Source organism: Hirundo rustica, chromosome 2, assembly GCF_015227805.2.
Source record: "Hirundo rustica isolate bHirRus1 chromosome 2, bHirRus1.pri.v3, whole genome shotgun sequence".
In the NCBI taxonomy this organism is placed as follows: Eukaryota; Metazoa; Chordata; class Aves; order Passeriformes; family Hirundinidae; genus Hirundo; species Hirundo rustica.
The window spans coordinates 112,519,464-112,649,670 of NC_053451.1; the positions used below are offsets into that span (position 1 = coordinate 112,519,464).

The following is a 130,207-nucleotide window of genomic DNA, read 5'->3' on the forward strand; positions in this document are numbered from 1 at the left end:
TTTATTTTATTTTATTTTATTTTATTTTATTTTATCTGAGGGAAAACTCCATGAAAACAAACAAACAAACAAACAAACGTACATGCAGATAATCAATATGTTTTACTCCATAAATATCTAAATTATGTGGCATAACACATGACCAGATATTTTCCTTCTGTGGAAAATAAGATCTAGCACAGTCCTGATAGAAGGATATTTAATAAATGGGATTATTTTCCATCAGATTACTTGCTAAGAGATCTGGATGTGACCAGCACACCTCAGACATACAAGGACTCTGAGGAGATGGCAAACATACGCTAGAAAAGAGGAGTTATTAAAAGTACAACCAGCATGTGTCACAAGCTGGTGGTTTAAATAGGCATAGAAAAACCTAAACAAAATATAGGAAAGTGTTCTGGGAGTGGTTCACACTAATACACATGTCCTAGCCCACAAATACACAGGAATTGTATACCTAATACTTGATTGTACCTTTGTTTATTCGTTCTCTTTCCAGGAATCTCCTGTTGATAGTAATTCCCTCCCCCCATAAAGGTTTTGTCAGGAAAAACAAATTACATCTAGGTATTGTTTCTTTATAAATATATCTGAAGGCCACTCAAATTGCAGAAGAGGTAAAATTCTCCTTTCTAAGGACTCCATGATTCTCCACTGTGTAAACTTCAACACCTGCAAACGCAAAACCTCCTGCAGGTAAAGGGTTCAGGCAATATGAAACCTCCCACAGTTCAGAAAGCATGCTTTCACACTGGAGAGTAAACACGATGAATTGTTCATAGCTGTAGGCTCCTTCTGATGGCTTTATGACATTCCAGATAGTAAAATAAAAACCTGCCAGAAGTCAAAATCCAAAGAGCACCAAATAAGAGATTTGCTTACTTAAGCACTGTACAGTAGATACACAGAAATAATCTTTACACTGAGGCTTTGCATTAGGCAAGGCAAGCACCCCCAGTTGCTAGAGGCTGGGGAAGCTGCAGGAACTTGTCTCAGGTGGCTCTGTCATGTAGAAGAGAGGGAAAAGTCCAGAAAGGGAAATTGGAGTACAGAAAAATATGAGGTGAGATCCACAGTCAGAGTTCTTGCTGATGGGGCTTTCACCTCGTGTCTTGGCTGAGCACTTCAGCCCATGCTGCATCCCCCAGACTCTGCAGCAGGTGGAGAAGTCACAAACTTCCTCAGGAGATGCAGAAACCAGCTTTTGGAGACGCTGTGTTCTTGCAGCCCCTTTTGAATGCACTGCAGACACACAAGAGGAGGTGCTGGGAATCCCTCCTCTCAGCCAGATGCCTCCACTCCCAAACCCTGGGGTAGAAATCACATCACTCTGGCCTGGCTCCTATCCCTGCTGTCTCCATGGCTGGTGGGCAGGGGGCTTTCCTGGGGAGGGCAGCCCAGGTGGGCTCTGCTGATGGAGCCATGCCTGTCCAGGCTGGCATCAGTCCTGTCAGCACAAAGTAAATGTACACTCCCATGGGTGTGTTCTCCCCTCAGTCCCCTTCTCACAGGTGTAAGGTGAGGTTTGAACTCACAATGTGGCTCATAACACTGCTCACAAGATTGAAAACCACCTTCACAGTTCCTTCAGAAATATCTCCAAAAAACCTGGGAAAATTGCACCGATCGCTTTCTCTCTGAAGTGACTCATTCAGAGGAGAGACAAGAGGCAATGTATTTTCCTAAAGACTCAGGAGCACAAGGTAGCTGCAAACCTGCCTGCTGCTGCTTCCCACGCCCCCAGCTCAGTGGAGGAACGAGCAGCTTCAGGGGCTGGTGGCAGCAGGGACTGTGCCACCCTGCCTGGGCACCTGTGCTGGCACCAGAAGCGCAGCCGCGTCCCGGAGCGTGCCCAAGGCAGAGCACGGGCACAGCTGCCTCCCTCCGCTGCGAATCTCCCACCACTGCTGCGGATTTGGGGCTGGAGATAATTCACCGAGGCAAGGAGCAGGCAGCTCAGCCTGGAGCAGCTCTCCTGCCCTCCCTCCCTGCTGCCCTGGCACCACAAAATTGAGCTTTGAATGCTTTGCTGTGCTCGTGTTGTGGAGAACCCCGAGGTCCTGCGGTCTCACCCCGTGCTCGCTGCAGGTGAATGCTGCAGCCACATTCTTTAATCAAGAAAACATATGCAGGCAGGGATTTCCAGTTCCCTTCTGGGTCTGTATGGATGGTTTTGGGGTGTTGGTTTTTTTTTTTTGTTGTTTTTGTTGTTTTTTTTTTGTTTTTTTTTTTTTTTTTTTTGTTTTTGTTTTTTTTTTGTGGGAGCTGATGCTGACTACTGCTGAACACAGCTCTGGGAAACTGTATGAGGTGTTGATGGACTTCATCACAGGGTGCACTCAGATGTTCTTTTACAGGAAGCGTGTTGACAGACTTGAACAGAGGTTATTTTTAAATGGAGATCCAGATTAAGCTTTTTTTTTTTTTTTTTTCCTGAAGCAGTCAAAAATTTAATGTGTTACTAAGCTGCATGAAGCAGAAGTAATCAACATTATTTTAGGGGATGGTTGATATCACCAGATAAGCAACAGTCGCTATTGTAAATACTGCTGAGAAAGTGTAGTTACACCAGAGGTCAATGAAGTTACTAACAATTCTCATTAATTTAATTTTAGCTGATTTATATACAGTTCCTAATTTAAAACAAAACAAAACAAAACAAAAAAAACCCCACAACAACAAATTACTGCTAATTCATTGTTCTAGGGAATTGTGTCCATGTGACTGATTTCTTCCCAGTGGAACTTGGGGCTGGGGTTGCTGCAGGGAGAGGAGTGTTGGCAGAAAGGGTTGTTCAGCTCCCAAACCCCTGCACTAAATTTGCTTCTCAGGAGGAGTGCTGAGGGTTTTAGGTGTTCAATGAAGCAGTCAATTATCCAGGAGAGAGATGAAGCTGTGCTCATGGCTGCACTGTGCCCTGTACAGGATTTTCAGTGGAGAATTACCTTTATTTCTTTTTGGATGCTTTCTGTAGATTCCCAATGCTGTTTTACCTGACAGACAGTGAGGGGGAATGACAAATTTCTCTGATCTAGTTATAACAAAGCTTTTTGATGGGTATTTCTTTTCATTACTGCCTGGAGTTTGATGGCTCTAAGTGGATTATTTACTCCTGCTGGTGTTTCTACTGGGCTTTTTTGCTCTCCCAGACCAAATCTTCTTTGCTATTTTGATGTCTGCACTAATGATGTCCACTCATCTCCCCATATGCCTACAATGGCAGTCCTGCTTCTAAAATCCTGTTCAAGCTGCAGCCAGGCTTTGTGATCTATAACAAATCCTTGTTCTCCAAAGGTAACATTATGTTCAGATTGCTGTTATCTCTGATGCAAGCTTTGATCTAACCTCAAATGATACCAGCAATCCATGAGCTATATACAAGCCACTCTTTTATGGAGCTGGTAATTAAAGGGACATTTAGTTAATGCCACTGAAAGTTCATTTTTGAACCTGGTGCATAAAAATTATCTGATATTGGGATGGTGGTGAAGGGCACGGAGAAAACTTGATAGCAGCAGTTTCACTGCACTGCATAAATCTGCTTCAAGTGCTTTAAACAACAGGAGCAAAGTTCAGGTCTTCACATAAAGTCCCATTCGCTGGCTGGGTCACACGTTGTGCAACAAGGACAATTCCCCTCCAAAGGTCAGAGGGTGCTTGCATTCATTTGGGGTCTAAAACCTGAAAAGGGAGACTGGGCAGATCAACTGGAACTAAGAATGGATTTAAGTCAATTTAACGTGCCCTCAGAGAGACCAGAAGGTGAGTCTGGTACACAGTGACAGCGAGAGACCTGAAATGTGCAGGTTGAGTGTTAAACCCACACCCTGCTGAGGGGCTGGGTCCAGGAGAGGTGACACAGAAATTTCTCCCAATTTCCAGAGCTCGTGGCCCCTCCTTGCTGTCACCTGTACCTCTTCTTGGGGTCTTTACGTGACTTTTGGACAAAAATCTTTCAGACATCTGCTGGCAGCTATTTGGACAGCATTGAAAGCACCACGTGTGCTGCCCAGCAAGGTTTTTTCCCCCAGTCAAGAGGGGATGAAAGAGTTCCAGAGGTTTGAGGAGCACCTGGAGCCCTTCTTCTTGACCTCCCTTGCAGGGTCTCCCCTACTGACTTCACATTGGAGGTTATATTGGAGCTGAAAGTGTCAGTCAGTCAAAAAAAAAAAAGTTCCTGAAGGGTTTATTTAATTTAAGCTTGTTGAAAACATTTCAGGGCTTCTTTAGCTTGAAAGCAAATACAGACATATTTTTTAAAATCCTTATTCGTGCAGTCAGTGACTATATTTTATCCCATAGTTATTACAATAAGCTCCTTTTGAAGGCAAATGGGTCATGAAGATAAATTTGAGAGAAAGAGAAAGACTCCATGTCTGTCTTGATGCTGGAATCTGAACTAATGCACATAATTCAAGACAAAAAATAGAGAGCTGAAGCAATTAAAAATGAGTTACTAGCATAATTTTTTAGTCACGCGTGCTAACTTAAATTTGAATGATCTCTATTTATTTTGTTAGCGGGAGATGTATCTGCAGCTGTTTCTTTCACATCTTCTGAAAAAAAAAACCCAAAATCACTCCCACACAGAGGGATTGTACATATTTAAAGGCAAAAATTATATTTTTGTGATCATTTTGCTTTCAGAAGATGCTTGTCAAGAGGTGGTCTGAAATCTGTTGTTGCCGCTGTGATGGAACTTGACTAGCCATGAAATTGTACAGACATCTAAAAATCATTGTTTTCTTTCAGAGAGGCTGTGTGGGGGGGAAGGCTGAGTATGGAGAAAAAAAAAAACGGGTTTATTGCACTTCACCTGCTGTTTCCTGGAGCATTGTGTTTGTATCTTCTAACATCAGGAAGAAAACTCCTCTCACGCTGGACCAAACAGCCAAACAGCCCACTTCTCTGCCTGGGCATATCTGGCTTCTGGTACCTGGAGATTTGTGCTGTATTTCACCCACTGATGAAGCCTGCCTGATGCTCATCAGTAGGTCAAATTTTGAAGAAAACTGAAACCTCTTCATTTAAAATTATTTGACAATTCTGAGACATACAAACAGAACTGTCTGATGCTGTTAAAAGATCAGTAAGCATTTTGGTCACACTGCACAACCATGCAGAGAAGTTGCTTAAAAATTTTGAATGAGGTAATTCAGTCTCCTTCTCAAATTATCTTCTGAATTTTTGTACCCCACATGCCTAAATCTGTTGCATTACACAATGAAATAAAGCATTAAAATATTTTGCAAAATGAAGTTATTGATGGTATCCTAGCAAAAAAACCCCACAACAACAACAACAATAACAACAACAACAACAATACCTAATTCTTTGGTGTCTAAAAAAACCTTAATTTTTTTCCCACATTTCTGTAGAGCCAAAATATCTTTTGGCATCTTGAGGTAGCGAAACTTTGTGCAGTGAGTACAAAACAGGTTTCTCTGGGGGAACAGAAAGTTTCACTGCATATAGCTGAGGGCACTGCTCTTGAGGGAGCAAGTCTCAAGCGTGGATTTTGGTTTTTTTCTGTTCCCAGGTGTAGTGGAGAACTTTGAAATTTGCTTTAATGTTTTAAACGTATTCTAGCAGATTTACCCAAGGGCATTGAAGTCATAGTAGTTGACCTTTTCTTCATGGCTTTCGGAAAACTCCTGACATGCAGTTGCCTTCCTTCTCCACTGCAGAATCACAGGATGGGTCAGGCTGGAAGGGAGCACAGTGGATCATCTGGTCCCACCTCCCTGCTGAAGCAGGGTCATCCCAGAGCACACATGGCACAGGATTGTGCCCAGAGGGTTCTGGAATATCTCCAGTGAGGGAGACTCCACACACTCTCTGGACAATCAGTTCCAGTGCTCGGTCTCTGCACAGGAAGGAAATTCTTCCTCATGCTCAGGTGGAGCTTCTTTCATTTTCTTTATCGCCTCCTGTCCCTGGCATCACCAAGAGGAGCCTGGATCTGTCTTCATATCTCGGTTTCTCTTCCGAGATTCAGGTGGTTTTAGAGTCCTTTTGCCTTCTGCAAAGCCCTGAGCCAGATGCAACAAAGAGACTGAGTCTTCAGGTTCTGATTTTTTAAGGTGGCATGCTTTGTTTATTGTTTCTTATCTTACAATTTTCTCAGTGCCCAACTAAGGTCTGTGCAGCTGCTCAGGCATCTGGTGACTCCTCGACTCCTCCCGGACTGGGCTGTGGCTTTATCTTTTATACAAATTGTTACATGTTCTTTATTTATCATTATTTGCCAATACCTATCACTTACACTAACCAGGTCATCTCTACTTTGAAGACCCAATCTCCTTAAACTTTGTGCCATCGTCACCACAGAAAATGGAGTGAGGGAAAAAGAAGAAGCAGGAGACAATGCCCCAAATCCTCCATCTTGCTCCCATTCACTTCCATACTAAAAACCCAAACTCACTGTTTTTTGCCTTGTGATAAGCTAAACTACAATCTTTCACACTCTTGTGGCTTGCAATCCCTCCCGCAGTGCAGGAAGCCTTTCCCATGGACTGAGATCAAAGCCAGTGTCCCTCTGGGCTCTGGGCCAGGGTCCCAGACCCCTCTGTCCAGGTCTCTGACCCTCCAGGGCAGCCAAAGGAATGCCCTGGACACCAACATTCATGGCACCCCCCTTTCAATATTTATAACTCTGTCTAAAGTTTCCAGGCCCTGAAATGCAGTGCAGTCATGTAAAGATGCTTTCTGCACCAAGAGCTGTGGAGGAACTGAGAGCTTTGGAGCTGTGAAGGGGAAGGAGGGTGGATAAGGAGGTCCTGCCTCAATCAGGCACTGAAGAGAAGCTCTGCCAGTTCTGGGGGCTGACTCAGAGCACCCCACTCCCCTCATCCCCTTCCAGTCCCTGCACTCAGGACAGGCGTTGCACCAGGAGGTTTGTGGGATGCTCTGTAAATGAGTGAGAAGGAAACACGAGTCGAGGAGAGGGTGGACAGTGAATTTTTGTTGTCTGTGTTTGTGTATCAAAAGATTCCTGGTTGTGATTATAAGGCAAAATGAGCTAACCAAATGCTAATTGCCATGAGTGATGATAATTTGCTTCAAGGTGCTTATTCCTTGATTAGAGTTCAGCACAGTGCCTGAAAAAGAGCTGGTCAGGAAGCATGAGGTCACTAGGACTGTTGAAAACACACCAGTAAAAATGAACACTGATGAATAAATGTGCCACAGCCATCTTTGTGTGCAAACCCATTTTTCATACCAGTGAAGACTGCTGTGCAACATCAGACTGGTGGTGCTTTTCAGATGGTGCTGAATGCACATCTAGGGAAGAAAATGATCTTGAAAAACTAAGAATTTACGTCCTAGTCTATAAAAACAAAGCTTAATACTCAACAATGCCATCCACAGTTTACCAATTTGATTCTAACCAATTCTTGCCGACATGATGAACAATCTGTGAATCCCCAGCTGGAACCATTCCAGAGGATCTAGATAACTCTGTATTTGAGGGACCAGAGAGAGGTGAGGGGATTGTAGGAATATTTCCTGAGGGACTCACTGAGGGCACGGCATCATGGTGGTTTTTTTTCAAGACCTACTCTGCAGCGTCATGGTTTTAATACTTCTTGAAATGCCTACAACAGGAGAAGTCCCAAAACACAAAAGTACCCTGAGCACAAGCACAACCTGGAGCCACAGGCAATGCCAACTCAATATAAGGAAAAAAGGATTCACTCTGAGGATGGCCAGACCCTGAAGCCCACAGAGCTGATGTCTTTTCCATCCTTCAGTGCATTCAAACTGCACAAGCCCTGGATCTGCTTTGGGCAAGAGGCTGGGTCACCCCTTCCTTGCTGTTTTCTCTTCTTCCCCTGGCACAAAACCCTTGAAGAGAACGATCTGCCATTTGTTTCAGGGGAAAATACTCTAAAACCTGGAACATTTTATAGCACTTTTTTTTTTCCTACTTTTGGTGTGCAACATTGTGCAAATAGCACGTGCTCCATGGTACTTTATGATCTACATTACCGATAAAGTCCTTGGGCAGGGAGAGGAGAAGGGGAAGGAAAAGAAAACCACCATCTATAAACATCATTAGCTGTATAAATTACCTGTTGACCCTAAATTTATCCTAAGGTAGTCTAAGATACTGTTCCAAAATAGAAAACACTTCTTAGAAAATACAGTATCACCTACAGCTGAATTCTGAAGTTGCTCCACACTCTGTGCCCTCTTGCTCCACAAAAGAGCTCCCAACTGAGCTTGATGTCTGGGAGAGGTTATTTTTCACTTTTTTTTTTTTTTTTTTTTTTTCCCCCCACATTTCAGCTTGATGCAACCCAGACCGCTGACCCTATAATTACCAGAATTAAAATGTGCGCGAATGCAAATTTCTGTGATTGAGGCTTTGCAAAAGGCCCTGGTGCTCCCTGGAAAGCTCATCTCTGTGCCTGCAGAGTGGAGTGCTAATCAACACAGATGATGAGTTAACAGCAGAAAATTTCAGCTGACAGTTACACTGAAGATGACAGGTTCTAGGGTGTTTTAGAGGAGCTCTGTTGGTATCATTAAATACAAGAATTACATGACTTTAGAGGTGGCTAAGTGGTGGTAATTATGACCTTGATAATGACAATCAGTCTTCTAGGGGTAAGGCACTCCTTGCTTACAGCACTTAGGTTCTATTTACCATTGAAAATACACTCATAATACAAATAAATGACTAAAAATCCCATTCTATACACATGTATGTGCAACAGATAATATATTTTATTTTTAAAAAACAATTTAGAGATTTTTCCCTATGTTTGTGTTCTAATTTTTGGATGCATCAGGAAGATAAGTAACATTGAAATCAGGAAGGAATGCAAAATATTTGCGTTTTTCACAATAATTTTAACTGACTTTACTCATCATTTTGGGGGACTGGGCAGACACAAAAACTTTACTGTGACTCTTGATGACATGACCTGAGAAGTTTGACTTCCTCACATCACGAGCTGGCAAAACTGAAAACAAAACACTGGTGGTACAATAAAGGACTCGGTGATGCCACTTACTTTTGGATACTTTTCTTCATGTTCTTTGATTAACAAATTGATCCATTTTTGCCCATTCTTGAGGTACCCAACAATTTTTGTTGTTGCTGACAAAGATATGATCTCAAGTGAAAGTTTTGTTCTTGGTATTTCACTGTATTTCTCAGCAACTTTCAGTGGGGTTTTTTTCCTGGCAAATTTGAATGTCTATGTCTGTGAGTTTCTGCACCTTCACATTTACGATCATGCACATTCTGTAGGCTCAGCAAATTATTGCTACAAATCAATCACTGAGGCAGACATAAATCCACCAGAGAGATTGCTAGGAAATGGTTTCAGCCACAGGAGCTTCCTATATTCATCCTTCAGAGTTGTTCCCTTGTTTTATATAGTGCATAACAAACAGGGCCATTGGTGAACATTTCCTTCTTAATCAATTCTCTTTTCTGAGCGACAATTGATTTATTTCCAAATAAAATTTTATCTGCTTGGAATTTCTTTAGTGTAAGGTTTGGCATCCATTTATTTTCTGTTGATTTCTGACATACTTAATTTTTTTTTTTTTTTTTTTAATGTGGTCGTCACATTTAGAAGAGGAGGGTCACTCTCAATATGACACATCACCTTCTTCCTTCCCTACTACTTGCATTTTCAGTGAGTCTATTTGGTTTTTCCTATTGTTCTAAAGCAAGTCTTCAGGTTGATTTGTTTTGTTTTGTTTTCCCCAAATCCTAGATGTCTGCAGGTCTGAGCTGAGAGAGAATTATCCTGAGTGCTCTTATTGATGCCAAGGACTAAGCAGTCACACAGCTCTGACAGGCATCGCTCTGACAGCCTCTGGAATCTGTCAAAGACTGAGATAACCCTTGGAAACCCCTCAAGAATTTCTCAGTCTTGACTACAACGGTTGAGCCAACAATTTGTGTAATTCACACTTGGATAGCATCTCTCACCATTAGAGCTGGTCTAGGTAGAGCTACTTCAGTCTCCACTGCCCTTTAAGAAGACTCTTAGGGCTCCTTTTAGCACTGGAGATCTGTTGGCAAGCTTATCTATCAGCAAGTTATCTAGAGGCACACAAGTTTCCTGCTGTTATCACAAAGGATGTTTTTGTTGCTTTCCGCTAAACTTGGCTGCTGAATTATGAGGGAGGTGCCCCTGGGTGAAGCTTTTTATTTGTCAGATCCCCTGTAACCTGCCCACTGAGGCCAGCAGAGCTGTGGGAGTGGTGTCCTTTTCTCCCTGAAGGAACAGAGACTTTTTCCTCCATTGAGCACAAAGGGGGTGTTGGTATATTAGATTTTCTGTTTCAGAATCCATGCCTCTCTCACAGCCTTGGTCTGTTCCAGTTGTTCTCCCTTTACCCTGGCATGGAGCAGCAAAAACTGCAGTGAAAATGAGCTTCTGTTTCGGCTGATGATTGCCCAGAACAGCAGGGATGTGTTGTTCTGCCTTGCTTCAGTGTCTGGCACGTCTGTGTCTGCAGATATTGCAACACACTTACTGAGCTCCACACTTTGTGAAGAATCTGTTCTTATTGCTGAAGAAGATCCTTTATTTATTCTGTCTCCTGCACCGTTGCTTAGTGATTTATCGATGTTTCTGCATTCGGTCACTGCTGTCACACAACCACAGAATGGTTTGGGTTGGAAGGGACCTTTAAGCTCAGCCAGTCCACTTGCCCTGCAAAAAGCAGGGACATTTTCAACTGGACCACATTGCTGGCAGCAACCTGACCTCGAGTGTTTCCAGGGATGTGTCATCCACTACCTCTCTGAGCAGCCTGTTAGCATGTTTCACCACCCTCTTTGTAAAAATTCTTCCTTACAGCAAGCCTAAATCAGCTCTCTTTTAGTCTAAACTTGTTATTCCTTGTCCTATCATAACAGGCCCTGCTAAAATGTCTGTCTTCGTCTCATTCTCTTTTTAAGTACTGAAAGGCCACAGTAAGGTCTCTCCAGAGGCTTCCCTTCTCCAGCCTGAACAATCACAGCTCTTTCTTCGCAGGAGAGGTGCTCCAAATGTTTTTGTAGCCCTCCTCTGGTTCACAAAACAGGTCTACATCTCACTCATTTGGCATAATTAGCAAAAACCAAAGGTCCTGTATTTTCCCTATAGAAGAGAAAACTGACTCGTTTCCAAGACCACTACCCAAAAACCACTGCAGTCTCATCGGATTCACTGTCATACCCAGGCATTGAATATGGTTGCAGAATTGGGCACCCTCAGAACTTACAGCAATGTTTAACATGAAACAGCGTTAGGATTTCCTGTAACTGTGTGGGCTGTAAATGTCTCCTGTGCTTACTTGGAAGGGGATGGACAGGCTCTCTATTTTTCCCACTCCACAGGGATGACATTTACACTTCAGCAATAAAACCTGTACGAGCTGCAAAATGCGTGGCAAGGAACATCACAACCATCATGTGTTCCAGAACACGTTATTCAGTAATAGTAGCTAAGTATAAACAGGTTTTTGACAACCAATTATTATTTCAGGCATTGTCTTTGGGAAGGTACGTCTGTGGAAATTTTAACCCCTTGTTCCGTAGCTCATGGATCGAGTGAGACTTGATTCTAGTAGGAGGTGAGGCTTGCAGGATGCCATAACCTCTGGCTCCACGGATCTCCTCCTCCCCCGCAGTCTCTGCGGGTCACAGGCACGGGGATAAGCGAGCGCTGGCTGGTTCATGCGTTGCATCCTGCACCGGCCACGCTGCCGCCCGCCTGCCTCCACCCCTCCGCTGCGGTGCGGCACGGAGCTGCTAGCGACGCGCGCCCCGGGATGCGGCATTCCCGGTGTTCCCGGCGTTCCCGGTAGCCCCGGTGTTCCCGGGGTTTCCGGTGGCCCCGTGTTCGCGGGGTTCCCGGTGTTCCCGGTGGTCCCGGTGGTCCCGGTGTTCCCGGGGTTCCTGGTGGCCCCGTGTTCGCGGTGTTCCCGGTGTTCGCGGTGGCCCCGGTGTTCCCGTGGTCTGATGTTCCCTGTGTTCCCGGTGTTCCCGGTGTTCCCGGTGTTCCCGGTGTTCCCGTGGTCTGGTGTTCCCGATGTTCCCGGGGTTCCCGGTGGTCCCCAGCATCCCCCGCCCCGTCGGGCCGCACGGGGAGCACTGTGAGGGCGTGGCCAGGCGAGGCCACGCCCCCGAGCAGCTTCCATTGGTGGAAGGCCCATGTGACCACGCCCAGGGGCGGGCCCGGGGCGGGCGGGACGGCGCTGTGGGAGCGCGGGGCCGGGACGGAGCCGCGGCCGTGGCCGGAGCCGGCGCGGGGACGGCGGGGACAGAGCCATGGCCAAGGTCGAGAAATACGACGTGGTGGTGATCGGGGGCGGCATCTCAGGTGGGTCACGGGAGGAACGGCGCGGCCCCCGCGCTCCCGCCGGCCTCTCCCGGGGCATCCCGGCGGGAGCCCTCCCGGAGCGCGTCCTGCGGCCGCGGGGCCGGGCGGGGGCGCGGGGGTGGCGATGGACAGGAGCGGAGCCGGGGGCTTCGGGGGAGGGAGAGGGGAAGCGATCCGAGTCGCTGCGTTAGGGACACATCGCTGCTCCTCGCCTTGGTTTGTTCTCGGGTCTCGTCGGGAGCGAGGCTGGAGGAAAAGCGACTCGGCGGCGCGCACGGGTGCGGGACCGGGCTGGGATACGGGATGCAGGCTGCGGCTGCTGCATCCCCACAAAGACGGTGTCTCGACGTGGTGTTTTTAGGTTGCCCATGCAGCGGTGGCAGTTGTTTCTTTTGGGAGAATGCTGCAGAGTAAACATCTGGGAGTATCTCTAGGTTGGGTTCGGTTGCTGTGAGAAGAGCTGTTCTAGAGGCAGCCCCATTCCCCGTGGACTCCTCGCGCTTCACCAGGCAGCACTTCCCAAGATACTCTTCAGATCTACTTTGACACCAGCAATTGCATCATGGCCCCTCATCCTTATGCTTAAGACCGCCCCCCGTAAATTAATTATTTTTGTGCTACCAACGATGAGAATGTTGCTGTGTTGGTGAAAATGAGTGTTTAGGTTGTCGCTCAGGTCAATTTGGCGTTGGCAGCTTTGGCCAGGTCTCAGTTTTCAGGCGGTCCTTACTTCACTAATGATTCAGAAAAGGTGAACTGTGTGACTCTGTGACTTCAGTGGTATCACAGCCATTATTGGTGTGGGTAAAGTTAGATTTTGTTGGTATTGGGAAGGAGTCAGAGGCTTTCCTTTGGTGTAATCTGCAGAGAATTAATGCATAAAATAACAAATGGTTTACACAATTATATTATTTCATTTACTAAAAGAACAGTAATTGTTTAAATAATTATTTGTGGATATGTAAATGTGCAGAGAACCTGTAGCATCACTAAACAGAAAGGAAGAGCGTGGACCCCTAGATTTCCTTGCTTTTTAGCTTTACCAGATGCCTGGTAATTTTCCTGCTAGCATGAGACATTTGGTCTTCATCCTCAGGGTTCCTGTAATGCACACAGTGTCCTTAGGGAATTACCACCCATTCTGTGTGCAGATGATGGTGACATCCTCTTAATGTGGCTTTTAGAGCTCTGAGAAGCTCTTGTTCCCTTCAGGGTGCCTCATTCCTCCAGGTTCCCAACCTGTTGCAGTGTTTCAGAAAATGTTGTGAGCATTTCTCTGTGGTATCTCTCCTCACCAGTACAAAACCAGGAAGTTACTTTGTAACACCTACGCCTTGGACCAAAACCCGGTGCGGGGATTGAAATGGAGCCAAGCAGAAAATTTCACCGTGCTCAGAGTCCCTGAAAATTTGTCGGTGGCACAAAGAGGACAAATAAACATGTCACAGCACTCCTGGGGCACAGGGACATTTTTCATGCCAACAGAAATCCCACTCCAGTGGCATAGAAATTGGTGTTTTCCTGTTATGAATTAGAACAGGCATCATTTTAAGAAAGTAACCATTGAAAAATAGACAATAAATGCTTATTTAATAATTAACCCATCTTTACTCTACACTGCTATTCATAGCTGGCAATTAAACTCTGATCAGCCTCTGGACTGTTCTGCTTTACTCACAGCTTCTCTGTCACTATCATTCCTGTACCAATATGCCTACACCTCAGTTCTGCAAGAGGTTAGACAGTGCTGCTTTCTGGTCTAAAAAAAAAAAAAAAAAAAAAAAAAAGTAATCTGCATCTAGAGGTCTGCTTCTGATGGAATACTTAGTAAATCATGCTCCAGTATGACAGGACAGGATTTTCCCTCAGCATCTCTCTGACTCCAGTCTTGACTTGCTGTTTGTATCTCTGAAATTGAATTTGCAGTTGACTCATCTGGTGAGATTTCTGTCTCCTCTCCTTCCTCTGTATTTGAAATACTCACCACCTGCTGCTCGCAGGAAAGGATAGGAAACCCTGGGATAAACCGTTTCTTTATAAAACCACATGAAATCTGTAGGAGGTATAAGCAAGGTGCTTGTTCTGTCAAGTGTGAACTTCCCAGCAGTGATACTGTGGTTTTTAAAAATATTTGCCGGGTATTTGTGAAATGAAGCTCAAATCCTGACAGGCAGCTCTGGAGTTGTCTATTCCTCTATGCAAAGCATGGTCCTGAGAGGCAATTTCTGAGCAATGACCAACTTGTTCTACTCATCCATGCTCCTGGCCTCTGCACACCACAGTGTGGTCATCCCCGGGACACAGAATCCTCTCTGGCTGTAGGCAACTGCAGTCCAGGGGTGCAGGGATCTCCTGCAAAGAGTGCTTTTGGAAGAAAAAGCTTTTGGAAGAAAAACTCTGCTTGGGTGGCTTTTACCTCTGAGATTTTCCTGCTGTACCCCATGGAATCCCAATCCCACTCAAACTGCCCAGGCTGCATCAGTGAGTGCCTTTGGACCCCTACAGGGTGGGAGCTGCAGAGGTTGGGATAGATCCCTCTTTCCACTTGGGCTTGAATGTTAAAAATGTGGATTGTGGTCAGTAAAAAGCCCCAGGCACACGTTTGTGTTGCTCTTAATAGATAATGCCCCCTGTAATACAGTTAATACTAAGTACAGCATTTTATACCCAAGTATATTAAATAAACTGGTGCCTGAAGTTAAAGACTTTCCCCATACCCACAGGGAGTTTTTTATTTATATGGCTTGAATATTGCTCCCATTTTCTATTTATAGCATTTTCTGCTCAACTGAAGAGTGTTGTTTTGGATTGATTTTGACTTGATTGATTTTACTTGTTTGTGTGTTTGTTGAAACCCAGCAAGCTGATGGCACAAAATGTTTAAGGAGGTCCTGCATGCTCAGTCACTCCTCATTAACAACTGGACAGCATTAAGTGCTCAGAGGGTTTTGACAGAAACCTCAGCTATTTCAACTGTCAGATCTGAAAAACGACTGCTGTAATTTCTCAAAACTCTCTAACTGACCTTATTGGGGTGTATTTTCACATGGATAGCAAAATGTGCTATGTTGACTCCAAGGTTATCTCCCTGCCAAATTTCAAGTTGCTGCTGCAACTTCCAAAGTAGGAATTAAAAAAAGGCATGGTTTTTCAAAATCAAAGAATATGTTTTCCCTAGACATTTAGAAATAAATAGACCATCGATTTTGACCAAGACTTTCCTGCAGAAAAGAATGACAAAAAAAATCACCACACCCTGAAAAGCACACCCTGAAGATTCAAGCTTAAATGGTTCCAAATTTAGAAAGGAGAAAAAAAAAAAAAAAGTTAGAAAATTACTTTAACTTTTTTCATGGGAGTATATTCATGTGCCAGCCTCACCTTGTGTGGAAGCCAAGTTTATCAGAAGATTGCAAGGAGAATTAATAATGTTTGTCTACATAATGCAAACCAGAGAGGCAGCAGATATGGAGAAGTTTGTCCAAAAGCAGAGAAGTCCAAAAAATCTTGTATGCAAATCTCTTTTGGAAGAAATTTCAGCACATTATGTTACAAGTCCAAAACACAAGGGAAAAAATGGACGTAATTGAATCTTACATTTAAGACTATGATTCTCTGGCATGGATAGTTCTTATTTATTCTTATTTATAACAGAAAAAGATGTTTGTTCTTATCCAGAAACACAGAAATTGCATGGCTCTACAAAATCAAAGCTGAGATTTCCCAGCCATGAGCAGGAAATAGCCCTGTGTTCTGCTGCACTTACAGAGGAGTCCAAGGACCACAAATGGTAGGAAAATCTGGGATGTAAAAATAGTAGTGATTAGTCTTTATATAGAAATAAAACATATGATGTAGACTTTTTTGTTCTCTCTGTGGAAAAGCATCTCCAGCTCCACAGTGTGTGATCGACAGCCTTGAGCTACCTACGCCTTGGCTTTGGGCTCTGAGTGAAAGACTGAATGATGAGCAAATGCAGATTTTCCTTGCTCACCATCCTGGCAGCACAACTTCTGTTGTGTACTGCCCTGTTTGTTTTGACAGCGCACCAAGCTGCTGGTGGGTGGTGGTGTCAGATAAACTGTCAAACACACTTGGTGGTGTGGGATAGAATCAGTCCGACCTCTGTAAATCTGGAGTAGTTTTCATTAGATTTTTTTTTTTTCCCCTAGTGTTACTTCTGTATTTACCTGGGACTTGACCTATAGAATGTAATATTTGATTCATAAAATTCTCTGCTTATCATTTTGCATTTGTCCTGTGCTGGGTTCCATCTACCCTGTTCCTTCCTTCCTTCTTTCTGGATCCAACCAGAGAGCTGATAATCAGTGATAATGCTGTCATTTAGTACCAGAGATTCCTAAAGACCATTTCTGGGGATGCAGAAATAAATAACAGTGTTTCACAGAGCTCTGAATTCCCAATGTCCTGCTAGCAAGCCAACTGTCATTATGACAAAAATTTACAGCAGGAACAAAACTCCCAGAACCCTGTACAAAGTGTAATGGATGCTTTATACAATAATTGCTAATAAGCAGAAATACCAATTTCCGTTTCCACATTCATAATGGGTTCTGCTTTTTTGCTGCTGAAATCTTTTGAGTGTTATTTTTCCCAGCAAGCAAAAGAAATAGCCAAGTAGTTAGGACAGATCCCTAAAAATACCCTAACATAACAAAACCAGGCATGGGACAGACATTATGTCTTTTCTGGGAATACCAGTACTGATGTTATTGGTATTTGTGGTGATGACAGTGTTCATAATTTAACAGCAACATTTTTTCACTTATTTTTTAGTTGAAGGTCACCATTTAGGTAATAGGAATTTATCAGGAACACTGACTAAAAAAACTGTCAATAGTTATAAAATGTGTGTAATTGCCTAGGTGGTTTCCATTACTAGGTGGTATCAAACTCATCATTTTAACTGCTCATTTTAATAACTGCTCATTTTAATATGTAATGAAAGGAAAGATGTCTCATTTCCAACCCTGTGCTTATACTCGTTAACTTTTTTTTTTCCTTTTTTTTTTGAGGGATGGCATTACTTTGGGGAAGGAAAGTGCTCTTGTTTACTGCAAGAAGCTGTGGACATGAAAATCCCAGTGGGTGTGTGCAGAAGTGGACTTGTCTTTGGGACAGAATTCCCTCTTCCTGCCCACTGTATTTCTGTTAACATTGTCCATGAGAAACTGTCATTGTGCCCTTCAGAACAAGGCTTGAATCTGTAGAAAACACTTAGACAGTGATGCCATTGAGACCAGTAAGTGGCTTGGTTTCATTTGGACAATGTTCTCTGTAATAGAAAATATTTATTCTCTTTTGTTTAAGATCTTTGCGGAATCAAGTGGAATTTTTTTTTTTTTTTTCCCCCTACAGGGGAAAAAATACTGTCAAAAAAGAAATTAAATACATTTACCTGAAAAATGACAAAATACATAAACTTAATCTCTCTCCAGTACCAAGTACTCTACGAGAAGGGATGTGAAAGGAAGTATGGCAAGATAAAACACGGTTTCTGACAAAGCAGAAAGTTAGTGATGTTCTGGTGTTAGGCAACACTGAAGTAGAAATAAATGTAGACTTGTGATCCACACTATGAGTTCTTGCTGTTTTGTGTGGATTTAAGATGCTGTTACTCAATTAATAGCATTGTTGTGTTGGGTCTTTTGTTGTTATTGTTTTCTTTGCTTTTTTTAATATATTTTTAGTGGCAATTTAAGATCTTCAAATCCTTTAGTCAGCGAAAGGAAACAGCTCTTTCATTCTCAGCTTTCTGTGTATTGTTGCCCATTAGTGGCTTCTCTGGTCAATCTGATGTCACTGAGCACATTTTAACTGTATTTTAAACTTTGCATAAATACTATGATGTACAGAAAAATTCCAATGAAAGGGAAATTGGGGTTGCAGGAGAAGAATAAAGAGGTGAGGAAGGGAGATTTTACCCTATGATCATGGCAGAAATGTTTTTCATCTCTCATTGACAGGTTCATTTTTACTTGCCAAAGGGATTTCTAGCTGGAAAAATGAGAGCTCATTTTAAGGTTGTCAATGCCAGGTTTAATTCTCAATAGTGTTTAGAAAAGTTAGCTTTTCCATCAATGAAACAGTAAAAATAATCACAACATTAGAATGCTATTACATTGGAACTTTAATAATGCCAATATTGTCTCATTTTACTGATGTGTATTAGAAAAATGAGGAAAAAAAAAAAAAAGTCTTAAAATTATTTCCCCACTCAAGATCAGAAAAATGTAGGGATTTTACAGGAAGATTTCCCCCCATTTTCTCAATTAAAGCTTGCTGGAACACTACAGTAATGAGTTAATCATCTTTCTCACAACGTGGCTATCCCATGCCATGTACAGTGCAGTGGATTAATAAGGGTTTTATGAAGGAATGTTCTGTATTTACAGAGCCTAGATTTAGAAAAGTAGAATCATTTTATATACTGTTAGTATACAATCACTAAGACTTTTTCAATAAAGCAACTTTTAAAACTCTTGCTGTTTGTGCTGTAGAACTCATTTCTGCTCATATGCCCTTTACCACCCCCAGTACTGAGGCAACTTGGAATTATCCTCATAAATCTGCTCCTATAAACACTTCCCTACAAAACAAGGAACCATTTTCCACATTACAGGACTCCTCTGGAATCAAGTTCAAGTCTCTTAAGTCCCAGTATTTTTTGCTTCCTGTGGAGTTGAACTTTTCTTTCCTATGAGCTAGAGATGGGCTTTGTTGTGTTACAAAATTCAGTATTGTTCAGCGTCCTTGTTTCATTCATTGGGTGTGTCTTGTAGTCTGCAGGTTGGCATCAATTCATCTTAGTTTTTTTTCATTTTTTTCTTTTTCTTTCTTTTTTTTTTTTTTTTTTTTTTAACTATATATCCAGTGTTTTGATGCACTTCAAAGGGATTTGATTGTGGTAGGATTATTACAATTTTCTGGCATGAAAGCAGCCACAGTTCAATCTGTAGCAGCAGCAATTTTGAGTCCTTAACAGCAGTGCAAAATCAATAGGAGCAGAGCTTTCCTGCATGGCATCTTCAGAGGAGGGGAGCTGCTTGTGAGATTTCCATAGAAACCCTTGTGGAGGATGTCTCGCCTTGTTTGTTCTCATTTAACAATAAGTGAATTTCCACAGCCAGACACTGCGAATGAGGCATGGTTTTGGCAGGCTCCTTCCGTCTTGCTGAGGCAAGGAGTGTATTTCTAATTTATGGAATTAGGGGGATATCTGGAAGGAGTTTGCCCAGGGATTTGGGGCGGTTTCCAGCTTTATCTGGAGGCTGCACTGGGAGGAGGTGGAGGCGACACAGCCGCGGGCTCAGCTCTGGCAGGAGTGCCTGCACCACGGTCACACCAACAGGCTCTGGAGTGTTTCCATTGCCTGCTCTGAGCACCGAGCCCTGTGCTCCATTTGGCCTGGAACAGCGTGCCTGTAAGGAATGGTTTGGGTTGGAAGGGACCTTGAAGCCCATCTCATTCCACCCCTGCCTTGGGCAGGGACACCTCCTGCTAGAGCAGGTTGTTCAAAGCCCCATGCCTGTGTGAGGGTTTTGACTTCTGTTCTTCTTTGTCAAGGTCAGGAGGAATAACACAGGAAACTAAGATGTCGAGTTTGGACTTGGAATGTTTATTATATCTTATCTATTTACAGTATTTACAGACTCAGGCACTGTGAAGTCTTAGAAAACGAAGGTAAAATGGAGTGCTTCTAACTCTTTCCAAGGTTATTTAAGTGATAATCCCCCAATACCAAGGTGACACCTGTATTATTTATGTTTTTGACCCAATATTGACCCACAATGCAGACCTTTCTCACTCAGTTACAGAAAACAACCCAAACCCATGAAGAAGAAGGAAGAAGAAGGTGAAGAAGAAGGATTTAGAATCCTCCATCTTGACTCATATGTATTACTGTGTACTAAAATCTTAAATCTAAATTTCTGGCATTCCAATGGGCCTGGAGCACTTTCAGGGATGGGACATCCACAACCTCTGTCCTGCTCCATGGCAGTTGCTCAAGATCACGATGTCCTTTGGGATGGAGATGTTGTAGAGGGAATGAGAGGAGAGCTCCACGCAGCCTGAAGGGAGCTGAGCTGGCAGGGATGAGGCAAGGGGCAGGAAAGGAGAAGGTCTTGTTCCTTCCTCTCTCATTCTTACCCTCTCAATCAAATGGTCACTCCCTGGTGTCCAGTCCTGTCCAGGATACTGGAACAGCAACAAAAGTCTTGAAAACTCGCATTATGGAGAAGATGAAAGGTAAATATGCAGTCAGTTTAGAGGTTAATTGTGTATAAAAAGCACAGAAGCTTCATGACCAGTGGGGTGCCTCAGACAAACCACTGGAAGCACCTGGACTTGGTGCACTTCAGTCTCACAAGGATAGAGCCGAAGAGGTGGGTCCAACAGATAGAGATTGACATGGAGATGCTGTGTATGTGTGTTGTTCCTAGTCCTCTGTTTTGAAATAAAGTAGTTTCCATGCTTTGAGCAAATCAATGTGAGTAGTAATCTTAAATAAACACTTTTTGTATTGTTTTTACTTGTGAGTCATGACCTCTCCCAGTTCCCAGTAAGCCATTGCTGCCTCAATTTATTTCTTGCTGTTTCCCAGACTATGAAACGTCAAAGCCTTTTTCTTCTTTTGGACCAGTTCCTCACATGACCCTTGGGTTAACAATAATGAAACTTAACCACCTGTAAATCTGGAGTACAGTTTGACAGGCAAACAGGTTAGACAACCTCAGCCACATTACGGCACATTCTTCATCCCTTAGCAGCCCTTCTTTATTTGGATATATCCCATAATTAAGCTATAATCCAGTTGTGAGCTTTTCTTCCAACTCCAGTGTAACCATTGTTCTTCCTAAACAACTGTGGCAGGAATAGAGCTGTTGTATTCAGCAAGAAATTATGGTCTTGGCCACCAAAATTTTGCATTTAGGTTTGTTTTTTTTCATGCCAAGGATGAAGTTTTTTTGGCTTCATGTTCAATTTTTTCAAGGTATGTATATCTACAGTAAACATTCTTACGAAAGGATTACCCACTCATGTCTGAGTGTTTAGTATTTGCACAGAATAGAGAATTCAGCCTTTTATTTCATACATGTAAGATACCCACAATTTTGTGACAAAATCTGCTGTATATTTTGAAATCTCATTTTTCTGCATATTAAAAAATTATATATTGGTAAGAAAATATTGCAGTTTGTGTTTTCAACATCACAGATTCGTGTCTTCTACATTCATGTTGGGGAGGGAGAGAATCCTTCACTCAGTGGATTAAAGAATTTGCTGGAAAGAAGTTGTTTCTAGAGTTTCATGATGGAGAAAAAATATCACTGAAATAAATTAGATCAATTTATAAGATAGCCACTCCACTGTAAAATGGCTTGCAATTAAAAAAAAAATGGGATATTAAATAGATGGAAGAATTAAGTATACTTCTTCTCCAGCAGCAATCTGAAGAAAATGGTACAAGGGTGAAAGTTACTTTTAGATGAGGATGAAAATGATATATATAATTTCTGCCTATGTAAGACATTTGCACTTCCTCAGTTCTGGTTTCCAGTGAATGCTGTTCCACTTTCCCATTAAAAGATTCTATGCATAGAAGTTTGTGGTCGATTCTGTATTGCCCTTAGAATAAAGGAGTACATTTAACTCTTCCCAGAATGATTCCTCTCCCCTGGTCTTTTCAGACATGCATTCTTTGTAGGCTCACAAGCAATTGATTTTAATCACATTTCAAGGTAGTGGAATAAACATGAGTGTAATATCGTTACTCCTGCCTGCAGGGTATCTTGGAAGTTCTGATCAATAGGGCTGCCTTTCGTGTACTTAAGGAGGGGAAACAACTCCAAAGAAACAATGCCTCAGTGCCAAATTGGCCTGCAGGGCAGTGGGATAATCTGATTCCACCAACTCATGATTGCTTTTTACAATTTCAGCTCGCATCTGTCAGAAGCAAAGAGGTCTCCTGTCCTATTGGATTTTCTGTTGTCTCTAGTAGCTCCATCACAAAGTCCTGTAATTAGATGATTTTTGCTGAGACCATAATTCCTTTTATAAAGTGTCCACATGCAGCCTGTTTGATTGCCATGGTCAAACTCCATTGCTGAGAATGAATCCTGACAGCGAAGCAGACTTTCCTTCTGCGTGTGGATGAGGACAAGGGACAGCAGAGGAGCAGGGTTGATGTGGCAGAGGAGCATTATTGATGGCACTGTATCTCTGCAAAGCCCCCAAGCCGAGTGCTGCCTTTCCATAGGCTGCACAAATGAGGAGTAAGGTGTGTGTCTGGCCCTTAATAAATTAACTTTTGCTGCTTTTAAAAGGCCAAAATGCCAACCCAAGGAGGAAACTTCAGTCTGTGAACTCTGTGAGTGGTTGCAACATGCAACTGAGCAGCAGCCACATGATTTCTGTGGTGAGACAGGCAAAGTTCCTAACTTCTCTCAGGGATTTTTGAGAACTGTCTATTGAAATCTCTGACCTTGAAGCTTTGGTTCAGTTTTTGTCCATTAATGTGGCAGATTGCTGCCATTTGCTTTAATGCACTTTCTCATTTTTTGGTAGGTTTGTCAGCCGCCAAATTGCTGTCTGAGGCTGGGGTCAGCGTGGTGGTCCTTGAGGCCCGGGACCGAGTTGGAGGAAGGACATTCACCATCAGAGTAAGTGCTTCATGTGGTGTGGCTCTCACTTGTGCTGCTCTACGGTGTCACAGGTGTCACTCCTGTTATTTTGATCCAGGGAACTACAGCTTCAGCTCAATCCCTTAGAAGGTGACAGAGCAATTAATCCAAAAGTCATCAGTCTGCATGTGTTCACAAAGAATTCCTGCTTGGCCAACCTGACAGTGACTGGCTAAGTAGACGAGGGAAAAATGAATATTGTCTACCTAGATTTCAGTAATGTGTTGAAAACATCTGGGACCATGAGTGTCAGAGCATTTCCCCTCTTTTTCCCATCTCCCTTTGCATACTGTAGCAGGCATGATAACTTAGACCCCTATAAGAAGCAGCCTGAGCAGGACCAGACATCATTATGGCTCAGACATATGTTTTAAAATGTCTTAAAATTATCTGAAATAACACTCCTGCTTCTAAAAATGAACTGCAGTTTGATTGCCATTAGGAAAAAAGAAATGAAGAGTCACTTGTGCTACAAGGTAATGTAATACAGACACTACCTCTGCTTCCCACCCTGGAATTTAGGGAGGTGTAAATTATGTCAGGTGCCATTGCTGGGGAGCCAGAGATAAACTGTGGTGTTCCAGCAGAAATCATTGTGTGTGAAACATGGAGAATAAACACCATCCTTCTGTGACACTGAGAATGCCAGGCTTAAAATACTCACTATAAACAGTGTTCCAAAGAGTTACTGTCTTGGGAGATCAGCCTGCTGTAATAGTGTGCATCCCTGAAACCTTCTGCTTTCCTCCCACTTCCCAAGTGAGTGTCTGAGGCGTGCAGTGAGCATGGCTGGGAGTCCCTGCCTAGACAGCAGCAGGCTGGAGCCAGGGTGTGCAGTGCTGGAAAGGAGATTTATCTCCTGGAATCCTGCAGTGCAGTGCTCAGCACCTGCAGCATTAAGTCTAAACTGGTTTCTAGAGAGAGAAAACAAGCCTTGATGCTGGAGGTGGTCTCATCTGCAGAAATGTTTTGCAATGACAAGAAAAGTAATGTGAATTTCTTGAACATCTCCATCAGGTGACTCCACCACTTCCCTGTGCAGCCCATTTCGATGCTTGACAATCTTTTCCATTAACGAATTCCTCCTGAATCTCGTACACACACATTCCACACACATCCAGTGTGGAACAATTCTTGCTGCTTCTAGCTGTTTGTATCGAGGAGCTTCCTGCACATCTTCTGAGTGCTGTGTTCTTTTCCACAGAACGATAAAGTGGATTATGTAGACGTTGGTGGATCGTATGTGGGACCTACCCAGAACAGGATTCTCCGGCTGGCAAAGGAGCTGGGGGTGGAGACCTATAAAGTGTATGTCGAGGGCCATATGTTCCATCATAAAGGGGTAAGTGTTGCATTCCCCTGCTGAGGTACCCAAAGGTAGCCCTGAAACTTCATCAAAAGTCGTAGTCATCAAAAGGGTTTCATTTAAAACTCACCCTTTGTAATCCAGAAAGCACCTGCTTGAAGTGTTGTTCCATTTTAACTTTTTGGGAGTGTGGCAAATGGTTCTTATTTTCTTTTCAAAAGTGTTCAGAAAGTGCAGCTGATAGCAGCTAAAAAAATCTGGGATGCGTTTGGCACATTGTTGAATCCAAAGAAGCTTTGCCTGAAACGGGGGAAATCTTTGTTCTGAGGTAAAAGCCAAATTTAAATTTAAAAAATAACAGTATTGATGGATAGTATTGAATGATGATACTGGACAACAGTATTATGGAACCAGCCTGGGAATTGGATAATATGTTCTGCCCACATGACTGGATTCACATGAGCTCTCTCCCAGTCCCCTAGAGTGGGATTCATCTCACAAATGGGTGTTTGGAAGTTAATCATCCAATCTGAGGTTCCCTCTCTGGCTTATGGTGACACACAAGCCCTTCCCAAGAGTCACCACAAGTTTCACCTCTGAGATGTGGGGCAGCAGGAGTCCAGGTGGCCACTCATGAGCAAGTTCTGGTGTGGCTAAAGTGAACAGGAAGGAAACCTGTCCTCAGAGCAGATTTCCAGCCCTTGTGCCACATCTTTAGCCCACGGAATTTTTTGCACAGGTCCTACTTGGGACCTGTTGCCAAAACCAGTGCAAAGAAAGGCCTAAGATTCATTGGTGTGAGATGTGACTGTCTGTATCCATAACTCAAAGTATCATTTTAATTTGAAAAGACCATCACTTTCAATTTTGTCTTAAATATTCCTTAGTTTTGGTGCTTAACAGACTGTGGCAGAGCCAGACTTGAAGCCTAGTTGTCATACTTGATACAGATAAGCCATCCTATGTGATGGATCCTTAACTGGTTTCATTTCTATTACCTTCCCACTTTTTTCCTAAGAATTAGAGCAATGCGTTCACGCTGCAAAGTTTTACCATCTGGTTCTGCAGGCACTCCTTGTTGGGCAGATTGATGCCATGCTCATAAAACAGGCACGTCTTAAATAATTGCACAGCCACTCCATAATACTAAAAAAGTTATTTGTCACCCCCTCATGCAAAATTGATGTAATTCTACAGCAAGAGGGATGGGCTGGTTTGTACCAGCAGAATGTTTGTCCCACTCTAATTTAAGCTCAGGCATGAATCTCTAAGCATCCTAAAAGGCACTTATCTTCTTTATGTTAAATAAAAGGCTCTAATGGGTTACATTACTTTGAGTCCTTAATCCATTTTGATGCCAAAGCTGCAACTTTTTGTTGTCCCACGTTGTGTTATGCACGTCCCTGCTAATGACCGTGTAATTTTGTATGTTTTCTTTGATGTGAAAGCATGTCTCTAAGCAAGAGGCAGCATTAAGAGCTATTCAGCTGGATCACAGGCTGTGGATCAATTCTGGGTTTGCCATTCTGGTCCTGCTGAGATGATCAGGGTCCCAAGGGAGCTGTAGTTGTTGGACCAGGGTGGACAGCAAAGGGACTTTAAGGTCTCCCACATTTAAGCACTGGATAAATAATAATGATGCTTTTCTTCCTGGAGGTCTCATTTCTCCCACATCCTCTTCCTGTGAATTTTAGCCTTTTTCTTCCATTTTCTTTTCCTAAAGTTTTCCACAGCTTTTTCTCCTTTCTTTTTCCTCGAGACATTGCGCAGTCACCATGGCCTTTGATTTAGGGATGTGTGGTCGAACCCTCCTTTACATCCCACTTCTAGAAGAAGATCATTAAACTCCATCTGTGCAGTCCTGGCTGTTGGCGGGGCTGGTCCGTGCCCAGGGCTCTTGTCCTGCCTCTCTTTTACCTGCCTGCAGCACACCAGGCTGGATGGGGAGGTGCAGGTGGGCGTTTGTGCTCTCCCAGCTGAAGCTGCACCCCTCACATTCATTAAAGATGCTCCAGGAACACAAACACCTGTGGTATTTCCTAGATGGCAGGAGGTGCTTAGCAAAGAGGTTACTTGATATTAAAGGGTCATAGCCACCAGAAATTAAATGTTAATCTGAAAGATGGATGTTTTCAGCTCCTTGGGCTAATACACCATTACCCATGGGCCACCTGATGCCTTTCAGGTTTGAAAGGTCTGATTAAATCTTCTGCTCTCATGTTGTTGCTGTCAGCTGGTGGCTGTCCAGGAGTGTGTAGCCCAGGCCAGACAGGAAGGTCTCCTCCCAGGTGCTTTCTCCAAAGTCTGCAATGTTGTGTGGCTTTGTCAGAGGGGAGAGGAAGTGTTTTGAGTAATGACTAAGCACAGCTTTAGATGTGTTTGTGGCATTTTTTTGTAATCTCCAGCACCCTTGGATTAAGAGATTTTGGGTCTTTACCATGACAATCAGTTCAGCTTGGCTTTTTCTGAAGATTTCCAGGATGCTGCTTTGATTGAGCTGGGAGAAAGTGGGAAAATGGTTTATCTGAGCAGCAGGAGCAGCCAAGAGAAAGTGAAAGTCCCCAGAGGGATTTAATGAGCTGCTTTGCTCTGACAGGATTTTTTCCAATACGTGTGTGGAAAAATCCCATGTACTGCAAGCTGTAATAACCAAGTTGCTTCATTGGTTCATGTTTCCTTTGTAGTTACAGTTTCTTTGAAAATCCAAAAATGTAACTATTGTTTCTCTCTTTCCCCCCCCCCCCCCCATATATTTTTTTTTCCTTTTGTTCCCATCATACAGCATGGTAACATGGACTCCTTTAATGTCAATCAGGAATTTTTTTGGTATCCTGTCCTTGCAGACTTGTAACTTAAAACTTTCAGTGTTTTTGTTTTAACAGAGGTCCTTGAAGCTCTGTGCTGTTTTCACCTTTTTAGTAGAAGGCCTTAGAAAGTAAAGGCATTGTGTGTTGGTGTGGTATTAACCTTCCCATATAACTGCACTCCTCCAATATCTGGCAGCAGCACACAGGTCCAGGATGTACAATATTACTAATTGTGATTTTCAGAGGGAAGGAACACTTGATAAAACATGAGGATTTCTAAACAGGGCTTCAGATCAGCCATCTAGTCCTTCCTTTCCTTCCTCCTGCCTTTGGATCAAGAGCTCAGGGTGCAGCAAGTGTGTCTGTGGCTAAGACTGCACATCACCACAAACCCTACACAGGGATCAGACAGTCCCAGGCACAGCACTGCTCCCATCCCAGGGCTGGACCTGCTGCAGGCGGGGATCAGGGAAGGATTCTCACCTGGAGCAGCTGCTGCTCTGTGCTGTGCACAGCCCCAGGCAATATCAACCCCTGCTCTGGGGCATGGGGGATGCTCCTCCTGTGCTTCCCTGTGTGCCCTGTCCCTGGCACAGCAGGCAGAAGACAGACTTGCCTTTCTCAAGTCTGGCAGAATTGTCTGCTCCTCTGGCACAATTTGAAACTTGGGGTGGTGTCGCAGCTTGGGGTTAATTCCTGGAGTTTTGGCTACAAGCCCCAGCGTAGCCCTGGGCAGGGAAGGGACCTTGCAGAGCTCATCTCTCACTGCCTTCTCTCCAACCACTGAGGGATGGTGCTTGAGGATCTTGTTTTCTTTGGATTGGTGTGGGGTAACTAATCCGAGCAGGCAGAAGGACTCAGGTCTGAGGTCTGCAGGAAACCACTCAACACACCAGGAAATTAAAAAATCAAGTTAGGTAAACTCTGTGGGTCACTCAGGCAGCCATGTGCTAGCACGGGAACTAAGCCAGTAGGCTATTTGCCTTTCAGTTAAGAAAACAGTAGTTCTGAAAATAATACATCCAGAACACTATAAACTTGTTTAAAAATGGAATATTGCAAGACCTTCCCTGTTTGCAGTGAGATCCTCTGTGGAACCTGCAGCCAGAGCTCTTCTGCCTAGCAGGGAGACAATATTAAAACCAAATTAATAACTTACCAGCCCCAGCTCACTTGGGCTGGATTTATTCCCTGCTGTGGAGATACTTGTGCCAGAAAGTTGGAGAACTGATTGTCTGAGGCTGTTGGGCTCACGCTACCTGATGGGAAATCGGAATTTCTTTCCTGGAATTTGCTAGAGTTGGCTTTCCTCTGCTCCCATCTCTGACAGGTACAGCCCCACCACACAGGGGTCACTGTCTGTGAACTATTTCAGCATCTCTGAATTCAGTCTTCACCTCTTTCAGGTCTGTTAGCACTGTTGTGTTTTTCCAGCTTTTCCTGCCACTGGGCTTCAGTCTCACTGAAGTTATGGAGTTTTTGCATGCAGAAGAGAGCAACAAGTAACACAACTTTAGACTCATTTAATTATCAGTTGGCATTTCTCAGGGGATAAAACATGCATTGCCATTGATCTCCCTGGGCTATGCCATTGACCAAAGATGTTTTAAGCTAAGTAAGCTGAAGATAGGAGAGCTGTTTGCAAGTTACATCACTCTGTACCAGCACAGTCACTTGTCAGAGAGACTTTTGAAAAGAGATTTTCACTGAACAGTGAAAAACTGGGAACATTTCACTGGTACTCCTGATTGGACACAGGCTTATCTTTTCCCTTTGCCCCCCTGCAGTATCAACAGGAGAGACTGACAGTAATAACTTCTCCTCACCCTGACTTGGGTGGCCTGGCAGCGCTACACCTCATCTCTGCTGAAGGGCGGAATTATTGGTGCTAGAGCATGTCAAGGAAGGAATGTGATTGGGAACCTGTGTTCCCAACCAGAATAAAAAGACATGCAAAAAATGAATTGTGAGAAGCAGCGTTTGATGATCTTTTAGAAAAGCAAAATGTTGTGCAATAAGAATAAAATGATTAGTGGTATGTTACTGCCAGGTATCAGTAGCTCCTAGTTTGATACAGCATTAGTTTATGACAGTGAAAGCTGTAGGATGCAGTAGATCCCTTTGCAGGCACTGTTTGGCCCCTCTTTTCTGTGGCTGAACACAGGGCTGCAGCTTGGCAGTGAGAGATTGTCCTCAAGGGAAAGGAAGAGCTGGTGTCCTTTGGAGAGTTCCCTGCTGGGAGCTCACAGGAGCATTTACTCTGCTCTTGCCATGGCAGAAATGTTTTGCATGCACCTGTGCACCGGGAGGAGGCAGGAGCAGCATCCCCTCTGCCACCTTCCTTCAGTGTGAGTCTGAAAAAGAACAAAATAAGGATAAAAGAGAGAAAAAAGTCTGTGATACACAAGATTGAGATTACATACCCAGAAATCCAGAGGCAACCAACCAGCTCCTGCTGACTTGCAAGCACATGTGTTGGAAATTAAAACATTAAACTTGTGGATCTCAGGCTGAACTAGGTGCTGAGGTCAAAACCTGGTGCTTTGCTTGGCCCGGAGAAGAAATTGTTGGGTCTGGATGGAACAGGGGAGTGGTTTTGCTGCTGCCCTCGCTGAAGATGGTGAGGAGGGACAGCACAGAGTCACCTGATGGTCTCCAGAGCTGTGGCAATGCTGGAGCCCTGCTCTGAGGAGAGAGCACCAGGCAGTGCCAGCCAAGCCTTGATGTGATCCCCTACCCACATACATGTGCCTCCCCTGCTGTACCTGTGCTGGGGCCGAGAGAAGGTCCCCAAAGTGTGGGAATTTCAGTATTGTACTGCTTTTGCCAAGTCTGAAAGCTCACTGTGATCTCTGAATTTTGTCCTGCTCCCTTTATCTTTGTTATGATCTTTGCAGAGGAAAACATTCTGCAGAATATCAGAAACCCATGTGCATTTACACACAAATACACAATTACCAGTGGGGAAGATCAGTAAATTCTCTCTCACCAAGTGTGAGGAAGGCGTGTTTGGCTCCTGTTTTGTGTCCTCTGCCCCTGGGTCCCCATTTCCTGCATTTGAAGCACTGCAGCCTTTCTCTTGGTCTGTGACTCCCAGCTTGCAGGGTGTGATGGGCTGGCACAGGGTCCGTGGCACTGAAAAGCAGGTTACAAACTGCTTTAGCACCGCAGCTCCTACCTGTCATGGTCAGAGTGTTCCCTGCATCCTCACACAAACTTCTGATGCACCTGGAAGGGCAGACAACAACGAGGTCTGATGAGAAATTCACCACTGACTTCCACGGGGGAAGGGTCAAAGCAATTTAATTAGTGAAAATGTTACCTGTGCAAGCCATCCTCTTCCAGATTAAAGTTATCACAAAGAAGCAGCTGCAGTTAGATTGTTTCTCTTATCATCCTATCACAGGATTATCTGAAACAGTTTCAGATAATAACAGTTTCAGATAATAACGCTGCTGCAGCTCTGTGTCACGCAGTGTTGTAAGTGCTGACACCATTTTTGCAAGCGTACAGTATTTTTCTTCCTGCAGCCAAAAATTTCCTGTTCAGACTTTTTTTATAGGCTAGGTTTCTTCCATGGAATAATAAAGAGGCATGTTTGCTTTTAAAGTGAGGTGTACCATAAAGGTGCTTAAGCGGTTTGAAATGCATTCAGTTTTAGACCCACACAAATTTCAGGATGCGCATTTCAGCAGCAGGGAAATAGTAGACTCAGTTACACGTAACGATGAGGGATGCTTAGGAACAAGGAATGTTACTTCTTTGGCCATGGCTTGGGTATCCTTAGCCCAGAATTTGACAACCTGCTCAGAACAGATGTACCCCTCCCCAGCCCTTCAGAATAATAAATATAAAAAGGTGTTGTTGTCCTTTTTAATGCCAGTCCAGCTGTTTTTATCCCTCCTACTTAGCAACATGCATTCCATTGCTGGCATGCAGGAAAAACAAACAAACAAACAACCCCCCCAACAAACAAACAAACAAAAAACAACATCAAAAACCCACAAACAAACAAAAACAACCAAAACACACACACACACACACACCAAAAAAAAAAAAAAAAAAAAAAAAAAAAAAAAAAAAAAAAAACACACCAAAAAAAACACAAAACACCAAAGAAAACCAACAACAACCACAAAAACCCAGCCAGGTCTCTTGGGGCAAAAGACCAAACACATGATGACTCTGAGAATTTTGTATTCTTGAGTAATGAAGATTTGCTCTGTTGTATTTCAGTTGTTTGTGTTTTTATGTGCATTTCAGGGAAAGTCACGAGATTTCACGGGAATTTGCCCTTCAACATGGAATCCCTTGGTTTATCTGGATTACAATAATTTCTGGAGAACCATGGACAAGATGGGAAAAGAGGTAGGCTGTGAAAATTCAGTTTCCTACTATTCAATTTCTTACTATGTCACCATGAATAAATCAAGTTTGTTTTTGTTTCTGGCGGGGTTATTTTTTTGCTTCTTTAATATATATATTAAAAAACCCCAAAATCTCAACAACAAAACAAAACAAAAGGGAAGCATCCATCAGAAGGATTTCTGTATTGCCCAGGAGCTGTCAGAAATAATAGATCTTCCTCCCTGAGAGAGGAGTGGGCTAGATAACTTGTAAAGGCCCCTTCCAACCCGAATTATTCTGTGATTCTATGAGAGGAGACAAAAAGATCTGGAGGTGTCTAAGATGTCTGAAAAAATGAGGTTGAACTCAGTGTAAGTATTTTCTCATGACAGGAAAAAGTATTCCATGAGCTGGGAGAATAGGAGGATTTTTTTTCCCCTTCCCTCATGACAGCATTTTGAGTAAAGATGATTTTTTTTATAATTATTTTTTTATTTTTTCTGTAGCTGCCTAAGCTGGGCTCCAGTTTGACTTCATAGCAACTTTATTTTTAAATTTCAAAAAATAAGCAGTACAGCTGCAGCCCCTGGAGCTTTATACTCTCTTTCAAACATTCATCAGTTTCCATATAATCTAACAACAAACCAAGGGCTTTACCTTACCAGAATCTTCAAGCATAACTCACTGTACTCCTGCAAATTCCATTGGTTTTATGTGGTTTTGCAGAATCAAATTCATGTATTATACTACACATTTTTTGTCAATAGTACACTTTTTAAAGATTTAGGGATATGGTACTGTCCTCCACATCATGTTACTTACCTGCAAAGAATTACTATTAAGAATTTAACTGCCTAAAACATTTCAAAGACATTTTTTCTTACTCTGCAATTATCAGAGAGACGTAGGGACCTTTGGATACTCATCTTGGGTCTGACTGGAAAAAGACCTTTCCCCTCAACTTCTAGAGGAGTTGCTTCTGAATAACTAAAAGCCAGATGAGTCCCAACACAAGGATATGGTTCACTGGTCAGACAAAGACAGATTGGTGGTCATGGTACAGTTCATGCCCAAAGGTGTGAATGGAAACTATTCCATTTGTTCCAAATTTATACCCATGTGCAGGAAAAAAGAATAACTCCTGGCCAAGGTATCAATTAAATCTGTGCTGCTAACTAGCTATGACCAGGCAGTGGTGAAGTACTAAATCACTTCTGGGATATTTCACCTCTGTCTCCAGATTCCTGTTGATGCACCGTGGGATGCTCCACATGCTGAAGAATGGGACAAAATGACCATGAAAGAGCTGATAGATAAGATTTGCTGGACCAAGTACGTAAATCTTTACCTGGCTTTGAAATTCCAGCTGTGGAATGGTGGTGGCTTTTTTGGCAGGTTCTGTGGTACAGCTGAGTACAGGTCAGGAGGTGTTTGAAGGGCTTTGGTTGTCTGGCAGGTGGCATCAAAGGGGTTGGGGGAGCCTGGGGTTTGCTTCAGCAGGTCCCTGCACACAGCAGGGGTGGTGTGGGCTCTTCCCACCACCTTTTCACTTCAAACCAGTGGATCCTTGAACTCCAGCCGGCTCTCCTGTGGCTCTTTGCCCTACAGTATAGTTTCCTGTGAGACACTGACATGCAGGCCCTCGAGGAGGATGAAATCTGCCCTTCCAAATTCCAGGGCTGCAATTCTGCTGTTTGCTGTACTCCTCTCAGGATCTTAAACTCCCCAGTCCCCTGGGCACTGCAGCCAAGGCTGCCCTTCACCTTTGCATCATCCCACAGCTCCTCCTTGTTTGTGAGGAACAGATCCAAGAGAACATCAACAAGAGTTGGTAGGAAGAGGGCTCAAGGTGTTGTTCATCTGTAAAATGACCAATGTGTTTTCTGTGAGGGACTGCACTGTACAAATAAAAAGAGGAACAATGTTCAGTACACTGAGGTGATGACAACTGGACATTTTCTTTCTTTCCTTTCTCTTTTCAATCATTTCTCTTGATGAGGCAAAGTGAAGTGTGCTCTTATGAGCACTCGTGTCCCCACCTGCTGTGCCAGCCCCTGTACCGTTCTCTAACACTCTCCTCCCTCCTATTCAGTGTCTTTTATTTGTATCACTGTAGTCTTTTGCCCTTTCATTCTGACTGCAGTTTAGTGCTGTGCCTGCTGCTTCCTGACCAAAACTTTCCATCTGAAAATCATTTTTATGGCTTAGGTCTTGCTCCAGCTCCATGGGATATGCTGTACAGCCATTTGGACTTGCTCATGCTCTCTGTGGCATTGGAGTTTTCTTTGCAATTAGCTTTATGAGCCTTTTGCCTGCAAACTGCTGTTGGAAGTGCACTGACTTTTCCTCTTCTAGTTTTTACTGCTGCTTTTAGCCGTGGAGCTGGTGGAGCATGAGCAGGACTGGGTTTGTAGTGATCCCTCCTTTAACAGACCTCTCTGCTGGGCAGCTTCTACTGACAATGTTGTCAGTAAACCATCCAGTTTTGATAGATGTGCTCAGCTGAAATGCATTCAAAAACTCAGTAAAAACCCATTTTAGATCTTCAAGCCAAGCCACATTTTTCTACACACAGTTAAAACACAGTGCTTAAACAGAAAACTCTTCCACAGCATTTTCTGCATGACTCAGGGCCAAGATTACAAAAGAAGGTTTGTTTGTCCTGTGTCACAGATCAGCATCTACTGATCCTGGAGACTTTTTTTACATTTCTTAGGCCTGAACCTAAGAAACTGTTCAACTGTTTAATGTCTTGGTGCTCTCAGAATTGCCACAGAGGATTCTTGTGTGCAGGCTGTTTTCATATCCTGGCTAATGAAATAGGGGTGAATGGACTTCATACTTAGGGAAATGAGGTTATAAAAGTTTATAAGTTACATATTTTAGCCCAGATAACTTGCAAAGTTCCTTCCTTTATCAGATGATTATAAATTCATATTGTTTCATGAAGCTTCATTGAAGTCAAAGTCCTTTTACCTTCTTTGCAAAATTATCTCAATTTTTTTTAGAAATCTGTGGCCACAAATTCAAGAAATGTGAACATCCAGATCCTCTGTTCCTGCTGCTGTTTCTGTGTTTATGTTCAGAGGACGAACTATGGGACAAGTGACCCCTTCCTTGTTTTTATAGCAATGATTGCCAATTTGGTTTCTCTGTCTGGGTTATTTACCAAGCCTGGTTCTTGATTTCACAAAAGATCAGAGCAGCAGTGTTGCATGACAGGTGGGAATGTCTGGGCTGTGTGGCTGCTCCAGTCCCTCAGGACCCATCAGACCCTGGAACTGATGTGCCCAAGGAGCTCCCCATGAGAAATGCAGAAAAGCTTCACTAACAGATTACAGAAGATGTTCTTCTGCTGAGAAAAATATTTATTCTGATGAAAGGAATTGCAGCTGGGAAACCATTTAGCTAAGGGGAAATCAGAGAGATTTCAAACTAAATGGGTAAATACTTTGTGAGGGAGGGAGGTGCTGGTTGAAACCAATTTAAACAGACTCACTACAGACTGAAAAATTATACAGATATTAATCCTCCTGACTCTTCTGACCTTGGGTAAAGCAGACCTTGTTTAGTATGACAGATAAAAACCTGAAAGCAGTCAGGAAGTCATATTTTCTCACAGTCTTTTCCTGGTCCCGTGTCTCATGCAGGGCTGTCAGAGACTTTGCCACCGTCTTTGTGAACGTCAACGTCACCTCTGAGCCTCACGAGGTCTCTGCCCTCTGGTTCCTGTGGTATGTGAGGCAGTGTGGGGGCACATCCAGGATTTTCTCTATCAGCAATGGGGGCCAGGTACACAGTGTCTCATTTCCTTCCCCCTCTCTCGAATCCGTATCGAGCGAGTGCAGTGTTGTACCCATCAAAACCCTGCAATTAGTGAGAAGGTGAGAGCAGGAGGCACCAGGGAGAAACGTGTTCTCAGCCCTGTCAACTAGCCCTGTTTAATGAAGGATTTCCTTAGCTAAGATGTGAAACGAATGGGACTATTTAAACAATTGGGGGGGGTTTCTGCATTCACTTCAGCACTGCACTGTTGTTGCCGTTGTGTTGCTTTTTTGCCGATTTATTTTCTGTGGGTTACTTGGCACATTAGAGTGTTTACAAGAGTTCAGAACAAGGGTACTTCAGAGTGAATTGTGGGTGTGGTTTTGGCGTTGAAGCCTCTAGTGACAAGAGTTGGAAGTAAATAGCAAAAGGCCCTTCCTTCTTGGGCCAGCTCACATGGCAGCAGTTTCCATCAGCTGTCCACTGCAGTAAGAGCAGACAGCCACGTGTCAGGAAGGATGTAAGCAGTGCTGATGCTGTCCTCTGGTAGGAGACAGGCCTGGCTAAGACACCTCCTCTCAGGAGCCCCTCAGTCATGTTTGCTGTCCCACATCTTGCTGCTAGATGTAGCAACAAGAGTTAAAAATAAAATTAATCCCAGGATACTAAAATACTAAATGAAACATGTGGAGAAGGGAAAGCTACCTGGGAAGAGCACTTGCTTTTCTTTGTACCTGGATGGGAAAAGCTGGCTTTATTCCTATCGTGCTTCCTTCTTCCCTCACCCAAATCAATTTTAGTTGAGCAAAAGCACAAAGGGTTTCTGGCTTAGTGGCCCTGATGAGTCTTACAAAACCTGCTAGGGCAGCCATTTCAGTCTTTCAGCATGAGGCTTTATGGATCCTTTCCTCCCTGCCAGCACCAGCATCTTACAAGTAAAAGTGAGCTGCTTTATCTACCACTGGTGGCTGGTAGGTGAGAGGTTTTAGTGCTTCCCCTGACCCTCTGCATGGACATTGCAGGGAAATGTGTGTCACAGATTGTGCTTTTTTCCTGACAGCACTGTCTTTGTGTCTTCTCAGGAACAGAGAAAGCTCATAACCTTGAGACCAGATCCAGTTAAAGATCTGTCTTGCTTCTGGGCTGGCACAGTCTTTCGCTTTACAGTTGGTTTCTTTGTCACACCTGAGGGTTTTGGTAGCACCTTAGTGGGTAAAATGTAAAATACTCAACACCATGTTTTGAATGAAGTGATATGTTTATTTTTTCTAGAAAGCCTGCATTATATGTGCATGTTCTCTAGGCTTAGAGAGTCTTTAAGCCAAGTCATTAGGGAAGCCATTGCAAAAGTGGTTTAGTCAGGAAACCCCAGTGAGGTTCAGGTTTATGCCTTCGCTCTTCTGAAAGTCTTGGTGTCTTTATGCACCCTTAGGACTTGAAGATTGGGCCTGGAATTTCGTGATAGTGAACAGAAGTCATATTCAGTGTCATTGTGATTAATGCTGTTGATTTTTTGTTTGTGTTTCTTTTCTCTTTGTTTTAGGAGAGGAAGTTTAAAGGGGGTTCCGGTCAGATATCAGAGAAAATAATGGAACGCCTCCAAGGCAGAGTTAAACTGGAGAGACCTGTGATCAGTATCGATCAGACAGGTGATAATGTCCTTGTGGAGACTCTAAACCATGAGATATATGAGGTAATTCGATCAGAATAAAAGTAGAGCATGCATTTAGTAGGGGAATACATCTGCTGTAGCTCTTAGCCAGATGTAATCAGGATGCACCCATTTGTTTGTGTCTATTTCTTGGACTATGCTGACACTCCGTGAAACCTGCTTCACAGATTTATTTACGATTGGCTCCTCCTTGGTGTTCTGCTACTTGGTTTCTGTCATTCCTCTGACTCCTCTGACTTTACTCTCTGTGTCTTTATATATTTTTTACAGTTTAGTTCTGCATTGAGACCATTTCAAAGGAAGGAAAAGTAGCCTTGCTGTTTGTGTCTAAGTTTGTGATTCACAGCACAAAAAAATAAAAGACATTTCAAACACCTTTAGTAAGATTTTGCCACTGTACTTTGGAGCTTTGAAATGCTCCATCAGCACACCATTACCCACAGTGGCAGCCATGGGGGAGCAGCAGCCTGAGAGCACCTGAGAGCAGCAGTGTTGTAATGTAGTGTCACCCTACAGGGTCCTGCACTGCTCCAGTCAGACCCAGGGCCTGTGAGAGGGATGGAGCACATTCAGGAAAGCTGGAATCACCATTAATATTCCTTGTCCTGAAGTAACATCCTGTGAATATGCACAAATGTGATTTTTTTTAGCATCTTATAATTGGGACAAATGTGGGTCATATTTTCCTGGAGATGACAAAAGGCAGGTTTACCTTGGCTGTAGGATGTCTCTTGTCCCATTTCCCCACCTGTCTCCAGCCAAGTTTCAACTCTGGTCTCTTTTCCAGCTCCTTTTTTCTGAAATGCTAGAATTACTTTTGTCACCTGGAAATATGTGTGTGGGACAGCCACCTAGCAGGGGCAGGTGTGGGAAAGCTGTTAGCAGCCATTGAGAGTGTCTTTCAAAGGTGTCCTGTGGGATGAGCTCGCTGGGAGACAGGGCCTTGTGCTGACCTTATTCTACCTTTCAGGGCAAGTACGTGATCAGTGCCATCCCTCCAATCCTGACAACGAAGATTCATTACAAACCAGAGCTGCCACCAAAGAGAAACCAGTTAATTCAGCGTTTGCCTATGGGGAGTGTCATAAAATGCATGATGTACTACAGGGAAGCCTTCTGGAGGAGGAAGGGTAGGTGGGGAAAGAGGAGGACTTGGGAGCTCTAAACTGTGCAAATTTTGAAGCTCTGCTGTTGTCTAACAATCAGGGAATAAATCCAAGTGAGGGTTAAATGTGCCAAACCCCAAGATCAAACACACAGAAAAGTGAAAAGTAAAGCTCCTTAGAAAGCAAAACTTTCTCTGAGCTTGAGTGCATGCCTTGTCCCAAGGATGAGTCCAGACCCAAACAGGATCCCAAATCTCATTGCAGTTGGCTCAGGTGGGATGGCCAAGAGAACAAGCAAGGTTTCCCTGGGAAATCTTGCTGAAACCTGTAGAGCACAGAAGCATCAGATTCCCTGCAGCATCAGCTCCCTCCTCCTCCTGCCAGGGACAGTTAGGTCAGCCAAAGAGAATTTACAGCAGATGACAAGCAGAGCTTAAGGTGTAAGCAAGACCTTTCCCTGATTTTAGTCTTCTCTTCTGCAGACTTGATTTCTCAGAGGACAGGTAAAAGTAGGTTAGCTTTTTGTTTAGCTCAAGGTATTTTTTTCCATGCTGTAGTGTCTTGTTTTCCTCAGCTTTAACTGATACCATTTTCAGAACTTTTTGCATGAACAGATTAGTTCCACTTTCTTCCTAACAATATTGAGAGTGGTAAGAATCTTTCTAATCAAAGTAATATAATTTTTGCCTGTTTCAGGGCATAAACTGGCCATTGAGATTAGGAAGGGATACAGTCAGGTGTACACATTGTTCTCTCTATGAGATTTTTCACATATTCTTCTGAAATGTGTCCTGTTGTGATCCTAGATTAGCCAGCCCATGCTTCTGCTGCGTTAGTGTTATGGTACACCATTCCTAACAATCTTATCACCAGCAAAATCAAAATAGTGTAGATTTCAGCCTGCAGTGACCAGATGTAATTACACTGGGTTTTGTTTTGGTTGAAGGTACTTATGGAATGAATCACCATAGTTCTGACTAGATCAATTTTTTTTAATGTTTATGGTCCCCCAAATAGAAAGCCAAAGGGACTTGCAGCAGTCCACAGAAATTCATTGTTAAATAACAATGGAATTTTAAATATTTTTACAAGCCTGTGTACACAATTTCCCAGAGCCAGAGAGAAGAGAGTAGAGAAACTGTTACAGAGACACTTCAGACATGTCGGTGTTGTTGGTAACAAGGGAAATACTGTAAAAATCATTTTATGGATAATTTTCCATGCTCATTACTATCAGAAACAGTGATCATCAACAAGTTTTTCTAACAATCATCTTGGGCCTTCTTTCCCCTTAGGTTACTGTGGTTCCTTCATCATTGAGGATGAGGAGTCTCCAATTGGAATAACCATAGATGACACAAAACCTGATGGAACTTTCCCTGCCATTATGGGGTAAAAGCTGCTAGCCCACACTCACAGATGTGCATTTCTTCTTGTAAGGGTTAGTGGGAGCAGGAGGGAGAGGGGGAAATGACCAGGTTACATCACTGTTTCCCACTTCCACAGTTTGCACAGATGGAGGAGAGCACTTCTGCCAAGCCTCTTGTGCCTCTCTAATCCTTATAAACCTTTTGGAGAAGGTTCTGCTACAAACAGCCCAATACAAAGGATGTGGTTGGGAAGGAGTTACTGAATTCGGCTGTAGTCTTTTTTAAGCATTCCGTTCATGGGGTTGTTTTTTTTAGCTGGGGAGTAGATTTAGAAATAAATCCCTCTGTTATCTATCTGTTTGAGCCTGTATTTGGTTTATGTTGGGCTTTTATGTTTGGTGCCTGGTCCAAAATGACAATGCAATTGTCCAAGAAATCTTCATTTGTCTCCTCTTCCCACTGAGCTGAGGCAGGACAAGGAACATCAGCTGCTGGAGCAGGGAGGCAGCTTTACAGTGAAAAGAAGTCAAGATTTTGTAGAAACAAGTCAAAATCTTACAGTTTGGAGAAACAGGTGGGAAAATACATGACAGCATTGACTGGCTTTTAAAATATCTGAAACCAAATAAACAAACGATCTTTACGAGTGTTTCTACCGTAATCTGAGGTGAGACTGCCAAAAAATGGCCAATATAAATGTCAGGCAACTACTCCTTAAGTGTCTGGTAGGGCAGGCTCACCACTTCTACTGAACTGTACATGTTTACAGGCATGTTCAAGGCTTAAAATCTTCCATGACCTGAGAGCAACAAGCCTCCTCCAAACCCCATATGGTAAACAGTTTCCAGCTTTCTTTCTCCTCGTGGATTTATGTGACTTTCTAACGGAGTGTAGGAACATCCGTCATCCCCTGGATATCTCCACTAGGGTCAGATGAACTAATTGCCCCATCTGTTTCCTTCAAGATGAATAAGTATTAACCCCAGTTCTCCCAGGAGCGATCCCTGTCAGGGCAGCAGGCTGCCATCCCTTGCTAACACCAAGTGACACAGGCAGCTGCCTGCTGGACTCCAAAAGCTCAAGAAAGCTCAGGGTCTCAATCCTTTTGGAACAGACCTAGACAGGTGCCCTTTGGGAATGCACACCCTCCCTTTCAGTCAACTCTGCAGGTTACCCTGTGTGACCTGTAATTATTAAATATCGAGGTGTGATGACAAACATGGAGCTCATTTTGTACCAGTAAAGTGCTTTGCAATCCCTTTTCAGAGTCATTTCGAGTGAGAGCTTGCAGATCAGCTGGGGTGATATTCGTATGCCTTGTTTTTCTTTCCAGTTTCATCCTTACCAGAAAGGCTGTCAAACTGGCCCATCTCAGCAAGGAAGAGAGGTAAGAGTTCAGAAGCTGTAGGTATTCAAAAACAAATTGTTTCTCTGGGACGCTTCCCCACAGGAATGTGTGTGAATGTGTGTGTGAATATAAACATTTATACATGCTCAGCACAACTACTGACACTGGAAATTGTGGCAGAAATTGAGATTTTAGCATAAACAGGCCGAGACACAAATGCTAATATTCATCCAGTTACGGATATTTCTAAATTTCCAAGTCCTGGCTGCTCTTCCGCGCTATGATTTACCAGTTCTGGGTCTCTGTGTGAATGGTGAAGATTTTTCTAACCTTCTTCCCAGACTACATCTCCATGAATGATGTTTTGACCCAGGGACACAGGAGTGCTGACACGTCCCCTTTCGGGTCTCTTTCAGATTCAGACTGGGTGGTAACATTTTTAAACTTCTGTGTTTACAAAAGTATGGTTTCCCCATCAGGCAGTGAAATGAACAAGCAGTACTTTCTAAATGTGAATTTTGGTACTGTGCAAGTGAAAGGGGAGCTCTGCTTAGGAATGTGAGCAGCGTTCTTCAGCTCATGTTTTATTCCCAGCTATAGTAAATCTGTAGGGATTTAATTGATTTATATTGCTTTTCTTCTGGTCTTACACCAGCGAACATGAGAATGAATTGGCTCTGCATCCTAAAATAGCTGTAGAAAGATTTATTTTTTTAGAGCTCATTGCCAAAATCAACCTTCATTTCCCATTCCCTGGGTCCATTTTAGATGTAACTTTTAGGCATCAGCATTTGAAATATGTATGTAAAGATAAGAACTTGAAATCAGACTTAAAGATAAAGCCTAACCCAACTTTCTTTCCAATGCATTGCAATAAATTTGGGGTTTTTATAAGAAGGATGAGAGTGGAGAGGTTCTCCCCCCTCCCTTTTTTTTTTTTTTTTTTTTTTTTTTTTTTTTTTTTCTGACTGATTTTATTTTCATGTAGGAAAAACAGGATCTGTGAGGCTTATGCCAAGGCACTGGGGATGAAAGAGGCTTTACAAGTAAGGAATTAATGCCTTTTTTTTTTTGCCTCTGTTGTACAATAATGTCTCTCCTTTGTTCTGGATGATGAAGGCAAAGTTCCTGGCACTTAAAAGGTGTACCTAAAATTGCATGTTATGTCAAACAATCTATATTCCCAAGGGGAGGGCAGCACTGAGTGCAGGGAGAAAAGAACTGCCAGTCTCACCCTGCACAACAAAGAGAAGGCAGTGCATGTTTTAATTTGTCCTGTCGTGTGCCTGTGGGAGACTGGTGTTTCTGTAAAAGCACAGAAATTTGTTTTGTGCAGATGGATAGCATTAGCCAGATGACATGGCACCCCTTTGTCAGGTGTTCCTAGCCTGCTCTTTCCCTTCCTCTTCAATAGAAATATGTTCTTTATTTCCAGTTTCTCTGCCAGGGTTTCACTGTTTTCTCTGTTGATCCTCACAGCCCGTGCATTATGAAGAGAAGAACTGGACCATGGAGCAATATTCAGGGGGCTGCTACACAGCCTACTTCCCACCAGGCATAATGCATTCCTATGGAAGGTAAAACAGAATGCTTTGCTTTCTAATTCACACTTCTCAGCTCATGTACAAAGCTATACTTTACACAGCACACCTATGGCATATTTAGAATATTAGGGGAACTTCAACCCTCTTTCCACTCCCCTACTCCCCAGCTAACAGGATATTTGCTTGCTGTTGCTATTTATTTTACTAAGAGCAGAGTTTCCCTAGTGGCTTTCAAGGAAACAAAACTCAGTCACAAAGGGACCTGCTAAAGCCACAAAACTTTTCCCCTCTGGATTATTTGCAGTAGTTTGTGCTGTGCACTGTTTGCAATGGATCCCCTTAAAGACCCCCAAGCCCTTGAGGAGACACATTTTGGACAGATGAAGAGTCTCCACTGACTGGGTAGGAGGAGCATGAGGTTCAGGAGAGGCCCAGGAACTCCTGGGCATGGGGTTACACCCTGTCTGAGCCAAGGTCGTGTGGGGAAGTGTTGGAGTTCCTGGCTCTTTCCTGCTCCAAGGTCGAGGTGAATAAAACTCAGAAGACGTTGTTTTGAACTCTCACTCTGAAATTTATCGTTGTCTATTACAGAGATGTGAGCTTTCTCTAACAAGTCGAGAAAGTGAGCCTAAAATGGTGTCTATTCAAGGCTATTCAAGTCCCATTTATCCAATAAGCCATTGATATCTATATTTTTTTATGTTTCTAATCCAATTATGATCACCCCAAACCCTCGATGCAGACATCTTTCACCCAGTTACAGAAAACCACCCACTTCATGAAGAAGGTGCAAGAAGGTGCAAAAAGACAACTAATCCACACCCAAAATTCTCCATCTTGGCACCCATACATCACCATCCGCTAAAATCCCAAATCTAAGTTTTCCACCCCATGAGATCACACAATGCTATCCAAACTACATCCCCATGATCCCAGTGCTATCACTCGTTTTTGGAAGCCTGTTTTAAGGCCTCAGGTCAAACGCAGTGCTTCCCTGAAGTTCCGTGCCTGTCAGCACAGAGTCCAAACCTCTCAGCATCTGGAGTTCCCACAGGGAGGAGCTGTCCCGTGGAGTCTCTCCTCTCGTCCTTTATCCAAACACTTGGGCAGTGATGGGTGAGGTGTCTGGCCTGGGCAAGCTGCTGTCAAACAGACAGGGAAAACCTAATGGGGGATTAGATGGGAGCCCTTACAGCAAGCACATTCCCAGTGGGACGGGGAGCTCGTTACCTACAGCAGGATGGCTGGAATGCTTGTGCAGCCCTGCAGGGCTGAGGGACTGGCTTTGTGACCCCATGGGGGGAATGCAGCTCCCTGAATGCCTGGCCTTCAGCAGCCAGGCAAGTCCAGCCTCCAAGGAGAAGCTGATATTAGTGATCTATCACTGCAAAAACGTCTCAAGTTCCACTGTAATGGCAGGATAGTAGCGAAGCTGCCATGCAGCAGACATTAATCTGTCAGCTGCACTGCATTGCTGGAGGCTGCTAGGATTATCCCTTATCCCAGCACTAAAATGAGGCCTGTGTCACTTGGCGTAGAAGCTGGGAACACTCATTTATGCCTTAGGTTTTCCTCTCTCTCAGACCTTGAATTTTGTGTGCAGCAGCAAGCAGGTGGTCCCACAGGGACAGCTTATTGCACCTCAGCCCAGCTCTGCAGGGATTCTGGAGAGCTGAAGCCACGCTCTCCATCAAAGCCATAAATGGCTTTTAGAAGGATCATCGCCCTCCTGTCACTTGTCACCTGACATTCTCCACTTGTTTTGAAGGATCATTCGCCAGCCTGTTGACAGAATCTACTTTGCTGGCACCGAGACAGCGACCCAGTGGAGCGGGTACATGGAGGGGGCCGTGCAGGCGGGAGAGAGAGCAGCCAGAGAGGTACAGACCACTGCTCTGCTTTCTACATCTCTAGCAAAGGGCTGCAAAGGATTAGGCACAGCTTGGAGGGTCTGATTTAGTGCAAAGGCTCCTAGAATTGACGGGGAGCGATCCCAGAAAACAACGAGACTGAAGCGTTTTTATTTTTTTAAACTTGCTTAATTAGTTGTTGAATAAAGTGAAGCCAAGAATCCCAACCAAATCAGAATATTACTGAACTGGAGACTTAAAATAAAGCTTATGCCATGTACTGCATGTCTTGAGGGAAAAAAAAAAAAACCAAAAACAACCTGATGATGCTTGTAGATACACTACCTAAATTTCTAACAATTTAATCACTGCGTGTTTTAAAACTAATCTGGGTAATTTCAAATGCTTAGAGCTCTTTCCTGTGCAGAAATCTGGAAATCTGAACATTGTTCTCATTTTTGATCTATCCCTTCTGCTTCTCCTTTTACAAGACAGTCCTGTTAGCTGAGCTTTACAGAATTGTAATGTGCACCTCTGATAATGTCTAAATCTCCTCAGCATGACACACGTTGGGCTGGATTCCCAGTCACAGTGAAATCCTTTTACAACAATCTGGAGGGAGGGGAAAAAAGCATTCAAGGGTGCACATTACAGTTACAACTGCTGCATGGCAAAGCCACAGGGTTGTTATTTAAGGGAGGATCAGTCTTTGACGTCCATTTGACAGAATGTCATATTTACCTTATGATCCTTATTACTTGCTTTGTTTCAAATCACCTAATTTCTCTTTTCTCCATGCCTGTAAGCAGTAGTTACAAAGACAGGAAGCTGTCTTCTGGAGGCATTCATTTGCCCCCAAGAATCCCCATGATTGCTACAATCAGTTTATTCTCAAGAAAAATCCTTGAGGAGCTTTGTAGTGCCTGAAGAGGCGAGGGAGGTCTCCACAGTTCTATGCCTCAGGGTTGCATCTCTCCTCTTTCTATATCCCAGGAGCATCACTCCTAACAGGTTTTGTGTCCCAAGTGCATGGCAGTAGCTTCACCTTGGTATTTTTCAAACTGCCTTGAGAAAAAAGCATTTTTACTTTTACTCAGAAAAAAAAAAAAACCACCAAAACTAGAAACCTCCCACAAAAATATTTAGAGAAGCTCTTGTAGAAGTCACTGTACATTTTCTGGTTCAAGAGATTTCAGCTAGTCGTAGTTATACCTTTTATAGGTGTCAGCTTTCTCTGATTTCCTCTGTTTCTCTAAAAATGGAAGAATTGTGGGTTATATTCTCACGTGGTACAAATAATTTTTTCTTCTAGGTACTGCACAGTATGGGGAGGATCTCCAAGAGTGAAATTTGGATGCCAGAGCCAGAGTCAAAGGTAAGCCAGAGTATCACTGTCACCCAGTCAGGCACACACCCCTCGGTCAGGCGTGTCCCTATTTCAGTGATTCCTCTGCACCCTGCTCCCAGGCAAGGCTCTAGTCACCTCACATGCTGATGTGTTAATTTCTGTGACTTGTCCAAGGAATATTATTACCCATGTCTGAAGGGTGGATTACTAAGAGCCAAGAACAATGATCTCAGAGCCTGGGGGGACTGAAAAACGCGGCCTAATTCTGCCCAGCCCCAGGCCATGCTTTAATGCCAAATAGAACCTCATTCCAGCCGCAAGTGACTCCATCTTCACTGTGCTGTGGCTGTTCAGGGTGACAGAAAACACATCTCAGAGCCATGACTCTTCTTCCCTGCACAACCTGGTCCTTGGGAAAAACCTGTGACCTCCCCATCCTCACGGGGGGCGTTTGCCACCTCCCTGCTCGCGTGGTGAAAGGGGGGGACCCTGCAGAGTCACCATCTCCTCTCTCCCCAGGATGTCCCAGCCCGGCCATTCACCACCACCTTCTGGGAGAGGAACCTGCCCTCGGCGCCGGGGCTGCTGTGCCTGCTGAGCTGCACGCTCTGCGTCACCTCCGTGGCTGCGGCGGGGCTCTTTGTCTGTAAAAAGGGACTTATCGCTCGAAACTAGCAGGGCCACACCCCCTTCTCCTCCTTTTCCTGGAGGAAAGCCGCATGGACAGCTGGAAAGAGCAAAAGTTATTCTCCTTGTGATTTTTTTTTTTTTTTTTGTCTTTTTAGCCCCGTAATTAATGCATCGAATCTACTGCGGTTGCTACCAGCTAAACAGAAATAAATCAGCTGTGGGGGTGTTTCTCAGATTTGTCCATTTGTTTTCGGTTGGACATGATAATATCAATGATATATTCCTAATACAGGCGAGGCAGAATGCAGTTCACACCTTTTCTGAGTTGCAAGGAGGTCTCAGAGAACGCTTTTGTTTCCACTCGGCGTTTTATTTTTCCCCACGAAAGAGGGTAAATGCCCTCATGCATTCCCCTCAGTCAGCAGCTCAGAACATCCGAGGTTATTCCCACACCATCCCCGCTGCACAGAAGAGGTTAGCATGCCAATCAGTGGTAGAATTGCCAAATTAATTTTCAAATGCATCTGATTAATTATTAATCATCGCAACGTGAAACTTAACCCCGAGCTGGTTGGAAGGAGGTAATTAGCAGGAGGCACGGCACTGAGCAGGGAGAGAGGAGGCATGGCTGGACTTCATGCCACCCACTGCCAAGGAAACATCTGTGCACATCTGCTCCGTGGGGTGCCTGCCCTCGGAGCACCCATCCAGCCCAGCCATGTGCTGCCACAGTGCAGTGAAAGGAATTAGCAAAGTTAAATTCCCCCGACTTGCAGGAGGTGCTGGCTGTTATTTTCCAAATGGCAGCAGCTTCCTGGCTCCCTGTCCGTTCACTGCCCCTCATTTCACTGCTGATCCATAGCCCCTTCATCCAATAAGGAGAAACCTATTTGAGGCTGGGATTACTGCCTGGTAAATCACAGTAATTGGATGCATCTGCCTGTTCTGCTCTTATTATGTACATGATTCGCTTAAAATCATCACTTTAGTGTTTTACTGAAGTCTGGAATGTATGTTTCACAATGTACCATCATTATGTGGTCTTTTTGCCATGAATTTTGAGCGCCGTACGTGTCCATGACCTCAACCGTTGTTCAACATGGGTGAAATGTGCCTTTCAATAGTCCTGAAACCTTGATCTTCTTATAAACTTTTCTTCAGATTCTTTCTTGCTTGGTTTTTGGGTTTTTTTTTTTTTTGCAAGTTACATGAATTACTGATTGACTCGAGGGCTCCCTGCTGAACGTGCTCTCCCCAGCTCCAGCCATTGCTGAGCAGGGATTCCCTGTGCCTGCAGCCTGGCACAGCCTCAGTGCCTCCTCAGGGAGGGAGCACAGGCTGCTGATGAGCCTTTTGTGGTGTGAAACAGTTCTACACTGCTACACGCTTCCCCCAGCCGGACATTTCCACCCCCTGAAAAACACTGCCCATACCTGTTCGAAAATAATTTATCCATGGGTGTATTTATAGCAGTTAGAGCCATTCATTTTCAGGCTTATTTTAGACTTGACATCAGAATTTTTGAGTGCACATGCAAAAGGGACCCCAAACCATCTGCAATACACCCGTGAGCCAGCGCTGTCCAGCTTCGCTTTTCACCCTATCCACGCACATTTCTATTGAAATTAGTTTGGGGTTTGAAATACCAGGGCAATTCAGCTGAACTCATCTCAAACTGTTAAACAAGGCCAGGTACAGCATTCCAACGTTCCCCCCCTTCCCAGGCAAAGGCACGTCTCACTGCTGTGGGATTGGCAGGCACCGAGTGAAATGAGAAAGATTGATTAAAATTGGCATTTCTGAAACTCCTGCAGCTCCCAGGCACCAGGCTGCTGCAGGGAAAGGGCAGCATTTGTCAGATATTATAGACCAGTTCCCATCCTGCTTTAATGCCCTTTCTGACAATCAGACCAATTTCCCTGTTTAAACATTAAACATTTAGTTTAAATATTAAACAGCCAGGCATCCTTCTTAAACCAATTTTGAAACAGGATGGGACCGAGTTTATCACCACCGACAACTCCCCAAGCCAGCTGCCCACTGGTATTAAAGCTGTGAGGAAGAAGCACCAGAGAAACACCTCCTTCTTCTGGGGGAGAAGCAGAGCCCTCACCCAGGCTGGGGAGTGGGAAAGCCTTTGGACACCTTCCCTAACCAGGGAAATGCTCCAGCGCCCCAGTTTTTGGAGGAAGAGCTTTGCACTCCCTTGGCAGAAGTGGGAAATGTTCTGTCCTCTTCAAATACATGGTGAGGTGGGAGAGGCCGAGGTCCACACCAAGTGTGGGAACTAAATTGCATTGACACCCCTGGGGAATGGGAGAACCTTAGGTGAAAGGGCTGCTGGAAGTAAAACAAGGACCAGAGGAGTCAGGAGTAGCAAAGGGAGAAACCTGCCCCTGATGCTCCATAGTAGCAGTGAACAGTGAGCACATAGATCAGGCACTCCAAAATAAGCAAGTGGTGATGATACATGTGAGAAGATCTGCCTCTTTTTAATCAAGTTGCTGGGTTTGCTTACAGATAGCATAGCAGCTTTGCCCAAGCCCTGGGGATGGAAAAACACTCCTGTGAGACGCTCTCTCCTTTCTGGCCCACTCCCCTTGGCTGCAGCTCCTGCCTGCAAAGGTGACACAGTTGTTCCCTCCTGGCTGCCATCAACCAGCTCCTGGGGACAGGGACCCTGAACCAGGATGGGCACGAGGTGCAGAAGAGCCACTGGCTTGAGTTTTAGCTCCATCAGCCTAGCAAGGCTTTCCTTCCCTCATTACCTGCCTAGCCCACAACCTCCTGGCGTGGGAAGTGGCAACTCAAACCCCTCTGGTTGGAAACCTCTGTGTGACAGGTCTGGGAAGGGGCCAGCACCCCAAGGAAGCAGTGCCAGGCTGCAGGGGTTCCATGTTTTGGAACAGTGAACATGGATGTCCCCCAGGGACATGCTCAGTGGCCCCCCCAGTCATGCTCCTTGTGTGGGACAAGTCTGACCAGACACACCCAAGTTGCTAAAAAAATACATCCAGCCTCAAAATGGTGAGGGACAGGGTGGCCAGAGAGCTCCATGCCCCATTCCTGGGAGTGTTCAAGGTTTCCCTGGATGGAGCTCCAAGCAGCTTGCTTTTGTCAAAGGGAAATTGGAACAAGATGATCTTTAAGCTCCCTTCCGACCCAAAGCATTCTATTACTATGTGAAAATCCATTCTGAGGAAGCAAGAGGTTGCTGCCTTCACTTGGTCTCTCTGCTAGTCCTTCACCAGCAGTACTTTTCAATTCACATTTCATTCAGCCCCCAGGTTCATACTTGATCTCTTTTCCCAGGATCAAACATCCCCCCCAGTTACTGGGAAAATCAGCATTATATATTTGAACAAAAATACCGCCCAGGGTGATGCCAACACAGTCTGACACATCCCAACATCCAGGTTTCCCACCAGCTGGTTCCCATGTCCCACTGGCCAGGTTCTGATGCCTGACAGCAAGGCTTTCCTCAGCCAGAAACCATGCTGGGGTCAAGCTGGGCACTGGTTTTATGCTCTCTGCACAGAGTTCAGCTCCCAGCTCCAAACATGGAAAAACAGACAAACCAGAGAGTCCTCTACTGTGGAAACATGGCTGCAGTCAGTTCTCCTCCTTGTGGGCTGTTTTTCTCCTGCAACAGTCGCTTTTCACACACACAGACAGAAAGGATATTTCATCTTGGTGAAAATCCAGGAGGGGAAATCAAATGTGCTCTTTGTGAGTGAACTGTAACTTTTCTTTTCCCACTCAGCTCCTGCACTTGGCAACAAATGCTTCGGGCTCCAGCTGCAATTCCTATTCTGCTCTTTATTTGTAGCACTTGGCTTTACAGGTTCTGTTCCCTGCTCCTTGCTCTCTGTCTTGGTTTTTTTGACTCATCTTACATACCAGAGACAGAATAACCCAGGACACATAGAAGGAGCAGGGAAAAAAATTTCCCAAGTGAGAGCCCATTACAGATGAGAGGAGAGGGAAACTTTAGCAGTGGTGCTGGCACCTTGCTGGGTGCCAGAGGAGGTCAGCAGTGCCTTCAAGCCACACATCTCTTCTTCCAGAGTCCCAGGGATGTGGTGTTCCCTGGTCTATAATGAACAATTCAGACAGGGGCATGAATTTGCACTGCCTCTAACCTTATGAAGCACAAGAAAATATAAGACAGATGCCCTTTGCCATCTGTATCCTCCCACAGTTCTTCTTCATGAAATATGCCTGCCACTCACACTAGAAGAGGACAGCTGCCACTTGAGATGGGGTTGAAAATAAAGCAAAGGATGTAATGATTGCTTGTGCTGGCATTTGGACTTCCATAACCAGACCACTCACTTGAAAGCTCGTTGGATTATAGCCTGAGCCCCATCATTTTCATCAAAAGCTTGGTTAAATCCAGGACACCTGGCTGAATTCCAAAAGGCAGAGGCTGGCATTTGAGGAGGACTTCTGTCAGCAGACACCAGCTGCCGACAGCTGAGCTGAAGCAAGGCCAGCTCAGCAGCATGGCACAGCAGGGCTCAAGGCTGAAATGAAGGCTGTCATCTTCTGGGCTACCTCCTAGCAGTATTTTATCACCTCACAATAAAAAACGTGGCAGGAGCTTCACACTTTTGTTCTTAGAAAGGTCTCTGTGGGCATTTCTGCGCTGGTGTTTACCCTTCCTGTGGAACTCTGCAAGACAAGCACACTAAAGGAAAGTGATGCAAGTCCTCAGCTTTAAGAGGAAGCGGAGAAAGGCAGGCTCCATTCCTGCAGCCCCTGGCTCTGGCAGAACTCGGGGCAGTGAAATGGCTGAGGCACCACGTCCCTGTCAGCACCTCAAAACTTCCTCCAGAGGGGAACTCGAGTCCTTCCTCCTGCCTGGCAGCAAAAGGAGCTGCGAGAAAAGTGAGAGCACAGATCCTGAGTGCACCCGGGCATTCCCCTTCTCAAAGGTGGGAGTTTCTGTGGGGGCAATTTGCTTTGCAGAGATGGATAGAGGTGCTGGCCCAAATACGCACACTCAGAAAAATCGCTCTGGGCAAACTCCATCTCATAAAGAATTATTGGGAAATAATACAGTTCCTAATTTAGTTCAATATTCTTGTTCCACTTTGAATTGGCAAGTGGAGGCTGGAGTGATGTCTTCCCTTGATTTTGATTAAGTACAAGCATGAATTTCAATTGTTTAAGATAATGACTGCACAGCCCGATGGGACACCTCCCTGCCTCAGACCTGGAATAGAAGTTTCCACATCTGAAATGATAATGTAATTTCTGCTAAATGCAACACTGCTGTGCAAAGTGTTTCCTTACAGCTCGGAGCATATGCAAATTGGGCACAGCCTGAGGGCTGACAAGGATGCCTCAGTGCATTATTGATAAGTTTCCTTTTCCCTGCTCCTTCCCAGCCAAGCACCGGGGCATATTCAAGTGCAGTGTTAAATCCCTGTAGGCAGAGGGGCAAACAGAGCCACTTGACAAACCAAATCGTCCAAAGGCTGGTGTTTCTGCTGGGTACCACTTCTTGGAGCCTCTGCTGCTGCAGGGAAATTGCACTCAGAGACACTCCCCCTGCCAGAGATACTCCTGAGGTTCACTGACATTATGCCCTTGGGCAGATGAGGCTGGTCTGTGCTTGCTCAGCCCCTTTCTGCTGTAGGGAAGATGAATGGATCACTTAGATTTGGATGAGGTTTTTCTCCCCCACAAAGCTGGAGAGATGGTGGGAAGGAGTCTGCAGAGCCTGTAGGTATTAGTGTAGGTGAGCTGGACGGTTATGGATTATTTTTTTAGGGCCGTTCTGCTAAGAAAGGATTAGAAACACTGCTACCATAAAATTCACTGTGCACACAGCAAAAACCAGCCCTGGAAGAAAGCTGATACCATTTACTTCTAAATTAGAAATGGCATCTCACCTTCTGCCAAAACACAGGGTAGGGTGAGACCAGCCTGGACCCAAAACAACTTGGTTTGCCTCTTTCAGCAGTGCCAGGAAGAATGGAAAACTGGGATGAGCCAGCATGGCACTGGACACAGCCCCAGTGGATGAAGCAGTATGTGTTTCACGGGTGTTTTGACAACAGGATAGACATGGACCTGCTGGAGTGGGTCCAGGGGAGTGTCCCAGAGCTGAGCACAGGACTGGAGCACCTCCCCTGGAAGAACAGGTTGAGGGAATTGGGGCTGTTCAGCCTGGGGAAGAGAAAGCTCTGGGGAGACCTCAGCTACTGTGGCGGTGCAAAAATTGTTTTATTAGGCTTTTATAAGAAGTTTCATGTTATGGTTCAATTCACTGTATCCCCAGTTCTGTAACCCTTTTGTGTTTTCTGTATAATAAGGTGTTTTGCATCAGTCCTCCCACTCCTCACCTGACTTGGAACATCCCCTCTGCCTCCCCCCCCTGTTCTGGGGCAGCTTGTCTATCACTTTGGGGTCCCTCCCAGATTGCAAAATCTCAGGGAGGGGGCTTCAGGTGATAGATCCCCCGGGGGGAATCCTTTTCCTCTAGAGGTGGTTGGTCCAAGGCTTGGGGGTGGGCACACCTTGTTACCCCCTGAATCCCCTGATTTGTTGTCTTGTTGTATCCTCCCTGGAACCCCTCCCCCAGATATAAGGTGGAGGAGGGAGATTCAAACTCTCTCGCTCCCTGGGCTCTCTGGCCTGCGGTTTGGACCAGCTGTGGACTTCCCACAGCTGGGCCTGAATAAACATCTTTTAACCTGCTAAGCTGAGAGCCATCCATTTCTGCTCCCACCGCTGTCACGACACTATTTAGTCCAGCTGCTGCTGCGAAGCAGAGCCAGCAGGTGAAGATAGCCTGCGTGCCCATCCGAACTGGAACATCTTGTGGCTGTGCAGATCTGAGCCAGCCGGAGTCCGGCATCCGCCTGGTGCGGGACAGACACAGCAACAAGAGGTACCTTCCAGTAGTTAAAAGGGCTGAGACTTTTTAGCAGGGCTTGTTGTGATAGAGCAAAGGGGTTAAAACTAAAAGAAAAGAGATTTAGATTAGATATAAGGTGAAACAATGGAACTGGTTGCCCAGAGAAGTTGTAGATGACCCATTCCTGGAAATGTTCAAGACCAGGCTGGATGGGGCTCTGAGCACCCTGGTCTAGTTGAAGATGTCCCTGCCCATGGCAGGGGTTTTGAATAAATGACCTAGAAAGATCCCCTTTCTACAGCCCCTCCAACCCAAACTAGTCTATGATTATTCTTTGAATTATTTTTTGAGTTTTTTCTAGCCTAGCTTCAGAACAGCTTATGACTACTGACTGTACAAATCATGCACACTAAAATCAACTTCCAAAGCCTCTTACTCAGGTGTATTTTTTTACAGCTTATCTTGGCACTCAGCTGCTAACTGAAGGCTTTTCTAGCAAACTCTGCTAATATTATGACTAGAATATCATGGCTCTGTTTCCAATGACAAACAAATTCGTCTATAGCCTGCCTGAGTAAAGGGCAGCTGTGAGTTAGCACATTATGAGTGCAGCTACCTATTAGCATGCAACACTTTAACTTGCAGCCTGTTAGACTCACAGAGCCCACATCCATCCCTGGTGCATTTCTTCAAAGCGAAACGCCCCAAGAAGCGCCTAATTGCCATCAGCACCTGTTGGGAGGTAGAAGCTGCCCAGTTTGGTGCCCAAAGATCATCTGTGCCACAGGGCAGGGCTGGTTTTGGACACATTTCCCTTGGGTCTCTGGAAGAGCTGCTTTCTTTTGGGGCAGCAGCTGGAGGCTGAACAAGGTGCCCTCGAATGTCTGAGAGGCACAAGGCTACTGAGTTTTGGCTCATGAATTGCCCTCCAGGTGGGTGAATATGTGCTGTTTGCAGAAAAAGTGAGGTGCAAGTAAATTCCATCCAATAACTGAATTTCAAAATCCCACCCACCCCTCCTACATGGACACAGAGAGAGAAGGACACGTCCACAGAAGTCCTGCAGTACCTGCATGAGTTGAAATTCCAGATAAGGAGCTCCCTTCCACACCCATACCACAGAGCAAGACCAGCCTGCGAAAAATTCTGTGTTTTTCTAGCAGATACCAAATTGTACTTTGGTTCTACCTTCTGAGGCCATTTTTGCCTATCATTCTTGGATTTTTTTTTTTTTTTTTTTTTTTTTTTTCCTGAGGCAATTCCACAGGCTCAGGGAGAATTTATCCTGTCTTGAGCCAGAAGGCAAAACTCATCAGTCCCTCCAACATTTTGGGATTTGCTCCAGATGAGCAATTGGTATAATTACACAAGCCCAGAAGAAAAAATTATCCTCAGCTCTTGTAGTAGCACTGAGTTTTGCATGATTTAGCCAAATAATTTGCACACACATCCTATCCTCTTATAAACAATGAGTGGGATTTATAATTGGTTTCTCACGAAATCATATTTGTATCTTTTATACATGTTAAACAAAATGGATTTCTTCTGTATTCATCTGTCCACATTAATTTTCTGTATGCTGGACTGATGGAAATAATGAAGTACCCCTTGGCTGACACAGTCTCTTTGGAATGCACACCGAAAGCTTTGTAAATAACTAAATTAATAATAATACCATTTCAGTTATGTCCTCTGGGATGCTCCAGGATATGTCTGAACAAAGGGTTAAAGAGATAGGTCAAATCTGACTCCACTTTCCAGCCCTCACCTCTGTGATTCACATATTTAACTATTTAAGAACTATCATTAAAATTCACATCTATCACACAACCTGCACTCACATCAACAAAACCAACCAAAGCAAGACAAAACTTCCCCACCAAAAAAATCAAAATAACATCATCACAACAAGGAATAAAAATTGGCAATTCACACAAACCCCACCCCTTGTGCCTTCACCACAATTACAGCAAAAATTCACCATGAACATTCTACTCTCTAACACTGTTCAGACCATGTTTTGCCCAAACTTTCCCAGTTACCATCCTTGTCTCGAAATCCTCATGATCCCAGGTTTCAGCACCAAAAAGACCGTGGGGGGTTGAGCCTGGCTGGATGCCAGACACCCACCAAAGCCACTCTCACTGCCTTCCTCCACTGGACAGGGAAAAGAAAATATAATAGTTCATGAGTCAAGATAAGGTCAGGGAGAGATCACACATCAAATACTGTGATGAGCAAAACAGGCTGAACTTGGAGATATTAGTTGAACTTATTAGCGACTAAACCAGAGCAGGAAAAGGAGAAGTAAAAATAAATTGTAAAAACTACTTCCTCCCATCCCTCCCTCCTTCCCAGCTCTCCCTCCTCCCCCCAGTGGCACAGGAGATGGGGAATGGGGGTTCTGGTCAGTTCATCACATGCTGCTCCTGCCACTGCCCAGGGAGAGGAGTCCTTCCCCTGCTCCAGTGGGGGATCCCTCCCACGGGAGACAGCTCTCCATGAGCTTCTGCAATGGGAGTCCATCCCACAGGCAACAGTTCTCCATAAACTGCTTCACTGTGGGTTATTCTTCCTTGGGGTCAGTCCCTCAGGCACAGCCTGCTCCAGTGTGGGTCCCCCACAGGGTCACAGGTCCTGCCAGGAAAGCTGCCCCAGGGTGGGCTCCTCTCTGCACAAGTCTGCAGGTCCCTGCCAGGACCCTGCTCCAGCACAGGCCTCCCAGGGGTTCACAGCCTCCTCTCAGCATCCCCGTGCTCCATTTGGGGTCTCCTCCACGGACTGCAGGTGGATCTCTGCCCCCTGTGCCCTCCACGGGCTGCAGGGGCACAGCCACCCCAGCACGGTCTCACCGGGGGCTGCAGGGGAATCTCAGCTCCAGCCCCTGCAGCAGCTCCTGCCCCTGGCTCTGCACTGACCTTGGTGTCTGCAGGGCTGCTGCTCTCACGTCTGCTCACCCTGCTCTTCTCTGGCTGCCACTACATCTGCACAATGACTTTTTTCCTTCTTGAAGTTGTTATCCCAGAGGGGTTACTGTCTTTTCTAGCTGGTCCAGCCCTGGCCAGCAGCAGATCCATCCTGGAGCCATCAGGGAATGGCTCTGCTGGACATGGGGGAAGCTTCCAGCAGCTTCTCACAGAAATGACCCCAGGAGACCCCCTGCCACCAAAACCTGGCCACACAAACCCAATACAGCAGCAATGCTTTAGAGCCATAACCACTTGCTGGCTGCTTTGAGAGCTGTGAAACGCGTTGCTGGTTCTGACACGTTTCTTAGGGGACAGACGCTTTAGAAAGTGTGAAGGATTAGTTGAGGGTGTTTGCTTTCATTGTGTTTGTGCTCCTTTATAACTTGTAATGCTGGAAGTTAAGCTTATATAAAGAGCACTGCACACTTTAGATGTCTTTCACATGGATGGTTGCACTTTCTCCAGTATTCATGGCCAACAGTTCTTGAAGCACAGGTCCCTTCCTAGTAGTGCATTTGTTCTTCAGTTCCATTATCTCTAGCACTGACACTGAGCTAGTGGGTGAAATGAAATGATTTTGGTCTCTCTTTGCTTCTAGGGCTTTTATGTTTACATCACACAGTATTCGGTACAAGGTCTGTTTTTATTTCTTCTTATGTTCAGTTTGAAGCCACCTGCCCTATAGAAGTAAAAACTAATCCTTACGTGTAAGAAAGGTGCTCATCTATACTACTACCAAACGTGGTTAGATTTTTTTTTTTTTATGACTTTGTATTTAAGAGGTTGAGTGGGATTTTTTTACACTCTTTGGGGGAGTTGCTTGGGTAGTTTTTTGTTTTTTTCTTTTATACTCTGCTTTTCTTTACAGAGCTTTCTTTACTAAGAAAAGCCGAAGGAACCTCACAGGTTTCAGTATGAAATGCCAATTCCCGTGTCAGTAAGCAATACCATTACAACCAGGTCAAAAGGGGCTTCCACAAAAGAAAAGCCTCAAACAACACATGTGACATGACAATATTTATTGATTCTAATTGGGGTTAAAAAAATTTCACAGCTGTCAGATAAAAACATCTGCAGAGTCTATCGAAAAGGGAGCTGAAGAAGGAAACCAAGGGAGACAGTCACCACAGAGGCACTTTAGAAAATGCTACGGTTATAAAAGGCACAAATTCATCACACACACAGCATAGATATATTCCTGCAAAGTGAAGTCACTCTTTTTTTGATTTTTTTTTTTTTCCAAAACACAGAGGCAGGCACCACTGAGCACTGACCTGCACATGACCACAGCAGACACGCTACAAGCGGCAGTCTATGACAACGCCTAAAGGAATTCACTGGAGAGACGCTTGGAAAAGCCAGGCTGCTTTGGCCGTCTCATTTTTACAACCTGTTCTTCAACAGAAGGAAGATCAAGGCGATCTTAAGGTGGTGGAGATGGCAGAGGGAAAGTTAGTTCATTTGAACACAGGTCAGGTTTATTTGTGAGCGTTTGTCACCCGTGGTTTGAGGGGGGTTGCTTCTTGCCCAAGAGCAGTGGCAGGTCTGTTATTTAATCTTGGATCCCTAGTACTTCTGGAGGTCATACTACTCTTTCAGCCTCAAAAATATTACTTTTTCATGTCTCAAAAACAGGGGGAAAAAAAATCTTAAAATTTCTGCACATCTGTAAAGCCTGCTTCAGTGAAACAACGGGCCCACTGCGGACACAGAAAGATTTCTTTAAGCCCCATAGTTTCATGTCCAGGCCATGGGTTCCAGTAATGGGCAATGCTCAGAGAGGGACTTAATTACTTGATTAATGTCGTGGTATTGAGAGCAGATATGCTGTTTGGAATCAAGATCTGCACCAGGTGAAAAAAATGCACAAATTAAAGGGAAGACAATGGGGCTGCCTCAGATTGCACACATCCTTGTTACTGTTGAGTAGTTTGTACAATTAGATTTCAAGTACTTTGGTTGACACAGATTTCTACGCCATGACCCGTCATTCCTTGCAACGTACAGTGGCTACCAGAAAAGTGTACAAGAAAGTAAATGTCTTTTTTTTTTTTTTTTTTTTTTTGTAAACTCTTAAGAGCATTACAAAATATGCGTGGTAACACAGTTCAGTTCATAAGAGACAAGAACAATTATTCCCGTGGTTGTTCCTACAGTACATTTTACAACGCTGGTAAACTCTTGGAACTTTCATGATAGCAGTTGTCTCATCAAATCTGTTAATAAAATAAGAATACAGCACGACTCGTTATCCATTAAAACAGACTTCATTCCTCTCTTCAAAGGGTTGGCATGAATTTCAATTTCAAAAAATGTAAGCCAGTGCTAACAGTTCCCTCTACCCACAGGGAAGCAGCTTGATTCTCTACCTCCACTTGTCAATTCCCTCATCACGCCGGCATCCACGTACACAAGGTGCCATGTGTTCCTTTCGTGTGGAAAATGTTGAGAGAACAGCGGCAAATCCTTTTTTAAATCCCACAGTGGTGGTAAGGTCCACAGCACAATCATGGCAAGACACGGCTGTAAAGACAGAGAGAGCTTTCCCAAAGCTTTGGCAGTCTGCAAGGAAGAGGACAGAGACTTTAGAGTGCTAATAGAGATGTCACAATTCAGACCTCCCAGCTCCAACCACATTTGATTAGAAATCTCAGGGAATTCAAATTCATTTTGAGACTCCCTGTCTCACCTACTTCAGTTGTGGCAGAATAAGATGAGAAATGCTTTGTGGGATTGCTTTATTTATTTTCCATCTTTCTTTCACTTTGAAACTAAGAATAAGAAAGGTTTATAAGTATAGAAAATTTTCTTTTCTTTTTTTTAATTGGCCAACCTCATGAAAGGCTTAGGTTATGAGTCAGTTCAGTTCTAACTACCTATTTTCTGGTCTTGACTGGAATTTCTCCCCCTGTGGCACACAACACAATCTTGTTAAACTGAGAAAAACTTCTGCCAGATTCAGGAGCAAACAAGACAGAAATGTATTTTGGATGTGAATAAAACCGATTTATCCTCATTAGTTTCATGAATTTGCTCCCCTTCAGAGAATGTGGAGTATTTCTAGGGCAGAAGCAGGAACCTGAATTCCAAACGGTTTTGGCAGAAAAACCATCTGCAAATGCAGCAACTCTTTATATGTAACACATGTATTCACTGTCTAGCACTTACAAATATTGGGGCCAGGACTTCAAAAATGTCTTCCCAAATTTAGGTTCCTCTGCTTATTTCTGGCCTGAGGACTGTGTGAGCTGCAAAATATCTGAGCTTCCCGTTCAGCTTTCTGTTCCTAATTCATTTAGTAAATAAATCACAGGGAGAGAAAGCCACGTAGGAGCTCTCTGCAGTAGGCAAATGTCCCAGCAAATTAGAGCTCGATGCGATACAACGAGAGAGGCCATATGTACTCTGCTGCACTCCTCTTCTGCCTTAAAGATCTTTATGCCTGAAAAGTTCCCCCATGCATTTTAAAAGGCTGTTATGAGGCTATTCAATTGTGATAAAATCCAAGCTGCCGCTACAAGATGCTGTTTAACTGGCACATCAAGTTAAAAAGAACAAAACCTAAGGGCCAGAAAGCGAGGTGCTGCTCACAAATGTTACAGCTTTCCAAGCAGTTCAGTAAATTTCCACGGGACTATTTGGAGAATGAAGCACTGCTCTGCACAAGCAAGATCAGATGTTAGCCCAAAAAGTGTGCCTGAGACTGGTGATGGAGCTCCTCCACCGTCTGCTCACACCAGTTGCTGAATTTATTGCTACACTTCCCTCCATGGCTCTTTACTGCAATCCAGTATTTTTTACATATAAATTGCTACTGGTCGAAGGGGGAAGCGCAGCAAACAGGCCCTGAAAAATTCCAGACAGCTCCAACTTCATGTGCACCATGAGATCTTGTTCTCATCCATGTTCCTCTCTTCCTGTTTCATCTTGTGCACAGGTAACACAGCAGAAATGTCTAGAACAAGGTACCAACAGGTAGGCACTGAGGTTTTGGTGGGTGTATTGTTTTCCTTCTCCCCTCGCTCCTGCATAGTGCCTTCTTTATATCTTCTCTTTTTTTTTTTTCTTTTCCCCATAGTTTGAACAGTACCAAGCTAAGGAGAGCAGAAGCACTTGCATGTGACTCTCGAATCCACAGTTCTCATTGATTTCTCTATCATTTAGATCCCTGATTTGTTATCAAAAGTGCACAGTCAGTGCAGAAGTGGACATGCTAATCCCATCAGTATGGCTGTTAGGAAAGACCAAAACTCTGAATCAGCAAATCTGTGTTCAGCATGAAGCAAGAGTTTGGGGGCAGATAAGTTGCTGGGGTGTTTCGGCTTGGTTGTTTTGGTTTTATTTTGTTTGTTTAATGCTAACACTACATTTTCAAACCCATTGTGCCCTTGCAGGCACAAGAGACAGCCTCAAGGTGCCCACAGGGACAGACTCCACTGGGTGCCAGGCTGTTGTGAGCATGTCTGGGGAGGCTGAAATTCTGCCAAACAGAGCAGAACTATTGTCCTTTAGCTCACATAAATGCCACTGGAAATGCCAGCATCCTATGGCTGCACTTGCATAGCTCAGATGGACGAATTTAGCCTGGCTCGTCCCTTAGATGCTCCCTGGGCTCTGGATATCTGGGTAAGAAATAAAAACACTAACAGTTTCTTACCAGTAATTGGCATGAACTGTCTGATTATTCTGTAAGCTGTGGATTTCTTTTCTCAGTCTACCACACAGGAAGGCAGAAATCCTTTGTTTACCACTAGAGATTTTGTTGTACAGTACAGTACAAATAGGGCCTGTGGAGACTTGAAGTTCAAGGTCTGGTTCTGACATAAGAGTAAAGCCAAGCAGAAATCTCATCAGAATAGACTTTAAAGAGGTATTTTGTCACTTCTGTCCTGAGAAGTGGATCAAAATCTCAACGTGATACAGTTGGCACCCCAGAAATTCAACAACCAAAAAAGTTACTGCTAGAAGTAGAACAGGACTCTAGGGGCTCTTTTTCAATATGAATCCCTTTATTATATCCCTTTCCTTCCAGACTATTTTCTCTACCACTTTCACCTCTTCCTCAGATTTTGGAGGCAGAAAAGCACATGACAAAATAAAACCTCTGAAAAAAAAAGAGAAAAAACCCTCAATTGTGAGGCTTTGAGTTTGCACCTTTTTTCAGTTTCGAACCAGAAGTCCCTTTTTGTAGGCAAATATCCCAGCTGCAGCCACAGAGGTGAGGAAAGTGGAAAATCCAATCAGCTTTAGCAGTCCTGGCACAGATGGCAAGTTCCTCTCCCAGAAGGTTGTAGTGATGGGCAAAGCTGGCACATCCTGTGGGGAGAGCATCCATTTATCCACATAACATCTCCACTGTGAGAGGAGGGATATAAATCGAGATATTTATATAACTGAAGCAGTTCTATCTTATCAAGAAGCAGTATATCTGGATTTTCTGCTCAGATAAAGGGAAGAACACAGACATGGAAAGGATTCACAGTCCAGTAAAGAAGCTCTTTCCAATCCTGCCTTAGAGACTCGCCAGATGGGTTTCTATCCTCTTCCTTTTTTAGGGAAGGGCAATTTTGGAAAATAAGGGAAAGTTTATTGTGGCCTGATTTAGTGAACTTACATAAAAATAGACAAAAAAAAAAAAATTATCAGCAAAACAGCAGAAAAAAAAACACAACCCATTTTATCTACATAAATACTTACAACTGATTCAGGTTCTGGCTTCCAAATGTCAGTGTCTGGGATTTTCCTCATAGCAAACAGTATCTGAAAATAAATAACATTCTCAATAAGTACCATTGATTCTTCAAGACAGAAAAAAAAACAAACCAAACCCAACAAAAAAGCTGGCTTCAATTGTTGTTTAAAAATGGCATGATGACTGAGCACATGAATCACAGTGTATTCAAATTTCAGAACAAAACTCAACCTTTCAGAACTTATTTCTGGGGAAGCCTGATATTTAATAAGACTCTCCTCCTCGTGGAACATAGTAAAAGAAAAATCTCTTTTTAGCCCATGCAAGATATTGGAATCTGGCCAGTCCCAGGGGAACAGGATAGTGTGATTATGACTAAGAGTTAAGCAGATACTCATGGCAAAGCGAGGCATGAAGACACCAGCTACAAGGAACAGCTTGTTTTGCAAATGTTATCATGATGTAGGAAGAGGAACAGCATCCTGGGAGTGATGAGAAACCACTATTTTCAGCCTGAGAAAAGCAAAACTAAAACAAAAACCTTCACAACGGGAAAGTTATCATTCAAACACCAAAGATAGCAGAGATCAGTAGGATAGAAAAGACTATTTGAAATTATATTCAGGGAAGACAGCAATATTAGCTTTTTCTACAGTGAAATAAAAAGGAGATGGTGATAATAACGTTTTTTCTATTTCAGGCCCTTCTAGATTTAAGATTTAACGTCTTTCACGAGGGGCTTTTAGTGTAGACAAGATTCATGGACCTTGTCAACTCTTCAATGCAGGAGAGTGAGAAGCACTGAATTTTCAACATGTTTTGCTTTCATAAAGGAGGAAATGAAAACATCAAACTTTTTACCAGTCAAGTGCATTTATCTACTCCTCTGCTGAGGCCCATGAAGGCTCTGCTGTAATGTCCTTACATCAGAGAGATCATGAGGCCTCTGGAACTTTTCAGGAGCACCTTAGGTATAACTTCCTCAAACGGGATAAATTTATGAACAATTTATGAACAATGATCTCTGTCCCTCGGGGCAGGGATATGGGCTAGATGAACTCACCACATTCCTTCTAGGACAATTTGTGTTCCTTGACCAGTTTTTAGCCACAAGGTTCCCTTCATCTCATACAACAAAGATTAAATTTCTTGTGCTGCTCCATAAACTGTAATGTTCCTGAAAATACTTGGGGAATTGGGATTTTCTCAGAAGAAAAATATCTAGGTCCTTGGTTAGTGACTCTGTGTCAAGGCTGTCTCAGTGGAACATCACTGTTGGAAATATTGAGGAAGGGCCTGGTTTGGTGTGCAGAGCTGCAGGACTGAGCTGTTCCCATGCTCTGACAGCCAGGATCCCCCAGCACGATTAACAGATTTGGGAGAAAAATGACTGGGGGAGAATTTGGGACTTCCGTTAAAAAAGAAAGAATTTAATCCTAGAAACAAGGGGAGAGTTTGACAAAATAGTCAGAGCCCTTCCTGACTTTCCAAATCTAAGTGCAAAACCCTCATCCTTTTTGAAGTCAATTCCCTTTGCAGGGATTTGCATCAAGATTCAGAACGCCTGAAGCTGTCAACACTCAGCTCTCATTTCCCCTCCAACCACAAGACCTTTCATTTTCCAGAGGACATTTCACAGTGTCCCCTGAGCATCTGTACCTCTCTGGCTGCTCTTTCTCCAGCCTGGACAGCCCCCTCCATGTATCCACTCCACTCTGTGGCTGTCTCTGTGCCAGCAAAATAGATCCTGCCAACGGGTTGCCGAATGATCCTGGAGGGGGACAAGCAAAAAGTCACATCAGCTGTATCAAGAAAGAACTGAAATAGCTGGGTTAATGCTGGGATAAAAGTGTTTTAAATGACAGCAAGCCCTTGAAGATAATAGCACTGGGTGAGTGGAGCTGGAGGATGAGTCTGGGTTGCATTTAATTTCTTACAGTGAACACACAAGTGTTCACATTTTTTTAAATGTTAACACTGTTCATAGGTGAAAATTACAACTACAGGTGAAAAGGAAAACTATTTTGAGATGAGACTTACACTATCTCACAGTTCCAGCCTGTGGCATAAGTACCAATGCCAGCCATTACTGGCACAGCGCAGCATTCTGAAATATATCCCCATAATATTTGAAGCAATAAGTAAATAAACAAAAAGCATAATTTTACCTCTGTTTTTTGCCAGAATCTGCAATAATTATAATTTTAATTACTTCAAATACTAAGGCCTGTTGCTAGAGGACATGAAAAGAATTCTACTTACACAGCCAAGTTCAGAGCAAAAAGAAGGGAAGTTTATTTATTTGACCTCGCTTATATACATTTTGGACAATGACCAGGGATTGGAGAATAAAGTTGCCACCTCTCCACCCCACTGGCCAGACTAGAAGTCCATCAACTGTCCCTCATCAAAGAGGAATACAAAAACAATCACTTTGTTTATGTTACAATTGTGAGAAGACTCCACTACAAGAATGTAAACATCAGAAGATGAAAAGAATATGGCAACAAAGGCCTCCATAAGCTCTTTGTTATGACTGCTTTATTGCTCTAAGTTACTTTTAAATTATAACAACATAAACTTCAAAAGTATGGCTCTTCTACCACATTAAAACCTGTGTATCTAAATCCAATCACCAGACTGAAGTAAGTCCTTTTCTTCCTGGTAAATCTTATTTTCATGTAAAAACTTAAGTGGGAGAGGACTGTATATAATAACACACTGATCACTATATTAAGCTTTCACTGCTAAAAAGAAAGGAATGGTCCAAAGAAATCACTCCTTACCATCAATGTCAGCAAGAACTAACTCTCTGTCAGTATTTTTAAACCATCAGCTAAAGGTGTGCTTGAAATGGTTACACTGATCTCAAATACCCAAAGCCATTTTTGTAGGCAGACTATGGAAGCTCCCCAACTCCCTTCCCAGAACCTCCTCAGCTGAACTCACCAAATAACAGGAGTGGATAAAAAACCCCTAATGATACTCTACTCATCCATCATAAAGCCCAGTGGAGACAAGTGGAAGGTTATCCCATCCATTTAAAACATCCCCCAGTGATCTTAAAGGTATAAAGCGAACAGTGACAGAAAATTTATGGCCCTTTCTGAGGATATTTATTAACTTGGTCTTATCTTAACCACTCCAAAGCCCACTATAAATAGGCACTGTACCTTCCATACTGAGTCATTATGCCTGGTGGGAAGTAGGCTGTGTAGCAGCCCCCAGAATACTGCTCTTCACACCAGTTCTTCTCTTCGTAATGCACGGGCTGTAAAACAGAGATTAATTCACTCAGGGAAAGGACAAAGTCTCGAGGAAGTCAGTAACAGAACTGAGGAGAGAGCAGAGAAGAACAGCTCATCATTTGTTGCATGTCAACGTCTGACAAGATGAGCACATTTAACAAGTCTCTTAATGCAGCATGAATGCAACACAATAAGATCTAGGTTTTTTAAAAAAATAGGAATACACTGTCTAAAAAACTACTTAATCTGGCCATTGTAAAGCATAAAGCATAATCCTCTTAATCTGTCAACGTTAATTTATGCTTTGTGCACAAATTTATGCTTTGAGCCATGTAAGGCAAATTTAACCTCCAGTGTATACATTTGTAATACTTGTAATGTGTACATTGGGTACAAATATACACTGTTAAAAATGCAGAGTGTGGCACTTGCATGGTTCTGTGTACAACATCGCCGTGTTGAAAGTTATGTGTTCTCCAGATTGGTGTCTACAACTTTTTACCCTGTAAAACTCTTCTTAAAAGTAGAAGCAGCGTTAATCACACAATCTAACAGTGAGATCACACAAATCCCAGCAGTCATTTACCTCTACAGGGAAGAGAAGGCAAGGGAAAGGCAAAAGAAAAACAACCCAATGCGTGCAGCAGTGGATCTTAACAACTGGGAAGACAGAAGACAACATGGACAGAGAGGGAAAGCAAGCCTGTCATGTGTGACAGCAGCTGAGGTTTATGGTGGCAAGCACTGAGAATCCCACCCCTGGAGCTGGACAAGAATGTATCAACAAAAACATCTTTTAATGTTTCGTTCATGTTCATAAAGCTCGTTTTTATCCTCATGTCAAACCCAATGCAAGACTTCCCAGAATCTTCTCTCCACTCCTCCAGTGAGGGCAGCAAGCGCTCCCATAGCAGGGACCTTCTCCAAAGGTACCTTTTCCAGAAATTTTGTGCTTACGTGTAAAGCTTCCTCTGACCCCAGGACCTTTGCATAGAGCTCACACAGCCTCGTCTTCCTGCAAGAGAAAAGCAACAGAGAACACTTCAGTGTGAGGAAAGAGAAAACAAATCACTTCTAATATACCCTACTTCTACGAGGACAAGCGTTGTATCTGCTTGAATTTGAGGTTCCAAATTTTTAGGATCTATCCCAATTCGTCAGCCTCTGGATCACTAGAAATAACCCAAACTCCTGTGCTGCATAAGTGCTAGATTCCCAGTATCTTTGCAAGCTGTTCTCTTAAGATAACTCCAGCAGACCAAACCCTCCAATTATCCAAATGATCTCCAGGCTGTCAGGAAAAAAAAGTAGTAAGGCACTGCACTTTTTGTCTCGGCACATAGTCTAACTTAGAGTTTGTTCCAACAAAGATGCAGGTCTCAATATACTGCAGCTCTCAGGGAATCAGTACTTAATTTCTGTTCATATAAAACTTCCTCCTGTTTTAAGTTTAGGAGTCTATAAATCATTGAATACACTTCATTCTGTAGCAAACCTCAAGTGCAATTAAGTTTGTTCCTACAAGCCCTTGGGTCTTACTCTGAGCCACGCTGCACCAATTCCCAAAAGCAAGAAGATTAGGATGAAATAACAATTCTGGAAAACAAACACAGCTCTGGATAGACATTTACTTCTGGAAGAAAATCCAGTGCTCCACAAAAAGCTGGGCACAGAGACACAGGAGTCCCAACTCTGTGACTGTGAGGGCTGTTCAGCTATAGCAGCATGTGAGGAAACCACACGTAACTGCTCCAAGAGCAACCCAGCTCGACAGGAGCCCAGCTGTACCCATGAGCAGCTGAACTCAAAGCTATGGAAAGAGGATAAAGAGAAACAGGATGGCTTGAAGAGCCTTGAAGGTGTCCTCACATGCAGGTTGGAGCTTGAGCAAGAAAGTGAAGGTTGCTACAGTTCAGGAAGAGCCGTGGCACTGGGGTGCTTTGATGCTGGCAGGGGTCAAGCCCAGCAGCAGCAGGGGAAGGAAAGAGCCCCTTCCTTTTGCCCTGGGGCAGAGGACAAGGGTCAGCCTGCTTCAGGAGCAGTGAGGGGCCAGGAAGGCTCAGAGAGCTCCAGGACCTGAATATGAACATTCCTCTGCATTCAGTGGTGACACAAAGCCAACAACAGCCGAAAGGAAAAGGGTGACTTCCCAATTCCTCCAGAAGGGAGGTGAGCACTGTGCCCTGCAGACCAGCAGCACCTACCCAGTGTCTGAACAGAACAAAGCCATTACAACAGCAGGATGCAGCCCAGCCTCTGCTGAGGTCTGCCCACCAGCTCTTCACAAATGCCATCAACTCCTCCTTTCAGGGCAAGTCAGAAACACCACAGGGCTCCACAGGAAAGTGAGTTATCACCTTGGGACCCATCTGCTTCTGCTCCTCCCAGCACCACGGCAGGGAGGAGAAAGACCCCTCTAGACCTGCCTGTGCCCTGCCCTTTTCCCACAATCACTTGCAGACCCTCCAGGGAGCCTGGAGATGGCATACCAGTGACAGGTAGGTATTGTCACTTGTGGCCAACTGCAGGGCTCCACAAAGGTGCAAGTTCACAGCTGAGTGCTGAGTACATTGCAAACAGATTAGTTAGTTAAAGACAGCTGTGCAAAGGAAAATATTCAGCTTCAGGTCAAGGGCATCGTCAGGCTCTTAAGAAGTGTGGAAATTGGAATTAATTATTCATTAGTAATAGGGTATTATTTGACAAGAAAAAAGAAAAAAAAACAACCAATGAGCAAACAAAACAAAAACCAAAGCAGCAGTTTCTAAAGGAATGAATTGTATCAACATAAATCAGTCACTGAGGTCATTATCCCTAATAAGAGCAATCTTTGCATCTTGCTGGTCTCTCTGCAAGACCTACACTTTCTGTCCTAGAGAAGTTTAAAGAAATTCTTATTATAGTTAAGAGTAGCATGGACCACAACAGCACTGCATGGAATATGCAGTGAGTAAAATCCTCATTTCTTAGCTTTGGGCTCAGCTGTGAGATGGCTATAAGCACTAAATAAGAGGAATGTTATGCCTGGAGCTACCAAAGTAGGGTCCTGTTGAGAGTTACGCTGTGCCCAGTGTGGAAGAAGTGCACATGCAGACACTCAGCTCTTTTTCCCCACAGCAGTGTGTGATGCCACGGCCTTCACTGCACAGCTCTGAAAGGCAGGGCACAAGCTCACCACTGGCACCTGGCCTGGGAAGACCAGCTGGAAGGCAGCAGTGAAATTTACTCCCTTCAGTCTGGCTTAGCTGTTAAAAAGATTTCCATCCTCTCCCACAACTTCCAAGTCATGATTTAGGACAGCTGCCGCAGACTCTACATGCTACTCTTCACAGCCAAGGATTACCAAAACCCTCACCCTGTCCTCAGCACAACAAAGGGAGAGCCCAGGTTGTGTTGGTAGGTGAGCACAGCATCTCAGCAAGGTAAACCCTCTGCAGGGTGTCGCAAGAAGCCTGTGCTCAGAAGAGATCCCTCCCTGCAACCCCACAGCCCTCATGTAGATTATACAAACTGGTTGCACCCTGAGTGTACACTGCGAGAAGGTCTGGGCTCATGTTCTGCCTTCTCCTGGACCCCAAATTCCACTGGAAGGAGAGCTGTGCTCCTGGGGGGACAGGAGCTGCAGTGCAGCCCAGCAGGTTCCTGCCAAGACAGAGGCATCCCTGCACCAGGGGACAGCCAGCATATTTCACAACCACTCTTTACCAAAGCAAAGTCCCTCCTAGCCTAAGGTTTATTTAGCAAAAGAGTTCAAAACTCTCGTATAAAACTTGGCTGTTGGCAGCAGCAGAGGCAGATAATTGTGCCAGTGCTTTTAATGCCCAAGGAAAAGGATGGTGCCTTGCAAACAGCCAGGACAGACCCTCATTTCACAGAAAGAAAAGCTGTTCTCAAAGACTAAACGCTGACTTGTGTCGAGGGTATTCACACACAGTGCAAGACACCATTTGGCGTTTAGGATGGCTCAAAATGCTGGGCACACTGGGTTCCAGAATGCCTGCATGACTTTTATCAGCTGGCACCTGCTGGGCCTCAGTGCTCAGCCATTCCTGCCAAAAGTAAAAGGGCTCTGTGGAACCAGGCTGTCATTTGAAAAGACTGGGACATCAACAGCTCCATTTAGACCCATTATCCACGGACTGCCAGACTGTCTGAGATTACTGCATCTTCTCTAGTTAGACCAGCTATTACTGTAAAAATGTTTACTTGGGCACAGTGTTCCTTTATCACACTTCAAAATCAAATGCATTTTCTCCCTGTCAAACCAAGGCTTTCCTCACAAACCACAGTTTCTACTTGCAGCTTTGATTTGATCAGATACAGTGAATCAGTGAGATGGAAAACAAAAAATCATTACTTTATAAGTTCTATTTCAGTAATATACCAAAGAGCACTACTCTATGCAGAGACTTGTTTCAAGAAGACAGTAAAATGACCTTCATCTGTGCCTGAAGGGCATTTTTTTCCCTACACTGAGGGTGCAGAGATGGAGGCAGCTTTCTGATCCCTTTGTGATGCTGAAGTTTGCTCATGGCAGCTACAAGTTCAAGCTACAGGTTGCACTAAGTTACAGACACTGAAAGTACCCTCCAGGGTGAACAGAAAATAAAGGATAAAATCAAACACAGAGGCCAAACCTTTCCCTTCTGACAAGCTTTCCAAGAGCTCAGGGCACCTGCAGGAAGCCAGGGAGGCAGCAGTAGGGGAAGGAGGCTGGTCCTGGACACTTTGCAGCAGAATTTTATGTTCAGCATCTTAGAGCTGTTCCTTAGCAAGAGTCACACAAACAGAGAAGCCTTGTGGGAAAATAGGAACCAGGACCAGAGAGTTTTCAAAGGGCAACAGCTGTGTGGGAATTCTATGGGTTCTTCATCAAAAACCAAGTATGTCATCTTCTTCCCTAATGTCTGCCTACTGGCACAAGGTTACAGACAACTTCCTTCAAATCAGGGCACTTTTTTTTTTTTTTTTTTTTTTTTTTTTTTTTTTTTTTTTTCCCTGCTCTGGTCATTTATAATAAAATTTTGACTAGAATTCCACACAGATCTCCAGGGTTTGTACTTACCTTTCTTCTTTCGTGAGACCCGTCAGTCTTCTGCACTTCCGAGCAAGAATGAAGCTGTAAGATCACAAACAATTTACTCCCATTACGCTGCTACGTTTTCTGCATTATTTAAAATGCCGAGAACTTAGGATGAGGTGCTGGGATTCACAGTCATAGCTTTAGGGTCTCTAATCAAAACACCCATTTCACCTCTCTGCATAATGCTCTACCTGCTGCTTGCAGGACTCATTTAGGAAGGAGCCACTCTGAAATTCACATTAGAATATTTGCATGAGCTATTTCCCAATTACTTTAATTTTATACAGCCTTAGGTGCAGGCATAGAGCAATGACACAAAACTTGGGATTGAGCTGGAAATAATTTTTTAATAAAACTTTTAATACTGATCATATTCTCTGGTTGCTAAAATAGCCAGAACAAAATAAAATTTAATTCTAGAAAACAAAATTTCATTTAAAGAACTGAAGTACTTGGAGAAAACTTTACAATTTGCAATCATCCTCTTTTTTCTTTTCTTTACTTAGTCTTCTCCAAGTTTGTACTTTGCCACACACAGAGGCAAGACATGACAGTGATAAAAAGTAGAAAGAGAGAATTTATTTTTTGAAATTAACAGTGAAATCATAGAGGAAAATCTTGAAGTAAATCAATCTTAGAACATCACCATGCACTGAGAAACTCAATTTTTAATTACTTTTTAAGTATTTTCTTTCAAAAGTATCAGGTTTTCCACTTCAGTTGTTGTATCTAAGACAAAATAAAAAGCATTAACGAGACAAGACACTTTCTTTGTCCCTTACCCTATTATGGCAGGAAAACTGCCATCAGGTTTAGTGTCATCAAGTGTTAGACCAATTGCAGCATCCTCATCTTCAATGATCATGGTACCACAATACCCTGGCAAGAACAAGGTGGAAAAGCAGTCATGACCCACAAATCAAAACACAGGAGCTTCCAAGAAGTTGTAAAATGCTCAGTCACCTCCTGCTGATCCATCCTAAGACTAATAGCCAGAACATGACAGGATCCAGAGCCCTCAAGTTCATTTACAAAGCAGGGGCGTGGATGATATCTGTAGGCAAACAGATGTGGGCTCATTACAGCCGATAATGAGAAGTGGGTGTTACTGCATTGCAGTTTGCCTTGGAGTCAGTAAATTCCAAAAGAGGAGTCAGGATGGAAGCATTCAGCATGTCAGAGGAGCCCAGGATGACTGGCCCAGCTGGGGATGTCTGTGTGAAAACACAGTGCTGACCAGTCCATCCAGAAAGCAGAGTTTTTGCAGATCCTTCCATCACACATCACTTGTACCTTTACACCCCTGTACAAGTTGGGGAGGCTCATCTCATACCCAGGTGCCTCTCAAGGAGAAGACAACAGAACAACCAAGGCAATAAACAACAGGAATTAATTCCCCCTTCAAGACTACCTCCTTTTTTTTTTTTTTTTTTTAATTTCCTCATCCACCCTCTCCTCACAACCAATCTCTCAAGTTTCTCCCACAAGGGAAGGCAAAAATGGCACAGAAGAATATGAAGTCTCCTTCTAAGGTTTAGCATGCTCTGAACAAAGAGTCTGTTCTGTTGCCAGGTACTCTCTTCCCTCTCTCTGTCACTATTATTACTTTCAATTAAAATGCAATACCCTTCTTCCTCCAGAAAGTTTCCTTGTAGTACACGATGCACTTGATGACTGAGCCCATGGGGATTCTGTTGATGAGCTGGTTCCTCATCGGGGGCAAAGGTGGGTTGAAATGAATCTTCAAACCAAGAGCTGGGGGAATGGCACTGATCACATATTTGCTCTGGAAAAGAAATTATCCATAAGCCAAATACATTCTTCCCTACTTCAGCCCAAGTATACTGCTCTAATGGTCTTAGCAGACATCTGGGGAGGCTGCAGGGTGTATCTTCTGAAGCAATTCTGGAATTTAGCATAAGAATTGCAAAACTAAACCCTCACAAAATCCTGCTCATTAAATAACAAACAATCATTACATGAACAACCATCTGTTCAAATGACGGGCAGCTGCCCTTCCCCTGGTGTTGAAAAGAAAGCACCGTGCTCTAAGAGTCCACTCATCTCTCTTACAACTTGGAAGCAAAGCCTGCAGTGTTTTTCACTGAAAGTTTGTTGCTAAATTACACTTTGCACCTTACAATTACCCTCTAATTCAGGAGGTAACTGAACACAAAGAAATGCCAGGAAAGGAGAAGTTTGAATGCACACTTTGCTTTTAGGCAAAACTTTAAAGCTCCGACACTGCTGTTGCTTCAGGACGATGAGAGCGTGTGACTTCCTGTCACAGTCAATTAATCCTCTGCCGCATTTTTGTACAGGACTCTGGAGAAGCCAAAAAGCTAAAGGTTTTGTAGCCACCCATCCCAATTCCACCACCAATGAGTTCTTCCTGGACATGGCGTTACCTCATACAGCTCATGGTCCAGGGTTTCCACGACGACACTGTCCCCCGACTGGTCGATGCGCACCACCGGCTTCCTCAGCTTCACCCGCGCCCCCAGGCGCTCCATCATCTTCTCACTGATCTGCCCAGAGCCCCCAACAAACTTCCTCTCCTGAAACACAGACACGACAGCTCAGCAGAGCAGTGCTTGTGGAGCACGTTATCATGACAAGCATTTCTCTTGGCATTCAGAGCAAGACCCCGTCTTCCATCGTTATCAAAACATTTTTGGGAATTTTTGCAGTCTCACCGGGAGATGAACCCATTTTACTTTCTCTTTCCATCAGCTTCTCAAATCCTTCCCATATTTGACCACCATTTGAACTCTAGTCAAAAATAAATTAATAGTGATGCCTTGAGTTTTAGCTCTCATGTTTTTCAGATTCTGTGCTGCCTAGGGGCGCAGTTCTGTCTCTTCATATTTAGTGCCAGTAAGCTCCCTCCACAGAGTAGGGAGACAAAACAAATCCTTTTCCTGCTGGAGACCAAGGACAACTTTCAGGCCCAAAAGCACAAACAACAGTGGGAGAAACAAGAAGGATGGGACTTCACAACCTGGAGCTGTAATTGGACAATTAAACCCCAATGTGCAAATGGACCAAAACTTCTAAAAGTGTGAGATCTCGTGACTGTTTGTCCATTTTGCGGCGATTCTAAGTCAATCTTGGGTGTAGCCCTGGCCAGGCTCTTGTGCTGCCCAAGGTGCATCCTTAAAGGCCTTTCAATAAATACCAACTTTATTCTCTTAGCTCTGCCCAGTCTCTGTTCCAGGTCAGCCTTCTCAAGGCATCAACAGCAACCTCGTAAGAAAAATCCCTTCTCTAAATGTGGTCTCCAGAAAGATTCTACAGGCCTGTGTGAACCAGCAAGATTTCTGAAAAGTGCTTAAACCTTCAAACCGTTCTCTGAGTTCACTCATCCCTGCAGAGCTCTGTGTATCAGAAGCAGGAAACCTGACCTTCATAATAAATAACAAGGTGCAAGAAGTAACATAGCTCACAACAAAAATGTCTGCTGCAGTACGTAATGCAACCCAACTCAAACTGAAATAACCTCTAACATAGTACAGAATTCAAATAATATTTAATTAAACATATTTAACTTAAATTATCCACAGTAATTGCTTATCTATGCATATTTATGCATTTTAATATGGGTAATGTATTTGCATTTTTATTTATGATTAAGTAATTAGCATTTCTAAAAATATATCCATTTTGATACAATTAGTGAAATTTGCACTTCTCAAGTAGAAGACCGTTAACAGAGTCTTTACTTTCTCCAAATGCAGAAGCAGCTGTAATGTACCAGACTGCAAACATTTCAAAGCAATACAATATTTAAGCGTGGGTGTTCATTTTCTTTAGATAGATTTTAAAATTTTAATGGTGTTAATGCTCATAAATTTGCATTTCAGGAACCCAGCTCTGGGCTGCATTTTCAGTACTAACTTGCAGCTGACATTGCCATCTCCATCAAGTGCTTCTGCAGTGCTGAGGATGGCTTCAGCCTCATGACAGAAATAAGCATTAGTAAAATTTTCTCTTTTCAATGTGGATAAACAAAGCACATGTTTTAATCTGTATCGTAAAAAAAGCAAGATACAAATCTTCTGATCCCTGGGGGCAACACCTTCAGTAGGGAGCACTCTTCAACACCCGTTTTGCAAGATCCAGATGAAAGAGTAAATGAATAAAACTAGTTATCAGCGCGCTACTGGCGCAAAAGTCACGGATGTCTCTGGACTAAAGTAAACCAGCAAAAAGAATGAAGTTAAACCAGGGCCTGTCAAGAGCTGCAGGAGGTGATGCTGACAGTACCTGTCCGCCGTTGGTGGTCGAGAATATTCTTGCTGTGCCCCCACACTGCTTCACATACCACAAAAACCAGAGGGCAGAGACCTCGTGGGGCTCAGAAGTGACATCCACATTCACAAACAGAGTGGCAAAACTCTTGGCAGCTCTGCAACAAAGGCAAGAAAGTTACTTAATTTAAAAACAGAACAATGCTGACAGATTGTTCTCGAGTAGGCAGGAGCATCTCTTTGGCAACCTTTCCCTTCCCTGTGGGGGCAAAAGATTCCTTAATTCCAGCTGAAGGAAGGAAATATCAATTCCTTTTCTGCAACAGTTTTCAAGTAATTCTGCAAAAAAAATATTAATGAAACACTCCTGTATTCCAGACAAATGAGGGCATTGAGAGACACAAAAGCCCAAGATTGTATCACTTCATGCTACTAATGCAAAGTTAGCCTGTCATCCTAGCCCCAGGACTGAGCACAGCAAGACCTCCTGTCTTCACTGGACTCCAAAAGCACCCTGTCCCCAGTTCCTGGGTTACAAACCAGATCTGCATCTCTTTCTGCCCCAAGAACACAGCACGGAGATTATTCAATCATTAAAAAAAAAAAAAAAAAAGAAAAAGAAAAGAAAAGGCGTTTTCTAAGCTAATTATCTGTTATTAAAGATCTATGGATTAGTCAGCATCCATTCACTCTGCTGTGCTCAGGGAGAGTTTTCTAGCTGGAACACAACAAGGAAAGAAATATAAGTAAGAAGCCAGGGCAGAAGAGACAGCACTCATGCCAGAGTCTAGCAAGAAAAAGGAAAGGAAAGGATACTTTTGGTAGCTCAACTCAGTATTTTGAACAGTGTCCTTGCATCCAGTGGCAATGAACACAGAAGCAGAAAGCTGAACGAAAGTCCCCTGTGTCTGAAAAGGGATCCCTGCTTTATGTCCTGTAACCTGTTCTTTCACAGCAGCTCTACTGCAAATTACTGTATAAACCTGTACAAGTTTTTGGGGTGCACTAAGACACAGGTAATTAAGGCTCAGGGAAATATTCCTCCTGTTATAAATAAATACTTCCCTCTGCCTTCACTCTGAAGGGGAGTTTAAAGAGACATAAACAGGACCAGAAGATGCTCAGTTTAACATTGTAACAGCATTGTAACTGATAAGAATGAAGATTCTATAGATACTTCACATGTAAGGCATCAAAGCCAGTGCAGAATCCACTTCTGGTTGCTTCTTTCTTTTTCTTCAGTCTTCAAACTTTCAAAAAAAAAAAAAAAGCAACTCTTACATGCTATTTCAAAGGGCTCTAGATCTATATAGAAAAAGGCATCTTCTTTCTTTCCTAAAAATGCAAAGTCCCACTCAAGTACAAAGCTGATCCATTTTCTGAAAAATGGGTGCATTCTGAATTCATTCTTGACAGCCAAAAATAATACAGGAATTTTTTGTAAGTTTTTCATCTGTATAAACACATACTGTAAAATATGACTGACTCTCTGAGATATTTTGCCTAATGTATATGTATTTATTAATGTCTTATAAGCAGATGCTATTACATGGTGGTTATATTCCACCACATTCTGCCACCTTCTCCTATTGCTTTTCAGTTTCTGATGTTTTATCTAGAAGTGGCAGTATGATTTCAACCAAGAGCATTCAGGATATTTCCAGCACGCAGCTCTAGCCAAAAGCAAACCTGTACAGTCTGTTAGATAAGAGGAAGGAGTAGAAGATTGCCCTTCTGGACCATTACCTTTCAGGGTGGGAAGTTTCTGCAGCATGTTACCTCAGTCTTGAACAAACCAAGCAAATCAAGCCAAGATGCACATATAAAATCTGAAAAGCATCTTCAGCTTATGCCAATATTCAGGTAAAATGTCAAGTCTTGTTCCATCAGAGCTGGAAAATGCATGACTGTAGTCACATGAGCTATTGGATATTGAGTGAGCACCAGTGCTGGTGTTTTGCTCCCTTGCACAGCTCCTCACCCTGTCTGAGGCTCACACAGCCAGCACAGCTGTCAGCACACATTTCCATTTGGTTTTACTCGATTTGCACTCAGGGTACAAATGAGAAAGGTCCTCTATTTGCTTCTGTGCAGCTGTCACTCCTGTGAAAGCAAAACTATGGACCAGAAGATTCCAAGTTTTTGGACAACAGCCTGCTGTCCATTAACAATCATTGAACTATAGAATGGTGAAAGGATGTTGTAGCTGGTTCTGTCCCCGCACCAGGTGGATGCCGGACTCCGGCTGGCTCAGATCTGCACAGCCACAAGATGTTTCCAGTTCAGATGGGCACGCAGGCTATCTTCACCTGCTGGCTCGGCTTCTCAGCAGCAGCTGGACTAAAGAGTGTTGTGACAGCAGTGGCAGCAGAAAAGGATGGCTCTCAGCTTAGCAGGTTAAAAGATGTTTATTCAGGCCCAGCTGCGGGAAGTCCACAGCTGGTCCAAGCCTTGGGCCAGAGAGGCCAGAGAGCGAGAGAGGAGAGCAGAGCAGAAAGAGTTTGAATCTCCCTCCTCCACCTTATAAGCGGGGGAGGGGTTCCAGGGAGGATACAACAAGACAACAAATCAGGGGATTCAGGGGGTAACAAGGTGTGCCCACCCCCAAGCCTTGGACCACTAAAATCCAGAGCTAAAGGAATTCCCCTAGGCTATCTATCACCTGAAGCCCTCTCCCTGTGATTGCTCAATCTTGGGGAGGGGTCCCAAAGTGATAGACAAGCTGCCCCAGAGTGGGGCGGGAGGGGGCAGAGGGGATGGTCCAAGTCAGGTGAGGAGTGGGAGGACTGACACAAAACACCTTGTTATACAGAACACACAAAAGGGTTACAGAACTGGGGATACAGTGAAATGAACCATAACATAAACTTTCTTATAAAAACCTAATAAAACAATTCTCGCACCGCCACAAAATGTAAAGTGTCCTTTATCACTTCCAGTTCCAGCCTCCCTGTCATGGGCAGAGACCTTGCACGGGACCAGGTGGCTTCCAGCCTGCCCTTGGACACTTCCACAGATGAGGCAGCCACAGCTTCTCTAGGCAACCTGTGCCAGTGCCTTATCCCCAACGTAGTAAAAAAATTCTTCCAAATATCAAATTTAACCCTGCCCTCTCTGGTGTAAAGCCAGAACCCCCTGTCCTATTACTTCTGTCCTTGTCCACAGTCCCTCTCCAGCTCTCTTGCAGCCCCTTTAGGCACTGGAAGGTGCTCTAAAGCCTCCCTGGATTCTTCTCCAAGCTGGGCAATCTTCTCAGCCCAGCTTCACAGCAGAGGTGCTCCAGCCCTTAATCGTCTTTGTGGCCTCATGTGGACTCACTGCAACAGGCCCAACATGAACAAAGGCCATGCTGCTCTCCAGAGGTGCCTGAAGCCATCAAAACGTCAATGGCAGCACCAGCCTTAGTGGGCACTGACAGTTCCTTCACCAAGCTCCAGCTCTTGGCAGCCACGTGTTGGATACTCAGCAATTCTGAAGAGGTGGCTGTAGAAATCAATCTGCTCTACAGCAACCAGGATTAATGGGCTTTCTTTCTTTCTTTTTTTTTTTTTTTCCCCTTCAGTGAGAAGAAAAACAAACTGCTGTTGAATGGCAAGCAAAGAAAAATTGCTTTGATGTATACATAAAAACAAGAAGCAGCTTCTGTTTCCCTGGGTGGTATGTAGTGCAACAGCTAAACAATAGAATGATGAGTGCTAAAGTGATTTAGTGCTACTGAAAGACAAATGTTATCTTTATAGCACTTTGGAAAATCAGCTGGTCCAGCTGATAATAAATAAATGTGTATTGTTCCATCAAGAGTTTGATTCAAAAGCCTGCTGTAACCATAACATTTTTCTCTGAAAGGCTAAACACACAGTAAAGAGCAGGAAAGTGCACATAACAGATCAGTGTACTATCCATCTCTTCAGAAATAACCCTTCCCAAATATTTTTTCTTTTTCATTTTTGTCCAAAAAGTTAGGGAAATGTAACAGAATCTGCTGAGTGTGCTGACAGGTGTCGTGGTCCATTATTACAGGAGTTTCTCACCCCTCTTCTTTAAAAAGGCTGTATTTTAGTGACAGCTACATCTGTTTGCAAAGCAGTAATGCTTATTTGGAGCTCTAAGCTACATAAATAAAAGCCATTATATTTCATACTAAACCAGTTTCTTACTTTGTCCAGCACGTCTTATCTATGAAATCTTGCATAGTCATTTTGTCCCATTCCTCTGCACGTGGAGCCTTCCATGGAGCCTCATTGGGAATCTAAGGAGACATAAAGAAAAGCATTTATCAGCAAGTGAATGAGTGGCAAAGAAATACAAATAATCTTGTCTTTAAATGCTAATTCAGCCTGCACATTTCTGGCAGGTAACACAGTGAACTTTACAGAGAACGCTTTTGGGGGAGAGGGTTTGTTTGTTCGCTTGTTTTAACATTCCTTTTTTTTTTTTAGATTGAAAAATAGAGAGCAATTTTAGAGTGAAGAAATGCCTCTAAGTTATTCCATATCTCTCACTTCTATCTAGACAAGGAAGAGCAGCCTCTTCTCAAATCTTGTAGCTCAGTCAATGGAAAACTGGTAACAAACTAGAACAGACAAGTTGAATTTCAGGGTAGAAAAGGGCAAATGTTTGAGTTCTGCAAGCCTTTTAAAATATTACTTACCAAATCACCAGGAAAAGCGGTAAAAATCAGTCACAGGCATAAACCTTGACATCCCCATCACTAGATAAAATGAAGGGATGCATGCAGACAGCCTCAGCAGAGCAGGATTCAGAAGAGCTCACCAGAAGGACACTCTCAGAGGTGCTCTGACCACCAGTGTGGACCAAAATGTGGCTGCTCCTGCCAGCACTGGGTTTGTTCAAGGCAGAGCAGCTTTGGCTGTCTGCACTCTGACCCTTCCCTCTGCCCCTCACGGAGACAGCTGAGCTGATCCAGCTGCAATGCCTGTGCCATACCTCCTTCCCCATCTCATCCATGGTCCTCCAGAGGTTGTTGTAGTCCAGGTATGCCAAGGGGTTCCACATAGGAGGGAATGGGCCTTTGAAGGGGTAAGATTTACCCTACAAGACGAAAAACAAACAAAAACACCATAAAAAGCCCCGAAAGATAATCATAATCATGGGTTCAGCGCGTGGGAGGAGGCACCAAAAGGTTGAGCGTTCACAGAATCACAAATTTAATCAATCCATGGGGCAGCATCTGATGGGTCATTGTCTGTGTGTGCAGGACACAGTACAAGAGGCACAAAGTGAAACACAGGAGGTTCCTTCTGAACATCAGGAAATGTTTTTTTCACCATGAGGGCTCCTGAGCACTGACACTGATTGCCCAGAGAAGTTGTTGTGCCTTCCATCCTTGGAGATGCTCCAAGGTTACCTGAACATGATCCTGGGAAACCAGCTCTGGGTGGTTATTCTGTGACTCTGCATGCGCAATTCAGGTGTGACACACAGCTGAATTAGCAAGTCAGACTTTAGCAAGTCAGTGAAGAACTGATACTTCACCTTCAAAGCACTTGGCACTTCTGGGCAACCAAACTAACACCCTGCAGCAGAGCCACTAAGATCAGACCAGGAAAAAAAAAAAAAAGAGATGAAACAGCATTGTCTGAGTGAGTGGAAAAATTGGCAATTTGCTACTAAAGAGGATGTCTATTTATTTATTTAAATTCTTTTTCCCTCTTAATTTTTCATGAAAACAATTAACTGTTAATTGCATTTAGTAGTTTAGGGTTTTTTTTTTCTGGGGTTGTTTTTTTGTTTGTTTGTTTTGGTGTTTTTTGGGGGGTGTTTGCTTTTTTGGTGTGTGTTTTTGGGGTTTTTTTGTTTCGTTTTGTTTGGGTGGGGTTTTTTTTCCTTTCAAAATCAGACAACAGTAGTCGTGGTAAGCTTTATTATACAATAAATCATAGCTCAGAGACCTTCCTAGGGAAAAAAAAAAATGTCTCACCAAACTTAAAGATTAACAGCGCTGCAGAAAATGTAGCATTTACTAATTAGACTTATTCTTCCAGCCCAAGACCCTTCCCTAGCTGTAAATTACAGAGTAGGACAGTGTGACTCATATTAATGTCCTAATTACGTCATTACATATTTAATAGTCCTATTTTTTATATCTAAATCTCCATTACTAAATGTTCAGAAAGTCTAGATTTAATTAAGAGTGGAAGACAATGCGTAATTTGTAGAGCTGTTTTATTTACATGGGATTTCTCTGGCTGACTTTATGGATGGCAGCCTAATAGCTTTAAAAATTCACAAAGAAAAACTCATTAGCTTTATGTGGGTACTTGCTTTTTCACAATGCATTATGGAGTCCATAAGATAGGTAAATAATAATGGCCATATTGCCTGCCACAGCTGATTTTTCAAAAATTATATTAAATTATGCACTTAAGTGTGCACTGTGTGAGCATGGAAGTCAAACAGTAGAAGTACTAACTTTTAATAGATATTTGATGCAGTGCTACACTAATCCATCACTGAAAAAAGCATTCACACTGGCTTAACAAAATTGTTCTGCACCTAGATTTAATATTTATAACCAGGTAACAACAACAACAGTGTGTTTTTGAAGAGAAGTATCCAAAGACCACTTACTCTAAGAAATGTCAGGCCTGATTTGATTTAGCCTCTTTATTAATACTGTGAAAGAAGGGACAGAGAGAACATTACTCAAATCTTCAGGTGTCGACAAGCACCAGTAAAAGGGCACAAAGGGACCCTGAAAGACTCAAAACTTGGTCTGGAAATAACAAAATGAGAGATAACTTTGAAGAATGCTGGCAAATAACTTAGAGGACTTTTAATTCAAAGAGAAGGAGACTCAGAAATCAGCAAGAAAAATATCAAGCCTATGAGTAAAAGAAAATTAGTTTACAAAACTCCCAAACAGGTCAGAGAAAGTGAAAAGGAAACTGGTTTTTCACCTAGTCTTTATGGACAGAAGACTCTAATGGAATCAGAAACACCAAGGCAGCAATGAAAGTTAGGAAGAAAGCAAAATGGAAAGGAAAGCATTTAATTCTTTGGTAAATGCATAAGAAGGAACTACAAGGTAACAATTTAATTCTGCAGTGCTTTTGATGATAAATTATGGCTTTTACAAGGCCAAAATCAAATTTTTAGAAGTTTTCAGTCAGAAGTTCTGTCACAGCCAGAGTAGATCTCTAGTCACCTCATGCGCCAGAGGCACCAAGGTTGAAAACGCAGCATTTCCAATTTAAGGATGGACATTTTGGCACATGTTCACCCACAAAATGGAGGGTTGTCTTTACTTCTTTTCATTCAATGTGAAATCAAAGTGCATTTCTACTTTTTGCATTTGTGCTCAACTGTACGAAAACATTGGAATCAGGAAAACAAAAACTGGAATAAGGAAAATATATCCCTGTAGATGGAGATGAACAGAAAGCATTTGCTTCATCAGAGGCATTTGGTCCCAACATGAACATCTGGGTATTATTATGGAATCTCTTCACATGGAATCAATTTATACTGGGGCACACATCAATTCATACTTGGCTGCCAAAGGGCTGTGAGAGAAGAGCAAAACCTCTTAGACCAAGTGCCTTCCTGTCCCAGGTGATAACATCTGAACCATGCTGGAAATTACCTTTTAGATATTTGGGGCACATTACAATTCCATAACAGGCTCTATGGCCTCAAGAAGTCAACTTTACTGCGGCTTCTTTTGAACTCTGGAGCCTTCACTAGTGTCAGCATCCTGTAAATATTCCAAAATCCAGAGCTTATCAGTTTGGTTTCAAGTACCTGTTATTTCCCAAATTTAAGTTTATGAAACAAGCCTACTGCTGTGCTCAAGAAAACCAGGACAGCATCAGAATGGATTATCCTAATTATGGATTTTATTCTGAGCTTCCTGGCCTGCCAGAGGCAACCCTAACCCAGTTATCCTCTCTGAGTTAACTCAAGTCTTACGAATTCCCAGCTGTGCTTCCTCATGAGCGCACGGCTAAGAGACACACAAACCATATTTCTGTTTTACTCTTCTTCTATTTCACTGCATTTGAACTGCCCAAAGGAAAATCTAGGGTATGTCTCTTGTGTAGGAATCTGGGGTGGTAAGTCTCATAAAGAGCAGGAAGAAACTCCTACCTGAAAAAAATAAAAACAGCCATCAAAGTTAGCGAGTCTCCTGTGAAAGTTACTTTCAAGAGCTTCTAAGGCATCTCCTAAGGCCTGATCCTTATTTCTTGCACAAACAAAACTCCAGGAGCTGTCAATCAGAATTTTGTTCGAGAAGAGACTGCCAGACTAGGCTCTACACAGAAACAAAAATAGCAGCAGCGAAGAAAGACTACAGATGGCTCTGAGTAGTTACCAACAAAACCAAAACATTTCAGCTTCACTTGTGCTGAATTTGCATTTTTGCAAACACAAAAACTTTTTTGATATTTAGGCAAAATTTGCTTATTTGCTGGAAATAGCACTCTCTGTGCCTCCTGGTGGTGTGTAATCTCTAAAGAATAACAAGGCACTCGCACACCTCAAGATGCACAAAACATTTCCCTTTCAAATGTTTTTATACCTAAATCAGAGCTGTATAAAACCGTCAACAATTACCATCCCTTCCAATCACTTGACACGGTATTTTGACACCAGTTCTACAAAGCTCAGAAGTATTTCTTACCCTTCTTTGATTTTGTATATAAAGTTTTAGAAGTGGTTTTACGATGGCACTTGCAATGCTTTAAAAAAGCACAACAGCAGCGTCAGCACTTGCAGATCTACCTGCCAGGCCATGGATCACTTGCTGCTCACGAAGGCTGCTGCTGCAGCGGGGGCTGAAGCTCACTGAAGAAGCTGAAACTAAAGGGAGGAAACTCATGCAACCCAGCTGTCCCAGGGATAAACCAGCAGGGAACCGAGAAACCCAGCGTTTGTCACAAACTTCACAATTCCCAATAGACTTTTCTCAGCCATCTGTTTCACGTCAACCAAGACTTGGCTGCGTTACAATGGACCCGTGTAAGTCGTGCAGGAATAAGATTTCTTTATAGATCAGGTCTGCTTCAGGTCAAGTAGCTGAAGAAATGGGTTGTTACAGGGGAAAATAAACCTATAACATGACAACAGAATATCAGTAGCCCCTTGAATATCAGCCCCAGCACTCAGGGGAGCACAGGGTCCAGATCTCATGCGTCTTCTCCTGTGAAGGTGACAGTGAGCAATTGCTTAGCTGAGAAAGGACTGCCAGGAAATGCCAGTATCTCAGTGCAGAGCAGGATTCTCAGGAGAAAACCTGCTTTTGCAGGCCCAGGACAGCTTCAGGCTCCCCTAAACATTTTGCACCCAGGTAGTGCCAGAGTGAGATGCAGCACTGCGAACTGAGGCCCCTGGTGACAATGATCCATGCATTTTTCATAGCACAGTACAAACATCTTATAAATAAAGGCAGCTCTCGCTGAGCACAGCTATTCCCTCAGCTAAACCATCTAAACCTTGGACTGACTGCTGCTCACTCCACCAAGACTGTCACTCTGCATGTTAATTCACAGCCACGCAGGTCCACTGGCACGTAGTGCCCTCTGCTGATTCACTGGCACACCGCGCACACCCTGCCTTGCCACTTTAACAGCCCAGGAATGTCACTCACACAAAGCTCAGGAAGCGTCAGACCCCAAGCTTTGACAAGAAAAATCAGAAATAGAAAAGCATCACTTCGGGCTGTAACTCTGTACTTGTCTCAGATGCTCCTTCTCATCTGCTGCCTTATGGAAAAGTGTAATTTTGGTTTGGTTTATTTGAGGGGTGCTTTTTGGGTTTTTTGGGGGTGTGTTTGTTTGTTGTTTTTTGCAATTTTTTTGGTTGGTTGGTTGGGTTTTCTTTGTTTTTAATTCATAACATCTAACAAAACATTTTCGAGACTAAGCTTCTTGTATAATTATAATTCCCAATTTAAAAATGGCAAGTAGCTGGACCAAAATGAGAGAGATTTTACAACCCAGACACAGTGACTTGAAATATACATTCTGATAAGGAAAGGAGCTAATTGGGAACAACTTGTTTTTGTTGTATTATGGAAATAAAATCCATCTTCGCTCTGCCGCACTGGTCATGAAATCTCTTAAATATTTGTCATACTTGAAAAAAAGCAGAATTAGAGAAACACCACTGAAGTGATACAGAAAGTGAAATTGAGGATCTTGAGGATCTGCTCTGAATTTAAAGTCTATATGTACATAACTATTTGTTTCAATCAGCCCTGAAAATAATTAACCAACTCTCCTTCCTACTAGAGTGAGACTTTTTTGTTTACAGACACCAAAAAAACCACCTTTAGAAAAAATGTATCTTATGATGCACAGATTTATAGGGACTTTGTTTCTAAATACTCTTTGATACTGGGCCTGCATGTGGCTTTCAACACCTGAATTAAATTATTCAACAAAATGGATAAAATCAGTCAAAAACGTTTCAGTATTTCTAGAATTAGTCTTAAGAAAAATCTTCCTTCCCTTCTAAAAAGCAGATAAATTTGGCATAAATAAATGATAACAAAAGTGGAGCTTCATTTGAAAGAAAGCCCTCAAAAGAGCATCTGCCCACAGTATAATGAGTAGACACGCTGTCCCACAACTAGAACACTGGGTTTACATAGAACGTGGCCTTGGGGTCACTAAAAGTATGAAAACTTACATAAAAATCTACATATTTACATATTTTACATAGTGAAACCCACTATGCTCAGTCAGTTCTTCCAGTATTAAATATATATTTCCCTAATTCTGTTTTCCTGTAGACATTAATCAGCCTTTCAAGGGAAACAAAAATCAGTTCTACAATCAGAGGCAATTGAAGCTTTTCTCCCAGCAGCCTCAATTAAATAATCTAGGCAGAAGCAGAGATTTTTTCCTTGTCTCCTCATGAACAGACCATGGAATCTGGGAAAGCTAAGACTCGGGGATATTTTTTTATTCCCCTCAAATTTAATTAAGGAATGCATACTTTATTCACAGTTCATTTCTTTCTTACTGCTTTCATCCTCATGCTACCATTAGGTCACAGCTTCCAGCCTTCCATTCACCCTTCCTGATCAATGAACACCCTTTGCAAGACCTTGATTTACAGCCCCCCTTGACAGAGATCACTTTGCAGATCTGCTGCCCATAATTGCTTCTTTTAAGCTGCTGTAATACAAATATCAATATTTAAATTTAAAAGCCCTAATTAGGAAATTTCTTCCTGCAAATACTGCCAGCTGCCGGCATGGAGAAAAGGGAAGATGCCCCTCTATTTACAGGGCAGGTGCAATGAGACCAAACAAGTCCAGCTTTTCCTGTACTCCTGCCAAAAGCTGTTTTTCATTCTCTGACTGGAGGATATCCCTTCTGGAGGTCTGGAAGATGCTTTCACCGACTTGAGCCTGGTCAACCTCAGCCTCACTTTTGAAGCTACAAGTGAGCATGGCATTGACACAGCATCCTGTGGCAGGAGTGTCTGCATCCTCATCTCCAGTAAAGAGTTAAAATAATACAGATCTGCATTCCAGTAAAGACACGTGAAACTATCAAGGCCCCACAGAAATTCAGGTGTCTCTGAATTTACTTGGTTTCCCTTTGATACCAGATGCCAAGCTTCTTCAACATTCAGATGCCTTCCTCTCAGTTCCCCAAATTCTTGTTTACAAATTGTCAGCAAAAGGGGAGAAAACAAAAGACACGAGGCTATTTCATCTCACTTAAACTGATAGCTACTGAGTCTCACAGTCTTCCCATTCTCTGACTGCACTCTAATTGAGATATACAAAGAACAAAGAAAGCACCTTTAAATAGTCATCCAAAAATCTATTTAAGTGGTTCTGTTCTATACCACAGACTATGCCAGAAGATACTGCCCTTAGACTTGCAGACAAGGCAGGTGAAAAGCTTAAATAAATCACATTGCTTAGCTTCAATGCATATATCACAGACATCACAGAAGAAACACCACTAAACTCTGCAGCTTTAGATACAGCAGTCACTTATCCAGCCACTAATTAAATCCCAATACAATGCCACCATCATATTTCTAATCCATGAACAAGACCACTGCAAACTGCATTTTAATAAGCACAATAGGGATGAAAATGAATGACACCAGAGAGGGCTGTAAAATTTTGTTCTGCAAGTCTACTGTAGATCAGTAGGCAACCTGGCAAAATCAGGGCAGATTTGGGGTCCTGGTTAAAAGTACTGTGTGCATAGGATTAAATATTCACCTTCACGAGGTGCTGCAGGCAGGGTTCACATTATCACTCTCCCCAGTGCTGTTAATTATTTATCCTTGCATGAAAGTGGTGCCAGACTTCAAGTGGGCACGACATGCATTCAGACAGCTCCAGCCAGGGCTGCTGGAAGAGGGATGAGTGTGAGGAAACTCCGTCCTCCTACTGGGGACTTAACTGAGGTAATGATGTGGTGGCAAGTTGCTGTCAAGAACTTATCCAGTGACTGGGAAGGGGATGTTTCATGTTTCCCCCAGCATCTTAACCTGAAAGACCCCCAGGATGGCTGCCATGGCACTGGGGCCTTTTTGGTGCTAAAGAAACAACTCAATTCTATCCACATGAGGAAAGTTTCAGGTGCAGCAGGCTGTGAAAATAGCCAGCTACCTCAGCCAGCTGTTAGCACTACCCACAGCCTGCCCTGAGACAGCACAGAGATTAGAAGGAACATGTGTTTCTGCCATTTTTTATAATAAGGAATTTCCAGGAAGCATCAATGGCATTATCTCATAAAAAAACCTTGTAGAAAATAGGATCAGTGGGTGGCACTTCAGTTGGCACTGCAGCTGGACAAAGAGTGGATCATCTTCACAGTACCCAAAGGAATCATGGAAAAACATTCACTGGCAAACCATTCTTACAAAGAAATGTTTCCTCACAGAGATTTAAGATAGCAGAGCTAACCAGTTCCACAGTTATCTCAGACAATGAACCTGTGTTACAACTGCAAATATGGTAAATTTGTGTTTCAAAATCCAGAAAGTTGGCATGGCTAATGAGCCTCCACAGAAGTGAAGTACAGCTTGAACTAACAAGGAAAATCTGTTAATTAAACCCTCACAATAATTGACACATTCTCATATTTCAGTCTTACCAGGGACTGTTGCATGGTAAAAATTACCTGGACTATTTGCTCTTAGCTTTGCTTTTTTAAAAGACAAAAGCTATCATTTTGGTGAGGAAAATAAACACTGCTAGTCAAAAGTTGCAAATATGCATATCTAAGGTAGGACCCTGAATCCTCTCCTGGGCAGCTAAAGTTATCTCATTTTAAGGAGCATTTTTACAGATTTTACATCTACCAGTCCAGTGGGAGAACTGTTAAGAGATGATGACTTCTCATCTGCTTTCTGCTTTTGCTTCTTAAATTTGGATTTATGAACCTAATTGAAGTTAGTCTATTGAAAAATCAATGGTGTTCAGGCAGCAATTTGCCTACCAAATACTACTTACAGAGCCATACTAATTTTCTTACTAAGGCTGATGAACCAGTATTTACAAAAATGAAAAGAACATACTAATCTCTTTTCAAAGACCATGGGGAAAGGCTGCTTAACAAGTGGAAGGAAAAGAAAAAAATGTAGGGCAAGAAACATAATTTTGAGTTTCTGTGAAGATATCACATGCAATATAAGCAAGACCAAAAATAATCTCACAATAGAACCTGGCATTAAAAAAGATTAAAGGAGAAAAGAACCATGCAGCCCAATCAAGTTGGTAAAGCCTAATTAGCAGAGACCCACCCAGAGATCAACAAAATGCATTCTTTTCATTTTGTAGTACAAAGAAGCTGCATATATTACTTGTATTAAAAAGCCTCTAAAATGAATTTAATTAACTATGAAAGGCTTGATTTTGCCTTTGGGTATAAGTAAAAACAGCAGCTGATTTTACAAGATGCACTGTGATGCCTGATTTTTGTGCAGCAAAAGAAGAATTAAAACCTTTAGGTTTCATTGCCCCTCTGGGCTCGGATAATTTTGTGGTCCAGAATTTAATTACATTTGGCCACAGCCACAAAGCTTGGGTCAGAATGTGAATTCAGATTCACACAGGAGACACAGCCCTTTGTGTACTTGGAATCTACAACTTGGGAACACTGCCTAGATTTCAAGGAGCACATGAGCACAGTTCATTCTCAGGGAAACCATGGACAAACCACACGGCTCAGAAACCTGCGAGGAATGTGGGGAAGATACAAGAAATGATGAAGATTTGGCCACAAGACAGTGTTCACACAAGTTTATTAAACAGTGCTAATATGCTAATTATTTAACTGTGAGTAATTCTTCAACTATGTTAATACTTCCCCGCAATTGTATAAACACAGAAGAAAATTGGAAACAAAGGATTTTAAATGAATGCAATCAGGAAAGGCAAAGGATGTGCTACTGACTGTGGAACTATCTCTTCTCTTTACCTCTTGCTTGGCTGCCAGGGAGTTCTGGCACACAGCTCTCTCCTTCCTCTCTTCAGGAACTCCTACAGGCAATGGAGCCTACAAACTGTTTCCACACAACCTCTAAGCTCTTAGAATGGCTTGGGAGTATTCAGCCAGCAGCTGGGATCTCTCTCCTTGGAGACTTTCAACACTCGACTGGGGAACAACTCCAAGAAACAGTGATTTCTGGCAGTATTTTGGAACACCACCATGCTAGGATAGCAGGCTGCCCTGAAAAGCTGAGCATCCTGACTGGCCATGCCAAGTGTTTCCCCAAGTGGCATGACCTCCTATCACTGTTGGGGAGATTGGAAGGCTAAATACTGTGAACAAGCAGAAAACTTGGCTTTGAAGATGATGCCAGAGGCACACAAAACAGAGCAGTGTGGATCTATCCATTAGTTCTACCACAGAAATGGCAATTACAGACAGTCACCATAGCAAATCACTTTGAGAACACTTTTCTTTTTTATAACAATGGAGTGGAAAAAATAATGGAAAATGTGACAGGACATATTTTTTAATTGCTGTTTTAAAAACTGTCAGTGTCTTCTTTAACCTTTTATCAAACATCAACTACAAATATTTTGCCAGTCATTACACAATGGCTTTTCCTAAGCATATAATGAAGCCCAGAGTTCACTTCCTTGGGTCTAACAAGGAAAGTTTCCTTTCTGTGCAAGTGCAACGCTGGTCTATATGAGGAAAGGAGAAAGGATGCTCTTTTGGAGAATGACTACTGAGAATACGTGGGCTTTTTAACAGCTTTGCCATAGCTGTTCTATTTCAAACCACGAACAGATCGCTCAGATCTGCCTCCACAAGACTGTCTGATTCCCAGAGCCTTTTGCAGTCACTGTTTTGCCACCCTGCATGTTAAGTCTCCCCATCAGCAAAACCAGGCAAAATCTCTCAAGCTTCTTTCCGACAGCACAATAATTGTCACTGGCTTAGGAAGCCCATCCTGAGAGACTTTCAGCGTGTTTGGAGATACATCCAGGACTTCTGGAAGGGATTTTTAGACACCTTGGGCAGTGCCCACCAGAGCTGACCTGCACAGAAGAGTCACAGTCGTACCATTCACAAACAAGGAAGTTTCTTGAGAGCTTTCAACTAAGAGGTGAGACCTGAACCAAGGCATGAGCTAACAGTATGCACCCACAGGGCACACATGTAAATAGGTGTGCGTGTCATAATTTGTACTAGTATAGGAATTTGTTGGGGAATTCATAATCAACACACTTTTTTTTTTAACCATCAAACTCAGATACTGCATACTCAAATAGGTAACTACAGCAAGAGTGGAAAACAAGGAGAAAGGACATCCCTGCAGTGTTCATGTTTGCAGCAGCAGCTTGAGAGCGTCTCTTACCTTGACATGGTGTATCAGGTGCTCAACTTCATTCACTTTGTATGTCTCTATTCCCAGCTCTTTAGCGAGACGCAGGAGACGATTCTGTGTTGGCCCCACGTAAGCCCCTCCAAGGTCCACGTATTTAACTTGCTTATTCTGGTTTATCACAAAACACACACAAAAGGGAAGAAAAAAACCACAACAAAACCAAAAGAGATAAGCCCTTTGTAAATGGCACACAAGTCAAAAGAGCGATTCAGAGGAATGAAAAGAAATTAAATACTCCCAGAGCTTTTTGGCTAAGATTCTTCTCCCCACGGAAAACAAATTCTTTGGTAGAGTTCTGGTGTGGTGATTACTGAGCTCATAACCACATAATTTGGAATTCATAACCAGAATAGGTGACCCATTGTTACATTACAGCTTTAAAAAGAGGAAAGAGTCTGGCAGGCAGAGAGAGGAGAGTCAGAGACATCTGTGCAGCTCTTGCTCAGTCAGGCATCTCATCAATGACCAGTTTAAAACTATCCTAGGAAGCAGCACGGGCAAGATTTTCTAATGGGCAGAGTGAGAGGGGTTGTCCCATGTCAAGACAGAGCAGAAGAAAGGAGTGAAGGGAGACAGGGTGGTTCTAGCTCCCAACCAGCCCTGACACTCCTCTGCCCCACGCCACTCTGTGTGGGCCCTGTCACAGCTCAGCTCACGACTCCTCACAGCATGGGTGGCCTCATGGGTGTTTCTTCCAGAGAGATTTCTGCAGTGTCTTTCCTCAGGAAATGGTTTTGAAACTCAGCTCATCGTGTTCTCCATCCCAGATGGGTGACTCCAGGGCCCAAAGATCACAGAAATATTCTGTCCCTGACATCATGCCAGACTTTCCCTACTCTCACTGGTACAACGTCAGGAAACTTCCCACCTGCTGGTACTCCAGGAATTTTCCCCCTTATGGCACACACTGTAAGTATGAATATGTAGGATATAAATGGCTCTGGGGATAATTACCCTTACGGTGAAAGTTCTTCCACCAACTCTGTCATTGGCTTCCAGCAACACCACATTCAAGCCTGACTCAGTCAGTAGCTTGGCTGCTGAAAGACCTAAAAGATAAAAAGGAAAGCAATTAAAGAACACTTCCGTATATGCACTGCACAGCTTTTGTGACTTGATAGGTAAATACTCTCATAGCTGTCCATCCAAATCCTGAATTTCTCATTCAAACACTACCAGAGTGGTGAGGTGCTGGAATTAAAACCCTTAATACCCAATAATCATTAAGTGGAACTGAAGCCACCTAGTAAGCAGTTTGTTGTCAATTTTTACATGTGCTGAGCAAGTTTTGCACCACATGCTCAGGAATTCTGATGCATCAGCCAGCAGCTGGTATGATGGTCACCCAGCCAGGCAGAGAACTTACAAAGGTTTGTAAATAGAAAGCTGTTCTCCCCAACATTTCATTTCTTATAACCCCAACAACAACAATAAAAGGGAAGAATCCTATTATTAGGATTGTCCTAAATTTTTGAAGTTTTCCTGTCATTTTTCTATGTCTCTGCTTTCCAGTTCTGAATATTTTGAAGTACAGTAGCAAAGTTCCCACACAGGTCACAGGTTTCATCTCCAGAAGAACACGTGGCCTGACTAAGAAGAGACAGAATATGCAGCTGTGTGTGGCAACAAGAATTAAAAGTATGGGTAAGTCTACCCCCCAAAAATTGTTTTGTTCCTCATCCATTTTCAAATACATTTTATTTCCACCTTGCGACTCTTGAAGCTGAGACATTCAAGTGAAGGAACAGTAAAAACAGAGGAGGCAATATCTCTTTTTAGTTGTGATACCATAAATCCTCACAATTGCAGTGGAAAATATCAGTGTCAAACCCTGCAGCAGTGTGTCAAGCTGCTGTGGGCATGAAGGGAACCAGAAAGGGTGCACATGAAGCAAATCCAGCTCACAACCGCTCAACTTCCTAAGATCATCTCTGCCTTCAGCACACAAACTGAGATTTAGACAAATCAAGGCGCTTACTTTGGCCACACGTGAATTTTTAGTAGGAGAAGAGTTACATTCTAGCAGGTTGTATCATCCTTCTGAACCAACAGGATGTGCTGAAGAAAGTTCAGCAAGAGGCCAGGCTGGAAGCCACACTCATACATCCTAATTTATCCATCCTTCCTGGCTCCCAGCCTTGTTACCATGAGAATGCAATCAGCTCCCTCTGTGTGTCCTAGTACATGCAGTTTTTGAGTTGTCAACCAAGCAGATTGTTCCAAGCAGAAAGCAGCCGTGAAAGAAATGGCAAAAAAAAAGGCAGTGACAGCAAAAACAGATGGCCCAAGCTAACATGGCAGGACTGAATGAAATGGAAATGAAGAAAATACAGCAGTCCTGGGGAGAGGCTACAGAACATTCTGGTCTTGTGGACTGGGTGTAGGGAGAAAAAAAAAATTACAATAATGCAGACCTAGCTATCTAAAGAATTTAGAATTTGACATTTTCTGAAGAAAAGCTGCAGTTGTTTCCATTAAAACATCATACTGTCCTGCCTTTTTTTTTTTTTTTTTTTTCTTTTAACTAGTTTCATGGACTTATTTATCTTGGGTTTTCGCATAAGTGTTGGTGAGAAAACCAGTAACGAAACTGATAAAGGTCTTTCTCAACTCCCTACTGAGGAAATTATATTGCAAAAACATCTGGCTGGATCAGTGGCCTTGACTACACTCAAAAATATTTGAAGATACCAAGGAAGAACATAATACAGAAACACCCATGGTATGTAAACATGGACAACCCCTTCAAACAACTTGCAAAGAGAGACTGGCTCCTGGAGGAAAAATAAGCAACAAAACTCCTAAATAAATCTGGCTTATCTCTTAAAGAAAAATGAATTACTGCTCAAAAAAAGAGAAACATTTCATCAGTTGGGAGAGGATCAATAGTAGTTATTAATAATTTACAGAAAGAATGCATAAACTGAAGGCTGCTGTCTCTGAAGGTCTCTGCTGGCCTTTCATGCTAACAGGTATTGAGTAATCAATTAATAGCATTCAGTTGCCAACGCCGATCAAGGGATATGAGATTTGACTTTCTTTATCAAAATCTAATGAATAAACACTTCATTGCAGCTGGGAACGAAGGCAGTTTATTCCCAGGAGCAGAACCAACAGAGGAGCTTGTGAAAGGACAGCTCTCTGGATTCCACTGAAATGCAGCTGATTGGCAGCCCAGGCACCAGCTCCTTGTTTCCTCCTGCACCTTTCATCCACCTGATTGTGCCTACCATTTATTCCCCACTGTTTATTTTGGGGCATGTGCCACCTTTCCCCCACCCCCTGCCACATTCACACATGGACCTGCTAAAGAGTTTCCTCTTTCCTGGAGCAAAAACTAAAAAACCAAAACAGTGCTGAGGGAAGGATCAGGCTCGTTGATATCTCACTGCCCCATCCACGCCCATCCTCCAGCAGATCTGACCTCTGCAGGGGGAGGGATGCATCCCTGGGGATTGGAAGATGAAGCCTGCAGGGTTCCCAAACTGAGCATCACCTGAGCAGTTCAAGGGCTGATGCCCTCCCCTTCCTCTCACCACATCACTGTTCTGGTCCCAAGCTGGCTGCAGAAATCATCACAAACACGTAACAGGAAAAAGATGGAAGAAGCAAAGGCAGAGGCTCGGGAGGATCAGAGGGCACAGCAAAGGACCAGAGCAGGTCTCTTGGCATACACAGAACAGGATATCTCAAGGCTGCTGGTGACAGATGCCACATTACAGGACAAGTGTCAGGTGGGAATGCTGCTGCTTTTGGTATCTCACACACTGGGAATCACAGTGCTGCCACATCACTCCATACCTGCTCCTGGAGCTGCACCCAAGGCCCCAGATGGGCTCTTGGACTGTCACTGTAATAACAGTGAGGGGACTGGATGTTGTGGAGGGAGAGCTCTAAGCCAAAGGGCTACAAAGGCAGGTAAGGCACCAGGAACAGCAACAAAAGCATATTAAAATGGAAATGAACACTAGAATGTGAATGCTGGGGCAGGAGGTTGAGGTTTTCTTTTCACAAACTAACAACTGCTGCGCAGATCCCCACAAACCACAACATATTTTCTGGGCAAGAGTCAGAGTGGTCTCTCTGTGCCCCAACTGCTGCAAACAGAGCACACACAGTACCTGTGAAGCAAAGCCTGGAAAAATCAGTCACATGTGATACAAGGCCTCCCCTTGAGAAGTTTAACCTGCCACTCTAACACATCACTAACAAAAGGCAGATCTTTGATGTTGCCCCCATTCCTCACAAGCGAGGCAAAGAGCTGCATTCAAATGCAAAAGCCATCCTAAATTGTGACTGATGCTATTACTGCTCCTATTTTGTGCAGTGTTTTGTCACCCAGAGGCAGCTTTCCCTCCTCTCCAGGGGCATTTCAGTAGAATCAGATCTGAATTGGAATATAAGGGTTCAGTCACTTTTGCCACCACTTCACAGAAGACAGAAATCGGGTCCAGTTTCCAGCACAGCCTCTCCAAGGGGCCACAGAGAGCCATATATAAACATATAGAGAGAGAGTGATACAGCAGAAATCAAACAGTTAAGCAGCCTCACATGCAGTTCTGCTCAAAGAACCAACAGGCAGGTAATTAATGCAAAGAACAAAGAAGCAAAGATGATTATTTGAAGCCCCAGACTGAAAATACCCCCGTGTTTAGAGGATGCTTAACCGGGCGAGCCTCCATCTGTTACCACGGCAACCCGGTACCCAGAGATCCTGGTGGGAGATTGCCTCCCCGAGAATCTTATAACACCAGTTCAAGTCACGAAAATCATCTCTTTCCCCATCGTGCAGCACTCTGCATTCACACAGATTGGACTCAAATGTAATCATCACAGCAATTATTTCATCTTCAGCTCCAACTTATTTCTTTCTTGTTTGATGTCTCTGTCCCTTCTAAACACCTTAAATTGAACCATTTCACTAAACAGCTTCATTACAATCTCACTTCCTAACATCAACAGTTTTCTTAGCCTGAGAGAATGAGTAACTCAAATTTTTTTTTAAATAGAAAATCTTAAATATTTATGCTATTTCATAGACTCATAAAGCTTGGAAATATCTCCAAGATTGTGGAGTCCAACCTTTATTATATATGTTTATTTTATATATATATGTGTGTGTATAATTGGATTACATATACTTGTATTATACATATAACATAAATATTATAACATATTTATTATATTTATATTTGAATTGACAAATGTGAGAAGAGTAATTTTTCATCTGATCTCCCATGTGCCCTACAATGTACCCCTATGATCAAATATATTTGACTATCCAAAGAGTATTTTAAAGTAAATTTTCTAAAAACAACCTGATTTAAATTTAACAACACCATTCTGTTCTGCCTGGAATCAGCAATTTCACTGAAACAGTCTTTAATCTTAGCATTTCAACAACAACAACAAAAAACACTAGAAAGGACATGACTGGAAGTTGCTTCTCTGAAAAGTTGTAAGTATCTGAGGACGTTCCTGTTGTACTTCTTCTGTATTACTCACTACTTTATCATGTTCCTCCGTATTTATTATCTCCTTTCTAGGAAAAAATCGCTTCTCTCATTTACATAATTACAAAACAATCATCTACAGATTCTAAATTTTAATTCATGGAGGGTGTCAAGAAAGTTCTAAGCCACAGGCATTCAATTAATGGCTTCTAAAATGGCTGGCACAAAAAAAAAAATTGTTCACCTAATAGCCATAAAAATTCCTCCCTTTGACTAAAATTGTACCTTGAGCAGGAAGAAATGTTGCCCTTGTACTTGTGCTGTATTAACTCGCAGGTCTAAATGCAGAACTTCCTCCAATACGTGGAATTTGCCAACATTTTCCTCCCTGCAGTTATTTTGACACAAAAGATATGTTTGCAAAGGATTGCTTTTTTCCTGGTTGTCAACCTGTTCAGCCACATCTAAATCACTGAGTCTGCAGAGATGTCAGGTAGCAGATGCTGCTTTACACAGAGCCAGTGGGCAGAGCAGCCTTGGTGCACTCCAGAGCAGTAGACAAACAGTGCAGCAGGCTCAGCACGAGGATGTGTCCAAAAATGCGCCTTGGAAATGGGATATAGCACTCAGCCTGCAGAGCAAGCACAGGCCTCTGCCCTGGGGTTCATGGAGAAATTGTGGGATGCAAAAACGTTTCACAAGACTGACAGCAAAAAAAGGAAACATATCCTAATTGATTATATACAGACAAGTAAGACTTCAGTTCGGGGTCTAAGGCAGATGAACTCAAGTGTTTTTAACAGAATTATTCAATTTTTCAACAGATGGATGTCATGGATACTCAACACGTTGAAGCTGCTATTTTAGAAATCTTTGTATTCCTCTTCTTGATCTTGAATATGTCTCATTTTGACCAGAGAGGCCATGAATTTATCTTCTTTTCTTAATTTTAGTGATGAGTCTCAAAAGAAAAAAACCAAAACCAACCAACCAAAAAAAAAACCCTAAACCAAAATAAATTTTAAATTCCCCACCTGAAGTATCTAAAATGTTAAGAAAAACCCGAGAAATCTCTCAAAACCTACAAAACGTTATAGAAGCTGGTATTGCTGTGGGGTGACATGGGAAATACAAATTTCCTCACTATTAGATGTCTTCGTACAGTATCCCTGACCTACCACCTTTGATGCACAGGGATACTCGCCAAATACTTGCAAAATACATGGAGCAAATAAATGAATTTGGCTAAAACTGCTGTACCATACCCAAAGAAATAAAATCCATCTGTTAATGCAGCAGAAGGACATTTGGGAAGATCACCAATGTTAGTGGCCAACACAGTTGCAGTGAATGAGGTCAGTAAGAAGAAACTCAGAGGAATATGCCCCAAGCAGGTGAGATAGATTGTGGGGGAAAGAGGCAAAAACACTCCCTCAATCAGGAATTAAATTTCTAGCATGTAAAAATTAGACCAGTTAGCAAAAGAATTCAGTTTGCTGTTGATTAGACCTTACTCAAAAATTCAAATAAAACCCCTCTTTGTTTATACTCAGGGCTCTCTGACCTGCTTCTGAGAAATGTCCCCACAACACCCTGTAACTCAGTGCCATCAGCATTAGTTACAGCTTCCAGGTCACTGTGACCCTGGAGGGATGGAGGGCAGGACCTGGGAAAAGACCTCACCCACAGCCAAGCAGCCATTCTGCACCAGTGGGATTCGTCCTTCGTGCCCCACAGCTCCTTTATTGCATTGCTGAGCTAGAAACTTCAATTTAATAGCATTGGTCTTGTCTGTGCTCCAACGAACACAATCCGATTACCGCTCCTCCGCTGAGAGATTGAACCTGGCGCTGGTCACCTTTACCTCTGTCACTCATCATGAGCCAGCTAAAATGTTCTAATTGAAATAATGGCTTGAGACAATAAGGCCTGCAAGGCGTGACAGATAAGGTTTGTAAATAAAACAAAAAACCAAGAGAACAACAGCAAAAAAAAAGCAAAACCAGCTCTGGCCCAGGGTCTGGTAGAGTTAAGGTGGTACAGGGTTGTTTCGTAATGTTCCTCATGTTATGGAAAGGTCGAGGAATTTTGCTCTTGTGAAGAATGCTGTGCCTTCAGTGTGAACGTAACCTTTTAACTTCTCTAATTTGGCCCATCCTAATAATGGTAATTTAGATATCTGGCTCAAGCTCACCAAAGAAAATTCAAAAAATTATAATACAGAACCTAAAACCAGGTAGAACTGCGCCAGTGTAAATTGTCACTCTTTCTCATGCCTTACCTTCATGTCTAAACAGTACAATGAAAACTAGCAAAGCAACTCTTTTTTGACCCAAGTATTTTGGCCATGGGGAGAGATACTCTGTTTTAATAAATAAATACAAAACTCTATCACTGTGCTGTGATTAATGCCATTAAAATGAATGTCACTCACCTAGAACATTACAGAGCTTAGGAAAACAACAAAATTAGAGTTTCAGAAACCCCAATGAGGAAAAAAGAGACATTATCAACCTATCTGCTTAAAATGTACATTTACTTAAAATATTTGTACAAATGACCTAACATTTCTGCCTAAGATACAGTCCTCTATGAGCAAATATAATTTATTTCTGTTGGTATTTCATTGTCTAGCCAAGGCAATGAGTTTTCCTGTCTGAGCTCTAATTCTGTAATTTTGTCACTGAGGTCAGTATGAGCATCTTTCTGTGATCTCTTCTCCCTTCAAGAGCTCCTGGGTGATCCATCCACAGTGCAGGGAGCAGCATCTATTAAGCATTTATTACGTTCTCAAAACCAGAATTACAAACATTCAGCCTACACTTGTCCCAGGCACTGCAGCTGGTTAAGTGACACAGAGCCTGGGCAGATATGAGTGAGATGACCAAAGTTGTGGGGTGTTAAGCTCAAGCCCTGCCAAGATTGGGATAAAGACAATTTGTGGATAATAAACACCTTTGGTACAGTGGTACCCAGGCTTAAGCACTGAAGGCACAGCTGTTCTGCCTAAGGCTTCCCTCCCTTCCACGTCTGAAGTTCCACTTGAAATTTCTTATTGACAAAACTGGGCACTCCAGATCCAAAGACTGAGTATTTCTAGTCTCAATCATTTCTCCTCATTTAATGTGCTCTCTTCATTGTCATGAACAGCCACGCCCACCTCACACTTTAAAAGCATGTCAGAAGTTGTCTTCTAGGCTTCAGTCAGGAAAAAAAAAAAATCAAACCCAAACACATTCTGCACATCCTTGGTTATGGCTCCAGGATATACTGAAAAGTTAATATTAATAACAATATGAATCATGTAATTATCATTTATACTCTGATATTATCACACACCCTCAGTCCCAGGGCCTCCTTTAGCTTAGGTCATCCCTAGTGATGTTTACAATCTGGGCTGCCTCAAAACACAATAGACACAATAGACACAATAGAGGGGAAAAAAACAGCAGAGAGAACTGAAAGTGCTACAAGGAACAGATCATAGCACTGGATCAAACAAAGCTGAGCACAGTGAAATGGATGAGGGTCCACACTGGCAGTTTCCCAAAAGCATCTTTTTAGGCATTACAATTATGAAGAGATCTACAAGCAAATAAAATGCCAGCCAGATTTACTCTGAAGAACAGCTTTGCCTTCCATATACAGCAATGTGGGAATAAAAAGGCTAAGCTGCATCTGGAAAATTTTACAAAATTATGCAACAGTTGCCTCAGAAGAGAAATGCTTATCTGTTTTACCAAGTCTTGCTTGTTCTCAAAAAAAGAATTCTTTTTTTTTAGCCCTCTGAGAAAAGTAAATGCTCAAAAACCACAATCAACTGGAAGAAGTGAACTTAAAAAAATAAACAGACTATCATTCTCACATCTTGACATCAAATATTAACGTGTAACTTCCCAAATTTCTCAGTATCTAATGATAGTCACTAAGGCCAGGCTGGGCAACAGCAAAGCCCAGCAGACCCATCACATCCTCATTGCATGGCTATCCATATTGTTTCACGTTTAAATTGATCTTCAGCTAAGGATTTTCACACAAATAGCACATAATTATTACAGATTTATACTGAGCACCTCTCAGTGTCACTTCCAAACAGCCACGACCCAGAGACTATTTGGAAATTCCTACCACCCTCATAGCCCACATATACAAGTAGGTGTGTACACACGCAGCAGGCTGAATTGCAAAGCCTACAAGGATTTGTCAACATTTGATTTATTTGAACTACTGAAAAATTAAGAAGAATCCTGCTGAAAGCCCAAACCACTCCCCAGCTGAGGTACCAAAGGCTGAGAATGTACATGTCATCCAGAGAAGCCCAAAAGAGAACCACTAAATAAGATGGCTGGTGACTTCCATCCATCCATCTCTAAGTGTAGGCAGGAGGAAGTTTGAGTGAAACAGTTCATAAAAAATCACTACTCTGAAAGAAAAAATGCTACCACTAGACTTGTACCATTCTGAGAGAATATGTAGGGACAAAGATGGTGAAGGAAGCATAGAAGAAAAGAAAAAGATCTAAAGTGGAAAATAAAAGCATTTACACCTTTTCCTGACCTCATTTGTGCTCATTATTTAGCATAACTCACTCATTCAATCTCTCACCAAATTACTTAATAAAAAATTAATTCATATTGGAACAAAAGAGGTGTCTTGCTCCAATATTTAATGCATTCAAACGCAGATTTATCACTCAAGCAAAAATGAGCCAAGTTTATACTCAAGCTCTCCTAGTAATCCAGGTAATCACGGTGCACAGCATGAACCTGCTGTTTGATCAGCTGTTGCTGTGTGTAGCCAATTGAACAGACTCAATTCAATGTTTTATATATGAATTACACCATCAAGATAAAGACCAGCTGCCTGGGAGGTGGGAGGCTACAGGGGCATCTTTCCTCCCCACCCTCCTCACCTCCAGCTGCGTGGAAACTGAAAAGCGTGAAGAAGTTGAACAGCACAAAGTAATATCTGTAAGATGAGCAGGTTTAAAATGAATCAGAGCTTCAGGGGACTTTGTAACCACCTGAGGAATGAAGTGCCAACACAAGCCAGGTCACCACCATAGCTTAATCCTTGCAAGATGCCCAAGCCTCTAATGAGCCACAGCAGACTCTTCAGTGGTAAAATTTAGTGCATCTGTGATTTATTTTGCCAGATGTGCCAGCTACTAGAAGTAACCCACAAGATTTCTAGATTAGACCACCGATTCTTCAGGGATGGCTTTCACTTTGCATTCCCCCATCCTATCCCTTGCTCTCCTTTCTCCTGCAGTCCTTTCCTCTACACAATCACACACAGACCCTTACAAAATCCCAACACCCATCATTTTCTTGGGCAGTTCCCTGCTCTCATCCACTACTGCTGCTGCTTCTCCTGATGATGTTAAAAGCCCACAAAACTCACACAGTTTAGTCCTGTGAGGCTGTGGGTGGCATAGGAGCATAGAAGCCTGCTCTTCCAATAAATGATATCATCACTGTTTCTTGACTAGGCCAATGCAACTCTTCTCTGGCTTGCAGGAACCTTTTAGCACCTCTTTTATTACTAACTTATCCAGAACTCAGGGTCTCCCCAAATGAGACCCTGAGGACCAATCTTCTTTCTCTTCCCTTCCAGCCCCAAACCAAATAATGGTTAGTGGAGAAAAATACAGTTTTCCAAGTGACTTTATACTGAGTTTTCCTTTAAGCAAGCTGTTTGAACAGAAAACTGAATGGACAGAGAAAGCTGTGCAAAATACAAGAGTGTGGGTTGGTTACTTAGAAGAATGCTATTCATTCATGGTTTAAATACCAATGGCCTGTAGGGCAGCTTCACTGACCACTGAAAACAGCAAAAAAACTGTTAAACAAGAACAATGCAGCATTACAAAATTATAAACCTTAGACAGGAATCAGTCCACAAGGCAAAAGAAACCAAAACCCTAGTGTGTCGCTAGAGGACACAAAAAGTATTATACTCACTCAAGTGGTCAGAGCAAAAAGGGAAGTTAATTTACTTGACCTTGCTTATATAGATTCTGGACAATGACCAGGGATTGGAGAATAAGGTTGACACCTCTCCACCCCACTGGCCAGACTAGAAGTCTACGAATTGTCTCTCATCAGAGAGGAATATGAAAACAATCACTTTGTTTATGTTACAATCCGTGAGAAGACTCCACTACAAAAATGTAAACATTCAGAAGGCTAAAAGAATATAGCAACACTAGTGGATTAGATGAATGAACACATTTTGACCATCCTTCAAGGCAGCAATAATAATACCTGACATAAGTTTACAGGGATGAAATAGGTTATTGGCCCAGAAGGAAAACCATGTTAAGTTCAAAGAAGGCTACATAAAAATTAAATTATTGAAACTTTAATGAGATGAATGTAATCTCCTCAAGAAACCAAAGCCTGGCTGAAGCCCTGGAGTCCTGATCACAAAAAATACACAGACCTATTGCAGCAGGTCCAGGGGAGGCCCACAAAGGTGATCCAAGAGATGGAACACCTCTCCTATGATAAAAGGCTGAGAGAACTTGGGTTGTTCAGCCTGGAGAAGAGAAGGCTCTGGGAAGATCATATAACAGCTCCCAGCACCTAAAGGGTCTTATCAGAAAGATGAGGATGAAATTCTTAGTAGGGCCTGTCACAGTAAGACAAGGGATAGTGATTTTGGACTAAAAGAGGGTAGATTCAGATTAGATGTAAAGAAAGTAATTTCTTACAATGAGGAGAGCGAAACTCTGGAACAGGTTGGATAGGAGAGACGGTGGAAACATTCAAGGACAGGGTTCTGAGCAACCTGATGTAGTTGAAGATGTCCCTGCTCATTGCAGGGGAGTTGGAATAGATGACCTTTAGAGGTCCCTTCCAGCCCCAACTGTTCTAAGACTACAATTTCTCAGGAATGATTAACTGATTTTAGAATCATCCCTGAGTGCTTTTTAAGTACATCGTGACACATTCTCAGCAAAGGAATTCAAAGGAACGTCTCCAACAATCTAGGGCTCTGCTCAGTAAACTTTTATAATCATGATAAACTGCTGTATCAGTGCACTCTGAAATAACTGGTACAGAACAGAGACACAACACAAGGCAAACAACTCCTGTTTTGGGAAAGGGCAGCGAGACAACATGGCTTTTTATCATGAAATAACGTAACTATTTAACTCCAGTTGTCAGTTGTGCTACGGAGGAGGAAACTGCGGCAGTGGGAAATGTGCCAAAACCCCCCAGATTGTTTACATACAGAATAATAACTTCTGAAGAAGAAAAGTCTTCTGAAATGATTAAATTAAGCGTGAGGCCTAATTCATTGTCATTAGCTGCTGTGTAAGATATGTAAATATAGAGCAAACTCTCTGCTGGTTTATAATAATACAAGAGGCACTGGAAGTTTACCTCTGGGACTATCAGGACTGTGTAAGCCCACATTGCTCAGGCTGCCTACTTAGGCAGTGCAAACACGAACAGACGGCTTTTTGGCACATCCCTCCAGCTTTGGATGAGACTACACACACCAGTTGATAGGAGTACCTCCAGTAGCCAACAGTATCCTTGCCAACACACTCCTGAGACCATCTTAGACAGCCTGAGCACCTCAGGATGGAGCCAGAGCAGTGGGCTGCTCATCACAGCCACCAGTGTTTAACCCAGACCCGTGTCACTGTGGTGTCTGACATTGTGTTACCTGCTGGAGATTGACACCGATCACTCAGTGCAGCAGAGGAAGCACAACAAGTTGCATTTCTCTAAAATTAACTCCTGAATTTGATGGTGCCAAGGAGTAAAACGAGCAAATCATGATTCATAAGTATGCAGAATGTGATCTTTTGGCAGCCCCTTGATGCAACAAGCAAATGAAAGAAAGAGAAGTAGGCGAGGAGAAAATAGAGGATGGACATAGAGGATGCAGGTGCTCATCTGTGGTCAAGATGACGAAGAAAATAATTTTTAACTGTGTCTTCGTGGAAGGAAGAAGAGCACAAAATTGAAATACTTACTCCTTCCATGTCACTACCTTTGATCAGGGAAACCAAGTTTCCCAAGACAACAAGCTGGCAGTGTCCATGTAAAAAAATAGTGCAGGAGATGACACACTTGATCTGAACCAACTCCCTAAAGCAGACAACCACCAATCCCCACTTCCAATGTGATTAGGTTCTAGACAAGTGCTAGACTAAACTCTGACAAATCTCACCAACTAAATGCACCTTCACAGGTGGCTGTCCAAAGAACTTGCTTACAAAGAGCTTTCAGTCTCTCCTGTTTTGAATCTTGTTTGTCCAAAAAAACCCAAAACAAACAAACAAACAAAAACAAACAAACCACAGACAAGAAAAAAGCAATTCAGCAGTACAGATAGGAAAATTAAATCCTGTGGACTTTCCAGTTTGTAACTTTAACACCAACTGCTGCACATAAACTTTGCTTCCCTACCAGTTATTTCCCATAATAGCTCAACATATTTCCCATAACAGACATAACAGCAACTTCTTTCCAAAAGTTTTGCCATCCTAACTTACCTTTTCCCCCCTTTCATAGTAGCTGTCACATTCTGCTGAACAGACTGAATGAACTTTCCCCAACAACACCCTTTCATAATGGTTAAATAAGCTAATGGAAAACATTTCCTTAATGATGCATCACCCTGAGCCTTGTGAGATGAGATGGCTCCTGCAGATAGACTGGAAAGCTTCTTATCAAAATCAACTCTCAGACCAATTAGGAGGTCTCAGACAGTGAATTACAAGAGCTGTCCCTGCTGCCTAGGCTACCAAACTATTTCACAACATTGGGCAGCTGCTTTTTTTGTTTAAAACTGTTCTGTTTACTGTGCATTGCCAAGTTGGGTTTTTGGTATTTTTAATGTGAAATGTCTAGAAGTGAAATGTAGGTTCCAGCTAACTGGCCCATACTGCTTTAGCCATGACAGTGGTTGGGGACAAAAGGAATAATACAGATACAGGTGACAGAAAATGTGAACCAAGAGCTTCATTATGTCAACTGACAGGAAAATGTCCTGGATTCCTTTTGCCCGAGTGCATCCCAGAGAGGGTGACATTCCCTGGTCCCACTGACCAATCCATTCTGGTTCATCATGAGCAGCTATTTCATCCACACCTTCATTTTGGTTTTGTGGGGTTTTTTGGGTTTGTTTGTTTTTTTTTCCCCTTCTCCAGATGGACATCTAGCATAGGACTCCCAAATTAGCAATGTTCTCCAAAACCATCCTCTTGTTTGGTAAACCATCTTTCAGAGGAGGAGTATTGAGACATTGTAATTTACTACCAGAGGGTAAAAAGAAACAATTATCTACTGAATATTATGTTTTTCATCTATAGTTTTCTTACAATGTGTCCCAGATTTGTTTTAAAAAACAATTTTGCCCTCTGCATCGGTCTATTTTTAAACAGACAGAATACCCTCAGATAATAGCCCTCAAAACACCTAGTCTGTTTCGGGATGTTTTGGTTTAGTTTTTATTTTTAAAGTAACTTGACAGTGGTTCACAGATGCAGTGAGAGCTATTGTAATTAATTATACAGCACATTAAATTGTCACACAAATTAAAAGTGAGGCTTAAGAAGAGTAGAGAGCACAGTGTCATCTCAATAATGCATGAATAGGTATGGAAATATTTTTAAAATCCAATATAACAATAGAATTACTTTATCTTACAGTATGTTTTGGTTTTAAACTTACAAGAGCATGACATGTTGCTTGTGAACAGCAAAACACCAAGCATACTTCAAATAACACTATATTAAGATTTCACCTTTAAGGGAAAAAAATTCAATTAACCTCACTTTGTAAAATCTGTGCACTTGAGATTTAAGAGAAGCATTTTCTTAAGTAGGAGTTGCATAAGATCAGGATAAAATCTGGTAATTTACTTGAAAACAAAACAAGGAAAGCAGTTCCCAAGGCAAAAGCAGGGACAGGAAGACACTTTCGAAAACAAAAGGAGAAAGTCTAAACAAAATCTCTGAACAGATTTCAAGATTTTATTTGAAGTCATTGGTGTCTCAATTAAGAAGATAAACAAGTTTGATGACATAACTTCATAGTTTTCTCAGTTATTTGGACCCTCATGCTACAGGAGCCCTTCAAAGTAAAAGAGAAGACTCTAAGCAAAGAGAAGAACCTGTCACGATGCACATTCCAGCTCTAAGAGGGTCTGCTAGGCTTCTGATCTAAATATTCCTCAGTACCAGGCATACTGCATGCCATGTGTGGCTAAGTATTTTCATATATGCTTTTTGACTCTGAGAAATTTTCTTTCCAAGTAGTTCTTTTTAATTTGCACCATTTGCAAAAAATTTCAAAGACTTTTGCTGAAGTTTTACCCAAAAACCAGAACCTACCCTTAGGAAATCCTCCTGTTCCTCAAAGGTCTTCATTATCATCAATACTACTGAGTTAACCTGACACCTTCAGAAAAGCCATTATTTTGACTTGAAAGAAATGAAGACTGATTTTGAGTAGATTTTCATTACATAAAATCCATATTGGCCAGATTCTTAGTTTTATTCTTCCCTTTTATCAAAGCTGCAATAAAGGACACTAAAAATGATTCAGCAAAGAAAGCAGCACCTTCAGATAAACAAAGGGAGACTGTCAGTTATTAACAGACTCTGCACTGCTATTTCATTTTCAGGTTTTCACTCTTTAAATTTTAGACCCTACCAATTACATCTGGGTAAAAAAGATGAGCAGAGCTTCTGCCAAAGAGGGTGTGAACCTGCAAAGGGCCAGCTTGCTTTGCCGAGAGAAATAAACAGAATGGAGATAACCAAGCGGCAGCTCCGTGACTCTTGCCTGTTTGCATCCTCCTGCTGGCACAGCAAGTCTTTGTTTGCTCTGCAATTCCCTGCTCTGCTGAGGGCTGGAGCGGGTGGCTGAGCACACCTCGCTGTGACAAGAGCCTTCTGCTGGTTCTACAGGCAGCAACCACAGGGCTTCGGTCAGGAGAGCCTCAGGCAGCTCAAAACCAGAGACTTTCTGAAGGAATGCACACCATTTGTGGAGCAGCAGCAAGGCCAGTCCCCAAGGAGTGCCTCAATTTAAAAACCGTACACTTCACTCTCTGGTGGGCAGGAGAAGAGATCTTTGCAGCAGCTGGGCATGTTAGCAGAGGGTTTAAATCAGTGTAAGGAGATCTAAAACCATGGTTTCATCACCTGGCTGCAAGTTCAATGATTTACAGCCGAGCGTGAATCAGAGGTGAAGCAGGAGCTGAACGTAACAGCTAAAGGAAAGTGACTGAAGAGGAGTACGTAGTCAATAGCAATTTTTGTGCCTGTATATTTTCCCAAGCTTCGTGGGAAGACAGGAGAAAAGTTGCTACAGCACGACACAGGAGCCTTTTGGCGGGTATTTAGTGTAAAGAGAAATAAATAGAAAACTGATTCCCCCTGCCACCTGCTGCTGTCTACAGGTGGCAAAGAGCGAAGAAAGCACTTGATTTCCCACAGCTTTGCACTGCCTCTCCGTGCTGATGCTCATCCAGAAAACCTAAGTGGGCTGTGCAGGCCTGCCACGAAAATATTCCCACGGCAACCATGAATAACAAGGATGGTTTAAAAGCTGTTACACTGACTCTTTCACTCCAGCTCGTTCAACAGAGGGAATGTAGCACTACTGCTGTACAAAACCATGCCACTGGAAATGTTTTTGTTTACGAGGCACAAACCAGACATTTACCACGGGCTAATTAATTGAGTTTCACTGTGACACACGGTATAAGTTAAAAACTAGCTGTAACACCGTGTTCAGGATCCACGGTGCTTTATGGAAAAGCAATGGTTAATTTTTGCTGTTTGTATAAACATACTTGAAACATTCAAACATTATTCAGCAGTTTGTTATCAGAGAATCTCTTTAGGAAATAATGCCTATGATTTTTGTCTCTGCATTTTGTATATCAATCAAACTGCATGCTACACACCTTAACATGACGGTTAAACAGATATCTAGAATTATATGTAAGTAAACAGTGGAAATTAAAAGCCACATGAAAAATGGATGGACAAACTCACATCTTGTAACAGATCTCAAGTAACTGTGGTTTGGCAGGAGATACTGCTTGGACCTGTGGGAGTGTGCACACTCATCATGCTCTGGGGAGATCACCACATGGGACAGGAGCTATCACTCCGTACCTCCCAGTGCCCAGGAGCCAAAAACCAACTGTTTGATATGCCAAAGGCACAGGGGGAAAAAAAATCTACTGCCCATGCACAGTTTACTTGGCACACGTATCTCAGAACAAAATGCACAGGGGAGAGGTTCACTGTGGGCAGGCACAGAGGTTTTATAGCCCAGACTGGGCTGAAAACAGCGGATTGTCACTCAAGCGCAAGAAGGCTCCGGGCCCCCAGAGCTGTCCGTCCGTTCTGGCAGGCTGCCGATGCTCTCAAACCCTTATCTGCGCTGAAAGGGAAGCTAGAAACTTCCTATTCATCCAGGTGATTTCAGGCATTTCTCCTTTATGCCTCTACCTGCGCTGAACAAAAGCCAGCCAAGGATTCAAATTAACCACACGTGACCGAGGGCCTCTGCCTAAAACCCCTGGACTGGGTGCAGAGGATGCCGAGTCCAAAAGATCCAGGGGTACTGGAAGAATTGCACAGGTTCAGGGGATGCCAGGACTGGAGAGAACCAGAAAAATAAAATGTAAATCTATGAAATAAAATTGAATTTAAAAAAAAAAAAAAATAGTGAAAGGAAACGTAGTAAAAAAATGAACTATGATGGCCATAAACGAGAATGAAAATAAATTATTACGAAAATAAATTACAGTAAAAAAAAACCCTGATAATGGAAATAACTGATAATGGAACTAAATAATAATAATAAATATAAAAATAAAGAACGATAAAAATAAATAATAATAAAAAGAATAAGAAGAATAAAGGCTAATGAAAGTGAATAACAATTAAACCAACGATAAAGTAAATTATAAAATAAAAACAAGATAAAAATCACTAAAATAACACTACGATCGAAATCATTAATAGCTCATAATAATAAAATACCGCCTGCACCACACGGCACTCGCCCCCAGCGCTGGGGTTGTGCTCAGCCGGCTTTCCCGAGCCGCTGGGGATGCGCTCGCCGCGGTTTCCCCGCTCGGGCCGGGCGGGGGTCGCGCATCCCCCGCCGCTCTGCCCCGTCCCCGTCCCCGTCCCGGCACCCACCTGAGATGCCGCCCCCGACCACGACCACGTCGCACCTCTCGGCCATGGCGCCGCCGCGCTCGGGGCTCGCTGCTCCCGCGGCTCCGGCCGGGCTGCGCCGGCACCGCCCCGCCCCGGCACCGCCCCGCTGCGGCCCCGGCCGGAACCGGGCCCCGGCTGCTGCTGCTGGGACTGCTGCTGGGACTGCTGCTGGGGCTGGGTTTGCTGCTGCTGCTGCTGCTGCTGCTCCTGCCTCCCGCACCGTCTCCGGAGGGAATTTGCCCCTGGTCGAGCAGCGCAGCTCCCAAGGCGCGGCGGTCTGGGGCTCTCTGCTTGATGGGGTTGGAATACGCTTCTCCTCCCTCTGCAGCCCCGCCGGGAATGTCAGAGGGGATCTATGGGTCCCGAAGGCCAGCTAGTGTTTTCCTTGTGAGAGCCCCCAGGAATTAGGGTTGGCACGCGGTGCCAGCTGCAGTTTGTGCTGTGTGGCAGTGACATGTGGCAGTGCTCCTCCGAACACGGAGCTGTGTGTGAGACCCCCCAAGAAACCCACCCACAGGGCAAAGACTGGCTCATCCAGAAACGACAGAGTCGTCAAATCCACCGGGATGCTTCAGGCCGGTCCCTCACACACCCAGCAGGGCCTTCCATTGCTCAGGTTTCTGCTTTACCGTGAGCGTGGCGCCAGGAGAGGCGGCTTTGGGGATGGTCAAAGCAGGGAAATCTGTTGGGTCTGGTGTATTGGATCCCATCAGCATACCTGACCTCCCACACTCGGCAGGGTCTGGGCTCCCGGCTCCTCTGAGCCAAAGCCTCTTGTTCAGTCTCTGTCCTTCTCCACCTCCTGCAGCTGTACATTGCAAAAAGCCGGCCATGGGAGTCTGGAGAGGGTTCCCTGTCCCTCTACCACAGTGCCTCAAGTGAGAGTTTATGGGGTTCAGAGACAGGGGCATCTCTGATGGAAGTCACAGATATTGACTACAATGGGTACAGTTGAGACATTAAATTTGAAGAACTGGGGATTATTAGGAAAGTTAAGATAATAAGTTGCCAGGTGAGCTTGATAATAAGTAGATAGTTGAGCTTTGTTCACAGTTAACAGAAACCGGATCTTAGATAAGATATCCTGGATTTAGTACTTCATTGCTCGTCAGCTTTATGTTTATGTAGCTGTGCTTGTAATGAAAAACAAAATGTGGTAAATAGGACATAAGATAGCTGCAGATTTCCTGATTAAAAGACCCATCGAACACAGGAAACTATAAGTTCTACCAAGGATTCATTTGCCTCAAATGCATTGAAAAGGTAGAAAGGTCAGGACGAGGAAGACTCATCTTACTTCCTCATTTTGGGTGACCCCTTCGCAGAATAGACCCCCGACTCATTTTAAGAGACAAAGTACACATGCTTAGTAGCCTTTTTGCCAATTAGCATACGAAGCGAGAAATAGGAGGTGACAGGGGTATGAATATGTACTTGTATTTTGGGTATTCAACGCTTCTGCAAATAAAAGGCTTTGTAATTACTTGTGAATTTCGCAGCCCGTATTAGGGAGCTATCCCACGTGCTGCCTGGCCACAATAAACATACACTTTCTAACTTTAAGCTGCTAGAGAGTTTTTGTTCACCACAATTGGGTATCGATACTAGATCAATACCCATATTTCTTTAATAAGTCACAGTTCTGCATTTTTAGGCAAAATAGGAGGGAAGCAAATTAAAGGGACAGGAAATAGAATAAAAATAGAAATATATATTGTTACTCTGATTAAAAGAATCTGTCTGATTAAATTAAACTCTGAGACCTCTTTGTCCTGAGAGAGACCCAGTTATCAAATTATCAGAAATAATGGTTGCAGAGATATTTCAAATCTCATATGAAACACTGAAAATTGGGGGAGGCTATTCCAAAAGCAGAAGTGGATTATTTTATGGACGCTTATCAAGGGTAGCTATGGTTATATTCATGTATTTAATGCCAGGTGCCATAGCCTCCCAATGTTCCAAATATGTAACATTTCTGGTTCTTATTTTTCTCTTGTGGCTCTACGAGTTAATATCTTCTTTTATTTATTTTTTAATGTGAGTGTTTGAAACAGAAGGCTGTGCTGCCTGCATTTGAGGGTACGTACTGCACGTCCTAGGGTCACATAAAGGTCCATGGGGATGTTGGAGGGCACTAAGTCCTAAAAGGGCTCCTGTTAAGGTACAACAGAGCAAACATCTGTGTCCTTAAAAGTTTCTGTATGTTCATGGGCACATGATATACTCCTGCTAGTGAATAAATCCAGCACTGTCTAGAGCAGGCCAAACCTCTCCCAAAATCAGGTTGGTGGGTTTTCCTTCCTCTCTCCTGCAATAATTCTGGTTCAAAGTTTCTTTTTTTTTTTTTCATCCCAGTAGCTTCTGCTTCTGAAATGTTTACACCATGTGTGATGGTAACCCCAGCCAGCACAAAAATTAGCACACATTTAAACAGGTTCTGTATTCCCCTCCTTGCTCCTCTGTTTGCAATGTTATGATGATTGTCAAGCACTTTAGGACCCTCAGATATTGGGATACACATTTGCCAATCCTAATAATGGTTTCACACACAGGTCCCAGCCCAAAAGTATCTGTCTTCAACAGGTATGGGCAGAATGAGAATGGTGTGTGTAACTCTAATAAAGCCTCTTTGATGGCATAAAGATGATTTTTTTTTTTTTTTTTTTTTGGGGGGGGGGGAGGGGGTCTGGAACCCTCGCATCTAATCACATCAGGGTTTCATTTCTATTTTTTTTATGGTCCCATTACTTCTCTCATCTCGTGTGGTTCTAACTAATTAAATAAATAAAGCGTGTCCTGCCTGGATTTTGGAACATCATCCTTTGAATGCATGATGTTAAAAGCAGAGCAAACTTTCTGTGGAAACACAGCAGCTGAGAGCCTCCACGTTTTCTCGACTCAGACCGGAGCTTGTCTGAGATAAAATACATTGTTTTCATAAATTTTCTTAGGCTCTCTGACACTGTGGAAATGAAATGGCATAATAGCTATGCTGTCTGGTAGAAAATGTACTGACATCCATGGACTAAATTTTGAGGATTTAGTGCAAAGTTGATGGAGTAGGAGTCAAAGCCAAAGATTTCCACATCTGCAAAGTGTAAGAAGTAGAATTTAGGCACATGATTCATCACTATCTGGTCAGTGGCTGGTAAAACCACTGCGCAGCTTTTTAAAATACATAGCTTCTCAGATTCTACTCCCTAAATAATAGTGCATTTAAAAAAATACAGCTTTTCATTGTTTGTTATGTGTTACAGTTGTTCTTCAACATGTTCGGGGGAAAGTCTCTTCTTAAGGACAAGCTGGTTCACATCTCTGAAATTTCCTGCTGGCAAGTAATTGGATGTTAACCTCACCTTTAGTCAAAGCATCAGACTTTATCAGCACCTGCTTCAGGTGCAGGTGTGTGATTGAAGCCAGGAATTCTTCTAATTTCCTTCTAAATTCCTGGTCTGAATGCAAACTGTGCCAGGTCCCTGTCAGTGATCCCTGGGTGTTCCATCCCCCTCCCACCTTTTCCCACCACTGTCCTGCCATGCCCTGGGACTTGGTGCTTTCAGTGAATCTGGTGCTTGCACTTCATCCCTGGTGGAGAATCCCTCAAAGGAGGGGGGAACATGGCTTGACAGCTCCCTGATCTGCAACTGATGTTGCAGAAGACGGGCAGATTTAAATACGTTTCTAGACATATATTTTACACGGTTTCAAATTGCCCTCGTGCAGTCAGTGCAGAAATTGTGAAAGCACATCAGTGCTTTTGAAATACTGCACAATTAAATGAGCATAAGATCATTTGAAGCACGCCAGGCTTCCCACTAGAGGAAAACTACTGCAGGTTGTCTCAGCAGGTTGTCTAGTCTTTCCCTGCACTCTACAGTGGCATCAGCCATGACTGAAATGTATCTTGATTAGCACTGAATGTTAACTGGAGAGGTAAATGTTAATAGCCAAGAGTTTTAATCCAGCGTACAAATTCTGACATTCATCTAGAGCTAGTAAGCAAAAATTGAATATTCTATCAATCAGATTGTGTTCAAAGTAGGACTGATCATTAAATGTAAAACCTACAAGATTAAGGCTGTTAGTAGAAGCAATGAGTGCATGTAAACATTCACATTCTGAGCACACACAGAGCCACAGCACGAGAACAGAACGAGGGTCTGAGTGCCACGGTGCAGCCAGGCCTGCAGCTGCCTGGGATGGGGGCAAGGACTGTGGGGACACCCAAGGAAGGGTGACAGCCCAGGCTTGTTGCACCCCCAGGCAGGGGCAGCACCCCAAATTGGGTCCCTACTGATACCATAATTATTTAATACAAGTGCACACATTTTTAGAATAAAATAATTTTATCTTTCTCATTACTATCATCTATGTGGACTTAAGGACCTTCCTGGTCAAAAGGGTACAGAGGCAGCCTCTGGTTCAGTGGAGAGAGGCCGTGCAGGCTCTAACACAGCAAGGAGTCTGTCACATGTCCCCTCATTAGACCTCACAGAGAAGCCATCCATCAAGACTTCTTGTGTAATGAAACCCCAAGAAGGAGTGGAAGAAAACTGACGTGATGTCTCAAGGCATTCCAGCTATCCTACTTCACAGTCTCTGGTTTCCTTTCCATCTGTTTCTCCTAATGAGTGCACTTTTACAAATCTGTGACTGGCGGAACCACCATTCTGATGGAAGGGTTAAAAACAATAATGGTAATCATGCAAATATATGCACACTTACTAATATAACCAACAAAGAAAAAACAGGAGAAAACACTTAAACTAACATAAATTAAATCCCCAGTGTCAAGCTCATCTTTGCACTGTGTTAATCTCTTCCTGACAATCAGCTACAGCTCAGGCTGATCCAATTTCCTATTGCTTCTCCTTTTTTGCAAAATTTTCCTCCAACAGAAATCCATTTTCAGGTTTGTGGTGGTGCTCACTGCTGTTATTACCATGAATACCTACATGCAGAGGTGCTTGGCTCTGCCATGGCACCAGTGGTGTGGACTTGTGCCAGTTTCTAAAGACACTTTGCATTTGTTCACGGGCAATGTCAGTTCCTGTCATGCAGAATTCCTGGGGACGGGTCCACAGGTCACCCATACAGGCAAGGATAATGACAGAATGGAAAGCAGGGTTTTATGTAGATGTAAAGGAGTTAGAAAAGTTAAAGTACCTTAGAAGGTACCAAAGTGATGCTTCAAACAAGGACAGACTTAAGGACAAAGACTTAATCAAAGGATGTTGCTCAAAGATAATGAGTGTTTTTAAAGACGTGACCAGAAGAGGTTCTGAACTGAAAACCAACAGTCTTTGCTATGTAATGCCTATTTTTTTACTGATCCTTGTTTAGTATCTATTTGAGCTCAGTTCTTTTTCTCTTGAACTAAATAAGCAAAAGCTAAAGATGCAAAGCAGATGAGAACAGTGAAATTCCATCTCCTACCTCTAAACAGATAGTGTCCTGTGCAAATGCACCAGCATACCTCAGAACACATGAGGAAATCAAACACTTTCACCCCTTTAACAAAAAAATCTACCATGTCCTTCATCAATAACCTAATCTGAAGAGTTCCCGAAGAGACAAGTTATGCCTCTCACTCCTGCCAAATCTTTTCTTGTGAATAATGGCTGGTGACATTTTATTTTCTCTTGATCACGATGGTCCTGCTGCTTTGCATCTATGGAAGTCACAGCACACTGTTTCCATCTGCCACTTGAAAGATAGCCCCCTTCCAGTCTGTCCACTACCAGCCTTCATTATTAATTCATTGCTGATTTATTTCACCTTTGTGGGAGTCGAAAGAAGCTCCTAGGTTTGCATTCCTCTGGTTCCTCATTATCTTTATCTTCTGCCTCACTCCCTGATTTTTAGCTGTGGTGAAATAGCCCATCATCAGTAGCAAACCTCATGTTATCTTGAAGGAAAAAGCGTACAGGAAGATATTCCAGAAGCTCCTCCAGCACAAACTTGGGAAAGAATTAAAGTAATGAACAGCAGGACACAGGCTAACCTGCTGATAAGGTTATTGTGCATGTATTAAGTATTAGAAGGTGCATACGTGATAATGCTGCTGTGACTAAGGGGGGGATGTTGTTCCCTGTACATTTTCACAGCCCAGGATGGCCCTGTATAAATTGGAATGGCTTCAGTGAAGAGCCCTGAAAATAATTAATAGATTAGGAAATATGCTTGCTAGTGAAAAATCTAAATTTAAAGAGGAGAAGGTTAAGAGGTTGTCGTTTCTACAGGGGGAGTTAATTTCTTTTTATGCTCATCATCTGCACTGGCTCTCAAGATCCCTTCTCTGGTCCATGGGAGGGACAGGGAGTTCTAGAGATGGATTTATACTGTACTAGAGTAGTTAATCAAGACAGGAAGGACAAGTTTCCTCCTGAGATTCCTGGCTCTCTCAAAGGACACTTAATTGACTTGGGCTAAGTAAACTTCCAGATGATTAGAACCAGTGAACTCAGTCCCACCCCAGCTACGTGCTTGGAGAGCAAAGATCTACTCCTGCAGTTCTCCAGTGAAGGTGACAGAACCAATACTTCTAACCTAGGAGAAAGGGAGAAATCTACACAAAGCTTCCCTGGAAACTTGCCACTGGGTTTATTTTGTACAGGATCTTTGCTCCTGAGGTCAAGATGAGCCGGCTCCTTGCTCGTCCAGGAAGGTTGGGACTACCTTGCAAAGGTCTGTGTTGTCCTGCTCATCCTCAGTGCCCCTCGGTGCCCTGGGACAAAGCTGAATCTCCTTCCTGGCTGGGCAGGAAGGACCCTTTAGCATGGGAAGGTTGGGGCATTTTTAATGTCATTGCACAGATTTTATGAACCCACAGACACAAGCAACATGAGCTGTGTGCTGGAAGAGAATCAAGTTTTTATCTTATAATTGCCCTTTGCATTTTGTGTTTTCTAAATATTCAAAATCCCAGCATTGCCGAGTGCTGATTTTAACCCAAATCTTTCTGTGCTAAATCTTCTGAGGTCAGGGCTTGATCCTGTTCTCTGAGGCTTGGTTTAGACTTTACATGCACATGTTATTTTTTTTAAATTAATATTATTCTATATACAGTTTTCATTCTTTTCAGGCCTAAAATTCCTCCAAAATCTTGAATTACCCTATAAATTCCACAGTCCTGCCCCTCATCAAATTTTCCTTGTATACTTCTTCCTTTAACTCATTTCCATAAACATAAACCTCCTCGAAACAATTTAAAAATTGCATATCTATCCTCTTACTGGATGCAGAATAGTTTAAAATCCATAGAATCTGGATCTGACAATAAGCAGTGCTTTTCATATGCTCTTTTTAGTCTCTCAAAGTATTTAGGGCTATCTTTTCTTATTGTCTTCCATTTTATAAATGTCTCCTTTTGAAGTGCTTGGTTATTTTGATAAACTCAACTTGCAAAGGTGCTTTGTTTTTATTAGCAATTCTGTATTGGGTAGCTTGGCTCACACATAAATATCTTTGTTTTCTGCAAAGCAAGGCTGCTGTATTTATTCTATGTTTACACATCCCCTGTTGAAGCCAATCTTCGAGTTTCAATATAATAAAAATTAGTTTAGATACATCAGAATTTTTACTGTCCCATACAGACACTGGGAAATAGTTTTCAAATTAAAATATTATTCAATCTTCCCTCACATTTCTCATCATCAGTATTTTGGTTTCATGTGGTAGCCACCACATAGTCAGTGTTACTGCGGCTTGTATTTTGCAAATAGCAGATTTTGGAGGATATCAGTACCAAACAGGCTATTTTAAAGTGCTGCTGCTTTACAGATGTGATCAAGCAGCCAGACAGCATCAGGGTCCCTTGTTTCGTCCCATTCCTCACCTCAAGGATATATAGCTTCTTGTTGCTGGTGACTGCATTGAATGGAATTGCCAGGGCTGAGGGCAGCTTTGATTCTTTTACCTAAAGACCTCACCTGGTCCTGGCTCTATCTTCATGAACTAGATCCTTCAGCCAGAACATCGCCTAGAATCTAGAACATCACCTAGAATCTAGAATATCACCTAGAATCTAGAATATCGACCATCTAGGTTGCACTGTGAAAACAGAAGCTCGTCATGCTAAAACACCTGAGCCTACTGTCTGCAGGCTTGGGAGGATTGCAGTGATCCTCCATCTTCTGGAAATTGTCATTTCATGGCAGATGGGAAAAAGAAAAAAAAAAAGAAGGAAAAAAAAAAGAAAAATCAAGGTGAGCCTCCGCCTCCTGCATTTCTTCTGTTTGAGTTAAAGTCTTGGTCCTCAGCCACTGTGTGCATTTTTGTGATTGACCCCTTTCTGCCTGCAGTGGCCATTGCTTTGCCTCATGCCTGTCTAGGGAATGGTTGATACCTGGTGGGGGTGTGCCAGGTGTTTGTAAATTTTTGTGTGCAGGCACTTGGCAGTAGGGTGCTCTGCAGGGCTGTTTCCATCCGCTTTCCTAGTTCAGGCACAGTTTTATGATAAGTCTTAGAATTGTAGAATATCCTGGGTTGGAAGGGACCCACAAGGATCACCAAAGTCCCAGTCCTGGCCCTGCAAAAACCAGCCCCAAGAATCCCACTGTTACCCTGTTTTTTCTGAGTTTTTAATAGCCTTTTTGATTTTCATAAATGGAGTCAGATCTTTTTAATTACTGTACAATATTAAGAGCAGTTCTACCTTTTTCCCACAGATGTAACATAAACAAATCCTTTGTTTTTCATTCTCTGTCCTTTGTTTGCATATTTCTAACCTGAAAACAATTGTAACTGACAGTTGGTTTAGCCACTTGGCTTGAGAGGTGAAAACTCTAAAAGCCAATTTTCTGCTAGACCCACAAATGTACAAAAAGTAAGAAATAAAACAAAGAGGCTCTCTCTCTGCCTGGATTCAGGTTTTGTGCTGGGCAGAGAAACCTCTTCTCTGCAAAACCTCTTGTCTGCGTGTGGCTGCTTTGTGTGTCTCGGTGACATCCCACCATGTGCCTGAGAGCATTGTCTAATGTTCCATCCAAACTCCAAATTATGCCCTGGGATCAGACCGTGCACTGATTTGTGTCTGTACCCTTTTTGAAGTCTTGCCTGCTTCCCCAGCATCCTTTTGGTCTGTTTTCATTTGCATTATTTTATTCTGGTTCCACATTACCGCCGTTCTCTCCTTTTGTTGTGTGAGCCTGAAGCCCTTCAGTGTTTACCCCCATTCCCTGCATGTATCTGCAGCACAGTGGTTGGGAAAACTGCCAAGGCATTTTTTGGGAAGTGACCTTCCTTACTGCTCTTCTACTCGTGGTTTGTTCAGCTGAGGGGTGATTCGCCCACTGTTTCCACCAGTTTGGAGACAGGTCACAAAAAAGTTTCGTTGTTTGGATGTTTTTGGTCTTGCAGACTGTGGTGGGAGGGGTTGGGTTGTCTGCAGCTTCTGCCATGTGTTGTTGCTTGGTGTGTCGCTGATCACTGATGTATTTTGCAATCTTGTTCTGGTGACTGTCAAAAGTCAGTGGAGCAATTCCTGCTGGTGTCAGGGACTGCTTTCTGTTACAGTTTTTATTGCTATTCTAAAACAATTGGGTGTGAAAAAAAAAAATTGTTTTGCTTTTCAGGTATGATTTTAAATGAAAAGAACCTTAATGTGTGCAAGCAGGCAGACATTTGTCCAAGTCACAGTGCTTTCTGGAACTGGTACCTGCTCAGAAATACCTGGAAAATGATACAAGACATATCTCATCTGGTAATTCTTTTGACAATTAATTATGACTTTTAGTCTATGTCAGTCAAGCGAAGAAATTGAAGCAGTTCTGTCAGTCAAGCCTTCTGAATTCACAGTCGCAAATGCCTTAGCACTGAGGTAAGATTTTAATAAACCAAGGGTATTTGCATATTTTCATACTTGAAGAATGTGTATAGACAACACCAGAAAGAAATGGCCTTTTGAATATTGGTTAGTGATTTTTTTTCAAATACCTTGAGTTCATTAGAAAAGTCAGCATTTCACATGGGATTGACTGACCAATGAAAACAGTAGGCATAAGCAAAGTAAACACACTACGATTAATTCGCAAATACATGCGGTATTTTGTATTTCTGAAAAAAAAATCCTGACATTTTCATATGAGGCTCTGGGATTGTCCATTATATAACCATGAGGCTTGCTTAATGGAGGAAGGTATTCTGAAATGAGATACTTTGATGTACCTGTATCTTTTAAACTAAAATAGCCACATCCCCATGAACACTAACTTTTGCTACATTATAAAATATCATTCCCCTGAGAGGCGGGTATGGCTTTCCCCCTGAACCACAGCATGGAGGTCACTATGCAGAAAACCCTCTTCTAGGTTCAGCACCTCTGCAAACTGTTGCTGGCCAGTAGTGCCTGTGTTTACTCAGGCTGATCAAAAGGTCAGAGAAAAATTGACCTTTAAACCCATGCAGCCTTCATATGAACTCTGTGTTGGTGGAGGGCCTTAAACCACAGCAGACTCCTTCCAGGGAGCTCTGTTCTGCCTAAAAGTCTGACTTTCTCTCCCAAGTCGTTGCCCGGAATTTTCCACAGCTGGCTTCCCTTGGTGCAATTCTTTGTAAGCCGTGAGCGTGCCTCCTAAACTGGATTGTGAAATTTTGTTGCCTACTTGTCATCTGGCGGTGATAGGGCAGCGCTGCTGAGCCTGCATCCACAGGGGTTTGCTCTTCCTGAGGGAGAGGTGGCAGAGGTACAAGACCTTGGCAGTGAACAGCGCACAGGGTGATGTAGGTAAAGCTGACATGAAAGACTTTACCGTGGCAGGAACACAAATACTGGCACCTCGACAGGTCCTGTGGGGGAGTGCAGACATTTAATTGACCCAGATGTGGAATATGGTCATGATTTCTTCATTAGGAATAGCTGTACTTTGTCTTCCCTCCCTTCCCTCTGAAATGTATTGATGAGAACAGCTTGTGCAAGGTGTCCTGGGCTCCAGATAAGAGTTGACCAACAGCTGCAGAAACAACCGATGGCACCTGTGAATAGGACATGCCCAAATAATGCCAACCACAGGGAGAGGGAAATTTAAGCTCCCTTCCAACCCAAACCGTGCTATGGTTCCACAGACCCAGGGCACTGTTCCTCTGTGGACAATCCTGCAGGCAAGCAGTAAATCTTATGTGGCCAGGGCACTCCCTTTTGGATTTGGGGACCTTCTTAAACTTGGGCCCATTGGAATTTGTTTCTGAGGTTTGTATTTTAAGATGGCATTATGCATTTGTGATAATTCTTCCCAAAATGACCAAGGCTAGATAATCACTTAGGTTGAAAATGATCTCTTATGATCATCAAGTCCAGCTATTTGTTTGCTGTAATGGACAGGAACTGTATGATTTCTAAAAAACAGTTTCTGACATTCATAGCCTGTCTTCATCATTTCACCAACTGTAAAGTGCATCCTGAACATGAACATGGTGTTGCTTATAAAATAATAAGCCACCAAAGAATCTCATTCTGAATTCTGAAAGCTCCAGCCCTGGCCAGGGAAGATCTCCACTCCTGCCTCTGGCACAGGGAGCACTGCCCACACATCAGGGGAGGTGATCCCCCAGGAGAGGTGCCTGAGCTCTGGAGGAGAGTCACCATCACTCCTGTCTTCAAAAAGGGCAGCAAGGAGGGCACAGGAAACCACAAGCCCATCAGCTTCACCTTCATCCCCAGGAAGGTGACAGAACAACTCACCCTGGATGTCATCTCTAAGCCTGAGGGATGATCACGGGTCAATAAAGGGGATTGTGCAATACCAGGAGTCCGTGGAGCTGCCCAGCAGCCTCCTGAATTGGGATCTCAGAGCTACAGTGCTTTAGCAGGGGCATACACACAGCAGGGTTCAGGCAGGGGAAGATTGGGATTTACCCAGCACCTTCACTTAACCTTGGCTCTCTGCCTTTAGCAGAGACTCCAGTCACCCGCACAGGGCTGCCCTGGGAGCGTAGCTCCATGTCCCTGTTCTCTAGGGAACCAGCATTTGCCCCTTTTTCTTCTTCTTTTTTTTTTTTTTTTTTTTCCATTGTGTTGGGGAGGATGAAGCCAGAAAGCCCTATAAATATGATTGCTTAGATTCTGAGAATCTGAAACCTGTAAGTGAGATAGAATTGAAAGTAAGTTTTGATGTTTGAGATGTCCTAGCTACTAGATGTCTGGGAAAACAGTTATGTGACCAGCTGAAGGTTACCTGAAGCCAGACTCAGGTCAAATGGGATGTTCTGTCTCACCCCCAATGTATGGTTCATCCCACACCTGTACCCCTCCCCTGAAGTATCAGGTATCTGTAACCCCATTGGCCCAAGTCCTGTTCCAGCCCACCTTGAAGCCCCCTGATAAGGGGTCCCCAGGGGGCTGGACTCCCTCTTTGCCTGGCGCCTTTCCCCCAGGATCTTCCTCTTGGAATTTCTTCTCCCTACATCTCCCTTCCCCACCTCCCTAGGCCTTGCCACGAGCTGCAGCCTGGCAGCTCAGAGCAGGGCCACACATCCCCTACAATAAACCTCATCTTCTAAAACCCAGCTTCAGAGATCTCTCGTCTACATTCATCCACACCATCCTGGAGTCCACAGCAGAGGAGTTATTTCTACACTTTGTAGCTCCCTATGCTCACCACTACCTTCTCCCCTCAAAATATTTTCTCTTGGATTGTTTTGTGAGGTTTCAAAACACCTTTTCCCCTGCTTTTTGACTGACCCCTTTCCTATATGGCTTCACAGCAATAAAGCCTGAGCCTCTTATGGTCTGGACACTGTACTTCAGACCAGTGGCTTAGAATCATCACTCCTGGAAAGAAAAAGTGGAGGGGAAAAAGGAGTAAAAGCACAAGTAGAGAGGCATCTTCAACACTTCGGGTTCAATCTGCCCCAGATCTACAGCCACCTGCAGCAGGCACTGAGCGCTCACGCTCACAGCTGCAAGATAAAGATAGATCTTCTCTGGCCAAAGAACAGTCAGAAAAAAACAGGGTACCTGAGCCTACACTTTTACATGCCCAATGTTGCCAGGCCTCTGCAGGTTGCCCTGCTGTGTGAAATGAATTCACAGTATTTACATTTTCTAAATAGTGTAGCTCTGCTGTCCTTTTAGCTCAGGTTTGGTGGCAGCTTGCAAGTCATTCTCCTTTTCAGCTTCCCAATCAGAGTCCTTTTGATGTAATATTTCTGCAGCAGCCCCTCCACCAAGGACACAAACCCTGATCTCCTCTGCTTAGTTTAGTGGCACAGTTGTTTTAACCCTCTCCTTGGAGGTCATGCATCATGAGCTTAACCGAGAGAAAGATATTGTGACAATGGTCACGATGCACTGTTACATACCAGGGAATGGAAAGAAACCTGAGGGGGTTATTTAATTACCTGCACCATCTGTAGGTGGGATTTGCTATACCTAAATATTTATCTAAACTCCTTTAAGGTGCCTAAGGATGTGTCTTAACAGCCACCTACTGTATTTCCATGTTTTCTGTGCAAGAATGTTTCTTTCATTATGGGTACTGTGAGTTAAATCCCTGCAGCTGCTTATGTCAATATTTTCAACAGATTTTTTTCTTTTTCCCTTATCCTTCTCTTCTCTAGACTGTACAGCCCAATTCCTTCAATTCTTTCTTGCAGGCAATATTTTCATGCCCTCTGATTATTTGAATTTCTCTCCTCTTTACTTTCCCCAGCTAGTGAATATCTTTCCTGAGCCCCGAAGTGATGCCACTATTCTGGCTGAGGCATCACTAACACTGAATAATGTGGAAGGGTTGCTGCAGGTACTTCACAATGCTGCCTGGTATTGCATTTAGCTTTCTCATAACAACATAATGTTGACTCCTGCTCTGCTGTGACCCACCATAATCCCCATATCTCCTCCTGGAGAGGGTTTATATTTGTGCTGCTGATTATTCGTTCCTGTCTCGCCGCATCTTTCAGGTCTCTCTTCTGTTTGCTTTAGGCAGTGCCTTCCATTTGCCAGGATTGCTTTGAATACTAATTTGTATCTGCAGCCCCTCCTGCTTACTGCCACATGCAAGTGCAATAGGTTTTCTCTCTATTCCATCCTCTCAGTCATCAGTGGGAATGTGAAGGGCCTGAACTGGTGCAACCTCACACCTGGACAGTGTTTGTTAGTAGCCGCTCTTGGTAGGTGCTCTAGGTGTTAACTCCCAGGAGATCCAACTGGGCCATGTTTCCTCATCTTATTTGTGAGCATATCAACAGAGAGACTACATTAACAGCATCTCTGTGATTCCTATTGATCTCCACAGCTGCTGTATGGCTCTACATGGATCTGGGTTCTTTGAGTTAAAAGTCTCCCTTTTTTTGTTTTGTTCTGTTCTGTACATTGATCTGCATCTGTGACTTCCTGCTATAAGAATGTTAATAAAATAATAAATTAGAGTGATGGATTATTTATTTATTTATGTGTTTATTTATTTATTTATTTATTTAAAGAGATAAATGTGTTGATTCAGCTTGAAGATTAAAACCAGAGAGGACAGGTCTACGTCTGCAAAAAGTGTCTAATTTCCTGTTATAGACCACAAGCACCTAGTCAGGGCAATCAATCTAGAAGGCTACTCAGCTCACCCAGAGATACACCCTGAGTGTCTGCTCAGGTGAGTGGACTTTGGGGTCAGTTGTCTCACCTGGATCTTCTCCACCTGCAGTAGGAAGAGAAACGCCGGCCTGATTCTGGGCCCCTTAATTCAAGAGCCAAATCCTGCCTGCTAAATTCTGTGCAACACACAGGATAACACGCTGTCTTCAGGATGTTCTAGCCAAGTTTTGATGAACATTTTTAGAGTGCAGAAGAAAACCAGAGAAAGGGTAATATTGACAGTGCAAGCTGGATTAATTCTGCACCACTGGAATTTGTTGTTGCTGATCCCAATAGCTGCTTACAGTGGTGGGTAGTGAGTGACCTGTAGCGTGAAAGGGGTAGTGAATCTTCTGAGATCATCTTAAATTACTAACGTTACTTACAGGTGCAGCAATTAGGCATTGTCCTGGAAACAAAAACAAAAACAAAACAAACCAAAACAAAAACAAAAACAAAACAAAACAAAAAAAAAAACAAAAAAAAAAAAAAAAAAAAAAAAAAAAAAAAACCACACCACAAAAAACGATGGGCCCGGGAGGAAAGTAAAGTTGTAACAGGATGAGAAGCAACACTGTTAAAATTTGTTTCCCTTGTAACTGGATTTCCTTTCAAGACATCTTCTGTTGCATGCGTGAGAAGGAGGTTAGGATTCCGGTTGTGAGAGATCACAAAATAGTGAAGAACTTTTGGTACAAATGTAGTTTCAGCTGATGAAGGCTTTTCTGGGAAACATGTCACTAAACAATTTGCTTTTTCACAGATTTTTCACAACCGTTAGGTGTGAAATCTGAGAAATTTCTTGCACAAGTAGAGAAAAAGATGAGAAACTTATGGGAATCCAACTGAAACAAGCAGGCAGTAAAAAGCAGGAAAGAAAAGTAGCATCCCCTGGTCGCTCTTTGATATCCATGCAAGATCATTACTATCCCACAGCAGGGTGCCCTCAGTGCAAAGCTGCTTCTGTAAAAGTTTGCTGTCCCAAACATCTGTTTACCCCAGGAAACCCTTGAGTGTAAAAACTTGCTAGGCAAAATTTGAGGTCGTGTCACAACCTTCAGTGAGTAGGGTGGGATGTTGCTGGCAGCTTCATGTGTAAGAAAAGTGGAATGCACTGATTTGGCCTTTTCATGTTCTGCAGATTTAAGGACCGTTCCTGTTCCCTGATGCAGTACAGAGCTTTCCCCTGATGCTACCAAGGGCACTCTCGTTCTTCATCCTCCTAAGCTGACACAGGCCCTGCCTGTGATGCCTGGTAGCACTTTTACAGTGTGAAACAAATGGGCCTTTACAAGCCTGGCTTTGTTAGACAAACTGTGACTAATTGCAGTCCCCAGTTGATTTGGGGTTTGCTGCTAGCATAGAGCTTTCTTCCACTCATCCCTGCTGCTACTCTCCAGCGTGCCAGATCTCACAGAAAGGATGGTGGAATTGGGAGCCACACACTTGGCAGCTGATACCCTGCTCTGAGCACAAATCCTGCCCTCCTGTCCCAGTCCCAGTCTGCCCTCCCTGTCCCACAGCCCAGTGCATCCTTCTCCAGCCATCCAGTGGAGTGTGCTGGGTGCATCCACTGCCCCGTGCTGCCATGCACACAACACCTCCAATCTCACTTTTCAGCTTGTGAAGAGCCTGGCTATTAACCCGAGCTGTGAAAATCAGAGTGTTTCTGTTGTCTCGCCTTGCAAGGCTGGCCCAGGCCAGCTGTGTCCAGCAGGAAAAAACAGCGGTAAGTGAGCTCCACCTAAAGGCTTATCCTCAGCTCTCTCCCAGAAAAGAAGGAGGGATTCACAGGAATTTCATCATGCCTGAGCCTCACTCTGTGCTCCACCTCCAGGGGAAAGTGTAGGTTACTCAGCAAAATCTAGGAGCGGTCAGTAATGCCTTTTGCCTCCATTGCAGCCAGGTGTGCTACTGACCTAGCCTCATTTTGTATTTATCACCTTTTATTTTATTATTTTGAAGGTGATTCATGCAGTCATTTTGTCTGACAGCTATGGCACTATCGAGGCTTAAATGCAAAAAAATATATTCATGATTATGTAAAAGTAGGGTTGTGTGTGTCTCTGTATGTTTCTCTTTTATAGCTCATCGGAAGACCTAATATAAATCATTTCCAAAACAGCTGTGATTACCCAAGGCAAGGCTAGAAACGACAGCTTTTCACATCCCAGAACAAACACTCTCTCATCTTCCCTGTGTGTGTGTACATACACATCATATTCCTGTATCTGTCATTACAGTTTAGGGGGGAAATATCACAGCGTTGTGCTCTGAAGTTCATGGTGCCCGCAGACAAAAAGCCACAATCAACACACACATTTCCCCTTTGAGGCTGTTTCCAAGCTGGAGAATACAGATGAAGAGTGTTGGACTACCTGCTCCTCATTGTTCAAGGCCTTTCATAATGGAGGAATAAAATATAATCAGAGGAACAGCACAGGAATGGGCTCTCCCAGCCTAGGGACTCCCTTGTGCATCAAAGGGAATGAAATATGTGAGGCAGCAGCAACTCTAGTCCCTGGAGTGGTCATAATTGAACATATGTAGCTCCTATAAGATCAGAATAGTTTTAAGGTTTGCACAGTCTTGCTGCAGCAGGTCACACTTCCAGTTCCTGGGAGTGTTTGGACAGTGTGGAGACGTGCCTGACAGTAGCAGGGTGGTTGTTTCCATGTGTTAAGAGGTGCAGGGTAGGAGAGGAGGAGCGAGGTAAGTGAGAGCGATGAAGAAAATGAATTTAACTGTGTTTTCCTCAGTCAATAGCAGCTGGCTTGTGAATATCTGGTGCTGAGAAGTGCCAGTAGCCTGAGCAGGTTCTTTGCAGGAATGGATACTTCCCTGCTTGCCTCCCCCATCAGCCTCAGGCAGGAGGCTTTGCTGGCCAGGCTTCGCTCTCACTGAGACTGCTGACTGCTCTTCTTCTGTGTGAATGAAACTAAAGGCAATATTGAGCCTCGAAAAATCCCCCTCAGAATTCATTTAGTGTTTATTCAGTTGAGTATTAATGGTGAGATTTCTTAGGCTAAAAAAAAAATCCTTTATTGTCTTTTCATCAAAGTCTACAGTATGGTGTCATAGTTCCCCAAGTGTCCTCTGCTGTTTCATCTTCTCATGTATTTTTCCCCACAGTTACAGTCTGTAGAAGGGTCCTACCTTTTTAAATATTGTTCCAGGTTTGAGAAATGGCACGATTTCTAAACACCATAAAACACTTTCGTTGAAGTTCCCATAATCTCTTTGTCAACGCTCTAAAGGGGAACAAAACTAGAGTTGGGAAAATATGCATTAAAAACAAAACAAAACAAAAACAAAAACAAAAACAAACCCATAAAGAGCTAAAAAGCACAGATGGAAAGAGTAAACAAAGCATGCAGAAATCACCCTGATCCCTTTTCTACAAAACATTATGTCTGGAATACTTATTTGACTCCAGCAAGCGACCCCTGCCTTTCCTACAGGGAACGTGCATCTGCAGAAAACGCAGCAAAATTAAGTGCAAAGAACAGCTCAATATTTCTGCCAAAGCTGAGAGCCTGCTTAGCTCCCTCAGACTGCACTGCATTTACTGGCAACTGCTCTGGTGATTTTACCTCCTCACTTGTGCACAGCTTGTGTGGGAAAACAAGGTCACCCGGGACAGTGGAGACTCATCACGGATCCTCATCCACTCAAATGAGGGGGTTTCATCACCACCTGTTACAGAGCTGGTGACTGAAGATTTTAGGGTAGAGGATCCAGCTCCAAAAATTGTTTAGGAGGCAGAACTAGATCCAACAAGTCAGAGGCTCTAGTGCTCAGGGTAGGCAGCTGGGGTAATTAATCCTGGCACACAACTTATTGCGGCTCCCCAGATTAATCTTTTTAATACAGTGATTGACTACAGGACAAAATAGCAGTGCAAACCTCCATTGTTTTTTATGTCTGAAGATCCTCAAAAAAATGGGAAATTATCAAGTCTTGAGATCCACATAGAGCTTGGATAACCAATTGTGCATCTGAATGAAAACAGCTGTAACTCAGGATTTGCTCTTTAATCCTTTCAAGAATAAAAGATCACATTAATATATGTATATTATCTGGGAATATTATTAACTTATTTTAATATTTCATGGGATGCACTGCTGGTTAACAGCTAAAGGAAGTATGAATTCTGACTCAGACAAATGATCAATGTAGTTTTGTGTTTTCATACAAGTTTTTGATTCCTTGCCCTTTTCTGAATGGTCCATTGGGGGGAAAAGGGAAGGGAAAAAAAAAAAAAAAAAAAAAAAAAAGGCAGAACAAACCACTTTGATGTATAATTCCTGGTGCAAGCCAAACAAGATTATTTATTCTCCTTAATGAACTCTAAATGTTCTTATCTTGATACACAAAGCATCTTTTCTTTTATAGAACCACCAGGAACCATTTTCAGTGCATTAGAGTGCTTATTAAAATAAGTTTGCAATTTACTGGTAGTTGTCCTCTCTCTTTTAAACAATAAACAGAAATCGTGACCCTTTCCTGGCAAAATACAATTAATATACTCACAATCTGTGTTTCCAATCATCTTGTTTGTGACACAGCAAACTTTACTGCTCATTTCCGTCAGTCTGCTGCACTTTTGTAAGGATATCAGTCACACTACCTGCTAGCCATAATACAATCTATCTTAGAAGGCTGTCAGCTCCTTGTCTTTCAAATAATTAGTCAGAGAAAGCAAGACACACCCTCTCTCCTCCTCTTTACAACAGCTTTTTTTAATGGCATTTTTATTTTTCAAAAATATTTATGCCTCAAGTCAGAGGAAAAATGCTCTGCTAAGCAAAACTGTGTTTTGTAGAGGGTTTAATCCTACTTCAGGCAATTTCTGTATGAAACGACTGTCTCTAAACGAGTTGAACTAGACACTGAAAAAACACTCACCCACAGGAGGGAGCTCAGGGGCTTCTCTTTTTCTCACATCAGGGACTGAGCACTGAGTTCAGACACGCAGAGCAGCAGAGCAGCAGACTGTTCCTGTGGGACAGTAACCTCTCCTCTTTCATTTCCCTCCTCTTTCACAAAAACATTCTGCCTGCAAGTCACACAGTCCCGCTTGAGCTTCAGGGCTTCGTGGCAGGTCTGGAAGGATTTGGTGAACAGGTTTAAGCTAAGGCTCACATGAAAGCCCACCACAGGCTGTACCGTGGATGTCAGTGAGCTTTTCCTCTCCTCTACTGCATGAGCCCTGTGACAGTAACTTACTAAAGCTCTGATGAAAGTCACTGGGAGACAGCCAGGCTCAGGAACTCTTGGCAAGTGTTCTTCAAGGTCAGCAGGCAAGGTGAGGTGGTGTCAGGGAGGATATCTCCAAGAAAGCAGTTAGTTATTCCATATAATGGTTCTTATAAAGGCTGAACCAGTATAGTGGCTTGGAAACTGGGAGCAAAAGAATTAAAATTTGCTACGTCATGGGCTCTTTTATTCTGGGAAATCACAGATTATTTTTGATAGACACAAACTGTGGGGGCATCACAAGGCTTTTCTTGCAAGCAAAAGACACCACCGAAGCTCTGGTGTTTGCCTCTGGTCTCCAAAAATGACTGGGGATAAAAAGATAATGGTACAGACATTCTAAGGGAAAATACAGCTCCTTCTCCCTGGACAGGACATGGTCGGCATCCCCAAATTCCCACACATCTAGGGGGGCCTAAACAGAGGGTGGAGTGGAGTGGAGTGGAGTGGAGTGGAGTGGAGTGGAGTGGAGTGGAGTGGAGTGGAGTGGAGTGGAGTGGAGTGGAGTGCAGTGGAGTGCAGTGGAGTGCAGTGGAGTGCAGTGGAGTGCAGTGGAGATGCTACAGCTGGGCTCTGTTGAAACCCTTGCAGATGAGGTAACTTGGTGGTACTCTCTGATAAGCCACACAGCATCTGGAAACTGAGGGAGATAAAGATGTCCTGCTGCTGCATCAGCAACTGTGGTAAACCCCTTCTCCTTGGGTAAGAACTCTACTCTGTGTGTGTTCAATGATCTTGAGCTATTTTTTGGGGGGAAAAAAACTAGGGCTTGTTAGGGTATTGCTTTGAATTAATACTTTGTTTGAATAGCCTTTGCAGTCAGATACGATCACCTGCAATCCTTGAACCTTAACTTGTCACTGTTTTATTAATAGAATATTATTCAAAAAGCTGTTAATGTGAGTCTTTCAAGGGCCCTGGCAATCGTTGATAGCGAGTGAAGGTGTGGAGACCTGGAAGGAGGTTTTATGTTCGGTGTGTGACCCTGAGTAAGTCAGCCAAACCATCCTCTGACACAGCAGGACTCTTCTGAGAGGAGTCTCCACAACAGGACGCTGACAGACTGGTTGAGCCCAAGGGTTTTGTCTTTCCTGAGGCTCTGACAGACTGATCAAACACTAAGGGTTTGAAGAAATCTCTCCTTTTCACAGACACCATGACTACAGTCAATCCAGCTGAAGCATAACCCCGACACTGCTGGGACAGGGGACTTTCACAAATCAGCCAAGCTCATCTCAGAAACTTAATCAAAAGAGAGGAGGGCATAGAGAGGTGGCAGTGGGAAATCTGTATCACCTCATCCTGAGCAAACCACAGGGTGATCACAGCTCAACCAGCCTTTCTGTTGGGAAAGAGGTGCCTGAAAGGTCAGGTGCAGTGAGGGAAAAAAAGGGACAAAACCTTCTCATCCAAATCCCAGCAAGAGGATTCTCTAGCAAAGAACAAACCCCACATTATCTGGAAAGGTGGACATCGTCCTCTCTCTTGATCAGTTTACAAAGCATTTGCACTTGACTTGAAAAAGAGAGCTTTAGTATCCAGAGTGGTGTCTGACTGATAAATCAGGAAACCAGCTCATCTCCAAGCACCATTTAGACTCTCTCACCGTGAGCTAGATGC

At 43.2% G+C, this 130,207-nt stretch overlaps 2 protein-coding genes across 2 annotated transcripts; one reads left to right on the top strand and one right to left on the bottom strand.

Moving 5' to 3' along the window:
* The first annotated feature begins 12,220 nt into the window (after positions 1 to 12,220).
* LOC120749037 (amine oxidase [flavin-containing] A-like) lies at positions 12,221 to 47,305 on the top strand. The gene is made up of 15 exons (XM_040056124.2): positions 12,221 to 12,341; positions 22,932 to 23,026; positions 24,252 to 24,389; positions 31,424 to 31,528; positions 32,748 to 32,839; positions 35,158 to 35,299; positions 36,816 to 36,965; positions 37,915 to 38,074; positions 39,346 to 39,442; positions 40,754 to 40,807; positions 41,757 to 41,814; positions 42,248 to 42,345; positions 44,081 to 44,192; positions 45,475 to 45,537; positions 46,030 to 47,305. Exons 1-15 carry the CDS (start codon positions 12,290 to 12,292, stop codon positions 46,183 to 46,185), a joined length of 1,572 nt encoding a protein of 523 aa, XP_039912058.1. The 5' UTR covers positions 12,221 to 12,289; the 3' UTR covers positions 46,186 to 47,305.
* Positions 47,306 to 56,981: 9,676 nt separating this feature from the next.
* On the bottom strand, positions 56,982 to 108,828 carry LOC120748542 (amine oxidase [flavin-containing] B-like). Its single transcript, XM_040055008.1, has 16 exons — positions 108,739 to 108,828; positions 91,048 to 91,142; positions 90,064 to 90,201; positions 79,198 to 79,302; positions 78,408 to 78,499; positions 74,267 to 74,408; positions 72,409 to 72,558; positions 71,627 to 71,786; positions 70,783 to 70,879; positions 69,983 to 70,036; positions 65,875 to 65,932; positions 64,843 to 64,940; positions 63,329 to 63,440; positions 61,675 to 61,737; positions 61,132 to 61,293; positions 56,982 to 58,539 (listed from the first exon to the last, which is right to left on the bottom strand). The coding sequence occupies exons 1-15, from the start codon at positions 108,782 to 108,784 to the stop codon at positions 61,138 to 61,140; spliced, it is 1,566 nt and encodes a 521-aa protein (XP_039910942.1). The 5' UTR covers positions 108,785 to 108,828; the 3' UTR covers positions 56,982 to 58,539; positions 61,132 to 61,137.
* Between the last annotated feature and the right edge of the window lie 21,379 nt (positions 108,829 to 130,207).

What these genes read in the sequence shown, in the direction of transcription:
- LOC120748542 (XM_040055008.1), bottom strand. Translation starts at nt 108,784, where the DNA reads ATGGCCGAGAGGTGCGACGTGGTCGTGGTCGGGGGCGGCATCTCAG. An exon ending in AGTTTTCCTGCCATAATAGG is followed by an intron (nt 70,037 to 70,782) that starts GTAAGGGACAAA and finishes GTGATCTTACAG; the next exon opens with CTTCATTCTTGCTCGGAAGT. An exon ending in AGCCAGAACCTGAATCAGTT is followed by an intron (nt 61,294 to 61,674) that starts GTAAGTATTTAT and finishes CTCTCCCCACAG; the next exon opens with GATGTGCCAGCTTTGCCCAT.
- LOC120749037 (XM_040056124.2), top strand. Translation starts at nt 12,290, where the DNA reads ATGGCCAAGGTCGAGAAATACGACGTGGTGGTGATCGGGGGCGGCATC. An exon ending in GATAAGATTTGCTGGACCAA is followed by an intron (nt 32,840 to 35,157) that starts GTACGTAAATCT and finishes TGTCTCATGCAG; the next exon opens with GGCTGTCAGAGACTTTGCCA. An exon ending in CTATCAGCAATGGGGGCCAG is followed by an intron (nt 35,300 to 36,815) that starts GTACACAGTGTC and finishes TCTTTGTTTTAG; the next exon opens with GAGAGGAAGTTTAAAGGGGG.